This window comes from Chenopodium album, chromosome 8 (genome assembly GCF_948465745.1).
Source record: "Chenopodium album chromosome 8, dcCheAlbu1.1, whole genome shotgun sequence".
NCBI lineage: Eukaryota > Viridiplantae > Streptophyta > Magnoliopsida > Caryophyllales > Amaranthaceae > Chenopodium > Chenopodium album.
The window spans coordinates 66823241-66945208 of record NC_137841.1 but is presented as its reverse complement, the minus strand read 5'-3'; the positions used below and the strand labels follow the sequence as shown (position 1 = coordinate 66945208).

General features: G+C 33.5%; 10 protein-coding genes, 2 long non-coding RNA genes, 2 other non-coding genes and 1 pseudogene across 16 annotated transcripts; 6 read left to right on the top strand and 9 right to left on the bottom strand.

Annotated features, from left to right (window-relative positions):
- Positions 1-6361: 6361 nt before the first annotated feature.
- LOC145556339 (uncharacterized) lies at positions 6362-7261 on the bottom strand. The gene is made up of 2 exons (XR_014091835.1): positions 7006-7261; positions 6362-6670 (listed from the first exon to the last, which is right to left on the bottom strand). It is a non-coding gene; the product is annotated as an uncharacterized LOC145556339 (long non-coding RNA).
- Positions 7262-9603: 2342 nt separating this feature from the next.
- LOC145642061 (UDP-sulfoquinovose synthase, chloroplastic-like) lies at positions 9604-13763 on the top strand. Of its 2 annotated transcripts, none has more exons than XM_081693138.1 (3): positions 9604-9841; positions 11170-12251; positions 12997-13763. In XM_081693138.1, the coding sequence occupies exons 1-3, from the start codon at positions 9619-9621 to the stop codon at positions 13396-13398; spliced, it is 1707 nt and encodes a 568-aa protein (XP_081549264.1). In that variant the 5' UTR covers positions 9604-9618; the 3' UTR covers positions 13399-13763. The 2 variants fall into 2 exon arrangements, with proteins under 2 accessions (XP_081549264.1, XP_081549265.1); XM_081693139.1 differs by having other exon boundaries at positions 9698-9841; positions 11181-12251.
- An 802-nt stretch (positions 13764-14565) lies between these two features.
- Positions 14566-20491, bottom strand: LOC145556338 (putative uncharacterized protein YDL057W). Of its 2 annotated transcripts, XM_081617992.1 has the most exons (8): positions 20365-20491; positions 18489-18607; positions 17863-17945; positions 17048-17169; positions 16246-16410; positions 15850-15943; positions 15205-15309; positions 14929-15062 (listed from the first exon to the last, which is right to left on the bottom strand). In XM_081617992.1, exons 1-7 carry the CDS (start codon positions 20444-20446, stop codon positions 15243-15245), a joined length of 732 nt encoding a protein of 243 aa, XP_081474118.1. In that variant the 5' UTR covers positions 20447-20491; the 3' UTR covers positions 14929-15062; positions 15205-15242. The 2 variants fall into 2 exon arrangements, with proteins under 2 accessions (XP_081474117.1, XP_081474118.1); XM_081617991.1 differs by lacking the exon at positions 15205-15309 and having other exon boundaries at positions 14566-15062.
- Positions 20492-21311: 820 nt separating this feature from the next.
- TRNAI-AAU (transfer RNA isoleucine (anticodon AAU)) lies at positions 21312-21385 on the top strand. The gene has a single exon. It is a non-coding gene; the product is annotated as a tRNA-Ile (tRNA).
- A 64-nt stretch (positions 21386-21449) lies between these two features.
- Positions 21450-21523, top strand: TRNAI-AAU (transfer RNA isoleucine (anticodon AAU)). The gene has a single exon. It is a non-coding gene; the product is annotated as a tRNA-Ile (tRNA).
- A 409-nt stretch (positions 21524-21932) lies between these two features.
- LOC145556337 (uncharacterized) lies at positions 21933-24058 on the bottom strand. Its single transcript, XR_014091834.1, has 2 exons — positions 23906-24058; positions 21933-22509 (listed from the first exon to the last, which is right to left on the bottom strand). It is a non-coding gene; the product is annotated as an uncharacterized LOC145556337 (long non-coding RNA).
- A 2002-nt stretch (positions 24059-26060) lies between these two features.
- On the bottom strand, positions 26061-33198 carry LOC145642060 (ATP-dependent zinc metalloprotease FTSH 4, mitochondrial-like). The gene is made up of 7 exons (XM_081693137.1): positions 32888-33198; positions 32210-32297; positions 31090-31347; positions 29682-29927; positions 29426-29550; positions 28332-28808; positions 26061-27272 (listed from the first exon to the last, which is right to left on the bottom strand). The coding sequence occupies exons 1-7, from the start codon at positions 32912-32914 to the stop codon at positions 26346-26348; spliced, it is 2148 nt and encodes a 715-aa protein (XP_081549263.1). The 5' UTR covers positions 32915-33198; the 3' UTR covers positions 26061-26345.
- A 3528-nt stretch (positions 33199-36726) lies between these two features.
- On the bottom strand, positions 36727-38348 carry LOC145556336 (uncharacterized). Its single transcript, XM_081617990.1, has 3 exons — positions 38107-38348; positions 37280-37540; positions 36727-37164 (listed from the first exon to the last, which is right to left on the bottom strand). The coding sequence occupies exons 1-3, from the start codon at positions 38260-38262 to the stop codon at positions 36814-36816; spliced, it is 768 nt and encodes a 255-aa protein (XP_081474116.1). The 5' UTR covers positions 38263-38348; the 3' UTR covers positions 36727-36813.
- A 9-nt stretch (positions 38349-38357) lies between these two features.
- Positions 38358-39550, bottom strand: LOC145555373 (uncharacterized). The gene is made up of 4 exons (XM_081617118.1): positions 39242-39550; positions 38945-39151; positions 38769-38835; positions 38358-38660 (listed from the first exon to the last, which is right to left on the bottom strand). Exons 1-4 carry the CDS (start codon positions 39548-39550, stop codon positions 38656-38658), a joined length of 588 nt encoding a protein of 195 aa, XP_081473244.1. The 3' UTR covers positions 38358-38655.
- Positions 39551-39779: 229 nt separating this feature from the next.
- Positions 39780-41987, bottom strand: LOC145555372 (uncharacterized). The gene has a single exon (XM_081617117.1). The coding sequence runs from the start codon at positions 41985-41987 to the stop codon at positions 39780-39782; it is 2208 nt and encodes a 735-aa protein (XP_081473243.1).
- A 20643-nt stretch (positions 41988-62630) lies between these two features.
- On the bottom strand, positions 62631-66468 carry LOC145642059 (uncharacterized). The gene is made up of 4 exons (XM_081693136.1): positions 66332-66468; positions 65661-65993; positions 65096-65495; positions 62631-63886 (listed from the first exon to the last, which is right to left on the bottom strand). The coding sequence occupies exons 2-4, from the start codon at positions 65917-65919 to the stop codon at positions 62818-62820; spliced, it is 1728 nt and encodes a 575-aa protein (XP_081549262.1). The 5' UTR covers positions 65920-65993; positions 66332-66468; the 3' UTR covers positions 62631-62817.
- An 11157-nt stretch (positions 66469-77625) lies between these two features.
- Positions 77626-79477, top strand: LOC145555371 (transcription factor SRM1-like). The gene is made up of 2 exons (XM_081617116.1): positions 77626-77960; positions 79183-79477. The coding sequence occupies exons 1-2, from the start codon at positions 77626-77628 to the stop codon at positions 79475-79477; spliced, it is 630 nt and encodes a 209-aa protein (XP_081473242.1).
- Positions 79478-81337: 1860 nt separating this feature from the next.
- Positions 81338-83859, bottom strand: LOC145555370 (beta-fructofuranosidase, insoluble isoenzyme CWINV3-like). Its single transcript, XM_081617114.1, has 7 exons — positions 83715-83859; positions 83556-83564; positions 82580-83439; positions 82175-82333; positions 81861-82099; positions 81673-81763; positions 81338-81591 (listed from the first exon to the last, which is right to left on the bottom strand). Exons 1-7 carry the CDS (start codon positions 83857-83859, stop codon positions 81376-81378), a joined length of 1719 nt encoding a protein of 572 aa, XP_081473240.1. The 3' UTR covers positions 81338-81375.
- A 3515-nt stretch (positions 83860-87374) lies between these two features.
- Positions 87375-101180, top strand: LOC145555369 (spermidine synthase 2-like; annotated as a pseudogene).
- Positions 101181-101601: 421 nt separating this feature from the next.
- Positions 101602-110189, top strand: LOC145556335 (ADP/ATP translocase At5g56450-like). The gene is made up of 2 exons (XM_081617988.1): positions 101602-102272; positions 109224-110189. The coding sequence occupies exons 1-2, from the start codon at positions 101919-101921 to the stop codon at positions 109863-109865; spliced, it is 996 nt and encodes a 331-aa protein (XP_081474114.1). The 5' UTR covers positions 101602-101918; the 3' UTR covers positions 109866-110189.
- The last annotated feature ends 11779 nt before the right edge of the window (positions 110190-121968 follow it).

Here is a 121968-nt window from a genome sequence, read left to right as displayed (position 1 = left end):
TTAGTATCTTTTTGTGGCCCTGCAGGGCTAGCAGGATTACCGTTTGGTATAGAGGAATCTAGATTAGAAATTGGTTCATCTTCTTGTGGCATAGGAGGTCCATCATAATGTGAACCACTCCTTAGAGTGATTGCATTAGCATGATCTGTAGGATGGATAGGTTGTGACGGTAGAGCTCCCTGCTGACGGGATTGTAGGGTAGACGAAAGTTGTGCAATTTGATTGTCCATGATTTTATTGTGGGCTAGAATAGAATCAATTTGCGCATCCCTACTCTCCATGTGCTTTTGCATATTAGCTAGCATCGCTCTAATTTCTGTCATGGCAGGGTCGAAAGATGATGAGGGTGATACTTGGCTTTTCTGGCCGGCATTAGGATGATAATATTTTTGCTGTGGTGGGGGTTGCTGTTGTGGTTGTTGTGGAGGTGGAGGGTTTTGTACATTGGTACTCCGGTATGAAAGATAAGGATGGTTTTTATAACCGGCATTGTAGGAATTGAAATAGGGGTTATTTTGCCTATAGGTTTGGAAGGCATTAACTTGTTCCATAGAGCTCCTACAATCTTGCTCCCAATGACCTACAATTCCACAATTTTCACAAAAAGCTTCTTGGTTAGCTACAGCAGAAACATTAGCTACAGAGTTAGGAGCAACAGTAAGATTATCTAATTTTTGGCAAATAGATGTTAATTGAGCTTGCAAAAAGGATACGGAATCGACATTATGTTTTCCCTTATTTGCAAACCCCCTCGGATTCCCATATTGGGAATAGTGTATTGCCATGTCTTCGATAACCTGTCCTGCATCATCCACATTTAAATTCATAAACCTCCCACTAGCTGCCGAATCTAGTACTGATCTAGAAGAATTTCCAAGTCCATTATAGAATGCTTGGATCAATTGTCATTGTGCTAGATTGTGGTGGGGGCACTCTCTCTGTAGATCCTTGAACCTCTCCCAAGCCTCATATAATGATTCGTCGGCCTCTTGAGCGAAGTTCTGAATAGCACTTCTTAGCACCGCTGTTCTATCTGCAGGATAATATTTATTATAGAAATTCAAAGCGAGAGTTTCCCAGTCAGTAATACCAAGTGCAATTCTATTCAAACCATTAAACCATAATTTTTCTTTGCCACATAATGAAAAGGGAAAAAGAATCTCCCTGATTTGGTCCTGCGTAACCCCGGCTTGTCTAATGGTGTTCAATATTGGCAGAAATCTGCGATGTGAAGATTAGGATCTTCACCCTTAGCTCCGCTGAACTGCTTCCTCTCTATCATAGTGATAAATTGGGGCTTGATCTCAAATTAAACTCCATCTAGGGCCGGAGTAGGAGTAAGGTGCGGGAAGTCTGCGAGCTTCGGTTGCGAATAATCACTGAGTTTCTTCTGGGCCGTCATCTCTGATTCTGAATCTGAAGGAATATCTGTATCACTAGAATCAGGGGGAGAATCTCTTCGATCGTTATCCTCCTCAGAACCTGCCAGAATTTGTCTATAGAGTCTCCTTTGCCTATGAAAAGAACGCTCGATCTCGGGATCAAAAGGGATATCACCTGATCTAGAACACCTGGGCATAAAAAAAGAACTAGAGACAAATATGAGATTTGCCTCAAAGAACTAATGTTCTCTGAGGCAAAAAGGGGGGATAATCTAGACTACAAAAATATAATCAGAAAATAAAAATAAAACCGTTTCCCCGGCAACGGCGCCAAATTTTGACAGGGTAAAGTCGTATCCCCTAATCAAAAATAATTACCTAAATCACTAACTACAGTAGATAGGGAAGTAGGGTCGAACTCCACAGGGAAACAAGTCTTTTTAATTCTAATTAATTATTATAATCTAAATTATCTAAGTAACCAATATTTTAAATATGAATTCTATACTACGAAGGATGAGTTTAGGGAGAAAAGAATCAATAATAAGGAAACCTAGGGTCACAGGTTCACCAATAATTAATATTCCGGGATAGAACGAAGCAATTAATAATTAACAATGCATCAATAACATGATTAACAGGCTCTCGCAATTTATTAACCAACATGGATCTAATAGGCTCTCGCAATTTATTAGACCTAAGTTCCTATTAAAAATAGCCTTTAATATTAAATTAACATCTGCTCGATTCATCAATTCAATATTGTTAAACATTCACAATCAAATTACATCTGCTCGATTCATAATCTAATTGCAAAGAATTAAAACAATTCAATAGGAAATTATCATGCAATATCAACAATCAATAATTACAAACTATCCCTTCATATTAATTATGGATCCCCATAAACCCTATAATTTAACAACTCACTAATCATCATAATTAAACCAAGCAAATAAGTAAATAAGAACATGATCAAGAAAGCAATTAAAAATAACTGAAATTAAAAAGGGAAGAAATTGTACCAAACTAAATCTGGAATTAATGAAGGAATTAAGAACAAGAGTTAGAGAGAATTTAAGAGAGAGAAAAATACTAAGTAGAGAGAGAAAGTCTAAGAGAAAGAAGATACGTAATTAATCCGTACAAAACGAATATATACTTCTCCTAAAACAAGAATTAACTAAACTTAATCAAACACTAGGAAAAACACGCGCCCGATCGGGCGAAGGGGCGCCCGATCGGGCCCGCCTTTTTCTCTATGCCCAGCCTAAAGTGTCGTGCCCGATCGAGCTAGCAGCTCACCCGATCGGGCGCGCCTTCCCTTGATGGCAATCCCACGCGCATCCGCCCGATCGGGCGATTGCTTGCCCGATCGGGCCCGGTCTTTATCTTCAAGGCTTTGGACTTCGATTGGGCTAGATTTCTCGGCCCAATCCATATTTCCTCTCGGGTCTCGAATACATGGTCCAATTGTCTCGTGATCCAAATAACCGAGCCCTTAATCACCGGCTCGATGGCTCAAACCGGCCTTGGGCTCCATAAGTGGTCGTGTTCTTCCAATGCTCGTAGTTGCTTCATAAAAATCCCGGGAAAATGCTTCAAAGGTGCAATTCCCTGCAAAACTCAACCAAAACTACGAAAACACTAGAAAACACATATTAGTAATAAAAGTGGCCCGAAAGAGCCAAAAACACTAATAATTATGACCAAGGGACGGGGGTAAAACACTATATAAAATAGACATATCATTAACGCTTGAAATTATTCCCTACAATAACCCTTATCAAAACTTTTTTTTTTTTATCTTAACTTAGGGTTTGTTTTGTTCATTTAAATTTCACTTATTTCAAGTCTAATAAATTCAGTTCAGTTCAAGAAAAATAAGTTCAGATAAGTTCAATTCAAGAAAGATAAGTTATGATAAGAGTTACCCAAGTTCAAATTACAACTAAAATAAGTTTAAATAATAAAGTTTAATTAGATTAGTGAAAATCAGGTGAATAGAACGCACTCTTAATTGAACTTCTTAAATCTAATATAAGTTAAAATAAGGTGAACGAAACATGACATGAACCTATCTAAGCTTAATCTTATCAAAACTTATTTTAGTTGTAATTTGAACTTATTTTCTAAACTTATTAAACTTGTAATAAATGAAAATAAGGTTAACAAAACAGGTTAGGTCTAGTATACGTTAATGTTAATAAGTTCAGACTAATTAAGTTCAAATAAGATTAGATAAGTTTAAGAACACTATACTATGTTCTGATAAGGGTAATTCATGTTCAAACTACAATTATAATAAGTTATAACAATTTCTGATCTAATAAATTTATATAAATTTTGATAAGATATGATAAGTTTACATTATGTAAATGAAAAATCAAGTGAATAGAATAATACATTTATTAATCAAGTGAGTCTCTTTTATTTGTGTTTAATTTTCATTGTATTAAATAATTTAATTTCATATGAGTAAAAAAAATGTTATAAGAATTTCATATATATTTGAAAATTGGATTTTAATATGAATTTAATGTAATTTCATTTGATAATATATGTTATTTGTAACTCAGGTATTAGTTTATAACTAAGGCTAACATTTAGTCAACTTTAAAAATCAGACTAGATCTAATAAGATCAGAAAAATTTAAATCAAATCAAATATCTAATAACCTAAATGTTACCATGTCATGAAATGAAATTAAAGTGGCAATGGAAAAAGGTAATTGTTATTTAATTGATATCATTACATTAGTAGAGATGGAAGTGAGATTTCACTATTTAATTTTGGTAAATTGGTCTCAACATCCTAAACTATATAGGTTGGGTGCACCCAAGCCAACACCCTTAAACTTTAACTAGTCACTAGAACACGATCAACTATTGATTAGATTGCAATGTGTTGTCACGACTCATGTCCCACACCCACCAAGGCAGCAGCAACGTCAGTTGGGCACTAAGCAACCATTCGGGCCAAGGAAGTTGCCCATGGGTGCTAGGAAGGACTACTCCTCTAAATAGCTTTATTTTGATCTGGTGCAATTTTCCTAGTGAACACCCGATTGACAATAACACAATAATGGGTCATTTGGGAGACCAAATAAAACCCAAATGAGTCCAAACTTTTGGGTCCACTATTTTTGGGCCAAATGAAGACAATGGTGCAGCCGGATTCTCGAGGAGAAGTCCGGAACATTCCAGAATGTGCTAGGAGTCTTGGGATGCGTCCGGAAGCTTCTAGAACTTTCTAGGATACCCTTTTACATTCTTGTAAGCCTAGAGTATTATAGAATACTCCGGAATGATGTACATAAGAGGTGTAACTCAGAACTGTATAGAAGTGTCTAGAATAACCTTGTTCTAGGTTCTTCCATTTGAGAAGGTTAGAATATTCTAGAGTAAAACTCTCTAGGTACTTGGGAGGCCTATAAATAGGGTCATTCTCCTCATTTTGCAATCCATTCAAGCATTTTGTAAACACTCACTCTCAAGCAATACAAGTTCTCTTAACTTACTCTATTGTGTTCTTACTAACTTTCTCACTTACTTAGCTTTCGTTGTCTTACTTGCTATGAGCAATACTTGGGGTTAAGCCTTAAATAGAAACCTTTGGGAAGGAAGTTAGTGGGCGCAAGTGTATAAGACTATAGGAGTTAGTCCGCACGTGACAGTGCGCTATTAATAAGTATTTTTTGGCACTCAAACTGAAACATTTCTATTGATTAAAGAGTAATTGACAAAGGGATACTTAAGGTCATCATCAAATGAAACACCTAAACCAAATAGTATTTATAACCTAAACTAATGTAAAACAAATATAGGGCAAGTAGAAAATCGTATATATCCACCAAGAATGACTAATTTAATAATATGAACACCGACCATGCCAAATGACTATAAACTAACTCGGTCACAAGATTGGCTTTTTTTATTAATGAAGTACTTTGCAATTAAATTAAACTAAGGGAGATAATATTGTAGGGGTGAGAGACATGATTCAATAACAACCAAACCAATGAATTCGAATCAACAAATTGGAAAGAACATGAGCTCGTACACTAGGGCAATAAAATGGGAACTCAATGCATGTCGTATCTTTCAAAGCGACAACACTAAGCATTTCTTAAACCAAACAACCAACACGATAGGAAACAAAGCCTCAACGAAAAGAATTGGATTTCTAGCCGAAATTTATCTTTTGATGCAATATAATTAACATGAATTACAAATAATTGTATTTATCACATAACTATCATACTAAATAAAGCATCCTATTCATTGAAACAACTCAACCACAATTGAATATAGTCGAATTGCACATAGAGAATATATACTCACTCCCAAACCCCACCTTTCGATGCAAAATTGTTTGAATGACGACACGAGCATAAAGTTGATCACCAAAATACACTGCAATCAATCTACTTAAAAGTAAACAACAACAACCCATATATATCAAACATGGAATGATAGAAATATCCAAATTGATCAACCACTTGGTTATGTTTTCACCCAAGCCCTATCTAAAAGACTACTCAAACAACAACATGGTGTAGCACATCTTAATAACAAAATCTCAAATTATCATGAAATTTAACAGTTAAAAATTTCATGATATTTTTTATTCTAGAACTTTACTTAAATTTGGTTTTTTTGGTGTCATGTTAAGCGAGATGTTAATTCGGTGACTCATAATTTAGCTCGTATTGTGCCTTTTGGTGTTGAACAATTTTGGGAGAAACATAGTCCTTGTGAGGTCTCTCCTTATGTATTGATGGATAAATTATCAATATAAGACTCTTCTTGATTTGTTTAAAAATAAATAAAAAAAATTGAATACAAATACAAATACTAGTTATTGAGCTGACTAATTAATGTATTGACATAAACCCAAAATATATATTACTTGTGCCTCTTATTATGTGCAATAAAATAATATTATTTGTGACATAAAAAAATTCATTTGTTGCACATAATGAGAAGCGGATGTAGTATATTTATAATGAATCAAGACAACCTAACTAGGATCAAATACATACTACCATAAGTCATAAACTCATAATTCTATGTAAACTAAACATTTATCACAATATATTTTATCAAAATCTCCTAACATTCTTGCCAAGTTAAAGGAATTGAACCCCTAATCTTAAAGATCAAAGGTAAACCCTTTAACCTCAAGATCGCCTCTTTTTCTTTAATGGCTCCGCCACTGGTGGCGGTGGCTACTGTAAGCTAACCTCGTTCGCGTATAGTCAAGAGATGAAGACATTTTGGTTTACCTGTTTATTTAAATGAATTAATAAGAAATCAAACCATAGAGAACTTTATTCTGAAAAGTCTAAATTAAAAAATAAAGATCATTTTAACAAAATTATGCCAAAAATTGACCATCTTCTTGCATAAATTTAACTTTTCAAATAAATCAAAATAAACCAATGTAAACAAATTGTGGGGCTAAATAAATATCTCGGAAAAAGCAGTTAAGATTATTACGGGAATTTGATCAATAAACGTAGTATTATTGATTTTTCAAAGTAAATTCTAAATGGTTAGTTTAATATAAGTTTGGATCATCCAAGTTTACTTTCAAAGAAAATATAGAAATTATACTTACATTCAGGTAATTCACTGATTTGATGTTGTAAGGCTTAATAGAATAAGCCTTAAATTTTGTTTTCTTTCGAAAATGGCCTTTGTGAATCGGTGCACTCACAAGTAAAAATAATTATATTTGTAAATTGAAAACAGCGGAGAACAAGAATACATGGGATCCCATTTTCAATAAAGAATATGATCTATCAAGAATGATATTGGAGAATGATCAAAAGAGATTTTAGTATTGGAATAAAGAAGAGGAAATTGTTAGCGATTTTGCTAGAGTGACCGAGTGAGACATATATAAATTTGTCATTTCGATGTAGTATTTATAATGTATGTGATAACGCAATCGAGGATTAATCCTTGACTTTAACATGACATCAAGAATTAACGTGATAATAAAAACACGGTTCCAATTTCATCCACCTCTCTTTTATTTCCATAGTGAATATATTGAATGTAAAACTAGTATTGACCCGACTCTCCAACAATTATAATTAAGTTTTAATTATTTAATTATTGATTAATCACATTATTGTCTAATAAATCATACAAATCTCTTTGATGATTCGTATCAACCACTTTAGGACATAAATCATCGTGATCATAAAATAAATACACAAATTCTTTTTGGTTATTGTAGATTCGTATCAAACTTTTTAGGATATAAATCATCATGCACTTAAAGACATTAGAAATTGGTTATTTCTTGCCTTCTATGTAAGATATCCTAAGAATTTTGTCATAAATCAATATAGATATTGATTTAAAATTGAAAAAATTATCAAGAATAAGCAAATCATTATATTAATTGCACGATTAGCTTAAAATAAACAATATTTTGATAAACCAAAAATAAGTAGATTTTATAGAAGATATTCCAAAAAATGAGTTATAACCTATTCCTTTTGTGGTTAACCGATTGTTTGGGTTAATTGTGCCATGTTTCATAATTTGATTTGTTCATCTATGAAATTTTAATTAATATTAGTTTATAATTAAGGCTAACATTTAGTCAACGTTGAAAATCAGACTAGATCAAATCAGATCAAAAAAATTCAAATGAAATCAGATGATCTCATAGTCTAAATGTTACCATGACATGAAATGAAATGAAATTGAATTGGCATTGGAAAAAGGTAATTGTTATTTAATTGATATCATTAGTAGAGATGGAATTGAAATTTCACTATTTAATTTTGGCAAATTGGTTTCAACATCCTAAACTATATAGGTTGGGTGCAACCAAGCCAACACTCCCAGACTTAAACTAACTAGTCATTAGAACACCACCAACTATTGATTAGGTTGCAATGTTCGCTATTAATTACTCCCTTTGTTTCATAATGTTAGTCCCACATGGAATCAATCACATAAAATAATTAAGAAAAAAATAATATTTAGAATATAACATTAAAGTACAAAATAATTCATAATTAATTTACCTTAGGAAAATTTGTCAAGAACTACCCACCTAATAGGTCATTTTGTCAACAACTACTCGCTTAAAATTTTTATCAAAAAAACTACCCACTTAATTTAAAAAGTTTGAGTAGCATTACCCATTGTGGTTCTCCGGTATATGGTAAATTTCTGTAACAACTCAACGGTATATGATGAATTTGAAAATTTTCAAGGATATACCCTTACTTTTGGTTTTAAACATCTTAATTAAACTTTGATTTTATCTCATTAACTTAAACTCTACATTGATTAACTTAATCATTCCCCTCCCAATTTAATTCAATTGCCAACCACTACCATCACCACCACTACCACCACCACCACCACCATACCCAGAATTTCTCTCTCTTGCTTCACCGATCTACCCTCATTTCGATTGCAACACCTCGCCGGAAGTCACGTCGCTGTCGGCTGTCCCCTCGCTTGTGGGTTTTGGGTTCGAAATCTGGGTTGTGGGTTTTGCGTTCAAAATCTGGGTACGTGGGTGGTGGTGGGTTGTGGGTTTTGGTGTTCGAAATTTGAGTTCGTAGGTTTTGGAGTTCGGAATTTGGGTTCGTGGGTGGTGATGGGTGGTTGAATTCGTGGGTGGTTTTGTGGGTAGATTCGTGGCTGTCCCCTCGCTTGTGGGTTTTTGGGGTTCGGAATTTGGGTTCGTGGTGGTGGGTGGTTTCGTGGTGTTAAATGGTGGTGTTGGGTGGTTTCGTGGTGCTCGGTGGTGGACTGGTGGTGGTGGTGGTAGGTGTTGGTGGACTGTTGGTGCTAGTTGTTGGTGGTGGTGCTAGCCGTTGGTTTTGGGTTGGATTAGTACTTAAGTGTATCCCTAATTTTTCAATAATCAAGCTTATGATTTTTTGCCTAGGAGACCGCAATTCCCTCCTTTGTTGTGAGTAACTTTTTTTTTTTTGAAAGGAGTTGCGAGTAACTTAAAACGGAGGGAGTACATATTTATAAGAAAAAAATTATCTCTTCAATGATGTTTTTAGCCATTATATTTTAACTCCTAGCTTTGTAATTTCCAAACCTATATGGATATACTTTGAGAATTATTTTCAAATAAACACTATTTTTAGTAATTTATTTATTTTTTAGCACTAATTTCATAAATCGTCTAACGTTATATGTATTGTGGGACGGAGGGAGTATTCCTATACGTTTACAGAAATGGATGACGTACTCCGTAGGAATTACTGAATTTATCAGAAAAGAAATAAGATATGAGGAATATCCTGCAATATTCTTAGATACTCGATTTTTTCAGATAATTAAGCTCAAAAGCTACGAAATTCATGTGATTTTCCTACTCAATTACCCAGACTCCAACCAAAGTCCCCTTACTCTCTCTCTCTCTCAACTTCAGAATTTTGCTCTGATTTCTAATTCTATACCAGGTATTATTTCTTTCTCTACACTTGTTAATTATACCATAATTGAAGCTTTTTAATCCAATTGATTTGACAATTTTAAGCTATTCTATGTTGTTACTTGAATTCAGAATGGTTAAAAGTGTAATGGGTTGTTGAAAGATCTGTGTTTTATGAGTTGTTTGTTGTCATTTGTTTATGCTTGCTATGTGTTTGCTAATTTGTCTGTGTGAAAATGGTTCCAAATGCTCGTTTTTTCCTGCAGTTTGTGCTGCTGAATGGTTAAAATTTGTGGTTGAAACTGTAGAATTCCGTAGGGTGTCGTTTGAATTGCAAAAAGGGTTCGTTTTTCATTGATTGAATCGCAGCTTGTCTATTGGGGGTTATAATGGATGTCCTTTGAATTGCAAGGGGTTCATTTTGTGATCATCTGAATTGCAGATTGTCAGTTGGGGTTTCGATAAATTGGAGGGTAAATTGCTTTTTTTCACTTCGAAATATGTATGTGAACAAGTTAGGAAACTTTCGGTGATCAAATTTGTTATTTTGCTAGTAGTTTGCTCAAATTTTGCAAAATTTCCATTTTTGCTGCTTGAATTGTGATTTTGAACAGGGTTGGTAGACGTAGTAGGATTGAGCCATGAAACTAAGAGTTATGGGTGTGTTTTGTTATTCATTACTCCCAAATAAAAGAGAATTGAGCCATAGTAGTTTCTGTATTAAGAGAGTTAAAGGGTGCATGACTGCATGCTAGATTGCTAGATGACTTGCTAGTGTTACACTGTGTTTGGATAGAGAGAAATGGAGGGAAAGGAAGAGAAGAGAAAAGGGGAGATGCATCATCCTTTGTTTGGATATTAAATGCAAGGAAGGAAGGAAACGGATTTGGAAGGTTCCATTTTCCTTCCCCTTTTAATAAACTAAATCCCTTCATTATTGGAGAGATTTGGAAGGTCACCATCTCCCTCCCCTCACCTCCCTTTCCCTTCCCTCTTTTTCCTTCCCCTTCCTCCCCTTCACTATTGTTATCCAAACATAGTGTTAAGAGTATTGCATCAGTTTGCACTCGTACTAATTATTTCATTCATAACTGTGTATTAAATTTTGGATGCCCCAAAATGTTATTTGCCTTATGTCATTGTTGAGTTTTGACTATTGTTGAAATTCATGTTATTAATTCCGAAAGGAATTTATTTTTCATGTTATCCTTTATATATTTCTTAAGTCTTAATTTATACAAAATATACATTTATGTACTTGCACAAGAGTTCCTGGTTTTGAAGTTTTGTTCGAAATATGATATGTATTTTTAGCTTATGAAGTACTCTGTGTAATTTTTCCCCCTTTAATTGTAGGTTTTTTGCAGATTGGTGGAGATATATTTGTCAGCATGGCTCATCTACTTTCAACTTCTTGCTCCATGAAAGTATCTCCAAGTGAGAAACTTTCCTCCAGATGTTGGAACGTAGGGTTGACAAATTCTCCCATGTCATTTACTCCACAAACTTCAAAGTCAGCATTTAAAAGGCTTGTTCATCAAGGAGATAAAACACAAAAACTATTTGTTGTTCGTGCTACCACTGTACCTTTAAACCAGGAAACTAAAGCTCAATCTGGCACTAGCTCCTTCGAGAACAACGGAAATTCATCTGGTCGCAAGCGAGTTATGGTTATTGGTGGAGATGGATATTGTGGTTGGGCAACAGCCCTTCACCTATCCAATAAAAACTATGAGGTTGCCATTGTTGACAACCTTGTTCGTCGGTTATTTGACCACCAACTTGGTCTTGATTCCTTGACCCCTATCGCCTCCATTCAAGACCGCATAAGCCGCTGGCAGTCCTTAACTGGTAAAACGATTGAACTTCATGTTGGTGATATCTGTGACTTTGAGTTCTTAGCAGAAACCTTTAAGTCATTTGAGCCTGATGCTGTTGTCCACTTTGGAGAGCAACGATCTGCCCCATATTCTATGATTGACCGTTCAAGAGCTGTATACACTCAGCATAACAATGTTATTGGGACTCTTAATGTTCTGTTTGCCATTAAGGAGTTCAGGGAAGAATGTCATCTGGTAAAGCTGGGAACTATGGGTGAATATGGAACTCCAAATATTGATATTGAAGAAGGTTTTATAACAATCACTCACAACGGTAGAACAGATACTTTACCTTATCCCAAGCAGGCTAGCTCCTTCTATCATTTGAGCAAGGTCCATGATTCACATAATATAGCTTTTACATGCAAGGCTTGGGGTATTCGAGCAACTGATTTGAATCAAGGTGTGGTCTATGGATTGATGACAGATGAAACTGCAATGCATGAAGAATTATGTAACAGATTTGACTATGATGCTGTTTTCGGGACTGCATTAAATCGATTTTGTGTTCAGGCTGCTGTCGGTCATCCTCTTACAGTCTATGGCAAAGGGGGTCAGGTAATATTCTGTGAATTGCTCTCTAATAAGTGTTTATCTTTTTGTAGGCTACTGTATGAAACAGCTTTTAAATTTGAATTGACTAACTTATCTGAAAACATTTTCTCGTTAGGTAATTGGTTATGTTCGGATAAAAATTAAGCTCACAACCCCTTAAATATTGAAATAATGGTACTGTAGTCCATATTAGCATTTAGGTTCTAATTGCCAATATCTAAACCACTATGCAGCCTGTTGGATACTTGAAACATATCTTTGATTTTCACATTTGGTGGATTCCATATATAGAGGTTTTGAGTCCCTGACTGGTACTTTCTCGGTCTTAATGAGTGGCCAAAACCCTTAATAGATCCAAAAGATTGATCTTGGTTGGTTATAAGCTTCTTTCTGTCATCTGTAAATTGCATAAATATGGTCTTTTCCTGTGTTTGCTTTCTCTGATTAAGGAAGCAATCAATGTATCTTGTTAGCGAAGTCCATAGGTGCTAAACGATGTATTACTGTCTTTTTTCTTAGTATATAACTTCCCAAACAGAAAATTTTCAGGCATCAAGTATTTTAAGTTTGATACTAGAATTTTCAGAGTATGAATGGACTTCCCCGTCATTAAAGCAAAGTCTATGGAATATTGGAGATGATTGTTTAAGAAAGCAGGAGAATGATACCTGTACATGTTCCTTTTTGTACACTTTTGAAATTTTAGCATAGATGTCATTCTAACGTTCTTTACATTTAAATGTTTCAGACCAGGGGATATCTTGATATAAGAGATACCGTGCAATGTGTAGAGTTGGCCATTGCAAACCCTGCAAAACTTGGTGAATTTAGAGTCTTCAATCAATTCACCGAGCAGTTTTCAGTAAGAGAACTTGCTGCACTCGTAACAAAAGCAGGAGAAAAACTTGGGCTTAGTGTTGAAACCACCTCAGTGCCTAACCCAAGAGTCGAGGCAGAGGAGCATTACTACAATGCTAAGCATACTAAACTTGTTGAATTAGGTCTCAAACCACACCTTCTATCAGACTCACTCCTAGACTCTGTGCTGAATTTTGCAATTCAATACAAAGATCGTGTTGACACGAAACAGATTATGCCAAGTGTCTCCTGGAAAAAGATCGGGGTCAAGCCACAAACTCTTCGAGCTTAATTTAAGAGTAAGACCGTAAGAGTACCTTCCAAGAGTCTGCTGATCATTTGTTGTGACAAAATTTTTTCTGGTGTTGTTTTAGTCAATTAAGTTATTCTTACATAGAGAAAATTAGGAAGCTGTAGATGTGGAGCTTATGCTAGCAGTTCAGGGTTTGTACGCAGTTCTACAATGTATCTCTTTAATAGAACTGTGCTTCTGCTTGCTGTTGGTCACTGCTGTGGACATTACTGTCCCTGCTCCCTATTATGTATGAATAAATGGTTGCTCAATAGCGTTGCAAAAGAAAAATGTTTTCATGAATAACTCGTGAACAATCTTAATCAAGAGTTATTCAAGTACAAATATGAACCAATTTTCTATTATCTGCAATTTAGATTTGAGCAGTGTTCACTTTTTTTTCTGTACGTGAACAAATAAATTACGCAATTTGGCTCATTCTTTTACTTTTAGGTATCAAATAAAAGAAAAAAATTGTATTCCATAAGCATACCAAACATATGGTATTAAGAATCAAGTTCCAAACCCATACCACTATGGTTTCATTCCTGATTCCAACCCCATACCAGTTTGCGAACCAAACGCCCCCTTAATGTGCTAGTACTGCATTTTATCCTTTCTAACATTCTGAACATATATATCCGTTCTACTACGCATTTTATTGATGTAACAAACAAATCTAGGAATTGTTGGTAAGAGCTAAAAATCTGGCTTGTTAAAATTCGGTTATTGAATTTAATGGAACACTTGAACAAACTTGATCAAAAGTTTTTTTAAGTAAAAAACAAGCATGAACCGATTTCCCCACCATAGTACTCTCGCCCTTGATGTCATGAACATATCAACTGCACAATTGGAATAATGCTGTATAAACAGCACAATTCTCCTGATGTATGTTATCTATGCTGCTCGACTGTTCTGCAGCTGTGGGCAGACTTAAGGCTCCTGGCAGTTTCAAGTCCGTTACACTGTTTTCTGATCAGTCATACGGCTTATACCCATATTTTGAGTCTGATAAACAATGCCCATTCTGAAATTGGCATTCATTCAGCTCTTGAGCCAAAAGTTGTAAAACAATCAGCACCTCAAATGGGACTATAAGGATCTTTTCTTATCAATTCCAGATTTCCAATGAGGCTTCTTTCTTGTAAACAGTAGTTTCTTAAAAATAGAGTTCCTAGTTTTATAAATTCAATAATTCCTGAAAAGTTTGGAAAAATGTTCATACAATGTGCAAAAGTTTCAATGAATTATCCTGAAGGAAAAATACATACAGAGTAATACAGGTCATGAGCCATAGTCCATAGACTATTGTTCCCTGATTCTAGATCCTGGTGTACTAAACAAACATTGTGGTAAAAGAATCTTCAATGTCCTGACCCCTTTTGCCTCCTGGTGTTTGTTGCAGTAGGCATCCTCTGCTGTAAAAAAACCATTAAAGCCGACCTCATACATGAGATGGTGAATGCTTCATCCCATCATTGCATTGATTTTGATCTCTGATAAAATCTAGAACAACTTGTACTAATTCTTTTTGATGCAAGGTGTACTCATGATCAGCCCCTTCTATAATTCGAAGCTCATGATTGGTAATGTTTTTATCAAATTTCAAGGCGTCTTTAACAGGTACAATTTGGTCCATGGAACCATGAACAGTCAAAACCCTGCAAGGAAGAGCTATTATTGCATTAGCAGATCTATCAAACACCAACCAGTCTTTGATAGAGGATATAGTAGAACCTTAAACTTTAACCACATGTGACTGAAGTATCCACAGTGACCAAGACACCTAAATTCTAATAATACCTGAAGCAAAAGTAAACATGATAACCAAAGCCATCATTTCAGTGACAGCAAATCCAGGAATGTATCCACAATTCCACAGTGACCAAGACACCTAAATTCCAATACCTGAAGCAAAAGTAAGTGCGATAACCATAGCCATCATTCCAGTGACAACAAATCCAGGAATGTAAACAAGCAGTTTAATCATTGCTCAACACAAGAGTAACAAGTTGTCTTAGATAATTAAACTGCACGGATTCACAATATTATGACAGCAATTTCAGACGTTTTAAAGATGATATTTGGTAAATGGTAAGTAGGCAGATTATACATATGCACCATCTGTACAACATCAAAGAATAAAAGAAAAGTCTGAACGCTTAAGCTCCGGCAAGTCGATCAGTACTTGCTCTCTCCATAATTTGTGCTAATTGCTTAAATATATCGATTTACAACCATTGTCACCGACAACTGCACTAAACTTTCAGAGCTCAGTTGCATACTAAATCCACCTCTAGTGTGGGATCTTAGAGTCCATTTCACGTTAAAGTAAAGGAGACAATAGGAAATCAAAAGGCATACACTGATGTAACGAAAGACAACCTTTAATGACCCTTTAATCTAAATTAGGATTCGATTGCTGATATAAACGGAGCCATAACTGACCTGCAGTTCTCAGGAATTAAGTGGCAAGCTGCTCGAACATCCGTAGATAGACGATCCATTAAGCTCTCCTTAGTTACACGATACTGGAACTTTCCTGCAACAAGATATCACTACTCAGTGAACTTCAGTGTTACCCATGGTTGGGAAAGTCAAGAAGTATGCACTCAGTTTTTGTAAACACTAAACTTTCCGATGATTAGAAAGTAAAACATGATACATACAAGTATTAAAAGCTAAAAGATAGGGTATCTAGCTCCAACTTGCATAGTAGGGAGTGGGAAGCATGTAAAAAAAAGATGTTTCATGAGCAATTACAGGACAACAATTACAAAGAAATAGAAGAGATTTTAGTAACAAAAATCGCTTTATTTTGAACACTGTTTAACCTTAACTTACCACTTTTACCATAAACATCGATAAATCCAGTGCTCTCAATCCTTTCCAGAAAATTCTTGCCCAGGCGACCCTCAATGCCTTTTTCAAGATCAAAGCGGCCAGAGATATTTACAACTCTATGAATATCATGGTACTTAGCAGCATACAGCAGCACCACATTTCCACCTGCATGAACCTTTTTTAATCCCAGAGTTAAATTATGATACTGTTTGTAAGTAGCAAAATAGAGCAGCGAAAATAGAAATTAAAAAGTCAAAAACCTAGCCCCAGTAAATAAGAGTAAAACAAAGAAAGCTCAAGAGCCATGACAGTATATTCATAGGTTACAAATGCTCTTTTAATATGTTCCAAGACTTCCCGCAATATAATTACATGTTCTAATAACAGGTTGATGAAGCATTGGATCGTAAGGGATCCCCCCCCCCCCCCCCCCAGTACCTCACCCCAACACACAGGCCCTGAAATGCAAGGTTGACTATTTACGACCAACACATGGAAGATAAGGAGGTACCATTTAGCAGAGCTGAGATCGACATTTACTATATCCGCAACTTCCAATCCTATAAGCATATGGTTGAGCTGTACACAATGCAAGTTATTCATACTAAATTAATGTGACATCCATAAAGTACTCCCGAACCCTGTATTGTGTGTTCTATAAAACTCCATAGCTCAAATAAAAGGAGACTTTAAATATGCTTCGTCAAATTAGCAATAATAAAGCAAAGTCCTTCCATACCCAACATCAATTTTTCTTAGCACTCAAGTCTAGATATTAGATGTAGGCATGTAGCATATAAACCTTTACTATGACCAATGATCGTGGTTATAACATGGCCAGTTCCATGGAAATGTTGGGCCACAGCACGCAAGTCTTCAGCTTCTCTGCGATAGTTGCCATATCGAAATGAACCTTCACTTTCGCTACAAAGAGAGCACAGTAATCAATGAGTCATCTACATAAAACTTTTGCCAAATTCAACCTAGAGATGTACCAACTAAGTAAGTTAGTGATTCACTTATTGCCATATTGGGCTATTGGCATATTGCACTTAAATTTCAAGGCCCCATTTGTGTATCTAAGTCCTGATTAAAAAAGAGAGTAATGCAGTATTTAGAAAGCCACATTACCTTATACAAATACAATACAGGCGACAGTTGTAAGCATTTTTCCTTTCAACAATGTAGCTAGTATGGGTCTAAAAACTCCTACGCCAGAGGAGAATGATAAAGTAGAGCGCATAGGATATAAACAATTTTTTGCATTAAGAAGGGTGCAAGGCAGAGTGAGCTTTTAGCCATTTCAAGCAAATGTTACATAAGAGTAGATTTCTATCATCTTTGTGTGAAGCAATTAAGATAAAACAACCTTATTCACAGGAATCAAAGAATCTTCACAAAAGATTTCCAGACAATATAAATCACTATTAGTTGCAATTGCTATACATGAAATTTCTACTCTTACTGCAAAAGGCCCAAAGCATGTGTAATAATTATAGCTAATATATTTCTGCTTATTTTGCTGAGGGAAGGGGGAGTATTTCATTCTTTGGATACATCTCTCTTATTTTCTATTGTCAGAATAGACAAATTGTATAATGAGTTCACATGGCTCACCCATTTCCAGCAAAGTCAAAGCGGAAGGCACTCATTCCAATATTTTCTATAGCAGTAGCAAGGCTTATCATGGGAATGCGTTCCTGAAATCATTTAAAGAATCTTTATTGTATATCCAACAAATTTGGGTTTTCTTCAGTTAAACACAACAACAAAGCAATTCAATATTACTAGTCCGTCAAGAACATATCAGTCTACCACCCAGCACAACACTAATACCACAACTTAGACATGAAGCCTATAAGCCTTTCTGCATCTACAGCCTGTACATGATACTCTATAAAAGACTATCCAGGATGCATTTTTTAACCCATAACATATGCCAGTTGTGGCAGGAAAAAATACAGACACAAGCATGAATGATGCACTGACCATGTAAAATTGAGTAAGTAACATCAAGGCATAACAATGTTTCTTGTCTATGATCAATGATTGACTTCAAGCCACAAAAGAACAAGTCTCACTGTACAACATTCAGTAGGCAATCACTTAAAGCGATGAGGAAAATACAATGCAATATGGCAAAAGGCTTTAAAAGCAATGTTTAGGAAATAGGCTCTGCATTCTATAGCAATGGGGTTCAACTTGAAATATAGGCAGTCTTACTTATGGTAACAAATACTTACCTTCATGGACTTTATTCCATGGCACACAACTACAAGTTCCTTGGAACCTGTATCATGTAATATCCCCACTAGCTTTTCACCATGATGATTTGGTATAACAACCTTAGTTTGTACAGTCCCTGCATAGAAATATAGTAGAGAATTTTCAATGGCAAGAAAGAAGAGACAATAGTGTTCGAGCATATGACTGATACTAAAGATCAGGACTCAAAGCACAATAAAATAAACAGAAGGGAAAAAAAAAAACTCTGTATATTAATGAAAAATAGAACAAATTTTAGAAACTTGTCCCAAAACTTATTTGAGCACTATAGAAACTAGAGCAATCTATTCCTAACCACCATGAAGTAGATTTAGTCTTTGTTTGTTAATGAAAGTCATTTTTCCATGTATAATCCTTACTAGGTCTACTCCAAGAATTTGACATCCACATTATGTTTCCTTAACTCCTTGAGTCATTCACAACCTTCTTTCTCCAATACTTTGTTTCGGTTGAAACTAAATTTCAGCATTGGCCTCCTTCACGGTCTAACTTCTACTATTGCTTTTAATTTCTCTAGCCAATAACCAGCATTTTCCCATTACTATTACTCAAAATATTTTCTCATCACCTGTTATAAAACAAACTTTGTCTAGAATGATGAGATAAAAACTCAATTATGGATTGGGTCTTTCCTTCCGCGGGAACTCTTAATGGTGACCAAACCCTACCCCCATATACCATTTACTTCCTGTTCCAGTATGGCTCCATATTAAATATCAAAGGAAGCTAAAGCTCCATGGAATTTCATCATCGAAAGCTGGATTTCTCACATATTCCCTAGCAGTCTCCGAGTTCAAATACAAAGAACCTAATGATCAATACGACAAGCTATTAATCATAGAAATTAAGCAACAATAAACTTAAGCAAAACTATCAAACTTAAGCAATACTATCACTAAGTTCTGTCATGGGACATTTTCCTGACTCATAACTTTCAAATGATTAACATGATCAAGTTGCTTCCAGCCTTTCGCACACCACATCCTTATTATCCTCAATTTACAAGAAACTCTAAGCCGCCTATAGAACTAATTATGTTTTCAGCTAACTTTTTTGTCGTCTCAAAGTTAATGAATCAACAATTTACAATGTAATACGACTACGACCACCCATGATCATATTAGAATGGAAAGTAACACTAGATTTATATAAGAGCTAAATCACTAACAATCACCACTTGCCAACCTATAATAAAATCTAAGATCAGTAAGATCACTATCTATTCACTCACTTAAAATGATCAAGAAAACTCTAAGCCTCGTTTCTAACAGATAAACTACTCAATATCAAATTCAGGCATTAGACTAGCGCCTATCAACGAGTTCGGAGTTCGTCTCAGGTATCATCTGGTATTTTTGGAACAATACCCTTAATCCTTAAGCATAGTAAATGAAACTCTTAAACAAAGTACAATGTAAGCCCAACAAAGAGGAATCAAACCAACAATTTGAAATTTTGAATCAGTCACAAATTCATCACATATCATCAATTATAGCCAAACCCAGGTAAATTGAAAATGTTATTGTCAATTGTAACATAATAAAGACTCTAATTTCACAAAATTTTCAATTAGCATTGAATTTATGATCATATCTTCAATCAAATTAGCAAGTATTGCATGTGTTTTTATGATCCCAAACTAATACAAGTACTAAATTTTCTAAAATTGAATTCAACTTATACAAATGATTATTAAATCAAACCCCATAAATTTGAAAACACAAAAAGCTCACAAATTTCTCAATATAAATCCGAAACCCATTTGCAGGATCATCATTTGCTTGCAAATTTTAAGATTAAAGTAAGAATTAAGGTGATTTAGAAGTTACTTACGTTGAGAATGATTAGGCTGATTAATTCCAGCATTATCTTGCCCAACGGAAGAATTAGAGTCTTTGGGTTGATGATCAGCCATACTAGCGAGATTTTTGGAGGAGAAAAGGTGAAGAAATGAGGTTGAGCAAAAGATGAGAAATACAAGTTAATCTCTAATATCTTAGGGCAAATTTGTAATTTTTCGGGGTTAAAATGATTTGACCCAAAATCCGATTTTAAGATTTTGGATTGGATATCCACGTCTGGATAAGCGGGTAGAATGGATGAGCGAAGAGTGGGAAATATCCCAAGTCTCATGTAAGATCGAGCTGCTTCCGAGGAATTGGGGAATCTTCTCGAACACAGGTTGTAAAAAAAATCAGGTTTTCGAATAGGTGGTTATAAGACTTGCACTTACAAACATTATATGGTGAAATAGGAGTTCTACTTTGCTTGTTTGGATGGTAATGTTTTATGACCTAGGCAATGTCAAGTGCGATTTGGTGTTACTTGTTGCAAGAAATCAAGAACAAATTTAAATATAAGGCAAGTTAAGGAACTCTTTGAAAAAGGCTAACGATGTATCACCATCAACATATAATACATTGATTTGTCTTTGAAATTTGATTTCCAAGACTTAATATCATCTCATTTATTTGAATCTGCAATTGCTTCTATCTTTGTTGTGCTTTCACAACTAATTTTTGGTGTCTATAATTTATCATTGTATTTGTGATTGCATTCAAAAATTCGATCAACTGCTCTCTTCTTCAAGATCAACCTCACTTGAAATTTGTAAAAAAAAAAAAAAAAAAACCTCACTTGAAATTTGTAAAAAAAAAAAAAAAAAAAAAAAAAAAAAAAAAAAAAAAAAAAAAACCTCACTTGAAAAGTTGAACTAATTAATAACATAAACAATTTATTATTGAAAATATTATAAATAGTGAATTAATAATGACATCCAAGGCCCATTAGCTCAGTTGGTTAGAGCGTGGTGCTAATAACGCCAAGGTCGCAGGTTCGACCCCTGCATGGGCCAATTTATATTTTTCACTTTTATGAATTAAATTTATATTTTTTATCATAGACACTATTAACATTGTGGCCCATTAGCTCAGTTGGTTAGAGCGTGGTGCTAATAACGCCAAGGTCGCAGGTTCGACCCCTGCATGGGCCAATATTTTTTGCTCACGCATTCTAGTTATGCTTGATCCTGCAAGCACACCTTCTGTCTCGAATTAGTTGTCAAACAATCTTACTACACGACTTGACACAAACATCTTTTTAGTTGTGTTATTATTACTCTATGTAGAGTTGATTCGAACGAGTCCTTCAGCTCTTGAAAAATATATCAATCTTGAATGCCCTGCCTAAAATAGAAGATCAGCTCATGACAGAGCACTTTATAAGATCAGCTCAAATAAAAAATGAAAGCGCAGAATGTAGTCTTATAATTCTGCAAGAATGTACATGTTCTGGAGTTTTAGGGGAAAAAAAAAAAATCCCCTAATTAATATGTGAATGGAGATCAAAACTACAATGTATGTTTTCCTTGTACAACCTATTTATAGTGCCTCAAAAAGACCTTTTGATAAAATTTTCTCCAATATTACCATATAATATGAATCACATTTACAATTCAATAACGTTTACAAGCCATCAAACAAATGTACATTTCACAAGCTAAGGAATCTTGACAATTGTTGCATTTAAAGAAGGGCGACGAGAATGAAAATAAGAAGAGCAGCTACAAAAGAGTACTTAAGTGCAGCAATTACGATAGCCAATGAGACAGCTAACAGCTGCCACACCACCTGGACACTCGCCCATGTAAGCAGACCTGTCAAGCCCACAGCCAATACATTGTCTGGATCTGGATCCAGCAGCAAATCAGTCCATCTCAGCTTGAATAATGGTGTCTGCTGATCGTCACTGGCCTCAGTACCATTTTCATTGTTGGGTTTTGGCTCTTTGCTTATCTCATTTTCATCTCCGTTCTTCTGCTCTTTAGCACAAACCACAAGTTTCCTAAGGTTCTGAAATTGCTTTTGAGGGGTTACATGATATGGCCGGATTTGGTGTGTCATGCATCATCTTGGAGTTGGGATTGCAAGTATTCTGATGTCTGAAAGAGTTTTAACACCTAACATAGCATAGCCAAAACTGACAATGAAGAATTAGTCTGTAGTGAACATATTGAACAACACATTGGACAGGATTTGAGATAGACTAGAAAAACCAGCTGCTTCAGTTCAGCTATATGTATATTTCTATATATCCTCATTATTTTTATATGGAGTATTTGTTATGTGCAATTCACACTCGGAAATTAATGAGCATTCAAAAATGAAACCTGACCATGTATTACATTACATCTATGGCTTGCAAAGAAACATTAGCTCTAAACAATCAAGTAGTTCTAGATAATTATTTATACACTCCAAAATTAATGAGAATTAACCAGTAAGTGAATTACTTTGTAAGATTTTTTCCAAGTCGTACATTGACACATTACAGAATAGAGAATCTCCTCTAATATAGATGCTTGATTTGACACTTTTAAGCATATACAAGAACTGAAACTACTTACAAAACATTTTAACAGACTAACATAAGACTGGTTACGGAAGGAAAAATAATTTGTAGCACTTGTCTTTGCCCAACAAGTTCCACTGAGTTCCATAACTGAGCGTGACAGGTGCTACAAGACGGTATTTTCACAGCTTAGTCTATACATAAAAAATACGTGGAATTTTCAGGTGGAAAATTATGCAACATATAAATATACTCATTCTGGAATTCAATATCTGCCAAAATCAGGACAAACATTATGGAATTCAAAGAGCTATGTTCAACCAACAATCAAAATCAAACAGATAATACACACCTAAAAAAAACCCCATTTATAATTTCATCAGAAGCCAATCTTATGTAAGAGGCAATGAATCCTGTTAAAATTAATCTATTCCCTTAAAGATAGAAAACAATTCTATCCTAATTCCATTAACCTAATTCAAATATACATTTGTATTCAACATTCTAGCTGGACTGGATAATATTAAAACCGTGAATCGATTTCTTTTTTTTTACATTGATCTAAAAGTAACAAGAATCCAACCTAATTGTTCAGCTTTCCACTTTGCAAGATTGCAATTTTCTTCAACTTTCCATTTCCTAATTCCTAGTGTCTACTACATAATCTCACAAATAAACAAGTCCCAATTATCCACATTTCTACACTTCATAAACAAATTCAATCAAATTGAACTTATTTCATGATCTATAATCCACAATTTGCTCACGAATCACCCTCAAACCTTCATATTTCACATTTACAACAACTCAACTGCATCATAGACATCTCTAATATGCATCAATTTTAGGGTTTTGCTGCTCTACAATATAACAATCAAATACAGAATTTTTTCGAAATTTAAGAACAAAATGTTAATTGATGCTCAAATTTTCTCAATAATGTTAACATATTACATTCAAAATTAAGCACAAAAACATGATTCAATACTAAAATGAGGGGAAGGCAGATATAGGGATAGATTACCAGAAGGATTTCGTCAGTCGGAAGAGAAGAGAAAGATTGCCGGAAAATCAATTTGCCGGCGTTGTTCTGAGCATATGATGACAACTTGACAAGTGAATATGAGGGAGGTCTCACTTCTGAATCGTTTTGTGTGGAACAATTGCCTCTGGCTCATTTGTGATGTGTGCCTGTTTGCCTATACACCTCAATGGGTTAACGTCGTCGATTTTTGTTCGGGTCGGTCTAGGTGTCAATTCGGGTGACTGGATTAGGTCTAGTTAAAATATAGTCGGGTTGGCTCTAGTTCGTCGTGCTATTTTATTGTGTCAATGAAGATAGAATTTTCAATAGGTCACTCCAGGTTAAGTTAGGTTTAGTTGAATCGGGTCATTTTTTAACGTTTTTAAATTTGAGTTAATTTTCATATTTTGTATCACTTTAAGTGTTTTTATAACTTTTGCTTGTTGTTTTAGGTTTTGAAATGAAAATTGTTTAACACTCTTGTTTATTAGCTCAAATCAATTTGGTCCTTAAATACTTGTAAATAAACACGAATTTGATCACTTTATCTACTACTAATCACTTGCGGCACACCTTTGTGAATGGGTGATATTATGTGCTTTAAGGTGACAATATTTGGGGATAATATCTTATTTACTAAGGCCCCGTTTGGTTTAATGTAAAACATTTTCAATAAAAAGAAAGTTCAAATTATTTTGCTTTGTTTAGTAGCATACAAGAAAAGTTCAAGAAAAAAAAAAAATGAGTATTTTTTTTTTTTAGAACAAAAATATGAGTAATTAAGCTTATTGATCTTGAAGTATATAGGCTTACTCCAAGAATAGTAACACATGTATATATCTCTTTACTAAGAGTTGAGTAATGTTGCAGTTAAATATAGGCTCTTCAACAACAATTAATATCAATGTGACTAATATTCTTTATTTGATCTTGATGTAAAATTATAAGTCCTAAAGTCCTAGTGATCCTGCAGACTACAGTACATTTTCTTCGTATGTCATTACTGTTAGACTTAATTTGTACATGAAGTACGAATTTCATGCTGCTTGATGAGTTATCCTGAGTTGTATGTACTGTGGTGTAAACTCTCTATCACTTGCCAGGGTTTTTAATTTGTGTTAGAAAAATCTGATTGAGAGATCTCTCCTGTGTCGCAAACTTGCTGTCATGAACTCATCATTGCAGTATCTCTGATTTCTATATTTATACGAGTGTATCTTGCTACCTATGAATCTATGATTTCTATTGCGGAGTTAAAAAGGGAAGAACATACTCATATGCAGTAAGATATACTTTGTAGTAAGCATAAAACGATTGCTATGTAGAAGAGACTAATTAGAGAGAGACTTGAAGAGCAGCCAGTTATCAGTTATTTTTACAATGCATCCATTTTGGGATGTATGATCAGATCGATTTTGGAACTCCTTGGAACCAACTAGTCAATAACAATATTTTAGACGGCTTATATTGGCTCCATGACTGATCTACCTCGCTATCATCAATTCATCATCAAAACCATCACAAAGGGAGCAAACATAAAGCCGCTCCAAACCAATTGCCTTACTTAGAATGTACTCTAGCAACTTCACATCATTGGCATTACCAACATTCAATAGTTTTATCTTCTTAAGCTGACTTAACAAGCGCAAAGGTATTGGACCTCCGCCACCCCAGTCCTCTTCATTCATAGACATATCCATGGTAAGATGGACTAGATTATGAACGACTAACCCATCATCATCATCATAGTCATTGAGCGCATTGAACCAGCAAGACCGTTTAACAGGTTAAGAGAGACAACTCTAGAAATCTCTTGAACAAGTTGTTGTGCATGGCTAAAGTTCCAAATGTCAGGATATGCCATAATCAATCTACTTAAATACTTGAACAATTTATAAATTCCAATATAACCGCAAATGTCAATGTGTTCAAGAATTGGTGAATCAATTATAAAGACAATTTTTTATTTTTTATTTTTGTGACTTTCCTTTGATAATCAAGGACTTCAGACTCTGAGCTGGTGCGAAAAAAGCTTTTAAGGTGAACATAAGCAGGGTCTAATTCCAAAGACTTAACATTGAGAAATGTAAATGCATAAAGAGCCGACTTAAACTGAGTGTTATTGAGAAATGTAGAACCTGTTATTGCACCTATGCAAAGAGAATAAACCACCTTTATATTGCTACACAACTTAACGTGTCAGATCTGCTTCGGCCACTAAGCTTTTCTACATCTCTAGTTCACTTTCCAACTCACAGATTGATGATACAGGGAAAACACCAGATAACTTGCAGCAAATGCACGCAAGAAATGGTAGCGAATGACAGGAAATAGAACATCATCCTCCAATAGAAATTAACAGCTAAATATATGCACAATGGATTCAGTAAAATTTTTATATAAGGAAAAAAAGATCTTTTTTTATAAAGAGAGTCAACATTTAAGACCCCACTGGAGCAACTCCTTTTGCTTTGGCTGTTGCTGCAGCGGCAGCAGCAGCTGCAGCCGCTGCAGCTGCTGATGCGGCGGCACCTGGGGTTGATGGCGGAGACGGATTAGACTGCTCACTGTTCTTAGTGGCCACTATCTGCTGTTGCTGCTGTTGCTTCTGCTCTGAGTTGACTTCTGTAATCAACTCCTTTATTTGATTACCCGTGAGTGTCTCATTCTTTAGCAATGAATTAGCCAAGGCATGGAGCTCCTTGCTATGGGTTGTAAGAATGGTTTTGGCATTGTTGTATGCTTGCTCGAGTAAAAACCTAACCTCTTGCTCAATAAGGAGCCGAGTTTCAGTGCTCATACTACGGCCATTGTCATCATAATCATGAGTCACAAGCCCAACCTCTCTGCTCATCCCATACTTTGTTACCATTGACCGTGCAAGTTTTGTTGCTTGTTGGAGATCAGAGGACGCACCGGATGTTACCTCATTCTCCCCAAAGATGAGCTCCTCAGCAACTCGACCTCCCATGCAAACATCAAGGCGGGCAAGCATTTGTTTCCGGGAAACGCTTGTTTGATCCTGCTCAGGAAGTTGAGTAACCATTCCAAGGGAGACACCACGAGGGACGATTGTGGCCTTGTGAACCGGAAGGGCACCAGCAGTGTGCATAGCAACGAGGGCATGACCGCCCTCATGATACGCTGTCATCCTCCGGTTTTCCTCGGAGATTACAGCGGACTTGCGCTCACTGCCCATTAAAATTCTGTCCTTGGCATACTCAAGATCAGGCATGCTCACTGCCTTGGCCCCATCCATTGCAGCCTTCAGAGCAGCTATGTTAACTAGGTTAGCAAGCTCAGCACCAGAAAAGCCTGGCGTTCCTCGAGCAATAATCATGAGGTCCACATCTTCTCCCTTCAGCACCTGTATATAGTAAGACATGTCGAACGACCCAAAGGTACAAATAGCATTAGTGCATGTACACAGCAATCAACACTCAAATCTATAGTGTCTTGGTGACTGCTGACAAGATAACCAAAAGTTCAGAACTACATTGCTACTATTCTAAGAGCAAAATAATATATACAGGCAGCTTATACTTGGTACGCTCATCTAACTAACAATCAAGAGTTTTTTTACTATTATCACAATGACAACAGATAATCAGAGCAGAAGAAATCACCACATCCAATCAAAAAAGGGCTTTCGTCTATCAGAATTCCTAACTCAGACCTTAAAAAAACCCAAGGTTAAAGCCAAAGAATAGGAAAGAATAAAATTGAAGAGATTGCTTTTCAGTGATTGATCAACAGAAAACAAGCTGACTTACTCCTATTTTCTTGGCTTCTATGAATACATTGGCATGAGATAGGAAACGGATTGCTTGGATCAGGTTTGATTTGGGGCATACATGGGTTACGAGTAGTTAGGTCTGAATCAAGTCATATTCCGGCCTATTATTAATTAAATTATTATGATAAACCAAGCAATATAGGTCATGTCTATTACCAGTTCAGCTCATGATTGGGTCATGCAGTTTGGGTACAGTCCGGGTTTGAGTTTGGTAAACATGTACAGATTTTGACAGGTCTCCTAGATTAATTCAAATACTTATCAGTGCCCGATGTATCAAGAGAATAGTTGTGGGATAGAGGGAGTAACATCTAAGGGCAATATCACAATATAAACCACTCATGATTGGGTCATGCAGTTTGGGTACAGTCCAGGTTTGAGTTTGGTAAACATGTACAGGTTTTGACAGGTCTCCTAGATTAATTCAAATACTTATCAGTGCCCAATGTATCAAGAGAATAGTTGTGGATAGAGGGAGTAACATCTAAGGGTAATATCACAATATAAACCACTCACCCTCCCAAGATGTTACAAACTTCTGTATTTCTGATTTAATGATAGCTCTTCATTTCAAAAGACATGAACTATTTATTCCAGGAAAACAGGAAATTTTTCACTACTATTTCATACCTTAGTCATATGAGTTTCTAAAATCTGTCTGCGTCCTTCAACATCTGGGTTGGGAACGGTAACATGTCGATCAAATCGTCCAGGCCTAACCAGTGCATGGTCCAATGATTCAGGAAAGTTGGTTGCAGCTATCACAATAATTCCCTCACTTTGTTTGAAGCCATCAAGTTCAACAAGCAACTGATTTAATGTCATTTTCATATATTGCTGATCCTTGGGGTTACGACTTCCCCCTATAGCATCAATCTCATCAATAAAAATGATACAAGGTGACCGTTTCTTAGCGGCTGCAAACAGATCTCTAACCCTCCTGGCTCCAACACCAACAAACATCTCCTCAAACTCACTGCCACTGCAAGAGAAGAAAGGTACTCCAGCTTCTCCAGCAATAGCTCTGGCTAGCATAGTTTTTCCAGTACCAGGAGGGCCAACAAGCAAAACACCCTTGGGGAGTTTACCTCCCAAACGAGTGAAACGCTGTAGATATAAAATATGTATCAATAAGACATAACTATCCACGAAAGTATCATAATAAAGATATACCAACATAAATTTGCACATCATACAAGTGTCGCATGCTTGCTATCAGTACAGTACAGATAAGACGCGGGAGAGGAGTCAAACCTATAAAAACATTTTCATACTAGCAGGAGAGAGGAGTCGTAACAACACAAGAAACAATTTTTAGATGTCACGATCACTAATCAGTGTCATTTAGACTTAGCTACTAGTATCAAACTATCAAACAGGACCAGATAGACGTGTTATACTAAACTGTATTATACGAAGTATTATTTAAACAAATTATAATGTCAGGAGTCCAAACCATATGGAGTTTACACAAGGTAAAATGAAGAGTCTCTATAACACCCTAATTGTAAAGTGTATACACTCTTTACCTACTTGATATGAGAGATTAAAAGATATAAACACAGTTCATTAATGGGTCTCTCTGAAAAACACTTGCTGATAAAAGGGTAAAGGAAATATAATAGAAGTCCAATTGTACTTTCATTAAAAGAACATAAAAGATTTTCACAGCAGACACAAATAAAGGAAACTATATACATGATCTAACATACACCAACACTAACCTTAGGATCTCGAAGATAATGAACAATTTCTTCTAGCTCAGCTTTTGCTTCATCAACACCTTTCACATCACTGAATTTAGTGCTGGACTCCATACTAGGCTGCACCTCTTCATTCAGACCAAGTCCTGAAATACAAAAAGGCGGATTTCATGAATTAGCTCTAAGACAAATTACTCCGTAAAAATTAGAAGAAAGAAAGATCCTAGCCCTTTTTCCTCTGAACCAATGTACTCAAGAGCACTTGTAGTTTCTGTACCTTTACTAATTCCTCTGTCTTCAATTAGTGCCCCAACTCCTGATATTAAGAGAAATGCTAAAGCAATGGTACGAAAAGTACGCCACAGCTGTTCCTTAAAATGCCCTCCTTCAGAAGACACCATATGTATTGGAGCACTAGAAGTTCCGAGTACTCCATCTTTTGTGGATTTTACCACATTGCGGAAAGCAGAAAGTCCACCCATGCTTTCTTCCTCAGAAAAGCTGTGGCCCGTGGCAGCTATTCCTGATGATTTTAGCAATTCAAATAAGCAAGTGAGAGGGCAGTGAAATAAATAGAAAGAGAACAAATAACTGAGATAGATAAAAACCAAATGACTTGAAAATATAGGACTTAATTACATTAGACACAAGATAATAATGAATTGTGAGATTGCACAAGAAAAAACCAATATTTGTGTGTTTGCGAGTGCATGTAGTACACATGTATCAAGGACCTCTGTTGCTTAGAGATTTGGGTGTCCATGTGCGTGTGTGTGTGACTGTGTGGGTGTGGGGGGGGGGGGGGGGGGGGAGGCGGGGGAGGGAGAGAGAGGGAAATAGGATATGGCATGAAATACCTGCCTCTCTAACAGCAGACAACAGATGGCAAAAACAAATGTACATATTACGGAGTAATATCTAACAGCGCCAAAGAGAGATCAAGCCAACAAATAGAGAAAATGAGATTAGTACAGAGATGACTTTGAGGAGAAGCAAGGACAATGCAGAGATGGAATGCTCCACCTGCAAGCCAGCAGCAGGATCAGCTATTAGGTGGAGGTTATTGGTAATTTAAGAGGTCAATGAAATGAGCAAGTGAGCCATGGTCATAGTGTCTAGTTTACTACGCAGGAATTCATAATTTACATAATTTTAAGGTGTTTTTCAAATATCTTCCAAGACTAAAAGCTGAAGATCAAAGCTAAGACAAATAGCTTAGTGAAATTAGAGATCAAAGCAGAGTAAAGACATCCTTTCAAAGGAGAAAAAAAAAAGAGTAGAGACAGAATGGCACCACATAAAAGAACTAGATAGATACTTAAACAAGTAAATATTGAGATGAAAATTAAACAACCAAATGCATGAAACTCACAAAGATTCCAAACAAAGACCACCAAAACAAGTTAAAAAAGACCCTACAATTATTCACTTGTCAGGAGAAAAGTAAGCACACACATTAACCACAAAATGCCATTTATTATGCATAGAAAAAATTTAAATTTCCCAAAGAACAGAGCATATTCCAGGGGACAACATGCAAGTCTTTTTCCAAAGAGAAGTCATAGTTTTCAGTTCATCAACAGACACCATTGGCAAGAGACGCATTGTATGAGATGTCAAAAGAGAAAGTAGTCACCATAGCTTGTTCTCAACTTATTAAGTAAAACACATATTCCAACACAAACCTCTCTGCAATGTTCTGAGCAACTCGCTTTCATTCAATCTATCAACCTTGACCAGTGCTTTAACATACTCGGCCACAGCTGTAGGACTAGAATGCAAAGCAGGTTGACTTTCAAAGGCTCTAATCACTGCTTCTGGATCACCTCGACGATAAACATCCCTAAAATAATCACTTGCTCCCTCAGCATCTCGACCTCTTCGACCTAAGCTGCCAACATAGCTCGATTGATATCTCTTCTGAGATCCTGCAAGTGTACTTTCTGCAAAACAAATCATATAGTTAGTAATATATGTTTGGTCACCCAAACTAAAAATGAAATCTTGAATCTAGCCAAAAATACAAACAAACTAAGCAACAATTTCATCAAATAAAGAGTAATTGGGCAGGACACGAACCTGAATAAAGTTTAAAGCAAATTTAACTGAAAAGTTCTTATTGAAAAAATTTAGATGCTAGAGCTTAAGACATCCTCATAATAGAAACTATTATCACCGGACAAACCAAATAAAGTTGGATCTCACTCAGAGATTGTTTAAACATAATACCTCCGGAAGTGAAAAAAAGCAACACAAAATAAATCACATAGTCTAATATTTAAATCACAGGAATAGACTTGTACGAAATACTCCCTTGCATTCCTATCAAGCCAAATTGTCTACAAAATAGCTAGAAGCTCATATCCTTTTTCCCCACTATAAAAACCAACACATGTCAAGCAGTGGTAATATTGGGAAAATCTAATTATCGATTCCTTCGGTTTTAGTTTTTACAGCACTCGTGTCTAAATAAATTAAGCCATAGGAGCAATGAATATACAAGTCTAAAAACTATCAACTCCTATTTCAATCCTTGACAAACTAACTGCATTCAAAACCAATTTCCTTCAATCATGGTGTCATACTGCGTCCAATTCTTAGTTAGCAGACACTACACTTGCATAAAAAACTAACAATCAAACAATTATAAGATAATTGATTATCAACTATCAACAACCCATAGATATCATCAAATGAACAATCACCTAGGTCAAAATCCTACACCTCTTTTATTAACACATCAAAGCAAAATCCAGTAACATGTAAAAAAAAAAGAAAAGAAAAAGAAAAAGAAAAGAGTTTCACCTCCAACATTGTGCAGCTGCCGTAAAGTTGAATAAAGCCTAGTAGAAATAGTCCTCAATCGTACAAGCTCGTATTCCCGTGTTGCCGCCTGCCAAAAAACAATAAATGGGATCGTAAATTTTTAAGTGCATAACAAAAGAAGCAGAGATTCAATCAATACTCTTCTCCCAAATCAAAACACCTTCCAAGTTAAGGTGATCGACATATAGAGGAAGACAATCCACACACAAAAAAGGTACAATCTTCATCAAAATCTAAAGATTCAAACTCATTACCATAGCCATTTCATTTGACAGTTCTAATTTCAACTACTTCAAACCTTCATTACCATCATCAAATGGATAAGCTACACTAAGAACAACTAACTCCACTGAAAATCCAACTAACCGGCTAAAATATCTGCAAGAATCCATCATTTCGAAAACCCTAAGCTCAAAACCCCCAACTTTCAACTCTATCCACCCAATTAAACATAATTCAATCAACCCCACAAAAAAAAAAAGGAACAAAATAATCAATACCCACAAATTAATTCAACAAACCCAAATCCTAAAATTCCCCAAATCAACTAAAAACAGCAAAACTAGGGTTCCAAGATCAACAAAACCAATAAATTACCAGACTTCGAAGAAAATCAACAAAAGGGTATCAATAAAATAGAAAGATTCAATCACAAACCTGCCTAAGAAGTTGCCTCCAAGCCATTAAACCCCTATTCCCTCTTTTAATTTATCTCTCTCTCCTAAAGAGAGCTAAAAGAAATGATCTTCCCCTTTTCCAATAAAAATTTTCCCCCAATTTTTGCAAACCCTCAATTAAAATTAAATCTTGAATCTGTTACAATTAAAAAAAATTAATAATTTGGGTGCCTAGTAATCGCGAAAAATAGGGGAAAGAGAGGAGAGAGGAGAGAGAGAACTTGATGTATGTAGAAATGAAGAAATTTGTGAGACAAGTACTTTGATTTTTGTAAATTTTTAATTTTTTGGAATGAACAGAGCATAAAGAGTAAAATATCTAACGGGTATGAATCAAATGGGTCGGTGATCCATATTCGCCCACGCTATAAGTGTGGTTTGAGAGTGATTAAAACTGTCCTAATCTCCAATTTGTACATTTGCTTGAGTACTTAACAAGTTACAAGTGAGTAACATTGTCACTTTGATATTGTTCTTATAATTTGATTTGATTTGCTTTGCTTTTGTGATTTGGTCAAAATGGTTTAACACATAGTCATGTTAAGGGCATGTTCCGATTGATTGAACTCAGCTGAACTGAACTGAACTGAACTTATTAATTAGTGATTTTTAACTACGGATTAGTGATCTTTGATTATTTATTGATTATTTATTACTATACATATGTGTATATACAAATGTACATATTATTAATAATAATAATAATAATATTATTATTATTATTAATTATTGATTATTATTATTATTATTATTTATTGATTATTATTAGTATTATTATAATTATTATTATAATTATTATTATTATTATTATTATTATTGTTATTATTATTATTATTATTTATTGATGATTATTATTATTATTATTTATTGATTATTATTATTATTAGTATTATTATTTCAATTATTATTGTTATTATTATTATTATTTATTGATGATTATTATTATTATTATTATTTATTACTTATTGATTATTATTATTATTATTGTTAATATTATTATTATTATTATTATCTCAAAAACAAAAGTCATACAACCTACAATAAATTAGTGGGAAGTCGAGATACAATCTGGGCCCCCACTCCTCTAGCTATAGCAAAGCCTACCCTAGTGAATATGTGAGCTGCAGCACGAGCCCCAATGTCTTGCATCATTGAGAACCTTTGAATCCGCTTCAGCAACGCAACAGCCTCCTTCTCTAAATCCCCAAGCGAAGAAAAGGAGAAGGGAATGAAACCATATCCAATCGCCAGACAACGAGCTTCATACTGAACCCGCTTCCGATGAGCCGCATCAGCCACAACCCGTCCCGGAACAAAGTCAGGTAGCCCTGTCTGTGTCAAAGGAGAAGACCCTGTGAAGTCGACACATACATCACGACCACGATCCCATGAATAAAGTAACACATCGGCAGGTCTGAGGGCCCCGTCATTCCCTCCAGACAATCCTATGTCAACTTCCTTTCTTGCTGAAATCCCAGATCTGTAGCAAATATCAACAAGTGTATCCCGAACAACATTGTGCCGATGTTTAATACCAACAATGCCCGCACACGACACCGCATGGTCATCGAATACATCCCCAGTAAAAACCCGAGAGCAAGCAGAGCACGGTGTCGAGACAGAGAACAATGGAACACCCATCCGATAACACAACACACATCGGTATGTCTTAGCGTTCATCGTCTGACCCAATCCAGAAATAGGGACTGCCCGAAGCCAAGCAAAGGTGTGATCACCCTGCTGCGACTTCCACAATGCCGACTGCCGAGGAGACAAAGAAAAGGTGGATTCTGCCGAAGCGGTAACCTTTGTGAAATATATATAGACAACGCTTTTTTTCTATAAAACACAACGTTTGTAAAGCGCTATTGAATATATGCGCTGCTAAAACAATTATAGCGCTTAAGTTAAGCGCCATTAATAGTGTTCAACTTAGCAGCAGTGAGTATAAAACGCTGTAAAATCAATTAAAATGGTGGGAAGGTTGATGACATTCATAATTGATTTATTTTGAATTAATCAATAGCATTTATTAGAAAGCGCTGTTAAATATTTTAAATTCAAAATCTATATAATGCATTAATTATAATTATTAATAAATATGTAGCTAAACAAATCAGTACAAACTAACCAAGATCTAGAACAGAACTAAATTTAGTTTTCCAAATGAAATAAATGTCTTAAGGTCTCATAAAATACAAATAATATTAATAGTCATTTTTGGTAACACTCTCCAAGAAAGGGAAAAAATTACAGTACAATATATGTCAATTCAAATATATACATACCCTAATTAAGTCACTACAAAATTCTTAAATTAAAAATTTGTGGCCTATTACAAATTAAAATACATGGTGAATCAACCACATATTCACATGAGAAGAACATGACGTGCCCATTGAGTTCGGATTTCATCAATTTGGTCTTGATCATACCTTGAGACATTGCAATCATGAAAGTACTGCAAAATATAAAATAAGACCGGACAAAAAAGAATAAATAAAATAAGAATTTTGATTAACATAATAAGCATCAAATGTAGGCATATTAAGTTTAAAACAAAGAAAAGGTCATACATCTTCAAAAATTTGGGTTTGCTTATGGTCAATGATCTATTTCATAAATCTCATAACGTAATATCCACAATCAACACCATTATTTTGTCGTGGGCACTGCATAATCATGACAAAAAAATAATCATAAATAATTTCAAAAATTGTAAAATATAACAAAAATTACAGTCATACAACATACTTGTATCTGCACCCACTTGGTGCTCATTTTAATCTTCTTTAACAATCCTTTTTCACTTCGAAAACCAAAGAGTGCTCTGCATAACAACAAAATTGCAATAGTTAACCATTGCATTTCACACTTGATTATGTCACCTTGAAAATTGCATTAATTAACCTTTGCATTTTACACTTGATTTCAAGTAATAGATCGATGATGAGATGACCATTGTAGATGAAATAAAAGATGCTACACTACACTTATGTCCTTATTTATACATTTCCTACATAATTCTCCAACTCCGTACCATTTCTGCCAGAGTTGACACTACATCAGTTGCACAACTAAAGGTAATATTGTATTGTCTGCACTCCTATGGTATATAATTGCACAACTCAACAAGGCATCTTCTTACCAAATTGTTCGTTAGAAAACCATTAGAAATCTAGGAGTAAACTCACATGCCAAATCTTAAGAAGCAGCATATAAGAAATTAAAACAAGAAAATGACAATGAGCTTAGAATTATACATTCAACCTAAAAATATGAAAATCTGGCACTTTTTAGAGGAATTTTGCACCAATATTCATTAAAAGAAATTGAAAAAAGTCTCTAACCTGTCGACAATTGAACGCAAATCATCTCCAATTCCATTTCCTGTGCCTTTGTTATTTTCATTGTGTAGAGGATCCAGAAAATATACTATGTCATTATACGGATCAATAACACACAACACCCAATGAATCCTATGTAGTAAGGGGTAAAAACCAACTCTTAGTAGTTTAAATTATTCACCATGGACAAATATAATAAAAAAAAATAATATACATACCCAACATTATACGGTGCTAGGAAGACCCTTCCTTTAGTTACCTCAACTTTAAATAATGTATTCTTGATGTATTCAGAACGAGCTCTTTGATCCTCTTCAACTTTCTTTATCTCTCCCTTCTTAAATTGTGCTACGGGAGATATCCCACTTGGACATAAAAAGCCGAATAAACCCACTAAACCAAGCATTTGGCAACGACGATGCAATAACCTACGAATTCATCATGAAAGATATATGACTAAATGGATCTTTAAAACTAAATATATCATGTAACCAACATAAACATATTTCCTTAAAAAAAACAAAAAAAAAAACAGTATAAACAAACAGCTAATAAACACTCACGACATGTAAATTACGATATGACATACACCAATTTTTGCTTGGGCAAGAAATTGAAAAATCTCTTCACGGCCTATGAAGATCTCATTATTTTGACCAGGAATTCCCATGTCAATAAGGATGTGAATTTGTTCTTTCTGAGCCATCTTCAAAGTGTACTTGTGCATTATTTGAAGATCAGCCAGAAGGGTGTCCGGGAATGGGATTGTTTCAATATTATCATCCAACTTTTGTGGTTGATATTCAGATGATGCATGAGAAGGTTCATCATTTCTTAATATGGTATTCAATGGAGAAGCTTTGGTCTTCTTAGCTTTGGGATCTGAAGAACTTTTATGACCCTGTGAACACTAGTAATCCAAAGTTTTTTTTTTCAGAAAAAAAAACAACTGTAAAAATTTTATAACCAAAAAACGCAAAGTGGCAATCATCAAGAAATAATATTAAAAAAAAATGGATTTATACCGGAACATCTGTAATAATGAGATGTGTGGGCCACAATACGATTGTGTTTATGGCATCTTTAAGGACGAATGCTTCACCATCATCGAGAGGGACGGGCAAAGGTGTATGCTCCTCAGTTGTATAATCTATTGCAACTCGCATGTAACCCGATGGTAATGATTTATTATGTACCACAGAACCGTTGTTAACATTGTGCACCTTTCCAGTAGCTACCACTCTATAACTCGGATCTGATAAAGCTAACTGGCATGCAATTATTCCCTATATAATAAATAGTAAAAATTGATTTAGCATAATTCGTCTCAACTAAGACCTAACAATATAGCAATATAAAATTTTCAACACTAATGTAAGGAACTTTGGGATGGAGTCTAAAACATTATACCTTGCCCCTATTTTGTTCAAATAATTGTCTTTATAGTCATCTAACCACTTCAATTAGTAATTTTGCTAAATCCTGTTGTTAGACAACTAGATATGTATGATATAATTTATAAGACTCATCATAAGAGTGCTAGAAAGAGTTCCGGTGGGAAGATAGAACCTCCATCAGGTTCAATATACCTCTAGCAACATGACATTCCCAGAGTTGTAGTATTGGATTCCTAGAGAATATGATAGGGAAAAAAAGAGTTGCAGTGTGAGAACGATATAAATTAATGTAAAGCTTATATTCCAAAGGCAACACCAATATCAATGTATTTTAACTTCAAAGTTTCACAACCAGCATCACTTTAACATATTTAATTATACTACATATAAGGCATCTTCACACGTGTCTTTAACAATCTAATCAAATTTAATGAGAAAAATAATGAAATTTTTACCTCAGGAATTTGAATGGTTTTATTATGTTCCAAAGCTACTTCATCGGTGCTATAATTTTCAACAATCTCCTCATCAAGATGTTTCATTTTCTCCTCCAACCTCGATTTTTTCAATTCTTGTAGCTCTTGTTCTAAGAATTTGATACGTGATTCCATTTCTGTTATCTTTTCTTTCTTTGAGTCACATGCTCCAAAGTATCTTTTAGGTGTCACTCCAGCACCAACTGCCCTAACTCATCCAGTTCCTTCTTTCTTCTGCAAAGCCCTACTAAGTACGTCATCACGGCCATGATCAACAAACTCACCATTAGATGATTGATGCATTAGATCATCCTGTAACATATTTAAAACATACAATAGATCTTGAGATTGAATCATTCCACATTCCAAAACAATTAAAAATGATTAGAAGTTCATACAATTCGAGCAGCCACTTCTTTGGCTTTAGCTGAAGGTATAACTATATTATCTTGGTTGGTTCTCATAAGTTTCCATAGTTCACCACGACCTAAAGATGAAACAATTTTACCTTCATCGTTCTTCAGCTTTTTAATCTGGATTTAAGACCAAAAGTAAAATTTAGTTTAGTTTGCTGGAAGTAATTATATAATGTCACTATAATACCTCAATACTAACCATATCTTGTTCATATCTAGCACAACCTCTTCGTCCTTTTTTTTGGGGATAATCATTCTTCGATGCACGCTCTCGATTAACTGCACTTTTCTCCTATTCAAGCATTAAACAATGGCAAAATATCACTAACATTTCAGTTTGTTTATTGAAGTCTGGACTAATTGCTTTATAAATCATGTATTATAGAAAAGAGAAAAGAAACCTGAAACTTTTTACAAAGACGACTTTTAACGAACGTTTTCCAATGAGAGACATCAATAAAATCATATTTTGAAGGTGGCTTCTCTCGCAAATTTCCTTGTTGATCAAACAACCAATTTCTTGAAAGATATGATTTAAAGTTGCTCCAACATCGCCCTCCTTTGCGTAAAAACCAATCTTTATCTCTTTCAGTAACCTTAAAAGTTATCTACAGTGAACAAGTAACAAAATGTAAATAGTAATCAATGTACAACTCCATGTAAACATATATATATACTCATTAATTAAAGAATTTTACCTCCAGATCCTCAAAAAGTGCATCTTTCAGATTTTGAGGAACTTTGTGCCAGTGTGGGTAAATGATTGGAACATTTTTGTGGATACTAGCTCCCCAATAACTCATCAGTTTATCACTATAATCCCCAATAGGTTGACCATTGGCATTCCACTGAACATTGAATCTCACACCCCTATTTCTAGCTCGAACCAATGATGCCATTCTAGTTGCACCTCGACCTGTGTCCTTTTTACCTTTATAAGTAGGATGACCATTTGCATCATTATTTTCATCATCACCATGCTCATGATTGATATGTAAAGAAGGCATTAACCTAGGACATGAGATATATATTAGTAAGTTTAAACATGTTAATTAATGTAATTCCTGCTCATACAAAGATAAAATAACAGATACATGTAAAGAAGCCACTAAAAAAAGAATCACATGGGCAGATTATTCATATTAAAATCATATTAAGCATATGTAAATATTTGTAATATAACAGTAAAAGATTGGGGGCTAAGAGGGAAAAACAGATGGTTGTATGATTACCAAATTAATGCTTTTTACTCTTTTTTCCCTTTTTAGTACTTGAGTTTGATGCATTTTCGACCCATATACCCTCTCCATGATCAACTCTTGTGTATGCCTCATTCTCCACTACATTGTTGCTAAATGAATGAGATTGTAATGAGAATGAAGGGTCTTCCATGTCATCTATATCTTGGTCTCCAAACACATTTCTTTTATTTGATGACAAAACAACATGTCTCCTTTTATTTGACGGGTCAGTCACATAAAAAACTTGCTTTGCTTGTGAAGCAAATATGAATGGCTCCTCCTTATAACCCACTTTTGTAAGATCAACAATAGTGAACCCCGGGTTCTCAAAATGCACACCATTATTGTGATCAACCCAATTACAACTGAAAATCGGAACTTGAAATGTCCTATAATCCAATTCCCATATGTCGTGGATGACTCCATAATAAGTTATATCCGCATATATTGGGTTTTTATCTTTTCCACTAGAGATATGCATAGCTTGGGCCAACACCGACACCCCACTGTTCTGCATAGTGGTTTCTTTGTCCCTGTCCTTTGTGTAAAAAGTATACCCGTTGATTTGATAACCAGAATATGATAAAACCTCAAAACAAGGACCCCGAGATAGCCATTTTAGTCTGTCAGAAACATGCGAAGGTGACTTAGCTAGTTCATCAGCAATTCGAAGTCGAAACCACTCAACGAAAGAGCGATTATGTTCTTCAGCTATCCATATTTCACTCTTACGTGGATTTAAATCCCTTAAAAACGCCAAGTGTTCCTCTACATACGGATCAACATCTTCACTATTGTGAAGTACATACAAGTGTGCTCGATGCCTTTCATTGTATGATAGAGAGACCACTTTTTTCCCCACTATTCCTCTTCCTTCATACCCTTTTGTATGCCTTGTCTTTGGGATTCCTATTGCATCGACTTTGGAAAGGTACTGACTACAAAACTCAAGAGCTTCTTCAATTAAGGCACGCTCGACAATGCAACCTTCTGGGTGACTCCCACTCATAACATACCCCTTTAATATTTTCATGAACCTCTCAATCGCATACATATATCTCAGATATGCAGGTCCACATAATCGAACTTCTCTAACCAAGTGAACAGTTAAATGAATCATAATTTCAAAAAATGATGGCGGAAAATACATCTCCAACTTACACAATGTAACAACAAGGTCCTTTTGCAAGTCACTCAATTTAAAGGGGTCAATCTCTTTGCTAAAAATCTCACTGAAAAATATACAAAGTCTTGTGATAGCATTTCGAACAGCTTCTGGAAAAATAGAGCGAATAGCCACTGGAAGAAGATGCTCCATTAGAATATGACAATCATGTGACTTCAATCCAATTAGCTTCAAGTCTTTCATTGACACAAGCCTTTTAATGTTTGAAGAATAACCTTCAGGAACCTTAACTCCAGAAAGAAACTCGCAAAAAGAAACTTTCTCCTTCCTTGATAGAGTGTGGCAGGCAGGTGGGAGATATGTACGATTCGTGCCCTTAACTGGTGCTGGTGCTAATTCGGGTCTGATTTTCATGTCAACTAAGTCTAGCCTAGCAGCCTCACCATCTTTACTCTTATCCTTCACATTAAGTAAAGTACTTATAAGATTGTCACACACATTTTTTTCAATATGCATCACATCTAGGAAGTGTCTAATATGTAAGGTCTTCCAATAAGGAAGGTCAAAGAATCTTGACCTCCTTTTGTAACCAGCGCTCGGAACATCTTTTGCATTCAACTTCCCAAACTTGACATTCAACTTCTCCATTTTCTCAAGTATTTGTTCTCCTGTTGGCGGCACTGGAGGAGTCCCTTCTTCAGAAGTCCCATCAAAAGCTTTTCTCCACCTTCTATATTGATGGTTAACTGGCAGAAATTTGCGATTTCCAGGGTAGACAACTTTGCGTGAATGATTTAAGTAGAAGGAGAATGTGTTATTCTGGCATACAGGGCATGCTTCATAGCCTTTTGTAGCATAACCTGCCAAATTTCCATACGCTGGAAAATCATTTATTGTACCAAAAAGCAATGCTTTCAAATTAAATTCTTCATTGCGATAAGCATCATACACCTCTACACCATGCTCCCACATCATCTTCAAATCGTCAATTAAGGGTTCCAAATATACATCTATGTCGTTCCCAGGTTGTTTTGGGCCCGAAATTAGCATGGTCAGCATCATATACTTCCTTTTCATTTTCAGTTATGGAAGAAGATTATATATCATCAAAATGACTGGCCATGTACTATGACGAGAACTTTGATTACTAAAAGGATTCATTCCATCAGCAGCAAGGGCGAGACGCAAATTTCTATGCTCCGCCCCAAATTCAGGAAAGTCGCGGTTAATTTTGATCCATTGTGGAGAGTCGGCCGGGTGTCTAAGTAAACCGTCTTTTTTTCTCCTATCTTCATGCCATGTCAAATTCTTTGATTCTTCAACAATACTAAATAAGCGTTTAAATCTTGGCACTATTGGAAAATACCACATAACCTTAGCTGGCACATTATTTTCCTTGTATCGTGGAGCCTCACATTCAGGGCAACTTTTTAAAGAGGCATATCCTTTTCGATATAAAATGCAATCATTAGGGCAGGCATGAATTTTTTCATACCCCATGCCCATAGAGCACAACATCTTCTTTGCCTCGTAAATACGACCCGGAAGCACATTATCAATAGGAAGCATCTCTTTCACTAATTCAAGTAAGCTCGAAAAACTTGTATCAGTCCATCCACTACGAGCTTTGAGATGGTATAATTTCAGCACAGCAGATAATTTGCTAAATGTAGAACACCAGGGTACAAAGGGGTCTTTGCACCTACCACTACATAATGTGTCAAACATTTCAGAACTATCTTCAATGTTTTCCTCTAAAATACGCGTCATTTCTTCTAGATGATCATTGCCTAGATGGAAATTATCTTCTATTTCATCATCATTCATTTCATCATACATCTCAGTATCTACATAAGAAGGTATGTCCCCTGATGTCTCACCGTGTTTTATCCAACACTTGTACTGTTGGATAATTCCATTAACCACCAAATGGATTCTTACATCCTCGACATTGTGTCGGATCATGTTGTTACAATTGACACATGGACACAAAATGCGAGATGGATCTTCAGCATGCTCAATAGCAAATGCAATAAACTCATCTACCCCTTGTTCATATTCGTCACTAGTACGCCTTGCAAGCATCCATTTCCGATCCATTTTTATATTGCTACACCATAAAAGTAAAACTACGATAACTAACAAAAGGATCGAATAATTAATGATAATTATACTAATTTAGGTTAATATAGTTTGTGTATATATACAAGATAACCTTTTCCATGAAATTTCTTAAAGAATTTAAAAAAAGTCATTAATGGACTTTTTAACCTTATAAAATTAGATAATAGAGTGAGGTACTAATCACAATTAACAACAAATAAACAATAATGAAATCAATTAATTTCATACATATATGTAATATTCAAATTTAATCCGATACAAGTAATTTTTAGCATATCTTAACAATTCCCTCCTTGTGGTCGCCTCTTTAACACACTACTAATTTTTTTAAACTATTTTTTTTCCTCTCACGTCCTTTACTTTTCAATAAATACTAACCCAGCTCAATTTTCTTACAATAATACCCCACTAACCCACTTATAACCTTTTATATTAAAGTCAATTGATTTTCATGAAACTATGTGTTGGTTAGGTTGTAACACTTAAAAATTGTAGGAGTATAGAAGCGCTTTTATATTCCACTATACAATAAAGTATGATTTAATAATTATTAATAATTGAGGTATAGCAAGCTATTCAAGATAGTAGTACATGGAGTAGATTTCAATTAGACTAAAAGAGTTCCAAGTTCAATTCGTGCATTAGCATATTATGTGGCCATACTTTTCACTTGTTTTGCCCTGCTAATTCTAAATGCACTTACCTTTAAGATTATAATGAAAACCAAGTTAGTGTAAGGCATATGTGTTGGTCCTTTTTACAATAACCAAGCCTCTTTTCTTTTCAAGTTTATTTGTATATACTCAATTAATACTACTTTTCTTTATTAAACTATATGGACTAGAAATAATTCAAGTAGGGACACAAAATATTATTCATGATAACTCCTAAATTAGCTGGCAGTTGTAGCAAAGTGACTATAATACAAGTGATTTTTATCAGGTCACTAAAGATACTATGATACAAGAACCATAGATGTTCATTAAAGGTTGGTATTTCCATGAGTTGAATCATTAATAAGTGATTGTGCCTAACACTTAGACATGTACTTTAAGACTAACTATGCTAGAGAGTATCCAAATGTTCTTATTTGCTTACATTGACTAAATCGTTTGTTAATTTCACAAGTAATGGTGGAACATGCCTATCTTTAGTGTTTATTAGGAAACTATTTAACAAAAATACTCCTCTAATAAGCAAATAGTGAATTTGATATCTTGATGATTGATTACAACATCTGTGGGTCCGGGTTTCTCTTCCCCTTATTTTACTCAGTTTTTCAGAGCAAGCTAGAAAATTAGAAAGTGTACAAAGTAGAAACTTCATGTTTGTGATGTATCTTGTTATTGTTTTAGTAGTTGTGCAAGTATTTTTGGTGCCCAATTAAATTAGTTATTGCAAATGATCATAGATACTTTGGTCCAATCCTACACTTAGTACTCTTTTAGTGAATCCATGGTATAGACATGACCAGATAAATTCATGAAAAAAATTGTACAAGTTAACAGACTCATGATTTTTGACTCAATAATTATGCATGTTGGCTGTTGTATTTTTCTCCATTTATTGCAATTAATTTGATTATTAACCATATCTACCTACATGCATACTTTCTACTTACATAGATATGTATGATCCACAGCTAATGATTGTTGAACGACCCAAATGACTAAACTTGTCAATTGAATGACTATGTATCATAATATACAACAGAGACACGCACCCTAAACATCTAAACTAAGATTTTTTTTTTGAAACATCTAAACTAAGATTATGTTGTATTCACTTATGATTATGTGAAAGTTTGAATTTTTAATCCTACCTAATTTTTTCACTTACTGCAGCAAATCTACTCTGCTCAAACGGACGGAACCTTGTGTGATTCAGATCCTCTCCATTTTAAGAACAAAATATAACACTAGAACACATGTTAGCCTTCTACCTCAATTAAATAGGCAATGGGGGTCATATAAGCCTAATGAAATATCAAACAACCAGAATAAAATGGAACAAAACACAATTTATTAACATGCAAATTAGCAAATTCAGATTAAACATCAAAAAACCTTAATCAAAATTGCAAATTTCATAACTAAAAGTCCTATAAACAGCATAACCCAAAAACATTGAATATTGACCCATGAAGAACAGCAAATTCAAACTTAAAAAATGCAATTACATAAGAAAAAAATACTCACAATTGATAATTTCAATCAACGAAGCCCGCAAACACCAATAGAGAGGACAATGAAGTGCTCAATTTGCAGAAATAGAAGAATTGCTCAATTGCCCACAATTTGCCGGAGAAGAGGAATTGCTCAACAATTTATTGGACTGAAGGGAACTCTTTAATTAATTTAGGGAAACTGGGATTTGGATTTGGATTGAAAGGAACTCAATTTGGGGAAATTGGGATTGAGGGCAGTAGTTTCTAGCGGCAAAACAAAAAAAAAATAAAAAAATTTGTGAAGTGGAGGGAGCAGTGAAGTCGTGGGTAATTGTGAGTAGTAGACTAGTATTCTAATACTAGTAGTTTGGTGGGAAATTAGGCTAAGAAATAGGAATACTTTTTTTTATTATTATTTATTTATTATATATAACCACTTTAATTGATAGCACTCAATTAACAGCGTTTAGGAATAAACGCTATATAAAACTATGATGAAAACTAAGGTGATTTTAATAGCATCTTTCTAACAGCACTTAAAAATAATGTGCTATCATTTGATAACAATAATAGCATTTTATCATTAGTGCTATTAATTTGGTGCTACTAATTAACCCTTTTGTTGTAGTGTCCTCTAGCTATAGCAAAGCCTACCCTAGTGAATATGTGAGCTGCAGCACGAGCCCCAATGTCTTGCGTCATTGAGAACCTTTGAATCCGCTTCAGCAACGCAACAGCCTCATTCTCTAAATCCCCAAGCGAAGAAAAGGAGAAGGGAATGAAACCATATCCAATCGCCAGACAACGAGCTTCATACTTAACCCGCTTCCGATGAGCCGCATCAGCCACAACCCGTCCCGGAACAAAGTCAGATAGCCCTGTCTGTGTCAAAGGAGAAGACCCTGTGAAGTCGACACATACATCACGACCACGATCCCATGAATAAAGTAACACATCGGCAGGTCTGAGGGCCCCGTCATTCCCTCCAGACAATCCTATGTCAACTTCCTTTCTTGCTGAAATCCCAGATCTGTAGCAAATATCAACAAGTGTATCCCGAACAACATTGTGCCGATGTTTAATACCAACAATGCCCGCACACGACACCGCATGGTCATCGAATACATCCCCAGTAAAAACCCGAGAGCAAGCAGAGCACGGTGTCGAGACAGAGAACAATGGAACACCCATCCGATAACACAACACACATCGGTATGTCTTAGCGTTCATCGTCTGACCCAATCCAAAAATAGGGACTGCCCGAAGCCAAGCAGAGGTGTGATCACCCTGCTGCGACTTCCACAATGCCGACTGCCGAGGAGACAAAGAAAAGGTGGATTCTGCCGAAGCGGTAACCTTTGTGAAATATATATATGCCAATTTCTTAGGGGCAGCGACCTCATAAGGATTACCTAAAATGTCAGACTCAACCGTTCCAGTAAACAAACTCAACGCATCCTTAAAAGCTTGACCAAGACCCACAATACCAGTACGACGCAGAAGCTGCGTCTGCAACCCAGCAGACTGCAACCGGGAAGCAAGAAAAGCATAGTGACGAACATCACCTGCGGAGTAAACACCAAGCCCTCCAAACGCAAATGGTAAGGTGGAAAGCCGCCACTGCCAATCACCAAACCCGGGCCCCGAAGCAGTAACAATACGCTCCAAGGAAGATCGAAGAGCCTCGTCGAAAACGCGCTGAGCCGCCTCAAATGCACCTGGAGGACAAGTATGCAAGGAAAAGTAGAGTTTAGAAACTCCAGTACATGCCCTAAGTAACAACAGCTCACACTGAGGATCATCCAGCATAGCAACCTTGTCCATAAGCGCAATGGTCTTGGTCACCCTCTGCATCACAAGCTCGCCACTAAACCCGGAATCAGAACTAACAGGACCACCAAGCAGCTTAACACCATGCAATGGTCGAGCAATAGAAGGGGGAAAAACACCCACAAGCCTGCTACGAGGGTCTTCTGTAGGCCAGAAAACTTTAGTTTTTTCCCACATTGAGATGCAACCCAAAACGAGGTCCTTCCTCCATAATCAACTGTAGAACCTTCCCTACCACCAAAGTGTCTCCAATAATAGTGTCGTCATCCAAATACCATGCCTGAAGACATACATCAAAAGCATCTTTGATTTTACACACAAGAGGCTGTAAAACCAAAGAAAAAAGGAGAGGACCAAGGGGATCACCCTGCTGCACCCCCTAAGATGACCATAAGGTGTGGTCCCCATAATACAATCTGGCTGGATTAGAGTAGCAGAAATCAACCCACCGCGAAATACCCGGACAACGACGACGGACTTCACGTAACATGACCGCGCGATCAACTAGATTGAAGGCATTTTGAAAATCCACCAACAACATAGAAAGACCAACATCAGAACCACGGTCCTCAATCAACCGATTCACAGCATGAAGAATAGCCTCACCCCCTGAAGAAACCCCAACGCCAAATTGAAGACCATCAAAGTAACTGCCCAAAGACTGGCCAACCATAACAGCACCGACCTTCGAAACCAAACGTCGCCAAACAGTACCCACAGCTATAGGACGTATACCACCACCGGGCTTGATAAGTGGTGTGAGAGGTGCACTAGCAATATACTCTCCTAATTCCATAGGACATCTGCCAGCAATAAAGAGATTAATCACCCCGGAAATAGAGGCAACCAACTCATCTGAGACAGCCACAGCAGAACCACTCAAGCAATCCATAAGGTGCTGAGCACGTAAACCATCCCTACCACAAGAAGTACCACGCGGAAAACTCTTAATCCGATCTAAAACAACAGCAGAAGTAGCAACGAGATGAAGTTGATCAACCAGTATATCAGTAGGCAAGGATGAAGCTGGAAAAGAAGGGTGTTTTGATTGTAAATCTGCAAGAGTGGCCTCATTATACGGAGCAACCCCCGAAGAAGAAAGATTTCGGACTGCGGCTGTGTAATGGCCATCACAAATCTTCCTACGACATTGCTTGATATTACGCTCATCCAAATCAAGATCCTCATCATCAACCACTGACAAAGTAGGAGAATCCTCTGCCAAAGTTTCCCTCACAAGCTGCTCAGAACCACCTGGTGAACTCCAAGAGCATATAGCCGGAGAAATACTCTCCTCCTGATGCCGGCGCTTTACTGAAGACCTAGACTCACGACTACTCCGAGGGCGAAAGGTTTTAAGGGTGCAACGACCAAACTAGAAGTAAGAGAATGCCGTGTGATATCCCGCGCACCAACACAACAATGGTGATCATGAAGATGCTTGATTAAAGAACTTTTAGTAAGACCATTTCCGTTTCCATCTTGACAGCCACTAAGAACCACAAAAGGACAATGAAACTGTACCATAGTAGTCGACAAAGCTACACACAACCAACCACAAAGTTGAAATCAAGAACCCCAACAAAAACCCACAATCTAAAACAAAGAGCATCAACACCCACCACTAGCCAAATCACCATATCAAAGAGCACCAAAACTATGCAAAAACCCCGAATGCAGCCACAAAGAGAAGCACAACAATATATAGCAACACCAAACACAAACTGGACAACGCAAGGTAATAACAAAGCAATGCGATAAAGTACTACCTGATCGCATAAAATGACCGAAACTGCCCGAAGCATCAAAGCACAAGCAATTCGAGCCAACAAACCCAAAAAAAACCAGTCACGCTAGAACAAAAACTGACCACAAAAACCCAAAAAGAATAGCACCCGAAACTGCTATAGAATAGCACCGAAACTGCTACTGAATTGCAACTGAAATGCACCCCGATACTGCTGTTGATTTGGACCCAAAACTGCTACTGATTGCACCCCGAAACTGCACCAAAACACGCCCTGAAACTGCCACAAAATACCGTCAATAATACCCGAAAAACGAACCCTGTCGCTGCTTGAGAAAACCCCTTGAATAGACGCCCAAAAAAACGCTTGAAAAACGCCAGAAGTAGCCTGGAAAATCGCCCCTTAAACGCCTGAATTTTTGCCTGAAACCGCCTGAAAACAGAGCCACCACCGAGAATCTTCGCCGGACCTGTAAGGAAGATGAAACCACCGCCACAAGCTGCCTGAATTACTTTCGGAAAACCACCTGAAAATGAACATGGAACCCCCCTAATCGCCCTAACCTAGAGAATTTTTTATCCTTAATATTATTATTATTATTATTATTATTATTATTATTATTGTTGTTATTGTTGTTGTTGTTGTTGTCGTCGTCGTCGTTGTAATAAGAGCTTAAAAGAATGAAATTTGGCTTTATATCATTAGCTAGAGCTGTCAATTCGGGTAAATGGGTCGGGTTTGAGTCGGGTTAGTGTAGGTCGGGTCATCTCGGGTCGGGTCAGTACGGGTTAATGTCGGGACCTATGCGGGTCGGGTTCGGGTTGGGTCATGCTTGAGTCGGGTCACGTCGGGTCATACATTTATCGGGTTTGGGTCGGGTTTAGGTCGGGTCAATAAAAGGTCGGGTTATATTCGGGTCGGTAAAAAACAGGTCGGGTTACATTTGGGTTTTTACGGGTTTAAACGAGTTAGGGTCCTGTTCGGGTTCGAGTCGGGTTTGGTTCAAGTCAATTATTTACGGGTTATAATCAGGTCGGGTCATTATCGGGTTCGAGTCGGGTTCGGTTCAAGTCAATAATTTGCGGGTTATAATCAAGTCGGGTCATTTTCAAGTCGGGTCATTCTCGGGTTCGAGTCGGGTTCGGTTCAAGTCAATAAAATTTTTTAATTTTTTTTTTAAAGTTCCAAATCAAATTGCATAATTTAAAACATTTTAAAAAATATTAAAATAAACAAGTGAATTCTAAAATTTGAAAAAAAAAATATAAGTAGTTATATGGAAGTTTACTTTGAAGTTTATTTACGGGTTATAATCTTATGTATTTGTTAACGTCGAATCTCTATTTTAGATGTCATATGACTTTTAATTAATGAAATGTTTTTGCTATTTAAAAAAAAAAGTTTATTTATAAGATAAATTTAGAAAAAAAAAAAAAAAAAAAAAAAAAAAAAAAAAAAAAAAACTTTTGGCTGATTTAATTAGACAAAATCACTATCACCGATTCACCTCACTCACCTCATATTGCTTCAAATACGTTTAAAAATCATTGACAGCTCAGAGAGTCATAGCTCTACTCTAATACTCTATCACCTCATGTCCTCATATAGATCATTACTCATAAAGGAAGTTGAAGATAATTAGGAAAAATAAAATCAATCACAATAGAGATTTCATGGTGGAAAATTTCGTCAATCTTGCTTTTAGAGTGCAACCTTCCTTAATATACTGAGATTCAGTCATTTTTTTTTTTTTTGTTTTTTTTTTTGTGGCTGTTGTCCAGTTCAGTTTTTCTTTGACGAGGATTATGTAAGAGATAAGTCAAGTAAGATAAGAAAGGCCACTTTTGTTTTATAATTGGAATCCATATTAATAAATTGAAAAAAAGCCTGAAACTCAATAGTCAATACGGAGTACTCTTTTTATCCTAAAAACTCCTAAATCCTAAAATTCGGGTTAGTAATAGGTCGAGTTTAAATTCGGGTCAGGTCAATAAGAAGTCGGGTTGAATTTGGGTCGGGTCAATAACAAGTCGGGTTGATTTCGGGTCGGGTTAGGAACGGGTTGGGTTGACCTCGGGTCGGGTTAGTAACAGGTCGGGTTGAATTCGGGTTTTGACGGGTTAAATCGGGTTTGGGTCATTCTCGGGTTCGAGTCGGGTTCGGTTCAGGTCAATAATTTACGGGTCACATTCGGGTCGGGTCCTCTCTAGGTCGGGTCATGGTCGGGTTCGGGTCTCAAATACTAGGGTCAACTCGGGTCTAGGGTTGGTTTCAGGTCGGGTTAGGTCGGGTTCGGGTCACCATTTTTTCGGGTTCAGACGGGTTAGGGTTAGGGTCGGTATTTCGGGTCGGGTCAGCTTTTGACAGCTCTATCATTAGCAATATCATTAGACGTAAATTAAGAGCTGAACTGAACTGAATTTCAACGGAAGAGAACAGGCCCTAAGTTGTTATTTAACTGGGACTAGGTAATAAGTACTCCGACATGGTTTTGTTTTGTTTTATATTTTAAACTAGTTTAGTCTCGTGTGTTGCACTGATTAAATAGTTATTATTTGTTTAAAATGGTTGTCAATATTCTTTATTAGAAAAAGTGTAATCATAATCTCATTTATTAATTTTGAAAGAAGTATTGTATTTTTTGTTAGTCTTAGCTTGAAACTTAAAAGGAAATTAAATGAATAGATAAAAAAAGGAAAATTTGTAATTATTAATCCCAACTTTCGCCCATTTATTTTCATTAATCTCAACTATCGATTATTATTGAATAATCCCAACTTTGGAGGGCATTTTCTTTTATCAGGTCATGACCGATCAATAAAAGTCAATGACCTATTATAAGTTTATAACAGGTAACTTGACACGTGTCAGGCCCTGATTGGTCAAAAAAATAAAAAAAAAATTAAAAATTACAAAAATTGAAGGAAAAAACCCTAACCTCTCCCTTCCATTCACCGGACCACCATACCCTAACCCCCACCCTCACATCCCAGCCACCCTTTTACCACCGTGAAACATAAACCCCCACCCCTAACCTCGTCGGCCACTGCCTTTGGGCCACCAAAACCGACCGATCGGCGAACCCCGACCCCCAAAACCACCAGCCGCACCACCACGACCCCTAAAACAACTGGTTCACGCAAACCTCGGCCCTCATTACCACCAGGAGCGCGAATCCTGACCCCCATTACCACCAGCATCACGAATCCCGACCCCCTTTACCACCAGCAGCGCGAACCTCGACCCCCCAAAAACCAATAGCCGCACAAATCCTGACCCCCAACATCACCAGCCGCGCAACCGCGGCCCTTGAAACCACCGTCCCCTGGAACCTCGACCCCCAAAACCCTGACTTCCCTCCCTCACTCACAAAAACCACCAAACGCCCCTTCCCCACCATGTTGTTAGGGTTTTTGTGAGTGGGGGAGGGAGATTGGTGGTTTTTGTGAGTGGATGAGGGAGATCGGGGTGAAGGGTGGAGATGCGTCTAGGAGGAGTTGCGGTGCTTGGGGGTTGTTTTCGGCGATGAGAGGTGAAAATGGTGGCTTGGGGGTTATTGTCGGCGACGGGGGGTGAGGTTGCGGTGGTTTTCAGTGGGGTTGGGGAAGGAGATGGTGGTTTCCGGTGGTGTTAAGGAAGGAGGTGGTGGGGCTATGGTGCTGGTGGGTTTGGTTTTAAATTTTTTTTTGTTTTTGTTTTTTAAAAAAATATTAACTAATGAAATTGCGACATGTGGCATGTAAGAAAAAAAATTAAAAAAATTACCTTTTAAACAGGTCACCGGTCATTTGACCTGATAAAAAAAAATGCCCCTCAAAGTTGGGATTATTCAATAATAATCGAAAGTTGGGATTAATGAAAGGAAATCGACAAAAGTTGGGATTAATAGTTACAAATTTTCCTTAAAAAAAATGATGTCAAAAATAGTTTAGGTGGGAAGTTTTTCTAAGAGAAGTTGACATGTGTTCCTTAAGGCCTGTTCTCATTGACTGAACTCAGCTGAACTGAACTGAGCTAAACTGTACTGAACTGAGCTGAATTGAACTGGATATTTTATAAGAGAAGGAAATTAGGAACTGAACTGAACTGAATTTCAACGTAAGAGAACAGGCCCTTAATGATGTCAACATATTTTGTGTTTAGTAATAGTTAATAGATGATTATAAGAGGGCATTTATAATTTAAATATTATAAACGGAATATATGTTTTATTATATATGTTTCATAAATAAATAAATAAATAAATAAATAAATATATATATATATATATATATATATATATATATATATATATATATATTAATGGTTTTGTGGAGATCAAGGATGAAAAAAAAAAAAATTGAGAAGAAAAATTAAAATAAAGGATATAGTCTTATAGCCTTATAGGGTGAAGTTGAAATCCCCGGACTACCTATGAAATTAATATGTTAATTTATATTTTTATTTTTTTAAGGGAAATTAATATGTTAATATAATGGCATATTATTCGATTATTTTTATCTTAAGGGTTCTTGAATGTTTAGCTATGAAATTGAAAATAGACCATATCCGATCATATTAAGTGAACAACTAAGGGCCTATTCTGATTTACTGAACTGAACGAAAATGAATTGTTTATAAGAGAAGAAAATTAAGAACTGAACTGATTGGAGCTGACATGAACTGAAATTAAGCTGAAAAGAACAGACCCTAAACATAGTCATAATCTTCTCAACTCATTTTGAATTTTATATCCATATTCCATGCCTTCCTTTCATTATGTCACATTGTCATTATATTATCTACTGTGCGATGCACGGATATAATAAAAGTATTTTATATTGTGTACCTTTTTAATTCATATTATCACTCAAAAATACATAAAATCTTAGTATTAACATAAACCAAACTACAAATATTAAAATTATATAAACAAAAGAAAATTCATGTCTCCGATAAAATTTAGTGGACTTTGTAATTAGATGAAGTAATCACATATATAAAGAGTTAACATTTGCTTTCCTTAAGATTAGCCATTTGTATATACCTTAAGATGATACATTGTACGTATAAAATTACTTTGCACAATATTTAGTTTTTTTAGAGAGTGAGGGATAACTCAAGTGGTTAGAGATCCCTCTCGATTCTAATCCTAGAATCGATTTTAATCTCCGCCCTCGTGGCTCTCTAAACAACAAAAAGCTTTTCCAATATATATATATATATATATATATTGGAAGAGGAAACAAAAAGACTTTAGGCGGGAAAAAAATTAAAGGAGAAGTTGACACGTGCACAATTTGGGGAAAAGAATGATGTCATCGGTTTTTATTTTAGTATTAATTATAGATATAGATTATAGATATAGATTATTGATAGATTATAATGCACTTTTTGAATTGGACAAAAATTAACACACGGAGAGTGAGGATTAACTCAAGTGGTTAGAGTTTCCCTCTCGGTTTCAAGTAATCTTGGGATCGAATTTCATCATTCACCCTTGTGGCTCTCTTAACACACAAATTAATATATCTTCATTCTTGTTATAATATATTTTTAATTTTTTTTAACAATAATATTTGTTGGGTTTTTTTTATATTACATGTAATTTTTATATTACATTTGAGACCCACACTATTTTATACAAATTTCATACTTTGTTTATTTTACATATCCAACTCTTTAAAAGTCTTTAGAAGCTACTTCCGCCGTTCCAAATTAGATGACATGTTTCTTATATCATGTTTTTTAATTCAAAAAATTTAAAGAAAATATCCTAATTATATTATTGTTAAAAAAAAAAAAATTAAAATTTACACAATCGAATTTCAGAAAATTTCACATGTTTTTTTATAATTATAAATCATAGTCAAAACAAAGTTTATAGATAGTGTTAAAAGCAAAATGAGTTATCTAATCTATATCTATCTATATTATTATTAAAACTCCAAGACAAGGAGTATTATATCGTCATGTGTCGTTTTTCTTATGTTATTCCGCCACGTCATATTTGAAATATGCCATGTAATCAAATTTAGTAATGTGTTTGTCTTCATGAAAAACTCTTCATAACCTCCAAACATTAATGTTACTTTAATTGAAAAAGTCTTCATATGTCTAACCACCCTTTGTTAATTTCCCTTGGAATGTAATTTCTTAATAACTAGCATTTTGGCCCGTTCGATGCACGGGTTCATATTTAGGTTATTTCATATGTAGGTATGTTTTTCAGTAGTTGAAACTTGTGATATGAAATACGAACTAATTGTTTCATTGCTAAAACTTAAAAGGAAAAAAAGAATGAGGGTAGAACTGGGGAAAAAGATAAAAGAATTTAGTTACATATATATACATGAAGACTATAGGATATGAAATGACATATTGGTTTAAGTTATATTTTAAGTCTATTAGTTGATAATACAATTTTTATATAATTCAATTCATATGTTTATGTGATGTATATTAATTGGTTCAACTTTATTTTATTATGATGTAAATGAAACACTTCATTTTCTTAATTGAATTTGCAAGTTATAGAATGTATAAAGACTTGTGATGACATGTGTCATATGAAAAATTATGGTTTGTGTTATTAAATACTAAGTATAGATATAGATATAGATATAGATATAGATTGCACAATAATATAATTTGTAAGAAATTAATTAGTACTTATTAAAAAAAAAAAAACACTAAAGCTCTTAGTGCTAGTGACCGTGACAAACAAGGCTAAAATATGGTTTCAAAAAAAAAAAAAAAAAAAGAGCTAAAATATAATTTAATTAAATTAATAAATTTATAATGACCCGGGGCATCGCCTGGGCTAATAACTAGTTTAAAACGAAAATACAATTTTATTCTTGAAACATTGAGACCCTTTACACATTCCACGTTTTTTATGTCTAACTAGTGTGTATCCCGGGCGATGCCCCAAGTTGCTAATTTGTGTACTTCTTGCTTTAACTTAACAATTATGTTGGACTATTTGTGCAGCTAGTGTGTGTAGTGGTTTGGGCATTGTCTTGGATGTCACTTTTTTTTTCCTTTTTTTTTTTACATCATATGTATTTATATTTTAATCTTGTGAAAAATAAATGAATTATATTACCTCTAATTTACTTAATAAATGAAAGGAATATTATAATATTATGTGAAACTTGAAACATTAATAATAGTTGGTTGAGATGGTAAAAGTATTACCCATATGTATTGGAGGTTATGGATTTGAATCTTGGGCTTTGATTAAAAAGTGTTATGCAACCAATCAAATGAAACAGAAACGATTTGTTACAATATTTAATCTACAAAGCTAGTCAAAGAGGTTGGTCCAAAACTCTCAGTGGGTTGGGTTTGGTAAATAGGGCCGGCCTGTTTGTATATAACTTGGGACAACACCTACTAACTATGTGTGTGGCTTGCTCACTAGCCACAAATAACGCAAAATATTCACCTATTTTAAAATTTTCCTCCTACCCATTTTTTTTCTTTTTTTTTACTTCCTCTGTTCACCAATGATTGCTTCACTTCTTATATCACGGTCTTCATGGATATTATTTCTAATAGAATAACTTTAAAAAGTATAAAAAGTTAATATCTTGATAATTTATTAATTTACATTGAGATTAACCTAATAACAAGATATCATGTACTTGATTATTTTTATTCTTATATATTAACGAGAAAGGTTAAAATTTGTAAAGTTTCAGTTTCAAAAGTGTGAAATTATTAGTCAATGAAAATAAATATTAAAATTTTTATGTAACAGTGAAAAATGTGAGAACATATAATCAAAACCCGATTAGACTATAAAAAGTAAAATGTTAGAAAATTACAAGTCTAGTTTGATAAATCTTGCCATCTTGGTATCTATGTTCCTATTTTGCATTGCTTTTTATCGTTATTTGCCTATTTGCTCTTAGAACTTCCACATTATAAGTCGACAAAGTTGAAAGGTCACATGTTCTAATTTTGTCCATAACTCTATTTGGTTGGATCATCCATTCACCCCCTCTTGTTTACTGCCCTGGCCTCCAATCCAAAGCTTGACCAAAGTTAACCTATGAGAAATTTGATTTAATAGTGTTGTCTTTCTTTTTTGTCGTCAAAATTAATTAATTAGTTGATTAAAAAATAAATTAATTAAAAATCACTTGATATTTGACAAAAGTTTATGATTTATATGGAAAAATATATGTAATCCAAAATTATTATTTTTTTAATAAAATTTTGCAATATTTACTTGTCTTATTTTCAACAAATATATATAAATAAGTTTCATTGTGTAAATTACTATCTAATTTATCTTAATGTACAAATTCTAAATATTAATTTTCTAATTATTTATTCTTATAAATTTTTTGGTGTACTAATGTTAAAAGTTTGAATTGACAAACGTGAAAGTTAATTAATATATGAAATATGAGACAATTTTTTTATAATGTGATTTTGTTTTTTTTAAGGCTAAGAGAAACATATTGACTTTTCAAAAGAGAAGTTAGGTACCTCAAAACACAATCAATAAAATTATCATAATTCTATGGTTGTGTGGATGCAAAACAATGTACATATCTCTAATAATCCGATTTTGCTATTTCTCTAATCATCTAATGGCTATTAAGGATAAGGACTTATTTAAGCCACTCATACAATATTGAGCGCACTATTAAGATATTAATAAGCAACTTTACTTCAAATCATAGAATTATTTTAAACATCTAATCAAACATAATCTAACATAATTAATAGTATACTTATAACTTAACAAAATACTTTTGGCAGTGCGTGCTACTAAGAAAACAACTGAAAGAGGAGCCAAACACCTAACATGAGTACATTCTAATAATTAAATAGACTTAAGTTCTAATTTATAAATTTTCTAAACTAAGAAAATCTACGCTTAGTTTTCTTAATTTTTTTTTTTAACTTTATTTGACAACATAGACGTCTTATGTGAAAAACTAAATAAATTTAAGTCTAAAATTATAAGTTTATAACTCCAACATATTATCACCCTACTCTTAAAATGAATTAATTATTTACATAATTTCAATTTGTTCAATTTTACTCAATTCGGTTCAAACAGCTCTTAACCAAACACTTCAAAGATAATTTTGAAACAGTTAAATAACTCTTTTTACTCCAAAAAGTTCCTAATTGAATATCACCGTAATATGAATAACTTTCATCCTTACCATTGTTGTTATTCATATGATAGGACAAACTAAAAGAAAAAGGAGGTTTTATAAGATTTTACAAATTTTATAATTACTTAGAAATTTAGAAAATGTGTTATTATCTAGTGAGTATGATTGTGCAAGTTAAGTTCTCAACTTATGAGAGCACTATGTTACACGCACACAGAGAAAAAAGGGCATGCAACAACATGTTATTCTTGCATTTATTGCTAAAAACGATTCTTCAAAAACAGTATGATATGTGTTTCTGAATGTCTTTTTTAATGTAGGCCATAACTCTCATGTTATTTTCTTTACTTTATTAATTATTTTTATCATATCATTCATATGACAATATCATGATTGTATTGTAAATTTGTCATGGACTTAACTCTTAACCCTAATTCTTACTTTGAAGATTCTTCTGCTTTTTTTTTTACTTGCCTATTACTCCATAATACAAGCAATTAGAAAATTGGACCTTGTTCTAGCGGATCATCCAAAAATTTGAATAATACATTAGTTACAATGAGCTTATTATTGTATATTTGTATAAATTAGGACGACAACAGAAATTATTCAGAGGACCAAAGATCTTATTTAGCTTTTTAGGGGGGGAGGTCAAGTGACGTGAAGTAAATTTTTTAACCTGGCATACCATATATTTGGTATGATTATAGAATGCAATTTTTTTCTTTAATTTATTTGATACCTAAAAGTATGGGAATGAGCCAAATCCACTAGCCACTTTCCTTCCAAGGTTTCTAAACCCCGTATATTGGGGGTTTGAGGTATGAGTTTGAAACTCTAAATCATAAAACAAACATAAGGTATGTTTTTATACCATTCTAAAGTCATACCTTATACCTTAATTATGTGATCCAAACACCCTTAGGGCCTGTACTCATTGACTGAACTGAACTGAACTGAGCTGAACTGAACTGAACTGAACTGAGCTGAACTGAACTGAACTGAAATGAAATGAATATTTTATAAGAGAAGGAAATTAGAAGCTGAACTGAACTGAATTTCAACGTATGAGAACAGACCCTTAATTAACAGTATTTCTTTCCGTTAACGATATCATTAACGGGTGAAGTAAACAAATATGACATATGGGTTATTATTAACGATATTTCTTTTTCGTTAAAAAAAATACGAGTAATATATAAAAAAAAATAAAAAACATTTTAAGATAAGAGAGTCCTTGTATAAGTGTATAACCTCGATCATCTTCTAGTTGAATAATATATTCTTCCTTCATTTGGAGTACACTATAGAGATGAGGTCCCCAATAGTGATGAGGTTGTTTTTGAAAAAAAATAAAAAAGCATAAATGTAATCCTACAACCCCAAAATTAGTCCGACCTCCTTGACCCATTTGGATTAGACAAAGTATAATTATCTCTATTTACCACAACGTCAAATCTTAACTTGCGACCAAATCTTACTGTTGAAGATGTCGTCATTAAATTTATATCATGTCTCTTGCTTATAAACAAATCTTTTAGTTTACATTTGAAAGAATATTGTGGTTACATCTAATATGCATTAGTTGGCATTTTAAATTATCTAATTTGTCATGTAAGCGACTTTAGTTACATCTAATATGCATTAGAGTGAGAGATAGCGTAGATGATTAGACCTTTTCTTCCGATTTCTAGATATTTGAAATCAATTCTCCTCATCCTACCTTATGGCTCTTTTAATTTTTTAAAAAGTCAAGATGATTGAACACATCAGAGTAAACCAAACAAAACACTGGAGTTTTAAAATCAAGACCCAGATTTCTATCAAAAATGGATCAAAACCAGCTTAGACTAATCAAACTAGTATAAACTTGGACCGGTGGACTGGTTTAAAGATAGCAATTTAGATTTCTTTTTATATTAAGGTATTTATTTTAGAAATTAGATTTCCTGTTTCATAACAATTGCAACACTTTATTAATCAAAAGTGTTGCAATTTTTTTTTTTTTAAATGAATGAAGCGTATGAAAAGTATAAATAATTCACCTGCTAAATATGATTTGAATTGAACTTGATTGTAACGAACTATTTGTCACCTCCTAAACATCTTGGAGGCGAGTAGGCGACACAAGGCAAGCATCCAAAAAAAAGAGACACGAAAATGTATAGGAGTGTACGTCGGACTATAGAAGGGCGGTTCCAAAGAAAGAATCTACAACATATAGGTCAATATCCACACTTGATCAAATCTATGACTATGTAGTCTATTCCATGTTAAAGTAAATAATGCAAATCTACAATAACCCCAAACTTCAAATAGATGAATATGTTCATTATTTGTACAACTATTATTATTTAGAGTACTACTCACTTTACTACTTGTTGAAGTGAATGCAATCTAGTGAGGTGACAGCTTGCAATTGCCAATTGCATAATGACAACTTGACCTTTGTATAGTAGGAAACAACTAGTTGTAGTACTTGTAAATAATGGCTGTTAGCTTAGTTTACTCGATCTTTTTGTAATTATGATTTTAATTCTTTTGGTGATCCCTAGATGACATTAATTTTCTATCATTTGCTGGCAATAATGACTAATTATCATTTCACATCTACTACTTGCTCATCATCGACATACATTGGTTAGCTACTATTCTATGAATTTTTTAAAATTAGTTAGTAAAATAAAGAGTAAGGGTCGCCTGTTCACATTTACTTAATTTTAGTTCAGTTCAGCTTCTAATTTTCCTCTCTCGTAAAATATTCATTTCAGCTCATTTCAGTTCAGTTCAGTTCAGCTCCAATCAGTTCAGTTCAGTTCAATTCATGGTAAATATGAACAGGCCCTAACACAAGATTTTTATGCATATGTTAAAGCTCTAGGAAATGTATAATAATATATTTGATTAGTTTTTACACTGCACATATATTCAATTATTTGAGACTACGAGATAGCTCAAGTGGTTAGAGTTTTCCTTCCGATTTAAGGATTTTAGTAGGTCAAATATGATTGCCAACAAATAATATACATAATTGGCAATCATATTTTTGCCTATTTGATATAGGTCAAACTTCAAACTCGATCAAAAGTTGGCAAAAAACCATTTGCCAAACAACTCTATGCTTTTCATGATCACCATATCGTGCTATGTATGTAAAATTTTAGGGCAAAAGACTAGCTATATTACTATTTTAGGTCTTTGTTAATGAAGTATATTAATAGATTGTACTAGTTAATGTCCGAGCTATATCTATTTTTAAATAAACATATAGTTAAATAAATTGCATTTTAAGGCCTTACCGAAGTGATATGAACTGAACTGATTGGAACTGAACTGAACTAAACTGAATAGAGCTGAAATAAATATTTTATGAGAGAAGGAAATTAGGAGCTAAACCGAACTGAACTGAAATGAAAAGTGAACAGACCCTTAGTCAGTGCAAATTAGTCATCATCAATTGCTATTTTAAAGTATCAAGCTTAAATTAGAAAATGCTTGTACTTTTTAACAAAAAGTGTTTAATGAAAATAATACAATTCATATAAATAAATTTAGCATATTCAATTATTAGAAAGCTTAGAGAAAAAAAAAATAATTAACTTAATTAGTTCATAAGATATAGAGCTATAATGCATAATTGCTTTTGGAAAATTATACAATAGATTTATTATTTCCAATGTAAACTAAAAACTTAATTAAAGAGATTTCGGAGGAAAATTTTCCAACAAAAAACTCCACTTAAAGATCTTATTGGAATTATAAACACAAGTACTAATAGAACTATTGTAATGATATCTAAAAGCAACGAAATTTGTTTTACCATGCGATTAATTGAAAACATGTAGTGCTCCTTTTGTCCATAAGATCATAAATATTCACTTATTTAATTTGAATATTGATTATTATCTTACATAAAAGTCAAAATACGTAGTAATAAGAACTTATAAAGGACGATGGGAGTAGCATTATGGAAAATAGTTAGTAGCATTATAGTTTAAAGTGTAGCATTGCCTTGTAAAAGCGAGGTTTCTATGAGTTTCACTAGATTTTATATACTACCTCTGATTTTTTTTTTTTTTGTTACAACTTTGAAATATTTTATATCTCTCAAATAATACCCCAAAGTTGCAACTAAAAAAATCGGAGGTAGTATATGACAAATGGTTAACCATGAACAAAGGTTAATCGAATCAAACATTTGTTCATATTAGAGTTTGACAGAAGTTTTTAGGACAATATGTTATTGATCTTAATATACTTTAGGGCAATATAATTTTATTATTAACCTTACTAATTGTATTATAGACCGTTTTTTTTTACATATTCCAATTATATGGTGATAATTAATGCACTACTGATTGATGAATGCAATATCTCAATAATAAGCTAATAAGTGACTTGCATCTGTTACTTGTTAGTGAACTATATATAGTGCATGCCATTATATTAACATCATAACATGGATGACAATTAAAATGGACCTAGCTTAGCAACATTATTTTGAATTCTAGGCCATTAAAATTAAGACTTTTTATAATTTTAAAAAACTATTTTTATGTTAAAAATTTTGATAAAAAGGGAATCAAAACTAAAGCATACAGTGCTACACTATACTTCTCGGGATTGAGGAAAAAAAGGTGTCTGACTGAAGAAATGAATTGGCATTATCATCAGTTGCCCTCATGTTCAAGATTCCATTATAAACTCTACCAATACCCATCAAAAAATTAAAAATTTGAAAAAAATTACTCAAAAAGTTTATTTTGTCTTAAACATGGTGACAAATTACAAAGTTTGTAACATGATGAGAAATATTGTTCACTAATTTCTATAAACATGCATTACAAAAATTTTAAATACAATAACAAAAGAAATTGTAATTTTTTAAAAAAAACTCATTTACCCATAACATGCCCTTACCAAGGTGTTTGTTGCTGATTATTATTCTGATGTTGCTCATGTTGTTGTTGTTCAAAAGAGGCTGATGTTGGGCTCATATGTCCTAACCCTGCCATGTTTAGGAAGTCTTTATGTGTAAATGTTCTCAACCCTAGGAAATCTCTTGTCAACCCGTCGTTGCTGCCACTACCACCACCATTGCCTCCTCCTCCACCACCGCCACCGTTAAGTTGTGACTTTGTCGCCGTCATAGCTTGGTGATGAAAGTCACCAAAACTCGACGAGTCAAAACCGCCACTTACTGATGATGCTGAAGATTGAAATGAGCTCAACATCATAACATCATGGAGCATGGAGGATTGTCCTCCACCAACTCCGTCCCCCTCGGGTGTTGTCATGCCTTGATTTTGTTCCATGAACCCTGGGTTCACGGTTAGTCCACAACTAGTACTATTTGTTAGTACTACTTGATGGCCGCCGTGTTGTTGTTGCTGGTGTTGTTGTTGATTACTTACGGTCACCCCCATCTCCGCTGCCTTCTGTAAGAGGGCGGTGGCGGACATATGGGGATTGGCCGGGGCTTGAAAAGATGACAATGTGGACCCCATTGCATTATTATTACTTGAACTTTGTTGTTCATACTGCTGTTGCTGCTGCTGCTGCTGCTGCTGTTGTTGTTGTTGCTGGTGATGGTGTTGGAAGGAGTACAAATGAGACGAATGCGGGTGATGATCGAGTTGTCCACCTCCACCATCAACAACATTCTGTTGTTGCTGCGGAGGAGGACAAGCTAACCACGGTGGGATATCCGACCTAACATTGATCATATTCGAGTGTTGGCCGAATTGGTGTTGGTGGTGATCAGGCTGTTCTCTCTTGAGAGGAAGAGACTGAAGGAGTTGATGATGAGAAGTCAAATGAGGTGGAAGAGAAAAGTGGGATGAAGAATTGTTAGTGGTAATTCCTGCAAGTCCACCACTTTGGTGTGATACTGATGATGGTAGTGTACTAAGAGGGTTAATGGCTCTTGCACTCTCTTCTGCTAATGCATCACAAAATGCTCTGTGAGTTATAAAACTGTCCCTCCTGCACAAACACACCACAACAACATCGACAATAAATAAAAAATTACGATACATATACTACTCATACCAACAAAATGAACGATTATAAATGTTCATTACGTACACCACAATGCAACAGGCTAAAGTAGTAGCATGGCAACTAGTATGATGCATGTCATTAATGGTTATTTCACAATTCTCACACCCCATTTTTTTTAAAAAAGTGAGGTTTTTTTCCTCTTAAGCTGAGTACTTAACATTTTGTTATTTGAAAAAAAAAAAAAAAAACACATGAACCTTGAATGAGTTTAGCAATAGTACAACTAAGATGGAGGTAAGTTGGAAAAAAACAGCTAGAAAAATTTCAAACAGTTTTTTCATAGCATAACCCCACAAGTATGCTTTTTTCCCTTCTTTTCTTTCTCACACACATATGAATACATACACATTACACACATTCACGGGCACATTATAATTATTATTGGCTTGACTCATGAAAAGACATCCCAAGGTTTTAAAGAATAAAGTTGCTTATTTTTACAAGAAAAGAATACAAATTGGTAATCCCAATACATTTTTATGCATCATTTATTTATGTTTGTTATTCAAATTGTAATAATGAGTGAGACATAATTATAAAAATTAAAAGTGGGATTCCCATGGTTGGGTTTAAAAGTCTTAGTATAAAAGATAGTCTATGTGAGAAAAAGAGTTTGATTATATTACAAATCTAGCTTATAATAATTCCATTTTGGGAAATTCACATGCAATCATACAAGTCATCTTGCATTACATTGAGTAATTTAAGGTGACTAATTTGCATATGATTTCAAAAGCTAGCTTACTAATTACTAGTGTATTTATTATCCCGATGATACTGTAAAAAGGATGATTTCGTTTGGAACTCCTTTTAATTATTAAATCCCGCCTGACCCCCTCTCCTAAAAATAAATCCTAGATTGAGTTTCCGATCAACAAGTGCAATTACGTTTAATGATGACCTACAACTTAATAATTACACACATTTGAATCAATACATATAGTCAAGGGATGATACATGCATGTAAAATAGAAACTTACACTTAACACAAAAAGTAAAAATTAAACTTCAACACGTTATCATCATTGAATTGTGAATTTGTGATTATTTCCCAAATTAGATTAAGGTCATACTATATACCAACCAAAAAATGAACATGAATATAATGTGTTACATATGTAATAAACTTACCTAGAGAAAAGGGTACCACAATCACATCTATACTCTCTAGTACCACAAATCTTGGAATGAGCCTTCCAATCTGATTGAACTGCGTATTTCTTCGAACACTTCTCACATTTCCACTTCTTCTCACCATGCTTCCTACAGAAATGCTTCTTAATTCCGGTTAAGTCCCCGAGCGCTCGCGACGGCTCGTGGTGAACACAGCTAGGCTCGGGACACACATACACTTTTTTCCGTATTATCTGATCTTTAGCCCTTTGTTTAAGCTTCCAAGGTAGGTTATGACCTCGACGATGAAGTTGAAGATTTTGATCTCTTTGAAATCCTTTGTCACAGATCTCGCAGATAAACCTATTTGTTGCTAGTAAGCTCTTGGGTGATAGTGCTATCACCTCCGCATCTGGGTCTGATAATAGACATCAAAGTTGGGCTGTCAGACTAATGCGAAACATATTCAACCAAAAGTTTAAGATGATGGTTAAAGTCACATGACTGGTTATATACTCTATTAGTATCAATACAGTAGATATAGATACAGATATAGATATGTTACGAGGATATTGTTACCAACCTGGGTTACCGGGGAGGCCTCGTTTCTTCTTAGGAGGAGGAGGTTGAACTTGATGAGGCGAGGCGAATGATGAGGAAGATGCTTGAGTGTATAGCATCGTGTTCGTGTTTGTGTTCGTGTTGGTGGCGGTGTTGTTGGCGTTGGTGGTGGTGGTAGAGGAAGATTGATCATTCCTAGCATTTGAGGAAATGCTTGTTTCACCAGATATAGTAGAAGTCAAATTGGACATGCTCTCATCTAAACCCAACCCTTTCATCATCTTTAAAATTCTTTGATAAATAAATAATCTTCTACTTGTACTATACCTTGCTTAATGAAGCATAGTGATTCTATCTACAACAATAAAAAAAAATATGGTAAGGAAACAATAATTTTGATCAAGAAGTTTAATTATTTGATGAGTTGAGATCTAAAAAAAACAACAAACAAACCCTAATAATAATAATAAATATCAAATAAAAATCTGATTTTATATTAAGGTATATTACTAATAATTTTGATGAATAAGAATATATATCTTAAAAGGAGGTGGGAAATCAAATAAAATTATATGATATGAGGTTTATTAAAATAGAAAAATTCTTTGATACTTGCTAAGATGCTAAAAACAAAGAAGAAGAAACCAAAAAGAGGATATTATTATTAGGGAAAAATAAATAAATAAAACTGACCTTGGATGATGCTTATAAAGATAGACAAAACAGCAACCACAGACAGAGAGAGAAGGGGAAAGAGGAGAGAGAAAGTAGAGAGAGAAAGAGATATGGATGAGAAGGTAAGGGTGATTCCTCCCCCTTGTAAAGTCCACCACTCAAAAAAAAAAAAAATTAAAAAAAAAAAAATTGAAATAAAATCAGTAATTTAATTAAATTATGTAATGTACACTTCCAAAGCTAAAAACTGGGGCAGTCACACTCCTCTGAAGTTGCACTTTCTGTCCTATCCTTTGTTCCTTTTCTTTCTTACTATTACTACTATCAAGTTAATTTGTCTTTGCTTGTTAATAGTAATAATAATAATTGTCTCATTTTTGTGAGTGAGTGTGTTCTTAAATTTTACTGCTTGCTACTTCTATTGAATAACCTTGTACTTGTACCTTAGCTTTGTTTTAAATAACTAGAGACATTCATACCATTATATGTATGTGCATTGAATGAGGGTCAATGATTGGATGTGTTATTGTTGGTCTTTGGTATGATTGATCGCGGTTAATTTATATGGAGTAGGCCAGGTGAGATATGTAGTAAGTTACCCTTGAATTGTATAATGACCGACTTGATAACTCTTCAATATATGAAAAGTCGATCATTCTAATAATCTATTGTGTCATCTATATTTGTAGTATTGCAAATCACCCCTTGATATATACAGTACAATGTTGTTAAGCCATCCTCAAATTAGATAGTTATGACATGTTCTCTTTAGTTTAATTTCAGTTCAGCTTCAATTAGTTAAGTTCAGTTTCTAATTAATTTCCTTATCTCATAAACATTTCAGTTCTATTCAATTCATTAAATCAGAACAGACCCTTATTGCATGGTGAAAATTATAGATACATCGGACACTCATTTTATTTTTTAGGTCGTATAAATTAATTGATTGGTCAAGTTGTGTACTCTATATTTGTGTTAGGAGTATATTTATTAATTAGGAGATGCAATGATAAGTACAATAATAAGTACACGATTGGGAATGGAAAACTTACTGTGACCACTATGCCAGAAAAGGGCAATATGCTAAAATTACATGGACATTATCATATAATTCATACAGCGTGACTTCATCATCTTTGTGTGAAAAGTGGTCATGATGTATTGAGTTGTTATCACTTCTATATTGTTGCAGACTTGCAGTGAGTATATATACTTCCTCCAAAAAAAAAAAAAAAAATAAATAAATAAATAAATAAATTGACTAAGATTAATACTTGTAACAACAACAATCAACTTCGACCATATTAATATTTGTAATACTTTGGTATATTAGTAAAATTTATAATTAGATATTAGGGATTATAGTTTTTTTTTTTTTTTTTCATTTGATACTCCATATTGACTAATCCAGCATAATTTTCTTTTTTTTTTTTTTTTTTTTTTTTTTTTGAGGAAAACTATATTTTTCATTTAAAATTACTGTTATATATTTGTAAAAAAATATAGCGATGTATAAATCAAATCTTTTATATAATTGTAGAGTCATTTCAAATGTAGTCCTCTAAAAATCCAACTCTCAAGTTTCATGCATTCATCCCCCTCTTTTTCTAATAATTCTCCTATTATTTTTCTTATTAAATATTAATGCTACGTGTATACCGTGCATTAGTATAAAAATAAATAAATTAAAGGTCATTTCCTTATATATATTCAAAATAAGAAAATATAGCGAGTATAACTAGCTTTCATTCTTTCAATATATAAAACTTATTTTAGTAGCTCGATAATTATTAAGAAATGAAAGGAGTAAGAAATTAAAGTAAATAATTTAGCTTAGATTAAGACAAAAACAAAAATAATAGGAGCAGATTGGTAAAAACTAAAAAGTATGGAGACACATTCCTACCGGTGGAGAGACGGATTTCATTTCTTTTTCAACCTCAGTCCACACCAATGGCCCACGTGGCCCTAAAATGATAGAAAAGCACATTTGTAGTGTTTGATAGTAACTTCAACTTAAATAAATAATTAAAAAGAATTCATACCTCTAATATTTAAGCATGATTTAATTATTTATTTATTTATTTCTGTACGAATAGATTTTAAAAGAGCTATAAAAATAAATAATAGATTAGATTTAATTTTATGTCTAAACTTTTGAATAGATTTTTCGACTTTAAGTTTTATAACTTCTTAATTAATAGGTGATTGCTACGTAGCAAAATTGCCAATTAGCGAAAACTTAATGACATTTTGCTTTCAATATTTGAAAAAAATAAAAAAGAAAAGAAAAAAAAGGTTGATAACTACCTTCTCCAATCCCCCTCCCACCCCCACCCCACCTCCTCTTTGTTAATCTCCACAACCTTCTCCCTCTAATATTATTTTTAATAGAATAGTGAAAAGCTAGCTAGCTTAATATATAAAAAAAAATAGACACAAATTTAAAATTATTGGAATAAAATAACCAAAAAATTGTATGGCATTCCTCACCTATTTGTATTGACTCATTAAATCAAACACTTTTATTTAGATGGTTAATTTGTAAAGCATGTGAATTAGAAAAAGATTAGTGAAACTCAAAAGAGTCAAAAGAAACACAAAGTAGTGTTGTTACAAAATAAACACTAATATTTTAACTTTTAAAGTCCCTTAAGTCATGAAATACTTCTAACATATTATGAATATTATAGATATAGCTCGTACTTCATATTATGAATAAATGTTGTTGATTTGCCCGCTTAATGATGTGCTTGATCTACCGAGAGACTGTCCACATGTCTTTTATTGTATTGTTGACTAGTAAATTATCACCTTCAATTTGAATTTTACGAATGTCTTGATTATGATGAAAGGCTAGTTGGCCTCCCTTATGAATCGCTAACTTTCTACTATGAATGTCTTTATGTTTGCTAATATTGAATGAACATGTATATGTCTTGATGAAGGCTTCACTACTGTCTCTCTAATGAATGTAATGATGACTCCTACTGCTGTTGAGTTGTTGCAAATCGAGTCGTTAAAGTTGAGCGGCAGTGTCTTCCAAGATACAAATATGGATGGTGGTGAATGAATATGAGGGAAAAAGTTATGGGATCTCATCCCATACAGAAAAATAAAGATATAAGGCCTGTTCCGATTGACTGAACTCAGCTGAACTGAACTGAACTGAACTGAACTTATTAATTAGTGATTTTTAACTACGGATTAGTGATCTTTGATTATTTATTGATTATTTATTACTATACATATGTGTATATACAAATGTACATATTAATATTATTATTATTATTATTATTATTATTATTATTATTATTATTAATTATTATTATTTATTGATTATTATTATTAGTAGTAGTAGTATTATTTCAATTATTATTGTTATTATTATTATTATTATTTATTACTTATTGATTATTATTATTATTATTATTATTATTATTATTATTATTATTATTATTATTATTATTATTGTTAATATTATTATTATTATTATTATTGTTGTTGTTGTTGTTGTTGTTGTTGTTGTTGTTGTTAGTCGTTGTAATAAGAGCTTAAAAGAATGAAATTTGGCTTTATATCATTAGCAATATCATTAGACGTAAATTAAGAGCTGAACCGAACTGAACTGAACTGAACTGAATTTCAACGGAAGAGAACAAGCCCATAGGTAAGACTTTTTTAGTGTCACTCAGCTCATTCTTTGAACATAAATACTTCTTCTATCCCCTATTATTTACATCATGGACGACCCACTTTATGTGAGAGCTTTATAAGTCGTATAATGCAAACATAAAAGGGCAATAGTGCTCAGTGAAAACACTTGTAACAATAGTTGACGGGTTAAAGCATTGGTAAAAATTAAATAGTTGAAATTTAGATGAAATGGATAAGTTAATTGAAATTAAAAAGGCAACAAATAAAACTAAGATAACTTTTATAAGTAAAATGTATAAACCAGGATTATATTTACACACATTTTAATTTAAAGACGTTACAATGGATCTAAAATAAAAATAATATAAACACAGAAAATAAAGAATATAGTCAAAATTAAAAATTATTTCTTTTGGTTCAGAAGTTCCTGAGCGTAAACTAAAAGCTAGGGCAGAGAGAAATGATGAAGATGAAGACTTGGATTTTGTGGACCGATAAAATGTAATGAGTTTTTGTTTAAAAGGAAATCATCTTTCCTCTGACCCTCTTTACTTACATGATTGGTCCAGTGATTAGCATGCTTTCCCCCTTATTCTTTTTAATTTCATTATTTTATCTTTTCAATAATTTTAATTATGATCGAGCACTATAAATTAAAAATAAGCGCATATTCGATCTAAGTTTAGTATAATTTTGCTTAAGAGTTAGCTAGAGCTCCTAATGTATGTAAAAACTAATTGATGTTAGCCTCCTTACTCTTTTTTCACACGCAACTTGCTTCCTCATTAGCGGATACTTACACACTTTAGATAGCTAGATTCACACATGCAACTAGAGATCGATGATAATGGATTGAATCTGATTCAATTTAAAATTGGTATAATACTATTTTTTCCATTCCTATTTTTTTTGCACCATTTGACTTTACAAAGTCTCTAAGAGATGTGTATTAAAACGTCTATATCTTTATTTCCATATAAGTAAAAATTATAAAAACTTGATATTAATAAAATATACAGTGAGACAAATCTAACAATATCACACATGGCTATATTATCATTTATAGATTAAGGGTACTTTATGATCAAAGTTTTTAAAATTTGACTCTAAATATGAAAACGAGGCAAAAATAAAGGAACGGAAGGAGTACTATACTACTCCGTAGTATATTAGTCTATTATGAAACATATTTATAGAATATATTTATATACCACTCTTACCAGAGATAAGAGAATTCTCAAATACTGGGGACATCATGTTGTATGCATACAAGTAGCTCATCAGTCATCACTCCTAAATGCCTACTCATATACGAGTAGCATTCTTTAGATTTAAATCTTTATTAAATTGCTTGGCTTGACCCTACTACGTCTACAGTTATACACATCCATTATTCTTAATTTTATATTCATAATCCCATAATATAAGCTGCTGTTGCTTATTAATTTAACAGTAAACAAAAACAAATGAAAAATGAACAAATTGTTTAACTTCTAAGTGGCTATCCAACCTTTTTTTTTTTTTTTTTAGTACAGTATATTTTAATTTATGGCGGCTTCCATGCATAATTTTAATCTAACATGAGATTTAATATCCAAACTATTATTACTGTATTATTTATTCCAGTATTACTTTATTTAATCCAATAAGATGGTGAATCACTTATTTTTAACTACTTCGTACGAAGTATATGATAGCGAGTTTTAGACCTTTAAGATTATGTTAATTAAAGAGCACATTAGATCAGTTAATTCTCTAGCAATAATGCCTATAACTGTTTCATTAAACCTAATGCAAAAAAAAAAAAAAAAAAAAAAAAAAAACCTAGCATTGCAATGGTTATAACGAGACTGTTGCCTTAGACCCTTATATTGCACCAGTTATATAACTTATATACTACCTCCAGTCCAAATTACTCGCAACTTTGGGATATTATTTGTGATATATAAAATATTCCAAAGTTGCGAGTAATTTGAACCGGAGGTAGTATATGAGATCATTACATTTGCCCCATTTTAATCGTTAGATATGAACATAATACTTCGCAATAGTTGAGCTAATTAGATGTACGAGTAGTAATAGGGATTAAAGTATCGTGTTATTACATAGAAAGTAAAAAAGTTAGAATTAATTGTTTACAATTAATGTGAAATAGAATATTTACGTAGGAATGAAAATAATGTAATGGGAGGTGTACGTGAGCTGTCGACGAATGTCGTCCAATATAGAGAAGGACACGTTGCGAGTGAATAAAGAAAGAAAGAGTAGCATGTGAAGTGATGTTGACGGCTGCTGTCCCGTATCCCCAAGGAGACTTGCCCACCCGTGCCCTTCTTTGTCTATTACCAATTCTTGTACAACCTTTACTTAGTAAATCTATATCCTAGACCCTAGACTGTATGTTGTTAACTACTTCATCACTATGTGTAAGGATGATAACAGGTGATTATTGGACGGGCCGGACTTTTATTTAGCAACTTAAGAGGCCAAATTATAAAGACATGCATGCCCTAACCGCTATAATCAAAGTGAGGTGATCTGATTTGAGCTTTTTATTAGGTTTGTTCGTTTGAAAGTACTAATACCTTAAGCTTCGTAAATATTAGTTCTTCGGCTATATTTTGAATCACATTGACTTCAACTTCATAGGTGAAATACATTGATATATACGTATGAAAAAACGAAAAAAAAAAAGAAAAAAAGAATGAAGATCTCTTAGATTTGATTACAACGATCATACAACTTGCTTCTTAAACATATGCATAATGCATTGTTAAGCTTGCATGATTTGCATTCAAAATGTGTTAATATAATTCAATTATAAACCCAAACGACAATGATACTGATAAATGATACATATCCAAATTGAAGTTGCTTTTCAAATCATCCAAAATAATTACTATTGCTGAGTATATACTTCCCTTTTTTTTTTTTTTTTTTTTTTTTTTTCTTGTAATTAACAAATTTCTAAAATGAAAATGTTATAATACTGACAACACAATGCAATTGAAAAGTTTGTTTTTTTGTTTTCTTTTTTGGTAAAAGTTGTATAATTATAATCCTTACAATTTCTCAACCTCATTTTAAGTATGTTAAATTATGTGTGTCACACATTTTTATAAGTACCATGAAAAAAAAAATAGGGTTCTAATTATTTTATTTTTTTATTTTTTTGCAAGTATTTAGAAACGAGTAGAAAGTATTTCTTTTGATGTAGACATTGTTCATGTCAGGATCCGATAACCCAACTCCGAGATCCAAAAGCTCGAGCCTATAACCCGTTAAGCTAGCTCCTATCGTCCAAATGAGAACTTACACAAAGAGCAGAGATTAGCAAATCCTGGGGTGGATCCGCGGATAAACACTCCGATGACAAAGTCAGAAAGTGTTTAAGAAGATGAGAAGATAAGAAAAGAGAGAAAGTAAGAGAGAGAGAGTAATAAATGCTACCTTGATTATGAGATTAAACCTGATTATTTATACCCCTTTCAAATGACAGGTGGCTGCATGACATGCAAACTATCTTGTACCAAATGTCAAATTGCTGCTGCCACGTGTCGATCGCTAACAAGCCGATATGTCTGTCTTTTGCATAAATGCCGATATGTCTGATAGTTGCTAAGGAACCGAACCCGCTTAAGATACCGGCCTTTCATACGTTATCGGCCCGTTTTCCATATCTCCCCATACAACTGGCCCCCTAAGTGAGGACGTTGAATTGAAAATTGACGTTCTCACTTTGCTTGCAATTATTGTAAATTTTTTACTTGTTTCTTTCACTCTGTTGAGCTCTTTTCTTGTTTTCCATATCTCCCCCATACACACATGCATGTAGTTCAATATTTTCGTATTTTATCTCATCTTTTTAGGGAGGTTAATGAAGCAAGTCAAGCAACTCATGCCATAGACCACCTTCGCCCATTAGAGTACTCTACCGTATATGACTACGTGAGTGAAAGTATGTACGGTTGTACTTTACGATATTGTAAGCCTCGGATTTCATTTTGCTATTAATAATTGAATTTCCTTCCAAAAAAAAAAAAAAAAAAAAAAAAAAAAAAAATTCATGGGAAGATTGATCTTTATCCAAACGGCTCAAAAGTATTAGAAAGTTGTGTTTTGATTTTGGGCTTAGGGATGTATGTCATTGGATACCACTCTCAGCCCAACAACACATCCCAAAATTGCAGCATCGCCCCAATTTTACACTCGTATTTTTATTTTACTTTTTAAAATTAATGATATTAGCATATACACGTAGGGGTGATCATAAACCGCACCAAACCGCAAAAGTGCGGTTTGTAATTTTTTCAAACCGCACCAAACCGCACCGCAAGATGCGATTTGGTGTGGTTCGATTTGCGGTTTAACCGTATTTTAATAAAATTGTAATTATTCTTTTTATATAAAACTTTTATTTTATAGGAAAAATTGAAAAGAATAATCCCACCTTTCACCTATCAGCTCAAAATAATCCCACCTCGTCGAATTCCAGAAATAATCCCACCTTGTAACCCCATATTCCCAAAATGAACCTTTTACCGGTGTATGAAATTGGTAACCTGTTTTAGAAGGTGACTTGACACTTGTCACCTTCTAATTGGTCCTAATTTTAAATTATTTAAAAAAAAAACAATTAAAAAAAAAAAAACTCCCAGCCCCACGACCACCCCCTTCATCGCCACCATCACAATCCCTGCCGCCACCTTCCCAGGCTAGTTCCCACCATCACCACCAACCTGGACACCTAAGATGCAAGCCAGCCAGCCACCTGAGATGCAGCCCCGCCCCACCCCGCCACTTGAGCCAAGCCCACCTAACCCGAGATTTCAACCGCCATTGATTCCCTTTTGTCAAGCTCCGAGGTTTCGACCCAAAATCCCCACCCCAAATTGTCGGGGAAGACTTCGTTCAGGTGTGGTGTATGGGCCCGACGGCGAATGGGTTCAGGCTTTTGTCCGGCCAAAACTCGATCGGAGATTCTGGGCATTTGTCCGACCGAAACTCGAATCGGAGTTTTTGGGATCGACGACGAATCACTTCACACACCAAGAGGAGGGAATCGAGGAAGGGGAAGGTAGAGGGGGAGGGAATCGGAGAAGGGGAAGTGGAAGGGGGAACGGAGAAGGGGAGGGAATCGGAGAAGGGGATGGAATCAAGGAGGGTGGCTTGTCCTGCTGTTCTACCGGCGGTTGGTCTAGCTTTTCCGGAGTTAGGGGGTTGTGATGGTGGTGATAAAGGGGTGGCGGCAGGGGGTTGTGATGGTGGTGATGGTGGCGATGAAGGGGGTGGTCGTGGGGGCGGTGCCAATGGTGGGGTGGGGTGGGCTGGGTTAGGGTGTTTGGGATTTTTTCTTTTTCCTTTTTTTTTTGAATAGTCTTTTTCCTTTTATTTATTTAAAAAAAAAAAAAAAAAATTTACCTGTTTAAACGGTTGTAAGTAAAAAGGTTCATTTTAAGCAGATGGGGTGTTAAGGTGGGATTATTTCTGGAATTCGAAAAGGTGGGATTATTTTGAGCAGATGAGCGAAAGGTAGGATTATTCTTTTCAATTTTTTCTATTTTATATTATAATTATTAGTTGATAATTTAAATATTAAACTCTTTTTATTAACCTTTAATTAACTAATAGTAAAAAATTAGCTCATATATTTTAGTTATCATATAATAACTAATATATAAAGCTAAACTTTTAGCCAGACGACGAGATAGAGACACTTGGCGTTCCAACTTTTTGCCAAGTGTCGCGCCACGTAGGATAGAGTTATATAGAACTCAATTTGTAGGATAAAAAACTTAGTTTAGAATATTTACAATCAAATTTGGATAGAATTTTAGGATAAAATTGTTAATTTAGAGTTTTTTTTTTTTTTTTTTTATAAACTACCAATATTTCATATGTACAAATTGAATTATAATTCTATTCAAAAAATAATTAGATTATAATACTCATAAATTTATATAATATAAATTTAATTTTTGTATCATCATAATATTTTTTTTAAAACGAAGGAATTAGTTCAAAATATACCACATTTAAAACGATTGCTTTGTTCAATCGGGTCGGGTTACGAGTCATTTTGGACAGGGTCATTAACTCATTATTTCAAGTTACGGGTCAAGAAATGTTTTTCATCAATATTATTATTATTAGTCATTACATGCCTACTACATAGTTTAAATCGTCACAAACACACGTCAATTCCTAACTAATTTTATATCAATGATATGTTTTAAAATTTGACATATAGATTAAAAATTTATCTTAAAATTCAATAAACAACCCGGGCATCGCACGGGCACAACACTAGTTTTATATAATTTTAATGAAAATATAGTATAAAAATCACAAACCACATTAAAGTGCGGTTTGGTCTCAATAATTTTGGAAACCGCAAACCGCGGTTTGATCATTTTAAAAAACCGCACCGCAATTTTCAAACCGCAAACCGCACCAAACCGCAAAAATTACGGTTTGGTTTGCGTTTGGTGCGGTCTAAACCCACTCTGTACAGCCCTACATATATGTTGATATATATGTACGTATAAGAGTAGAGTAACTTTATTTTGTCTATAAAAGTAACCTTAATTTATTGTGAAAGTAATACTTCCTCCGTTCTGTTAATATTGCAACAAGGAGGAAATTACGCATCCCAAAACACATTTTATATGCTAAATATCTATAATTGTGTAAGAGTAAAAATTATAAAAAGTTGATATTGTGAAAGTATTTTATAAGACGAATCCAACAAGATCACACTTGACTATATTTTGCTTAACGTATAACTCATATTATATGGTCAAACAAGAGTGATGAATAGTGCAAAAAAATCCATTGTTGCAATATTAACAGAACGGAGGAAGTATCAAGTAATTTAAAAAAAAAAGGTAACTCGCGTATTTAGCAAGTCCTTACCTCATTTTCCATCAAACTAACCCCACATATGTCACGATAACCCTGTTATGTGACTAGATACGTATAACAATTTGTCAATTTTGTGACAAAAATCGGATAAATAATTAAAATTTGAATGAATTCCTTAATAATGATAGCCAATTAATTTTTTTTAAAAAATAAATTTAAAATTATATCAATTGATAATATCTAGTTTTATACTCGTAAGATTCTGGTAAAATTTATCTTATTAATTCTTATACAAAAATCCAATAGAAGACCAGTTGTATTATCCGTACATTGCACCCAAAAAAATATCTAGTAGCATTATTATTATTATTATTATTTTGACAAATGCATTATATTTCAATTACAGGTTCTTTATGCATAATCAACTTTTTTTTTTTTTTTGAAAGAAGTCCTAAAGGACATTAAATTTCATTAATAATAGCCATACGGTATCTATAATTGACAATTAACGATAATGAAAACGAATTTAGCAAAATCAAACAAGAATTAATCGGGGAAAGACTCATAATCAACTTTTATTCATATTCAAACAGTATATATTTACAAACTTTTATTCATATTAAACTAACATTATATCCTCCAAAATTTCTTCTATTTTTCTTTTAAATTTAATGGAAAAGTTTTCATAAATTATTTGTACCATACTCTAGTACAGTATTAGGGTTTGAAGGTTTGACTTTGTTGTTTGTACAGAATTGACTAATTGGTCCACTAAATTATAGTGTAAAAGAATGGAATTACCATCATCATTGAGTAAATACAAAGCATGGAGTTTTGAGGAAAACAAGCTGTTTGAAAATTGTATAGCAATGGAATACGTTAGTTCGGACGAGTTCGACTGGTGGACGCCAATCGCTAACGTATTTTTCAGAGGCACAAGAACACCGGATGAGATTAAGAATCACTACAATCAGCTTGTGTTCGATGTGAATGAGATCGAAAATGGTAGGTTTTGCATACCCGAGTACAAGGATGACAAGGTCGACAACTTCAATAATGGTCACGATAACTTCATCTACAAGAAAAAGAAAATTAGATATACTCAATGGTCTAAAGATGAACACAGGTATGTAATAATGTATAATTAAAGAAGCATAAGTCAATTCATTTATACAATTAATATTGATCATCACTAGTTTTATACACAATTGGTGGTAAAAGTCAACTTTTATTTTTTATGTAGTGTAAAATAAAACTTTTTTTTTGACGTACATGGTAAAAGTAAATAAGTGCTTTGTGGTAAAAATTTTGACTTTTATCACCTCCAAAATACCACTTATTTGCTTTTACCACCTACATAAAAAAAAGTTTTTGGATTTTACCACCAACTAACGGATTCTTGAGGGCCGACCTTTTTGTCGTTTCCTCTTCATCTTCCCCGATCTTCCATGTTAACCAGCCGACAATGAAATCATCCCACCTCGATTGGTCAGAATTTCGGTTAGGGCTAGGGAGGGTTCAGAATTTGGTATTGGCTAAGGAGGGGGTCAGAATTAGGTGGTGGCTAGGGTTTAGGAGTGAGAAATTTGGTGGTGGCAAGGGTTTAGGAGTGGTCAGATTTCAGTCATAGGGGGCTTTATGGATAGTCATAATTCGGTGGCTAGGGTTTTGAGGTCGGAAATTGGTAGAAAGGGGGTCGGAATCCGGTGGGAGGGGGTTGGAATTTGTGACAGTGGCCGGTGCGTTGTGCGGTGGTTGCTGTGTGGCGAGTTGTTGGTGAGCTGGTAAAAGTCAAAATACGTAAGTGGTAAAACTTTTTTATTTTTACGTTAATGATAATAGCTTAAAATCATTTTAATTATTTATGTTTTAGAGAAGGTAGCTAGGTTTTTAAATATTTTTTGTTCTCTTAAAAGCATATGTTAATTATGTTATCTGTCAAATTATTAAAGATTTAATCTGGCATGCATCTTTTATTTGGAAAAATATAGTGGCGTAAGTCGTAACTCCTTACCCTACATATCTTATTATTACTTGTATAAAATGAACTTACATAAATTTTATTGTAAGACGGTCAATTTAAAAGTAAGTGTAACTTTAAAAGGTAACTTAGCTTCTAATTTATAATACTAGTAAGTTTAATTGTATTTTAATGTGTAATTTCAAATGGATATGTGGTATGAAATTAAAGCTAATATAATCATCTAATGCATGTTTTTTTAACTGTCTTACAATAACTTGATAAAAATCCGCCTTAATCAAGAATTTGTGTTTTATTTTACATATTATTTACACCTTATTAATTGACATCCCAAATATATAAATCTAATTTTGTTTATATATTGTAGGTTATTTGTGATCGGTGCAATGATTTATGGAGGAGGTGATTGGAGAAGTATATCAAGGATGGTTGTGAAAACAAGGTCTCCAATCCAAGTAGCTAGCCACGCCCAAAAGTTTTACGATAGGAAAAAACATCCAAAAAACACCAAGAGGGCTAGCATCCATGACATTACTACGGTTGATCACGATACCGCGCTCGATCTCTGCCAAAGAAATTTTATTGATCTTCAAACTTTCCAGAGTTATATAGCGAAACTTGCAGAGCAAGACCAGGCCACTGGTGAACAAGGACGACATTAATTCGAGTCAAGTTAGTAACAAGTCAAGTTTACAAAAAAAAAAAAAAAAACAAAAAAAAAAAAACAAAAAGAGTAACAAGTCAAGCTGAATTCGGGTTTCAACACGTAACTATACCTATCAAATTCCACAAAATCATGATGTGTGATCATTCGCAGTGTTTTTTATTCTACATTGGTAAAAAGTTTTATGTTAGACAAGGTGGCCGGGCTTTCGTATCTTCACGAAGGAATTCTCTCGGCCTCTTTCATAGTCCAACCCTTTGTTGATTAATCTTCCAAGCCCATTAAGAGTTAGCTCAACATTTTCACGTGATGAAAATTCAGTTACTTTAAATAATATAGTTCGTTGGTGTATGCATTTGGATAAGACATGTCGCCCGCCCCGTACGTAGTTCATATTTAACCTTCGACATCATCTAGTGCAACGAAGCACTAAAGTATTCAAGATGGATAATTTGATACCACCCCGATCGATACTTGAAAAAGGCATCCGATTCGGTTGGTGTTATAGTTATTGTACTAACTCTATTTCTTTTAGTCGTAATAAAAGAATTTTTTATACCTCACAAATTAAATAATATCCTTTTATTACAATTAAAATGAAACGGAGGTAATATTTGATTTGTGTGTAATGCCAAACAATATGTTATAAGTTGTGAAAGCAATCCATCAATTTAAGAATGTAAACAAGATATGCAAGGGTTTATGTGGGTCCGGTGTGGACACCCCACTCCTCCTTTGCGCGGATGCACACAACTTACTTTTGGGCCACCCTTGGACGTATGTTTCTTGAGGCTTGAATAGATGCGTAGCTTAGCTCTCCCAAAATTTCTAGTATGCGAACATGGCATTTTTAGTTGTGTGTGCGATCTAAATCTAGACTAGGCAAACGTGTCGTTCGGGTCGGGTCAATCAATATTTGGGTTGAGGCGGGTTAATTCGGGGTTTCAGGTCAATGGCAATTCGAGTCGGGTATCGAGTCAGCACTTCGGGTTGGGTCGATTCATTTTGTATCGGGTCAATTCCGATTGGGTCAGTCTTCGGGGTTCAATTATCGAGTCAAGTTCGAGTTGGTTTAAATTCGGGTTGGGTTTAGTTCGGGCCAGGTCTATTCGAGTCTGGTCAATTTTCTCCTATGTCGATGTAGAAATTTGACCAATATTATATTATAAAGATCAATAAGTATAATTAAAGTATAACAGTTGAATATTAATAATATATTCATTAGACATTTCCAACAATACTATATGCACAAGACTGTATTGATTCATATGTATGATCACTATCATTGACTAATTGGTCAAAAATTCAAATTAGAAAGTGAATAGTGGAAAAAAAAAAATTCAATGTAACACTTAAAAGAAGAAACTAAGAGTAATAGTAATAATTACAATAACAAAAACTAGTGTTTCTAATCAATAACACACAATATTATACTGTTTTATTTAGGTTAAGTTCGATAAATGTTTACTTATGTAAAATAATTAAGCCTTAAATCAATTAGGTCATTTTGAATATTTGTTAATTTTAGGTCGAGTCATTTCGGGTATAGTTTAGGTCGCTTTAGGTTTTGTCTTTTTTTTTGAAGAAATATGACCAAGTGTCTTAGTGTACCTTTTTTTGCATACGACAATAAGCCAATAAATTATTTCAAAATTTGATCAACATATTTTTTTATACAACTTGTTATCGAATAGAATTAGACCTTAAACATGTAAGTTGAAGCCTACAATATAGAGTTTCCTGCACCCTAATTTCGGTATCAATATGAGAACGGATTACTAGTAGTTAACTAAGAAAGAGTTTCACAACATATAAGAACTTCACAAAACCAAGTTGTAAGATCATTTGCAAGCTTGAATACTAGTGTTTCCTAAGCTACATTGTTGATTGTTAATGTTAGACAAGGCCACCGGGCTTTCGCCTTTTCATGAAGGAAACTCTCTTGGCCTCTTTCATGCTCCAAGCATTCAGCTTTGAGATTTTTATGCTAAGGCTTCCTTTGTTGAACACGAACAATCTTGCTTCCTTCTCAATGGCTATAGTCGGATAGACCCTTGATGTGATGCACGCCTTTCCTTCCCCTCCAAAACTTTCCACAATCGAATGATCAATCTATAAAACAGAATTACATAGAAAATATGAGTTACTTATTTGATAATACGAAATAAACAGAAATTTTGTTACATTACTTACCAAAGTTCTTAGTGAGATGTTCTCCTGAAGGGGATCAATGTCAACGAAAGCTCCAAAGCTAGTTGTATCAATATCTTTACTCAAGGAGGATCTGTAAAAGGTGCAATTATATACAGTATGAAGAAAAAAAACAGAGAATTTTAAAAGATTATGCAAGGAAATAGAGTTGTTTGATTGTTGAAATCGACCTGCTCAAATCGTTACACATTAGGACTATAGGCCTACTATGACTCTTGAACACCCTGAAGAAAATTACAGTTTCTTCTGTCAAGTTTTTGGATGCCAAAACTCGCAAGCCAAATGGTCCTAATTTTCCGCCTTCTGCTGCATTTTTCTGAGCACAGAGCAGCTGAGGATCAGTCCAACTAGGTTCCATCTGTTCGATATCTTCCAAGTTTGGCAGCTCGAATGATACTTCTACATCAGCCTAACAACAGAAAGAATAAGTCCATAAATCACCGCGTAGCTGTTAAAAAGAACAAAGATTTTCTGTATGACTTACCTGTGCTGCTGTGATGCCAACAACCTCAACCAATGATCCACTCTCGAGTTCTTTGCCTTGGATTTCTACTTTATCCTTACGAAGACTTTCAATCTCTTGGATTGGCCACTGCATCAGTTGCTTTCCACTAGTACTAAGCCATACTACTCGAGGTAAAGACTACAAAAGTGCAAATCAAGAATGACCTCATCCTCAAATGTGCTAAAGATAGAAATATGACAGCAAAATAAATTATTCGTGTTTGTTGATTTCGTTTAATCTTTTTCACATATGTTATAACAGCTTTCTTTCTAATGTTCATTCACGACGAAGAATAACATCAAAGCAAAAATTTAAAGTGAAAAAAAAAGAACCACATGTGCCAAGAAAGATTATAACTTGATAAATGTCAGTAGTGCATATTACCTGAAGCCCTGACCACCCTTTTTTCTTATCATTTGCTCTGCCATCAGCCTCCAATATCCACCCCCACAATATTCGTGGTTTTTTCTCACCATCGAAAAATGTCTTGGAAGCATAATATTTACTTCCATAATCATATCTCCAATCAGTATTACCTTCCATGAAGTCAGTTGTGTCTACCTCGAATTCATTTGTTTCAGCCTTATAAAAGCCTAGTACATAATGATCATGATCAAGAAAACTTGCCTTAAGAACAAATTTGGTATTTTCCTTCACAAGATAGTTCTCTGCTCCATCTTTACTATTGATGGTCACAGGATAGAAATCCGGACACTCCCACATCCCGGTTTTTGCTGATGAGTGAAGAGGCTTCTCACTTCTAGTCCAATTAACAAAATCATTACTCTGGTACAAAAACGCCATCCCTCGGCCATCTATCTTTCCGCCTATAAGTACTTGCCATGTACCATCAGGAGCCTGCCAAGCAGTTGTAGGGTCTCTGAAATTGCTTGGATCAATGTCACCACCTGTGGCGGCTATCACAGGATTATGAGGCGACTTCACCCATTCGGTCAGATGGGGATCAGATGGGTCTTTAGGGAATGCCAAATTCTGTGACTGGAAATTCTGAGTGTCTGCACCAGTATAGAAAATGACAGGTCTTCCTCCTGGGAGTATGGTGATTGATCCAGAGTAGCAGCCGCCTAATTCATAAGGCTCGGTTGGATTAAGGGCATGTTCAAGATGAATCCAGTTGACTAGATCATGAGATATTGAATGACCCCATGTCATGTTCCCCCATATTGCGGAGTAAGGATTATACTGATAGAACAGGTGATAAACACCCTTATAGTACAATGGTCCTGTCATAGGCAAATTTTACACGAATTACACGTTTTTTTTTTAAATGCAGAGAATAACTCAAGCTCAGTCTCACCACTTTGTGAAGCATTTGTAACTATAAGAGAACATGACATACCATTAGGATCTGTGAGTTCATTAGCCGCGATTCAACAATCCCACCATCAATTACATACATATAAGGACATAGAAAAAACAGTAATAAGCTAAGCATTAAATTGACAGTAGACAAATAGCATAATCATTCATAATGAAGTTGAGATTGATTAAGGCTCACCATTCATCCAATTCTTTTGAGGTTGAAAGTGGAACGCCGTCCTGTAAGGCTGCTTCGTACCTGCAGACGCCTCATTCTGACTGACGGCGGCATCAGAAACTGCAGCAAAGCACAAAAGTACAGCCAAAACAACAGGCATTGCCATCTTATTATATACATTCAATCAACACAACTACGAGCTAAAATGGTTACCAACTGTTTTATTTGTCAATTGTTAGAGTAGTTCAGATTAATTAAGTCAACTTGTTGTGTTTAATATAAATTTAGAGATAAAATATTACCTGACAAGTTGACAGATAGAGAAAATATATAGTTATATAATTAACCAATTTTCTGGAAATGAGCACATCTACCTCAGTCTTACGACGACTAGTTCAATTATAATTATCTACAGATTATTTACCTTCTAAATTAAGATAATTGCTTAACATTATCGCTATCTTATGGCATTGAGCTGTTCAAGCCTTAAATATAGGGCCTTTTATCTTTTCCTAATATTTATCCATTATTGTGATTTATTTCAGTAAAAACATGTAATGCATTGGATTCTTGTAAAAAAAAAAAAAAATAAAAAAAAAAAATAAAAAACCATGTAATGCATTGGATCAATATTTCAAATGCACTGAATATTTTATTGTAGTAATGTTAATTATGTTATTGCTATTAAAAAAAAAATATGTTATATACGGAGTATATCAAATGTTATAAGAACCCGCATATCTGCAAAATATTTATGTAGGATGATAAAAATATTTCTGGATTAGTTGAGACCAAAAATAAAAAAAAATATTAGAGAAGTACTAGAATTAATTGTTACTCCATAAAATACTTGTAAAAGTTATCTTAATATAATCAACAGTTACTTTTACACAAAATATAAGTAAGAAATTTGCACAGTAAGAATTACTTGCTTATAAAGGCATAAGTCATAAGGCATAAAATTTTAAAAAATGCCTCATTATAAAAATTTATCTTTAAGAAATTATTTTCTTTCCATTTATAATACAATAATTATATAACGTAGCATTTTATGGTTACCCTTAATATGGTTAAAAGTTACTCCAAACTAATTAACAATTACCAAGGCCGATATATAATAAAATTATACTCCCGTATAATAAAATTAATGTAAATCGGATCAACCAAAACCTTTTGTAAGAGAATGCAGTAAACAATTTTATTATAATTAGCAATTTGGCAAAGTGTGCATAGCAAACTAAGATCAATTGAAAACTATAAAGTCAAGATTTGTCCTTATTGACACTTTCAATTAAAAAAATGCATATAAAAAGATATGGAGAAGAGCAATGACAGTACATATTGATTAAATTATTCATTCTAAAAAGTATATAAAATAGAAAGTTATTGAGAATTGAGGTATTTAAAATTCTTAATCTTTTCTAATCCAAGAAGCAATGTTTAATATCACATCACATGCAATTAAGATTAATATAGGCAGTGTTTTGCATGATGACTAACCTTTCGGCTCATATATAGCGTATACAAGTCGGAGAAGCAACAAAGTTAGAGCGAGAGATGGCATGTTTATATATTTACATTTCATCTTTGATTTTCCAATTCAATTTAATGAAGATATCTACTACATATATGTTGAAAGGAGGAACTCATTCATCATATGTATTTAACTCTACAAGTAAGAAAGTGAAAGAGGGAGACGACTGTTCATGCATGCTCCAAGACTTTATTGTTAAATAGAATACACCCTTAATTAAAATGATATATACTACCTCCGTTTCTTTTTAGTTGACACATATTCCTTTTTAGGAACGAAGTTTTTTTAGTTGACACGTGTCCTTTTGGGTAAGTTTTGTACCTTGCATTTACAAGGTACCCCACTTGTTTTTATCATTCTATCTCACTTTCTCTCATCTCCTTAATATATGTGCCTAAATCAAACGTGTCAACTAAATAGAAACGGAGGAAGTATATAGCACTATTATTTAGTTTACTTTGTTTTCACTTATTTCAAATAAAATTAGCTTTTAGGCCCGTTCTACGCATAGGTTGCGTATAAGTTATTATTTATGCTACAAAAATCATTTAGGAACGAAAATGACTTTACAATTTATAACATTAACATGCATTGTAGTTACTTCCTCCTTTTTATTTTATTGGACCATTTGGACTTTGACACTATTCACTTAATGTTCTTTGACCATCATTTGTGATTTAACCATTAAGAAAAATATAGTCATGAGAGATCTAGTTAGATTCGTCTCGAAATCTTCTTTTCAAATATCAAATTTTTATAATTTTACAAAAGTATAATAGAAGATATTAACAGCTAAAGTAATGTATTGGCAAGCGTGAAATCTCTCATGGTGTAATAAAAAAAGAACGAAGGAAGTATATAAAATCAAATAACTGAAGGCAAAATACTTACACAATTACACTCTTTGCATTTCTTGTCATTCAAGATTTCCTTCTTTGAGATTTAATTTATTTCATCGCAATCACCATTTTTATCGTAGCATGCACAGATTTTACACAACAATTTTAGAGATATTTTTTTTAGACTTATTAGAATTAGATACTTAGAGGAAATATGGGTAGACATAAAGGATCAATTAATTAAGTTACAAATTTAACTAAATTGAATTTGAAAGATGAATGGAGAAGAGGAAAAGATTACAAAATTATTAGAGCTATTGGTACATAAACGGGGGAAGATGAAAAAGTTTTACAATAAGTCAGTAACTAATGACATATAATGAAGGCCAAAGATTATAAAAAAATATAAAAGAAAATGACAACAAAATGTAGAAATAATGGAAGACGTGTGGCAAATGGGGTTTATGTTTTTTAATACTAACTAAGTATAGATAGATAAGTTTGGATCAAACTAAGAGTTTGTTCACATTTACTGAACTGAGGTGAGTTGAACTGATTGGAGCTGAACTGATTGAAGCTAAACTGAATTGAACTGAAATGAATATTTTATGAGAGAAGGAAATTACGAGTTGAACTGAACTAAACTGAATTGAACTGATTGGAGCTGAACTGAACAGATTGGAGCTGAACTGACCAGACGACCCTAAGTTCTAAGTTTCAATACGGGTGAATAAAAAGTTACCGGATTCAACTTATGACAAAAATATTTGTAATAAGTTGAGATAAATTTAAGTGAATTTTGATAAGTAAAAACTTACATGAATAGAACACACCCAATAAACTTAATTTTGTAAAGAATGCATCTTACTCAAAATTTGTTGTAAAGCATTCACTCTATTTCAAAGTATGTATAAGTTTGACTGTTAATATAATATGATATATGTAAAACTAATACTCATATTAATTTAACAACATAATTTAAAACATTAATAGTATTAATACAATGGTCAAAGTATGTACATAAATAGTGTAAAAGGTCAAATTATGTCAATTATTATACATTCTAAAATGAATAGAGTAACAGAAAGTGGGGTCAAAGTTAAATGGAATAGGCAATTGGTAAACATGCACGAAATTATGGTAAGAAGGATGCATGCTTATCCTATGACATGCAAATAATTCACAACTAACGTTGGCCTCGTGACGAATTATATCCTATTGGCATCTTTATATTATTACAATCCTCTTTGTAACCTTCAAGTATATACTTTAGTACACAGTTGTAAGTATCGTGAAAGAATCACAAAAATGGCTGTTGAAAATGCTATTAAAATTGATGCTAGCAACAACAAAGACGACGTCGTTGTGAAGGATCATCAAGAAGTGGAAAATAGTAGCATTGTCGAGAATGATGGGTGTGAGAATGCACTCGAAAAGATTAATCCTTCGATTCATGGATGGTATGTTAATAAGTGTGACGAATTTCCTGGTGGGTATATATAACAATCTCTAATCCTACTTTATTTTCTTTAATCGAAAATATATTATATGCTTTAATAACAGTTTTTATAAGCATTTGTCAAAAAAAAAAAAAAAATGAAAATGTTTAGGCTATGTTCTGTTTTGTTCAGTTCACTAGATCCGATTAACATTTTTCTAATCAGGTTAAAACTTTTCTGGTTTGTTATTTAGTACTCGTATGAATTACGGTAAATAAAATTTGCTTTGATATGTCTAATCTAATTTTCTTATTTGACCAAATTTTGACCTTATTTGTACATTAATTATAAGATAAAAAACTCATCAAATGAAATGTCATTAGACTAGTATAGCTATGAACTTTCGAAATATTATATTTTCAATCTGATACTATAATCTAGTTTAGCCTGGTCTAATTTGATTTGATTATTTTTTAATTAGGCAAATATCAACTTTTTTTTTTCTGACAAAAAATATAATATCGACTTAAATAAGTTGAATGGAACATATTCCAGCTAAAAGTCACAATATGTATGACATAAAAAAGTCGTCACAATCTTATGTGTCAAACAATGTGTTGATCGTTGAGTAAAGAACTAAAGATGATAAATTGGTGGATAAAGGGAAAAAAAAAACCAATTATATAATAATAATAATAATAATAATAATAATAATAATAATAATAATAATAATAATAATAATACATTAGGCAATTAGAGTTTCCTCCCACAAATAAAAGATAGTTAAAATATTAAAAAAAAAAAAAAAAAAAAAAAAAAAAAGGTAAGAAAATACACAAAATCCTAATTTTTGTAATATTTTTTCAATGTACAGGGGAAGCGGAACTCTTCAAAGCTGAAAAAGTTTTATTTGAAGGAAAATCTAAATATCAAGATTTTCTTGTATTTGAGGTATGACAAATTGACATTTTTCACATAGTATCTCCCTCTAGAAAAGAGGGGAAAAAAAAACCATATGCTTATTATGATGTCATGTCATAATTAATTAATTAATTAGTGAGTAGTTCGGGTGTTGTCTGGGTTGCTACCGTTAAAGACGTGCAATCAATAAATTTTTTTAAATACTTTTCAAAACTGCAATTGTTATTGTTAAAAATTGAGGTTTTTTTTTTTTTTTTTTAAGAAATGATCCATTAACGATTGTTTTAGTATCTTTTTTTTAAAAAAAAATATTAAACATTGTGGTTTGCACTTATATAATTTTTTTTACATGTTAATAAAATAGTTATCTTTTATTTAAGAGGTTGAGGGCCGGGTTCAAACCTCCCTATCCTTATATTTTTATATGGAGTAATGTTGGTTGCTTGGGTGACGTGGCATTGTTTGAGTGATTATGTGGCGTCATGAAATGTTGAGAAGATGATGTGGCGCAACAATTGTGTGGCACATCGACGTTCTTAGGAACGTTTTTTAATAGATTAATTAGTATAGATTAGTACTCCGTACGTATCTCACTTAAAAACAACTCATTATTTTGTTATTAATTTTGATGATGACATGGTATGTGTAATGGTATAGATTAGTAATCCGTAGCTCAAGTGGTTAGAGTTTCTCTCTCAGTTTTGATCGATCTTGGGATTGATTCTAACCCCAACCCTTATGGCTTTCTAAACAAAAAAATAAATAAAAAAAAAATTAAATAAAAATAATAAATAAATAAAATCTTATTAAGACAAACATTTTCCATACACCATAATCATTTCTACCTTAGCTTATAAAGTATGGAGTAGAATGAAAACAAGTTCACCTTTTGATTTATCCCCTCAAAAAAAAAAAAAAAAAATTCACCTTTTGATTTAAATATATATACCCATAGTAAGGGCCTGTTCCGATTGACTGAACTCAGCTGAACTGAACTGAACTGAACTGAACTTATTAATTAGTGATTTCTAACTACGGATTAGTGATCTTTGATTATTTATTGATTATTTATTACTATACATATGTGTATATACAAATGTACATATTATTATTAATATTATTATTATTATTATTATTATTATTATTATTATTATTATTATTATTAATTTTGATTATTATTATTATTATTATTTATTATTTATTGATTATTATTATTATTATTATTATTATTGTTATTATTATTATTATTATTATTATTATTATTATTTATTGATGATTATTATTATTATTTATTGATTATTATTATTAGTATTATTATTTCAATTATTATTGTTATTATTATTATTATTATTATTATTATTATTATTATTATTATTTATTGATGATTATTATTATTATTATTATTATTATTATTATTTATTTCTTATTGATTATTATTATTATTATTGTTAATATTATTATTATTATTATTATTATTATTATTGTTGTTGTTGTTGTTGTTGTTGTTGTTGTTGTTGTTGTTGTTGTTGTTGTTGTTGTCGTTGTAATAAGAGCTTAAAAGAATGAAATTTGGCTTTATATCATTAGCAATATCATTAGACGTAAATTAAGAGCTGAACTGAACTGAACTGAATTTCAACGAAAGAGAACAGACCCTAATAATCACAAGTATACGAATTAAATTTCAATTTTCATGAAAAATAAGGAAATAGAATAAGGAATTTTGATTTTATTTTTTACATTATTGCTAACTCATAGTGAGAAATATACTTTATTTGTACATTCGTATGAGTATTAATTTGTATTTTGTATTTTATTTAAAAAGAATGCATCATACGGGAAGATTTTGGTTCTAAATAAAGAACTTCAAATAACTGAGAGGGACGAGTGGGCGTACCAAGAAATGTTAACACACCTTCCTCTTTGCTCCATCCCTAACCCTTAGAAGGTATGCCTCGTTCCTTGTCTTTTAATTAATTATTACATACATACTCGAGAAATTAAATATTATTCCTTTTAACCCTTGGAAGGAGTAGTATATATTTACTACATATGTTAATTATTATGTGCAACTTTAGGATATTATTTGTGAGATATAAAATAATTCAAAGTTGCACAAACATTTAACGGAGGTAATATTAAACATTTAATTGATATAATCTTGTTTTAATTAAATTTCATAATTAATTCTAGTTATTAGTTATTGGAGGAGGAGATGGTGGAATTTTACGTGAAGCATCTCGGCATCCTTCCTTGGAGCAAATTGACATATGCGAGCTTGACCAGATGACAGTAGATGTGAGTTGCTTTCTAATTTCTATATGTTTAATAAAAGCTAAATACTCCATATTAGATAAAGATGAAGTCCATGAAGATGATAATTGGCGTATAATAAATTATAAAGTTATTATTTACGTAGGGAAATTAAAGTCGTTTGTAATTCATGTCTAAGAACATTGAAAGCTCGCTCCATCTTCAAATTAAATGTGTTTTTGATTCTTTCATGAGATTTCATCTACACTCCCAAAAAAATAAATTCGCATCTAGATAAATTGTAATTGATGCTGAGATAACCTTATAAACATGCAATATGATTTAATTATATACTTTCTCTAGCTCTATTAACGTGGCCTTAAACTTCATAATTAAGTGAGCGTGTGTCATATTTTGCTTGAACATACACTAATGTGAAATTTATTTTGTTTTAGTTATTTTAGTTATTTTGGTTGAATTAAGATTAACAATATAAACTATAACAAATTAGCAAGGCTAGTTGAAACTTAAGAGACTCACTACAAGAAAATAACTTTTTCGTAGCGATTATTTTAACCTTTAGTATCGATTGTAATTGCAACAAAAAGCTTTCCCAACGAATGGTCATTCGATACAATATCCCCCTGTTGCCTTAGCCTTTAGTAGTGGTTTTCAATATCGCTGGGGTTGGCCTCAATAATCGATACGAAAAACTACATCCAATCGTGGTGATTATTGTAGCGATTACAATCGCTATAAATGTTCAACTCATTTTCTTCAAAAAAAAAAAAAAAAAACATGCATATGATCTTTACAAGATTCAAACATGCAACCTCAAACTCTTATATTAAATGTTTCACCAATAAGCTATGACATATTTTATATATTCTTTGTCAAACAATATTTATATATCTAGTGTTGAAAAGGTTTTTCGTGTCGATTTTTAGGATTTAGTGGTGATTGTAAATGATACGATTTCTCAAAATTATATAAATGTGTAAAAATAGTGTGGATATGTATCATTGTGCTTTCCGTATCGATTTTATATGGGAAAACCATGGCGATTGTAAAAATGATACGACATCCTTAATTATTTCACAAACATACTTGCATATTATAGCGTATGAACAATCGCTACGAAATAATCGCTACGAAAAGTGATTTTTCTTGTAGTGACTCTAAACTCTAAACCAAAGTTTTTATTGACACATGCATATTCCAGGTTTATGCAACTTATTTCCCAGACATAGCAATTGGCCACAAGGATCCCCGAGTGAAGTTACATGTGGGAGATGGTAAGACCAACAAAAAAAGTTGCTCTAAAATTGATTACTTAATTAAAATTTTAATCATCACCTTAATTTACTTAATTATAACCTTAATTTATGTACTAATTATTCTTAACCAAATGGTCTTCCTTATAGGAGTGGCCTTTCTGAAGTCTGTTCCACAAGGAAGTTATGATGTTGTGATATTGGATGCATTTCATGTCATAGGTTCCTTGGGTAAGTCAATTGCACCCCCTCACTCTCCCTTCGCGTCGTAAGTGTAATAATATGTTTACTAGGTTTTTCCCTTGCCCATATTAGTTATTACGTATATTGTTTTATCCTCTTGCATGCATGTGTGCTAAATAAACTAGAATGTACCCCTTCTGATGTGCTGAAAAATTAAAATTTAAAATAATAAAGGAGTACGTAGGTTTTGAAAATTGAAGGTTTAAAAGGTTGTGTGGATAATTCATGAAAAAGTAAGAAAAATCGTTTCAAAATAAATAGTAATAAGAAAAATGATTGATCCAAAATTATTAAATAATATAGTTAGGTTAACATAAAGGGAAATTCTCAATGGTAGCCTCATGTTTTTGCTTTTTCTCAATGGTAGCCTACTTTTTTTTTTGTTCTCAATGGTAACCCTCAACTTTTTAAAAGTTGCAACCGTAACTTTATTAACTTAAAAAGGTTAAGTAGTTGTTAAATGTAACTAGAGTTAGAGCATTTAACCATGTTTTCTTAAAATTAAAAAAAAAAAAAAAATCATTTAACTATGTTCAATTTTTTTCTCTCTCCTTCACTTCATGGTTGTCACGATCTTTCCCCCAAATACCCACCATCCCAGCCACCCTCTCCCCCTCCTTCTCACTGTATCTCCTTTGAGATCAACAAACCCGTTTCTCGCTCTCTCCTTCCCTTCATGGCTGCCAGCTTGCCACCCTTCATTTCCCCAAACTATGAGCCTCGACGGCTCAACCCCCTTCCCCCTTCACCCACCACAAGTCGCGCACTTATTAATTTGAAAATCTTAATACTAATTTCGAAATTGAAAACGGATTGTAAATTCAAATTAAGACGTTCAATTTCTCGAATTTGAGGCTCTCTCCCTAGTTTTTGATCAAGTTTGGGGGAATGGGAGAGACAGTTCAGGTTTTGGGGAAAGGGGTGGAAACGTGGAAGGGATGGGTGGGATCTCGGGGTGGTGGTTGTTGTGGTGTTGGGACAGAATTTCCGGTGAGGGTTGGACGGCCGCTAGCGGGCTAGGTTTGGCCAGGCACCGGCATACGGTAAGGGAGGGGGAGACGGTGGTGTGAGGTGGCCGGGGTGGTTTTTTTTATTATATATTTTTTAAAAAAGTTAACCTTGGTTTTTTATATATAATAAAAATTAAGTTAACCTTGGTTTACATTTATAATAAAAATAAATATAAAAAAAATATATTTATAATAAAGTTAGTTTTAACAGAAATTTAACGAAAAACCATTATTAAGGTTACGGTTGCAACTTTTAAATAGTTGGAGGCTACCATTGAGAATCTAAAAAAAAGTTGGCTACCATTGGGAAAAAGCAAAAACATGAGGCTACCATTGAGAATTTCCCTAACATAAATGTATTGTAATAAGTTGCATTAGTTTTATCATCAATATAATGTCACATTACATGATTTAGGTCATTAGGTGTAAGGGTATGTGTTTATGCTAAATTTCGTCAAGTAGGATTTGATGTGGGATACGGGTTACGGATCAACTAAATTAAAATAAGGAGCATGAAATGCGGAATGTAAATAACAGAAAAATAAAGGGAGAGGGAGGAGACATGATATGGTGACGCGGAAAACCCCAATGAAGGTGGGTAAAAACCGCGGGTGGCAATGAGTCCACCAATCCACTATAATACGGGCATAAAGCCAATAATTACAAGTACAATGTGTATTTTACGTTTGATGACATAACAATGTATAAGTAAATGTATGTACATTAGGTGTTGGACTAACGTAGTACGGCAAGGAGGTTGATTAGGTGCATTATTATGGGTAGAAATATATCTTTGCAAGATTATACAAAGGCTTAAAATATAGTAGCAAGGAGGAAGTATTTGTAGTGGATTGATGATGTGGATGAAATTATTGTAGGAGTTTTATGGGTATTTTCGGAGGTTGGCAGGAGGTGGGTCAAAATAGTTGTTTTGTAAGTAGCTAATGGATGATGCCTCATGGGAGGAACTTGTTCTCTATTTATAGAGATTTCCGTATGTAGACAATAGACGGTTGGAGAAGGATGAGGATGCCCTCCATGAAAATAGAAAATAGCGGTTATTCAATCTTTACTTGGTCTTTCAATGAATGTAGACGGTTTGGAGTACACATACGTGCAACAACTTTAATTGACTTCTTCTTAGTGGTAGATATTCTCTCCATAACTTTAGGAAGCATCCATAACCATCTTGACTCGGTCTTATATATCTTGGTCTTGAATGTCAACGTCGGTCAACAGTTGTACAAAATGTCCCATAACAGTATGTAGTGATAAACTAACTCTATTTGTTCATCTTAGTTTTTGGTCATGTTATTGTGTACTTTCATGGACCTATTAAGTAACACGCCGCATGTAACACACTAACACGCGCATGTAACACGTGATGTAGGGTATGATGCCAATGAGCTAGTGGATGAAGGGCTCTTAGAAACAGTGGCGAAGGCGCTACGCCCAGGAGGTGTGCTATGTGCTGGTGCAGAAAGCTTCTGGAACCAAGAATTTGACCTTGAAAGCAACATCTCTATGTGCCGCAAAATTTTCAAAGGATCTGTTAACTATGCTTGGAGTAGTGTACCTTTCTACCAAAGGTATGTACTCCCTTTGCTTCCAAATTAGTTACATTAATTTATTATTACATTAATTAGAAACAAGGATTAATTGAAAGTTCCTTATTAATGTTCTGAATCGAAAGAAGTAATATTTTAATAGAAGTCATAAATATAGGTGGGTCGTGGATCTTGTTGTAATTTTGTGACAAATAACGTAAAACTTTTTCATGTATATGAGAATGAGCCGATAATGATTGCGTGTTTGGATACTCAATAATGGATTGAAATTGGATGATACTTGCATAACTAGCTCACCTATGGTTGTATACTAAGATAAAGAAAATCAATTGGCCCTTTTTATTTCAAGAGGAAAATAGAACTATTAGCCTTAAAATTTTACTATCCTCAAGTTTTCCCATTTTAAATTTCTTAATTTCAGTGGCGTCATAGGATACATGCTTTGCTCCACTGAAGGGCCACCTATTGACTTTTTGTACCCGGTCAACCCGTTAGACGAAAACGAAAACTCTGGGATATCAAACCAGCCGTTGAAATTTTATAACTTAGAGGTAATAGATTTCAAAATCGCTTATTAATACTACCTCCGTTAACTATTATTTGTAACAAAGGAATATTTTATCTCACAAATAATATCCCTTTGTTGTAAATAATGGTTAACGGAGGTAAGTATTAATATTATTGTTGTTGTTGTTTACAAATTAAAATAAGTAATTTTTTTTTTTGACATCACAAAGTGTCATTCGACTAGTGTATTGAAATGATTTAGGGTTTGTTTGGTTCACCTTATTCTTGTTTATCTGAATTTATCTAATCTGATCTTATCTTATCTTATCTTATCTGGTCTGGTATGATCTAATCTAATCTGGTCTGGTCTAATCTGAATGTCAAATTTAACCAAATTTTGACCTTAAATATGTGATAATTTACCCGGAAAAATTTTGTCAAGTCAGGTCTTGTTAGATTCATAATAATGTGTATCTTATTAATATGTGATTTTCATAATTTTTTTATTACAAAATTAAAGATATTTAGCGATAAAAAACTGCACATGAAACGATAATCTGATCTGAACTGAACTTATTTTTTGTGATTTAATATGATATGAACATATTTTTTCTAATTTGATATGATCTAAACTTATTTTTTCTAAAATAAGTAAAATAAGGTGAACTAGACAAGACCTTACTTAGTCAATATATGAAGTATATAGTATGAATGTTTTTAAATATTTACAATTTCCACATCGGTGTATTGAAATGATTCAGTCACTCAATATATTAATTTTATATATTTTCATATACATCCTATTATGAAGACACAGTTTTGCTATATTCTTTGCTTAGAGCATGCACAACAATGAGGAAAAAATAATTTCCTCATTCTCTCTCTACCCACTTTCTCTCTCCTTTATTTCATGAGGAAAACTGGTGAGGAAATTTTACCCCATCAATGATCAAAAAAAATTTCCTCACCTTTCTCTCTCCTACTTATTCCAATACTCCACTTACTTTTATCTCTCTTACACATCACCATATATTTGTTGATTTTTGTTTAATTAAGTGTAAATATTACGATTTAGGTTTAGTAATCAAATTATTTTAATGAATTTAAAATATAAATTTCTAATTTAACGTGCATAAAAATAAAACCTGAAAAAAAAATTCCGTAGTAATAAAACCGAATTTTTTTGGATAATAATAATAGAACGAAAAATAACGTACAATCGTTAACTATTCTACATACTAAAATAATATATTGTCGTACAATTATTATAAACTATTCTACAAACTTTAATATTTAATAACCTTACATTATTAAAATTACGCTTACTGAATTCGAACATTGTACGATATTTGATTTTTTTACTCATTAGTAGAACCATATTTTTGCCAAATGTGTTCCACTAAATCCGCCTTTAAAGAAACATGAGTGTCTCTATCACGTAAGGTCATTCTTCTCTGAACATACGTGTCAAAATCAACGTTAGGCGGTCGGCCAACATTGAATTCAAAAGGCTCGTTGTTGTTCACCGTGACACTTATTGTTGCACTGTTGTGTTGTGGCCGATCTTGTTCGTAGTACTTTCTCAAAACTTCGGCCCGAGTATAGTTGTGTCGTTCATCTTCGACAATCATGTTGTGCATAATGATACAAGCTTTCATAATATCGCACAAAATGTCTTCGTTAAAGGCAAGTGCCGGTTGTCGTAGTATGGCGAACCTGGCCTGTAGTACCCCAAACGCTCGTTCAACGTCCTTCCGAGCAGCGGCTTGTTTATCAGCAAATAATTTATCCTTCTGAAGTTGAGGTAGAGTTATACCTTGAATGAAAGTAGGCCATTTAGGGTAAATGCCGTCTGCTAAATAATAGCCCAAGTTGTATTCATGGCCGTTCACAGAAAAATTAATTGGAGGTGCCCGGCCATGCAAAACATCATCAAACACCGGAGACCGATAGAGGACATTAAGATCATTACAAGCTCCAGGGATTCCAAAGAAGGCATGCCAAATCCATAAATCTTGATCTGCCACGGCTTCCAGAATAAGGGTAGCATTTTTACTTCGGCCTGCGTATTCCGCTTTCCATGCCATAGGACAATTCTTCCACTCCCAATGCATGCAATCAATGCTACCTATCATACCGGGAAAGCCACGCATTTCATTTTGATACAAGACTCTCCTTAAATCTTCGTCCGTGGGACTTCTAAGGTAATCAGCTTCAAAATGGGTGATAACCCCTTGGCAAAAGTGTTGCAATGCATTCCGAGCGGTAGTGTTACCAATGCGTAAGTATTCATCCACGGCATCCGGGGCGGTCCCATATGCCAACATCCTAATTGCTGCGGTGCATTTCTGTAACGGAGATAACCCAAGTCTGCCAGCTGCATTCCTACGTTGTTGGAAGAATTGATCTCCTTCAACGACCTTGTTCATAATCCTACAAAACAAAGGTCGTTGCATTCGAAATCTACGGCGAAACTGTTTTTCGTTGTATACTGAGTTACTTGCAAAATAATCATTAAACAACTGTACATGCCCCTTTTCCCTATCTCTCTTATCTGTATCGCCTCTAGGCTCTGGAACACGATCAATTTCGGTTATGGGTTGGGGTTGTGTTTGGTTAGGCAACATAGTTGGTAGCTGAGTAGTGAAAAAGTCATCAACTAATTGATCAAATTCCGCATATTGATCAGAATCAGATGAGCTTGATGTTGAGCTAATGGAAAACATTTTGTATGTGGGATAAGAAAGAATTTTTGGAGGGTTTATTATATTTTGGTGTGTTTGTGGGTGATTGTTTCAGTGGTATTTATAAACCATGGACTCAATGTGTGGTCATAAACTAGAGCGACAATTCAATTGCTGACACGAGTGACAATTCAATGACACAAAGTTCACATGACTACTATCAATCCAAAAAGACACGAGTGACAATTCAATGAGACTTGTCTACTTTTCAATGACTACTGAAAATACATTAAAGGGGATTGACATAAATGAGACAAGTGACTTTTCAATGCAACCCAAAACAAACAACTGATTACGACTAGTCATTGCTTAAAACAAATAAACTTCAGTACATACTTAGCTCATTACAAATATATAATCACAATACTTAAAAACCTACAAGAGTCTTCGCCCGTAAACTAGTTCAATTAACTCTTCCTTGTGCGCCTCTTCAGCAGCAGTGAGTGGTGTTGTCTTACTCAAATACAATTGCAGCATATCAAAATTCATCTTCTTCTCTGCTAATTCAACTTGTTTTTGCTTCCTCTTTTCCTTTTCCCTATCAAGTTCCAACCTTTGTTGTCGTAGATTTGCTTCTCGTTCTCTAACCTCAGTACACGCCCTCATCTGTTCACCGATACTCAGAAATGCACTCTCGGAAGCCACTGCTTTGCCCTTACGCTGAGATTTCGTTTTTTTAACACCATCAGGTCGTCGTAGACCTCCCGACGAAAATCCATCAGTTCGAACGTCACTCTCACCCTCAGCCCTCGACCTCTTCCCACTTCCACTACTATTTTCTTCGTCATCAGCACCACAAGCCTTTCTTTCCTCTTTCGACAGACCCCATCTAAGCTTTGTCCTCCACTTCGGGTCTTGATTAACCATTTCCACTGCGTGGGGAAAAGCAAAATTATGTTGTGGATTAGTGGAGATATAAAACAACTTTGATGCATTTTTAATTCGATCAGCTTCGTTGTAACCACTTCCACTTTCTGGAAGTTTACCCGCTTCCTCATAGCAACTAGTCCACTGAAGCAAATCAGCTGCCATTCTTCGCCAATGTGTCTCTAAACTCTTCAAAGGTCTTGGCGGTAGTATATGCGGCTTCTCTGCTTGAGCTGCATTATAAGCGTCACATACTTTTCGCCAAAGGTGAGATGCTTTTTGGTTCGTACCAACAAGCGCGTCTCCACTTATTTTCAGGTATAACCCAATTAGAGCTTCATCTTCAGCAACTGACCAAATGCGACTTGCTTTAGCTAGTGGTTGGTTGGTCGGTATTCTAGGAGGTGGTGGAGGGTATTGAGGTGTCTCCGGAACAGCTTCTTCTTGGCTCTCATCATACTCAGAGTTGCTCCCTACAGTAACGGGAGGAGTTTGTTGTTCATAGTAACTGTTTTGATTAGGAATTTGTGGAGGTGTTTGTTGGTGATCAGAATTTTGCAAAGACGGGTTGCCTAATCTTCCTAGGAATAGTTGAAAATTGGGATTAGTGATGAAATCTTCTCCTAAATCAGAAAAATGTTGAGAAAGATGATAGTAATTAGGGTTGTTGGGATCCATTAGATTGTATGTTAAAATAACAACAATAATTACTTTATTTTAAAAAAAAAAAACCTCCGGAATTACAATAAAAAATTAAATAAACGATAACGTATTAATTAAATATTAGACTAATTAAAAAAAAAAACAAATTACTTAGGAACACACAAAAAAACCCTTTATTAACTTAACAATAGAAATTAAAATTTTGTTTTTAAATAAACAACAATAATAATTACTTGACAACAAAACTGCTCCGAAATTATAATTAAAACAACGAAACAAAATTATGGGAATTTTTTTTTTTTTTTAAAATTATAGCCTTTCTCAAATTTATATAAGAAAATAATATTTAGATGTAAGTAGATTTGGGAGAAAATTAGCAAAAGAAAAAATTTGTGCTTTTTAAAAGTTTGTCAAAATATGTCAAAATGGATGTCTATTTGTAGGGAAAAAAATTTTAAGACCGTTTGTGAATTTTTTTTTTTTTTTTTAATTATATCTAAACGAAAATAGCCGTTTAGATATGTGACCGTTTTAAAACGGTAGGAATTTTCTGATTGGGTGAGAAATGCTGACAGGACGCGTGTCAGCCATTCATTGGCGCTGCTGACGCGCCCTGTCAGCGGCTGCAAATATATTTTTTTTTTCATGAGCAACCATCAAAACGACGCGTTTTGATGGAAGCTTGTTCTTTCAGCTTCCCAAAACGCGTCGTTTTGGGGGTGGGCTCAGCAAAAAAAAAAGCTGCGATTAGTAATTTTTGTGGGGCCCACTATACACTATTCATCATCAGATTTCCTCATCCTATGAGCATTTTTGGACTTCCTCATGAGCAAATTTTTTTTTTCCTCATTGTTGTAGTACCAAATTCATCATTTTTGCTCAACATTTTTGCTCATGAGGAAAATTTTCCTCATTGATGGCAATGCTCTTACAAGAAAAAGCTCTCACGGCACATGCCTAATGATGAACTTTTTCAAAAATCTATATTAACCAACAGGCGGCTAAATATATGATCGAGCTCAATCAACTATTACAAATAAGTTTAGTTTATTTTAGATTTTGAATTATCTGAAACATACTTAATTTAGTTTATTTTATCTGTAAATTATAAATAAGTTTCCCTAATAAGAAATTATTTAAACTAATCATATACTTTTCAGAAATTAATAACTCTTTTTTAGCGCAATATATCTTGTATTCTTGTAAAGTCGTAATAAATGGAAATAAGGTGAGGAAAATGTGAAATTCAAATTTATTATTTATATTATTATATTATTTCTAATCTCAGTTTCAATTGTTTTCCAGATGCATGCTGCAGCATTTCGCTTGCCTACATTCGTGAAGAAAACTTCAGCCAATTTCAAGAAAAAATGTTTTTATTAGTGTGTGTTTTGTCCCATTGGAACTTTTCAGTCGTGTTTGATTAAATCATATGTGTTGTAGACACCTTTATCCTTCATCAAAGAAGGAAGATTTTTTTTTCAATTCTAAATGGTGCCTAAAGAATTATGTGATTTTTTTCAGTCGTGTTTGATCAACAAGATTCTTACTCTCCATTTTTAAGATCATCACATTGGCTTTTGCATAAAGTTTTATGTGATTATTGTTGCCTCGTTGGTGAGTAATCTATTACTTATTCCTTATAATTTAAATTATATTTGGAAATTTCATTTCAGTTCAGCTCCAATCAGTTCAGTTCAATTCAACTTTTAATTTCCTTTTCTTATAAAATATTCATTTCAGCTCTATTTAGTTTAGTTCACTTCAGCTTAGTTGACTTTAACTCAGCTCGGTTCAGTAAATGTGAATAGATTCGTATAATAAGGTTTCAAAATAAGGTGAATGGTCTATTAGTCATAAGACAAATATTTCCATCCCTAATTAGAAACCAAATCAATTTACTCATGGAAACAAGAAGACGAAATTGAAAAATTATAAGAAGTGATTTAGGAATTTGGATAAAATCATTATTGCCACGTGTGTTAGAAGAGATTGACCCCAAAGAAAAGGAAAGAATTTTTGGTGCTGCAAATAAAAATTGTTCCTATCCTTGTACTTTGTTTGTAGTCGAATTCTATCATTCACAAAACCCCTTTTAATACAAACCCCAAAAAAAACTCATTTTCATATTCATACAAAATCATAGACTCTTCCCACAAAAATCCCAACTAAAACATTCAAAGAATCCCTCAATTCGATCAACTCAAAACCCAGAAAAATTCAAACAAGAATTCTTCATTTACCCCAAATTACAGCATTTAATTCAGTAAAGCAATGTACCCTTTTAACAATCACAATCACCCATTGAAAGAAAACCCATCAAATTTCAGCAAGAATTAGTAGAGAGAGAAAATCAACTTGTAATGATGGTAGAAGAAGAAGGAGAAGAAACCCCATCAAAGTCAAAACCATCAACTGGGTCTTCGTCTTACAAATCTTGGAAGTATGCGACGAGCTTTCAGAGAGATTTAATGGCGGGGGCAGTTATGGGGGGTGTAGTTCACACCATTGTTGCACCCATTGAACGAGCTAAGCTTTTGCTGCAAACACAAGAGAGTAACATTGCAATTGGGGTTGGAAAACACAGGAAATTTAAGGGTATGTTTGATTGCATTGTTAGTATGGTCAAGGAAGAAGGTTTTGTCTCTCTTTGGAGGGGTAATGGTAGCAGTGTTCTTCGATATTACCCTTCTGTTGCTCTCAATTTCTCTCTTAAGGTATATCTAATTTTCTTTTTTTTTTTTTTTTTTAACTTTTGATTTTAAGTTTAGTTTATGTCATTTAATGTAGTAGTTGTATACTTGTATTGCCTTGGTTTTGAATTATATGATAGTTGTGTTGATAGTGTAATTTGAACTAGTAACATGACTATGGTTCTTGTTGATTCTTGTGGAAGAGGGGGTGGTGGGGAGGGGATTGTGTTATTTGGATTGTGGTTCTTTGGTGATTTTTGTGCAAGAAATAGAGATTGATGAATGATGAGGGTTTACTGAATGTTGGTTCCAAATTGAAGAATGGGTTTGATTTCAATTCATTATAAGTGTATATATCGATGAGGAGCATTATGTTTGAGGTTTAGGCTTTGGAAGTATGTTTGGTTTTAGAGTTTTGGTGATTTTTGTGAATGAGGTAAAGATTGATGGATGATGAGGGTTTACTGATTTTGGTTCCAAATTGAATAATGGGTTTGATAGGGATTCATTTACATTGCATATTTTGGTGAGAAACATTGTTTTTGAGGTTTCACCTTCCCAAATGAGCATAAATTAGCCTTGGGTGAATGGATGTACACCCGGGTGTATAATGGACACTCTTGGCATGTGTAGGTACTAGGTAGATGATACTGATTACTGAATTATTGTTATTTCTGAAGTGTGAAATTTAGCTTCTTGTTTGATGGTGGACATGATTTATATTGGTTTATAGCACCAGATTTTATTGAGATTTTGTTTGACCTCTGTTGACCTGCGTGCAAGAGATATTGAAGAATTGTTTTTGGCTTGATTAAGCTTGAAATTGGTTGTCAAATCATAGATATGTACTTTCTTTGGGAGTTTATAATGTTGGTGTATTGAATGATATGGGCATATAGTTGCTGTTTTGCTGATTGAAATGTCTTAACTTTTCTGGAATTTGGTAAAGGGTGGCTTAAGCTACATAGTTATGGACTGTGTTATTGTTGTTTATTGCTTACAAGGTTCATTAAACACAAGAGATGCTCTGTTTTAGAAATTTTCCTCAATTATTTCCATTGTTTGATTGACTAAACCTCTCTGGAAGCATCTATTTCATTGTTAAGAATTTAAGATGCCATATTTACCCCTGTGAAGGATGGAAGTACATTTTATCTTTCTCTCGGTGCTTAGGTGTACGGGTTTTCCTTGGATATGTTGCAACTAGCATAATGATTATATATTTGACATAAGAGATTGAACAGCTTGGTCATAGCCATGTTTACGCCATGCCTTCTTTTAATTGAATATCATTTGACAAAGAAAGTTGTTATTGTTGGACAAAGTATAGGAGTTATTGGGACTCACATCATCTATCTGAAGGTGTGAGAGGATATTGCTAGAACCAGCTAATTGGACTATGTAGTTAAAAATAGTGATGTGTCATGAAATGCTATTTGTATCCAGTTTATTTGTCTGGGAAGTTTCTACTATTTTGGGGGAAATATAGTGTTCTAGTCTAATTTATGACAAATTGACAATGAAAATTGAATATCTGTTCGGACTGTTTCAGAAGAAAATTCGGTTACAAGATTCTGAAAGTTAGCTTGTGTGAGTCTTGTGACAGATTTGCAACAAGTGCAAGTTCAAAGACTACATTGATTTAACAGTTCAATGGTTTGAGCACCAGTGGTGCCTTTTCTTGTATGTAACTATTTTAACCAACACTTGGATAAACACAACCGTTCTCTCTTTCGAACTAGTTACCAGAGATTCCGAAAAGGATGAATGCCATATCTGGGGAAGAAACTTTCAATACAAATAACAATCACAGATTAGTGCTATGTCTTTTGTGATTGAGAGAGATTTGGTGTGCTGAGACTCTGAGAGTTTGCTGAATTGTTGTGGCTTATACTTAAGAGGGTTGTGGGTGTAGTCCAGGTTTTCACTAGGATTTTTAGGTTGTATGAGATATAATGATCAGATTATAATTATTGCACTTCATGTGTTAGATTAAATGCTGTTGCTAGGAGTCATCTCAATGACTGTCTTGTGCGATGGATTTGTTGTTATCTTTGCATCATTTTTGTTCTTATGCCTTGAGAGCCTTTGAGTGATTATATTTATATTTCATCTCCTGTTAGTTAGAGAACTCCTTGTCATGTTTTGATTGATGTCTCTTCCATCCTTCCTTGGGTAAGAAAAGTTTTTCTTATCTAGTACGTTAATCAGCATTGGTTTGATTTTTTTGTTTTTTTTCCTCTTTCTAGAGAAGAATTTTCCACCCCCCTCTAAATTAGTTTGCTTATAATTTCTCTCCTGTAGTCCTGTGCTGTCATGAGAAGGAACACAAGACTTAGGTATAGACTCGTTATTTCCCTAGAATACTGATTCATCCATTACAAGTTAAGCTTTATGGCTGTTATTGATTGGTTTTTAAGAATAGTATTGGACAATGTAGATGATATAGTAGGAAGTCAATGGAGAGATAAAAAGGGTATAGGAAAGCATTATAGTAGAGATAAAACTAGGGGTGATGTGATAGAGAGCGAGATAGGAATATTGTTTTCAAAACCATTGACTTTTACTTCAAAGGGAAACAATAAGATTTTGGCAGAGGCATTTGATTTTAGTAAAAAAAAAAAAAAGGTTTGTTGTATGGACAGAGTATTAAGTTTGTACCTGAGTGCTTTGGGTTTGACACTTTGGCTTGCTGATGGAGCTTCAGAAATAGCAGTCTTGAGTGTATTTGAGTGAATTTTAGCTAACCATTAGAGAAAAACCAATTCATATTGAATTCTGTATCAACATTTGACTTAGAAGTGAACTTTCCTAGCCTTGTCCACTCTTAAAAGGGAGATTGATGAATAGAATGAGCAAGTTTTACATACTTTGACTCTGTGTGCTTTAAATCAGTTCCTACTCCCTAGCATTAAAAAAGTGACGAGCTTGCTTCTAGGTTTTTTTTTTTTAAAAAATAAAATAAAATTAATTGTGCATAACAAGGCAATAAGTGACTCTAAATGTATTATGATGTGATTGATTTTCTATCAAAATTGTGTCATTTGGCGATTACGATCTGTAATTATCAACATGTAAAAATTATTTAGAGTTGGTATTAATATAATTTACATTGAGGCGATTCAAATAAGATCTCACATGACTGTTTTATCATTGCTAAAAATCTTTAAAGCTAGTCAAAGTAAAGTTTGTGAATAGTGTTAAAAGTCAAAACATCGGACGAAGTATTTACGTACTAAAAATGCCTTGGGATTGGCATTTGGCAGTAGTTGACTAATGAAATTGGATTTACCGATGATTTGGAGAAATGGAGATTAATTGGTGTTTTATTTTGACTTAAGTACCTGTTTCTTGGCTGATCATACCAGTCCCTGAAAAGAAGGGGAAGATACCAAAGTACAAAATGGATGTCTATGCTTCTTTGTTCCATATGGTTTCAGTTTTATACCTTCTCAGTCCCCTGACTTCGTTCCATTGAACCACACATCAATGCTTGAGTGTAATGTTGTGTTATGATATTTTCAAACCCTATGGCCTATGACTTACTGGGGCATTATCTTCCAGATGTAACATTGATTTTTACTGGATATGGCTGTCACTTTTTTTTAGCTTTTTATTAGCCAAGGTTTGAAGCTCTATAATCTAAGTGTTTATAATTTATATGTGGTTATGTGGGTGAACAAGAGATAAGGTACAAAGAAATGTTTTGTAAATTAAACAGGTTTCAAAATCGTCTGCATCTGATGAAATTATCATGAGATACTCCCCATCCTGTAGTGGATTTTAGTAAAACAATACTATTTTATTGCTTTTTTTATTTTGTCTTTTCTTCACAAGAGCCACTTTTTTCGAGTAGTTCTAGTTGGACAGACAATTGACTTGATTTAAAATGGACCGAAAAACAATAAGAAACAGACAAATGGCTTTTGAATATATTTGTCCAACGAAAAAGCAAAATTATCTGAACCTGAATGAGTTGCAAATTTCTGGGTCAGTTAGGGTGAGATTATGAGTTGATTCATTGGATTGAAGATAATTGAGTTGGAGGTATATGGTGTTATAATACTATACCAATTTAGCAAGCACTGGTATGGTTTAACTAAGACTTTAAGTGGAGTACTGGTGTATATGCTGATAGTTGCAATAAGTATATGCAATCTTCACAATTCCCTTGGCTGGTTCTCATTATACTAGTTGGAAATCATTTGATTGAACCACGCTTAGAAATAGAATGTTACCACTAGTTTAATGGAGTTTGAATTTGATAGTAGGATCTGACTTTATGTGCTGTTTTTGTTTTTCATTTTTGAGAGCATCCTGTCATCTGGTTGTTTTTCTGTGTCTTTTTCTTTTTTTTCCTATTTGATTTAAGGGTGTTTAGATGCTTGACTTGAAATAATAATCTATTACGTCCACTCTCCTTTTATTCCATGCCATCAAAGTCAATAAAATCCCCTAGCTGTGTACCTCCATCCTCCTCACCATCCTCATTCATGAATGTCTCTCACCTTTTTTTTTGGCACCTGATCTATGTAAAGAGGCTACACTTGTACTAATTTGTGATACGTTAGAACTCAGGTTCTTTTTTTTTTTCCCAAAAAAAAGCTTAAACTGTTCATCTGTTGTTTTGGACTCTTGTGTATACCCATAAATAAATGATTTCATCAATGACAACGGTGTGACATATAGTTTCACTGTTAGAGCCAGCTCCTCAATTTTGTCTGTGAAAGTCTATGCTCTCCTTATTGGCACTAGCTTTCCCCACACATGCTCAGTAGCCTAGTCTATGCTCTCCTTATTGGCACTAGCTCTCCCCACGCATGCGTAGTAGCCTAGGCTACCTGTTTGTCAAGAGAATGATGCTGCTAGGATGAGCTTGAGTCTGATGGCTAATGAGATATTAAAAGGAGCATTAGTTAAAAGAAATTGACATGATCATCTGACTAGCAGACTGGCCCCTTTGCAGAGTAGTGAATGGAAAAAAAGTGATGTGTTGTATCTGAAGATATATATTATTAGCTCGGAGCTGTAAATCTAACTGTCTTGGCTGACCTTTTTTCCAAAATTCTACCCAAAAGTCCATATGGGCTTGGATATGTATATCAAAATATAAATTAAGACTTTTCAATTGAGTAAATAGCTTTATAACTTATTTAGCCTAAAAAGGTGAATAGCTTTATATCCCGTTTAAGCCTTATTGATAGTCTTTCCATTCTATTATGAGTCTTGGTTTGCTACTTTATTATCTTTGTATAAATCAAACTTTGGTCATAATTTTTATGTATTTGACCCCTAGTCCACTTAATTTATCACCTTGAGATAAAAAGTGCATATGTGATCAGGACTGTCCAAACTAATTTTAACAAATGAACATGATGCTCCTTGTAGTCACTGGGTTGTTTAATCTTTATTTATTTTTTAAAAATATATGTATAAGAAATGTAGTCCTGCTGATATTATGGAGGTTAGTTTAGAAATATCATATATATGGACATGTATAGTCTTGAGTAATTACTAGGCTGTGAGACTTCAGACAACAGATGTTGCGCTTCATGTAGTCTGAACTTGAACTATACAGTCTTAATTCAGTTTGGTTTGCTAGAGTTAAGGTTGTTAGACCTTTTATGCTCCCTGATTCCTTCTTTCAACAGGTTGCTTACTCACTATTCTGGTTCGGAGGGATTTATATATATATATGAGTAATTGATAATGTTGCACTGAAGTGTGCTAATGCTATCTTTGGACAAGCAACATGCCAACATGCATTGTATTATTATTCTCGCATGTCATAGTTAATGCTGGTCAAGGACAAGCAACATGAATGTGGAATGAATTGCAGTAGGGGAGATGAATAGGAAGAGATTTTTGCTCTTGCTGCTGTGATAGCTTTATCATCAATGAGTTAGAATTCTGGGTGAGATGGATATGAGGTTAAGTGGCTAGGTGGGAATTTTTAGTCCTAGCAAAGTTAAGGCATGGTGAAGATCTGTCATAATTCAATATCTTCTCGGTTGTATGGATGATTATGCAGCTGTAGGAACTAAGATTCTGTAAGGAGAAGATGTCCAGACCAACAAAAGGAAACTTATATCTGCCCAGTTTTTTTTTTTTTTTTTTTTTTTTTTTTTTTTTTTTTTTTTTGGGTTATTGCCCCAAATTTCTAGGCATTGAACAGTGGCGTTTTAGTGCAGGAAGGTGCAAGACAGCATATATAGAGGGAGATCATTGTAATAGTTTTCCTCTGGAGTCTGGACCATATGGTTCAACTTAGACTTCAAATCAATTATTTTTTAGCGGCTGTGAACTAAACTTGTGAGCTTTGAATTATGCTTCTGGTCTGCTTCTCTGGCAAATCACAAGTTAATTTGCATTTTGGAATGCACTTGGATAGCAGCCCCTGCCAACTAATTCTTTTATGCTGAGCCTAACTTTCTATATGAGAATGTTACCCGAAAAAGGGGGAGGCCTTTTGATTCGAAGTCACTAAAGTAATTGTTGAAGTAACTTCACATGGAAATTTTAGGCTAGAACAATCATTGCTGTTTAGTAATTGGAGGCTTCCATAAAATATTGGATTCTAGTATGTGCATTGGTTGGAAGATAGTTGTTTAAAAGTTAGAGCTGTTTTTGTGAATTTTTGCCCTTACTACTAGTTTTCGTAGGTGAAAGTGTACTGCTGTACCTTTTGGATTGATGTAAGAGAACTACTGCAGTAGGAACCTCTTGTAAGGAGTGACCAAGTTCTAGAACAAACAGACGATTTATGCATCGTGTATTCTATTAGCTGTGTCTTGTAAAACAATATCAGTTTGGAATCCCCCTAAAGGCAAGGTTTGGACAGGTTCTACTGTATGCTATCTTGCCCATGATCAATGAAGACTAGAAGAAAACTAGAGAAAGCTCTATCATGTCATTTATATATCATACAAGAAATTACGTAGATATGTTTCTTATCTGTTTAATTTCGTGCTGCAGGATCTTTATCGAGATGTACTGAAAAATGACAATGATGGCCCACCCATTATGACTGGTCCAGCTGCCAACTTTTTTGCTGGGGCAGCAGCTGGTTGCACCACATTGATGATTGTTTATCCGCTTGATATTGCTCACACACGACTAGCTGCAGACATTGGGAAGGCTGATTCCCGTCAATTTCGGGGCATATACCACTTCCTGAGTACAATTTACAAGCTAGAAGGGATTCGTGGGCTTTACAGAGGACTCCCTGCTTCTTTTCATGGAATGGTTATTCATCGTGGTCTATATTTTGGAGGATTTGATACTGTGAAAGATGTACTTGCTAAGGATGCTGTAGAGCTGGCATTATGGAAACGGTGGTTGGCGGCTCAAGTGGTGACTACTTCTGCTGGATTCATTTCCTATCCTTTTGATACTGTTCGGAGGCGTATGATGATGCAATCTGGCCTCAAGGAACCAATGTACAGAAAAACTTTTGATTGCTGGAAGACAATATATAGGACAGAAGGGCTCTCTTCATTTTATCGAGGTGCTGTTTCAAACATGTTTAGGAGTACTGGTGCTGCTGCCATTCTTGTTTTATACGACGAAGTTAAGAAGTTCATGCACTGGGGTGGTTCTACTTCTAGCAGGAATTGATTTTTTTTCACAGTTTCAGGTATACAACATTCAATACAACTTTAACATTAGTTTCCTGATGACAAATTCTGATGGATACACATCAAAACATAGGTCTGCTGGTATTGTCTCCTTCTTGGCTATGGCAGCCTTACACTGAATTTTTTAGCTGACCAATAAGAACGAGAATTGACTCCGGTTTTTTTTTATCTACTTTACCATCTTTCTGTATACACACCTGTAACTTGGTTGTTTTGCTACTGATTCTGGAGAGTAAAACCTGTAAACTCCATTATCAGAGGAAACTAATTGATACATGTATAGATGGTTTCATTTCATCTTCAATTTTCCAACAGGTTCATCATATTATATGCACCAATTACATGATATAGCTTTTATAGATGTTCTATACAATGATAGCTTTTATTGAGAGGTTCATCAATGTCTAGGTATTTTAATTAGTATAATCGAATAAGGGTTACTTTTATCGGGTCTACTTTATATTACAATATCGATATTTGTAATGGTTAGCTTATTAGGTACACTTAGGTGAGGTGAATCTTATTGGTGATACTTTAACTAGATATTATTAAGACGGATTAGACTTTATTAAGCGTCTTAATTAAGTATGATTAGCCAACTTATTCATCACTAACCTAAAAAAGCCCTAAATCTAATTAGTGTCAATAAGTAATGATTATGCCAGTATACATGAACTGGCTCCCTCTTGCTTCTCCTAAGTATTTAAAATTAGAATGAAGTCAGCAACTTTGTGCCAAGTTGATGGGAAAAGGGAGCAAAAGTGGATTAAAGAATGCTATTAGAGAATGTTAATCTGTATTAAGTACATAGTTTTGTTTTTAATGATTTTTATAAACTTTCCTTAATTTCATTAAACTATGATTATGATTTAAATGTGATGTCATATGATTCCTTTTACCAGTAAATTACGTTATCATGTACGTACTTAAATTTGTATTGACGACAGTGGTATAATACTAAAATTATTAGTACTAAATTAGTAAAAAAAAAAAGGGTGCATAACCTTGTTTTTTTAAGGCATCAATTTGCTATTTATTTTGTGGCCATTTCAAAGAACTACTCAGGTACATAAAGAGACAGGACATGGAAATTTAAAATTAGACTGTACAATTACTTATTAATTCCTTCTTTCGTTCCTTTTTGTTCTAGACATCTGAAATCGTTCATGAAATAAGAAGGTTAAAATGGAAAGAATTACAGTTTCATAGAAAGTACGGAGTATGTTCTTAATAGAGGAGAATAGTTTGATTGACGGAACACTCTACATTTAAGTGGCTTAATTTGACTGAAAAAACCACGGTAAGTCTCACAAAATGTTCAAGTGATTTATATAGTCCTCCTTAAACGTAAATGTTTCACTAAATCAAATACTCTTCGCAAAGAGAAGTTAGCATAAACAAAACTTTAAAATTTCTTTTCTTATGTTCAATCAAACGACCACTAATTATTGAATTCGATAATCATGACACGGGTGTGGCAATGAAGTGGCTCCATCATCCTCCAAATAATAAGTAGAGTATAGTAAGCAAATCCGTGCCAAGTTGATGGGAAAAGAGTGGAAAAGTGGACCATATTAGCAAGGGTGTTGGAGATTATATTCTACTATTTGCTTTTATTTCCTGTTTTAATTTAATGGTATTTCTTTTATACTTGAATTATAATTGTACTTTGAGTGGGATGCAGGATTCAACATGATGCAATATGATTCCTTTTATTGGCTAATTGCATCATCATTTGGAGTATATTTAAAATTATTTAGATTAATTTTAAGATAATAAAACAAAAAAATAAATTTAAAAAAGGGCACATGACTATGTTTTCCAAGGCATTAATATGAAAAACCATTGGCAAATGCCCATTGTTAATAAATTTCTATGTTTGGCCGGCAACAAAAAAAAATACTCATGTACTAAGGATTGTGATTTGTGAATTGAAGGGACAAGAAAAAGGAACTTAAATAATTTATATTGATGATATCATAATGAGTTTGATAGCAACATTTCTTAAGCCATAAACCTAAAGCTAATGATTAAAAAAAATTAAAAATGCCACAAGAAGAAAATTTGATTTCATTGTACCATGATTGCGAGGTCTAGGATGGCTCAAATTTGGCTTTTTATTATTAAAACTGGTTGTTAAGTCTATGCATGCGTTATTCAATTCGGACTACTCGTGTCATACGGATTTGTGGAATAATGTTGTTGATCTTTTGAGTTTGATAAGAAGAATAAGAAATTAATTGGAGAATTCCAAAGCCTTCATAACACCTTATTCACATAGTTAAAAATAATTTCATAACAACAAAAATTAATTCAATTAAAGAAAGCAAGAAGTTAGGAATGATCTTGCTAACGAACGCCCCCGGGGCGTTGGATAAGCATTTAAAATATAATCTAAAGTGGTATTAATTTGGGAAAGCATGACAAAATCACGCGTCGATCGGTGTAATTAATGTTAATTTTTACTTTAATTTTTCTACCTAGTTTATCCAACGCCCCAAGAGCGTTCGTTAGCATTTGCCTATTGATAAAGCTATTAAAGTGAATACATCTTGCTTAAAATGAGATTGGGAAAATTAGAGGTTTTTCATTAGGAGCAAAGACAATACTTATCGTATATTTATTCAATCATTTCAATCATTCAAATAATTTGTCGTTGAACATATTGTTCGCACTTAAATATCGAGGGGCCATTGTTTGTTAAATTTTCATTAGAAAATGCCTTTTCATGGTGTGCATTAGATAATACCTTCACTCTAAGGTCCAACTTGGTTTGAAATTTCCAATGTTAATTATAACGAATATTGTATGTAGTCTTTATAGCTACTGTGAACTATTATGCGGATACATTTCTGGAGCACAATAACTAAACAAAGAATTACTCAAAATGAAATTTGATATGACATTAATAAACACCAATGAGGTTTCTTCTTATATAAGACTACTATTAAAAACAAGAAGACGAGATGTCAATACCGTTAAAAGTCACCTTAATTTTTTTTTTTTAAACGATTCATTTTCTGTATGATTTTTCTCATAAAGTCACCTCATAATCATTCAAAATTAACTCATTTTTACCTCATATATACATCATTTGATACTATACTAAAGAGAGATATTAAAGGAGAGGAGGAGAAGAAGAGAATTATTATAAGCAAAGTGCAAATGCAAAGAAGAAACCTCCAATTAAGAAGCTAAAGCATCGGATGACATCAAACACAAAAAAAGAAGAAAAAAATAATAATAATTAACAAAGTAAAATTAAAGAAGCTTTACCAAAACTTTTGGACTTTGAGTGATGCAAAGAAAAGATAAAACTCTTTGGTGGGGTAGATAAGTTAGGTTTTAATCTCAATTATAATTTTTTGCCCTACTTTTAAAATAATTGGTAATGTGGGGAAATCTATGTACAAAAGATTCAAATATAGATTCTTTTAGGTTGCTAAAAGATTCTACTAATATGGTGGGTTTTCCTTTGTTTTTGCTCTCAAGTGTCCTTTAATTTGCATGACGTACGTGCAATTGTGACACTATACATAGAAAATTAAAGAAAATTAAAATGCACATACTAATGTTTTTTTTTTTTTTTTTTTGTGGGTTTTGTGGACCTTTTGTGGGTTGTTGCTATTTGTCTTTTGATGATCATATTGTCATCACTTAACCACCATTTTGTATCTTTTTTTTTTTTTCAAAAGTATATGGAAGGTGGGGTTAATTGCCACTATACTCCTCTTCTATCACATCTTTCTTTTCCTAAATAGGGAACTTGCTTTAGTTGTGTTGTAAGTTTATAACAACTTCACTAATTGGGTAGTTGGCAATCTCGGGGGAATTTACTTCTGATGTATGGAGTATACAATTAGTAGGAGGCGAAATGTTCTACACAAAAGTTACATAACAGATAGAGTATATCATTCAAATTCAAGTACATAATGAGCTTGTTTTTACACAATAAAATCAATGGAAGAATAGTCTTATTGATAATACGTCAAATGACGCTTACAAGTATACAATTAGTAGGAGGCGAAATGTTCTACACAAAAGTTACATAATAGATAGAGTATATCATTCAAATTCAAGTACATAATGAGCTTGTTTTTACACAATAAAATCAATGGAATAATAGTCTTATTGATAATACATCAAATGAGGCTTAAAAAACAATCTACCTTAATTTTAAAATATCATTACAAATCGAATTTTAAGTTCTATCATAAACTATAAGTAGGGAAAGCGAATAAGTAAACAAAGGTTTGTTTAGTACTTGGATACAAAAACAATGGAGCCAATTATAGAACAAAGGAATCTTCCTTTAGGTCTATTTAAATCACAGTACGAAATTATATGATTATAATGTTGGAAAATTTGTCGGAAACAACCTTTTAAAGTGTCTACTTTATTTAAAACAACCTTTTAAATTTTTTTTTGCAATTTCAGACCACATTATAAAATTTTTTTATCAAAGACAACCAAATGTTACTTTCCGGCGTCGACTCTATTTTTCCCTACGTTGACCACGAGTGTGCGAGTCACGTGACCTCCTATATTGCTTAATACACCCCTTTTCCCTCCAATTAACTCCTATCAAAACCCCTGCTTCTCTTTCATCCCTTTTTTAGTACGAGTGAATTGGAGGGAAAATTGGTGTATTAAGCAATACATGAGGTCATGTGCGTTGCACACTAGTGGTGAACATCGGGGAAAATAGAATCAAGGCCGGAAAGTAGCACTTGGTTGTCTTTGATAAAAAAATTTTATAATGTGGTCTGAAGTTGCAAAAAAAAATTTAAAAGGTTGTTTTAAGTAAAGAAGGCACTTTAAAAGGTTGTTTATGACAAATTTTCCTATAATGTTTATTGTTACATTGAGTGCTCTCAATATTCCTGCAGTAGGTAAATTATTGGTCATTAGCTAGCCGCCTCTGATTAACAAATTGTACGGTATATTAGTTTATTTCTATATATCATGGTAAAGTCTCTCCCTAAAAAAATGACGATGTAGTTTTGTTTTAGACTTATGTTGTTATGTTTAGTAAACTTCGTTAACTAGGGAAATAAAGGTATATTCTTCCTTCAAAAAAGAAAAAAGTTCGTATATTCCAAAAATTGAGAAAATATGACACTCTATCTCAACAACTTTTATGTGTAGCTGATCACACCGTGGCAGGGTTACTTGTACGAGTTACTTATTCAAGGGTTATTTATAGGGTTACTTACTTAGTCGGTTAGCGCGTCTTTTATGTGAGAGTAACCCCTGACCGACCGAGTAACACTTAAATAAGTAACAAACCCCTGAATAAGTAACCCCTATAATTTACCCCTATGATCTCCCAAAGCATCAACAACCGCAGATCGAATAAATAACCGCAAAATAAGTAACCCCTACAAGTAACCTCTGCCACACGGTGTAACCAGCCACATATAAAAATTGTGTATCTATATCTATATATTACTTAGCATATTTTTTCGTAAATCTATATCTATATACTAGTATATAATGACACAAACCATCACATAAATTAATAGCGACACGTATCACACTTACCATTCAACCTTTTTTTCAATTTTTGTTAAAAACATTATTTATATATTATAATCATCAATAATAAAAGCTAGTTCATTACATGTAATCAACATTACTTCTTTCACATTTCCACTAACTTAAATATAGGTTATTTATATAACGTTAAACTATTAAATACTCTAAACCTTCCGTAGCTTGCATAATTCCGTAATATAGGAGGAGAGGAAACACATGTGAATCTTGAGTTTGAATACTTCTTGTAAAGTTGTAAATAAAACATAATGTTATTAATCATATAAATAATATAAGTATAAACTCTCCTTCTAAGACTCTAATTTGAATAGAGGATACCTATTATATATACTTCATAAGTTCATATATACTTAAGTATTTAAAAACTCAAATTGGAAAAGAAACATGTTCCCCATCTCATTACACATTCTTATTTTCTTTTTTTTCCAACACAATGAGCCACATGCCTTCTTACATTTTTAATTTTTTTTTTTAATTACATTATCTTTCTTAACTCTTTCATTAACACTATCTTCATCACCCCTCTTTAAATCAACCTTTTCCTTTTTTTATTGGGATATATTTTGGAAAATAGGATAACATTCTGTATGGTGATTGGTGATATATTATTTAGGAAGCTGGAATATTTAGGAATATCAAGTTTTATATTCCTATCCCTGTACATATTGTGTAATGTGGCCAAAAAATACAGCGAAATTATTGAGACCTAAATTTAGCATGGTATCAAGTGCATAGGTTAAGATCCAAAACTTTTTACGTAATTAAGGTTCATCTTTTACTTAGGCCCCGTTCTCTTTACCTTAATTTTGCTGAACTGAAATTATTTTTACTGAACTGAAATTATTTTTGCTGAACTTAAATTATTTTTACTGAACTTAAATTAATTTTACTGAATTGAAATTATTTTTGCTGAATTGAAATTATTTTTACTGATTTTCTATTATAATTCTTCTTTAATAAAACTGAATTTTATTGAACTGAACTTATTTTTACTGAACTGAAATTATTTTTACTGAACTGAAATTAATTTTACTGAACTGAACTTATTTCTACTGAAGTGAAATTATTTTTACTTAATATTATTTTTTTAAGGTGAAGAGAACATAGCCTTAATCATTTTTTACTTTTCTCTCTTTAAGTTTTTGTTCCTCCACCTTCTTTTTTGTAAGCCTAATTTTAAATAAAGTCCCAAAAATTTAAATTTTTTATTAATCATGTTTTCTGTTACACATTATAAGTACCCATAATGATTTATTGTATTTTCTCACTAATCACATAACAATGCAATTTTCTATGAACAACTGAAGCATTATATTGCATAGGCCAAGAAGGCTAGTTAGGAGTAACAAACAAAAAAGTTAGTTATAAAAGTGCTTTTATTCAAAGGAAAATAGATTGCATGATAGATGTATTCTTTTTGGGGGTTTTTTTCTCTTTATATGAAATGGTTGTTACACTTTATACTATTCAAAATTTTCTTTTTCACATTTATATGTAAATGAAAATTATAATTATGTGAATTTTAATAAATTTGTCTAAATATACACATGCATATATTTTTTATATATAAAAATTTAATATGTTAGTGATTAAAGTTTTAAATGCTGTCAAAATTTAAAAACAAGCTAAAAACTTGACTTTTAATTAAGGGTTATCAAATATTTTCTTTTCAATACAACCACTATATATCAACCATCTACTAAAACCAAATCATAAATTCATAATATGTATATGATAAACTCATGATTTTTTATTTTTTATTTTTGGAAGAAACTCATGATTATTGACAATTGATCAACTAGCAATCAATTTCAGAAAACAATAGATTGGAGTTCCCTTGATTGGATGCAAAGTAAACATCAAATATGCATACGTTGAATAGTAGCCCCACCCCCGACATATTATTCAAGTTTAAGATCATGTGATTCATATGAATGTGTAGGGTTGATATTTATAGACCATATAAAAAGTCAATTTAGATTTTATGTAGTGCATTTTCTAGGATAAGAAATATCAAAAGACGCAAATTAAAATACAACCATACATTTTACCAAACTAAGGGGTTGAATATATGATCAAAGAGTGCAACTTGATCAATTATTTTCTTTTTAGTGCATATGGATGTTACTTCAATTCTGCTGTTGCTGATGCTTTGGGAGATCATATTGGTCTCTCAATATTATAGGTTCATCTTAGATCTCCATTGATTGCGGAAGTTGTTGTCCTTCGTAATGGAACTCTTGCGTTGTTGTGTGTTCAAACTTATACTCCCTCTGCACTTTAATTTTTGCATTCCCTCTAAACTTTTAAGCTAAGGTGATAACTAACATGATATGGTTGTAATATAAATTTATGCTCCCTCTGCATTTTAATTTTTGCGCCATTGAACCCAAATAGCTTTCAAGTCTATATAAAAAGGGCGGGGGGAGGGGGGGATGGGAGGATATAGAGGGAGTAAACGTGTAAAATATTCAAAAATTAAGGGTGTCAAAACTCGCACCCATCCCCCCAAGTTCGCCTTTTGTTCCTAGTTAAAAACTCCAACAATAAAATTACTTTGTACGTGGTATACTCGTAAAAGCGTATTAACAAACCTAAGCTAAAAGCTTTCACAATACATAAGATCTTTACAAATCTAAACATATCTTGTTCATTGATCCCAACTTTTGAGCAATCCCATGAGACCAAAAATGCCATGAAAGTAACATCATAAAAAATAATTGAAGAAAAACATAAAAATATCACATGAACAAATAATAACAATTTAATGCATAAGATGCATCAATTATCTTTTCCCATAGGGCATTGGTTTCTTGGATTTGACTGTGGGTTAGACCCACTTTATAGTTTATATGCAAGCAACTTGCATTAATTTTTTCAAACTCTTACAAAACAAAAATAAAATAAATAAAAAAAAATAAAAAATTATAAATAAAAAAAAAAAAAAAAAAAAAAAAAAAAAAAGTAGAATCCAAAGTGCTTGGTGGTGTAGCCACATATAATTCACTCAAAAACCTTATTGGTGTTTCTTAGCATGGTGACAAAGTTATTCTTGTCCCTTGAAAATAAAATTAAATTAATCTTGGCCTTAAAACTAAATTAAAAGATCCATATTCCATATTGCGCCTTTAGAATCTTTTTAGTTTATTTATGAAGCACTATTATTATTATTTTTTTTACTTGCTAGGGCCCCCTCCCTCACCTTGTTTTGGACCTTATTCTCATCAATTGCGTTGCTCCAAATAGTCTCCTCCCTTCAAATCAATATACCCTTTGGCCTTTGTTGTCAAACAATTGCATGTGCTAATACATAACATTAAATGAAAATATAATTCTCATTAACTTATTACAATTAATACTTCGTACGTAGTATTTATATTAACCAAACCTTCTGCCAAAAAAATAAATTAATAAAAAATTATTTTGACCAAATTTTATTACCTTATTACTATTGTTGTCAAACCTTCGTACGTAGTATATTTTCTGCACTTACTATTTACGTGATTAAAGTAGTGTTTAATTAGTGATAGATAAATAATGACGAAAACAAATATGTGTGATCGTATTAGATTCATATATATATATATATATATATATATATATATATATATATATACTAGGTTAAGTCCCGTGCCATGCACGGTTATAATTAAACTTTACAACAAAAATTATAAATAATGGTTTTTATTTATTTATTTTTTTTTTTTTTTTTTTTTTTAGGGGAATAAAGAATGGTTGTTAATCTAACAATTTATCCAAAAAAATATTTGTGACAAAATAACTTGAATTTTAATTTATACCAAATGCGTAGCAAAAAGGTTCGAAGAGCCAAAACTAGCTTCTCCCATACTTCCGTTTAAGGTTGTTATTGTTTTGAATTTTAAAAAAAATAATTTATTAATAGAAATTTAGAAGCTATTAGGTTTTATATAAGAAAACTAAAATCTAAGCTTAGGTTAGTACCGTATATGTCTTCAAAAAAATAGGGAAAAAAAAAGGTTAGTACCCGTATACGAACTAATATACAGTTGTCCTTATATTTTTGTTGACACACTTTGACCGGCATTAAATGAAAATTTAGTTGATTTATATTACTTTAGGATAATTAGTATTCCATAATCAACTTTTTAAAAATGTATTTATAGTGAGTGGTTGCGGTTTTTATTTTAATTTTAATAATCACATTGCATAACGATTAATGTCAAATGATTAATGTTGGAGCTTGGAGGAAAAAATTGATACTCCTTAATATTATAATAATCTTGGACAATGATATATTTAATACCTTATTTTTAATCTATGTTTGTATACTTGTAACTAAAAGATTAATAGTATATAGAATATATGTTAAAAAAAAAATATTAATTGAGTATGATCTGATTGGATTAGATATGTTGTCAAAATAGAAATAAGTATTATTGTAGCTTATTGGAAGTCATTAAAATTTGGTAAAAAAAAAAAAAAAGGAAAGTGCAAAAAGGAGGGAAAATTATTAATGACATCGTGACAAATGTCATCTTAGGTTCGCTTTTAGTATAGGTTAATTGATTAAAGGCTACTTAAATGTAAAAACTGTGTAATTAATATTTATAAATCATCAAACTAAGCTGCCTATATAAATGGTCACTTTTCTTCCTAGCTATATATATGCATTGGATGATACATACAATATAAGTGTAGTGCAATATATATCATCCATTATATAATAATAAAAGTAATTATCATTATTATTACTAACATTACAAGTATTGAGTTCAACTGAGTTTAAGAGGGTAGGTTAAGTGGAGGAGGAGGATCCACTAACATACAAACAACTAACTTCGAATGAATTAATCATCAACTTACTTATTTATGTGACCTCCATTCCAAGCTATAGTCAATCCTCTCCTAATCTACAATTCTACAAATACCACAATTTAACAGAACACTCATCATATATGATTCCCCTCGATGGATGACATTAATATATAAATAATATTTCAAAATCGTAATGAGTTTCCTTTATCTATAGTTGTCAATGACAAGTTTTCCCAAATTTGATTCTTTGTTGATGACCTACCTTCCTTCCCTACTTATTAAGTTTTTTTTTTGTTTTTTTTATTTTTTTATTTTTTTTATTTTTTTATTTTTTTTATTTATTCTTGTAAACAAGATACTATATGTCATCATTTGATTAATTCTCTAAATGAGATTAAATTCACCTAGTATCATTATTGATCGAGTTTGAATTACTGACCATTGCATATAAACTCAAATTGATTATAATTTAGTTGATGCATTCATCATCAGCTCGATTTGTGCACAAAATTGTTTAACATACTCTATCCACAAATATCTTTTTATTAATTAAGTTGGTGCATCCATATCATGAATTTAGTAGCTTTGGGAGGGCAGATATTGTAGAGATGTAGAAGAAAAAACAGGAATAATTGGATTATATAACACCAATTTTACAATGTGTTGGGATACCTACAGCAGAGCCTAGAATGGAATATATACTACCTTCGTCATGAATTAGTTTTGAGTTTTTGACACTTATCTTGTTATATAACTTTAAAGCGATAAGTTAATGTTTGGTTATGTGATCAATAGTGCACGTAGAATCCTAAGTTAATTTCCTTCCGCTTATTTTCAATTCTTAATTTCCTTCTCTTATAAAATATTCAATTCAGTTTAGTTCATCTCAGCTAATCAGAACAAGCTCTTAGTTTTAGTATTAAAACTACCACACGGTCCAAGCACCTTGATCAATTAAATACTCTTCCCCCCCCCCCCCCCTCCCCCCCTCCCTCCCTCAGCTCCCTCCTTTCCACTCTTCTAACTTTGTTGTCATCACCAAAAAAAAATCAAAGATTCACCAAATCTACTTGTACATCGGCTTAGATTAGCATTGCTCCATTTGTTGATGTCATGTTATATATGCCAATTTTCTTATTAAAAAAAAAAGGACTAAAGAAAATTAATAGGTGAAAAGAACCTTATATCACAAATTCACAATAGATATAAATAGAACAAGCCAAAGAGAGTTAAGTGGGTGAAATATTAGAATGTATCTCAACCATAATTGAGGCTAGGTGCACCATTATTATTACGAGTAACCTTTATCAAATCTTATTTATTTCGAACATTTTTTTTTCCAAAGTAATTTGAAAAACAATAAACATAACATGACCTAAGTTTACATTTTTAAAGTAGCAAAAAAGAGTACTTTTTGTGAACAACCTAAAAAAATAAAGAAGATATTTATATTATGTGCAAGGAGGAAGTAAGATGATATACTTCCTCCGTTTTCTTTTAGATGCAACACACACTTTTTCACGGTATTTAAGAAATGTGAGGTTCACATGATATAATACACTTTAAAATGGGATGAGTGGTTGTTAGGAGTATAATTTAGTGGGCCATGTGCTTTAAATAAGGGAAATAATATAGTTTTTTCCTAAAATAACTTTCCTTTTATAGTGTGTTGCAAGTATTGTGACATTTCCTTTTCAGGGAAGTGTTGCAAGTAAAAGAAAACGGAGGAA

What these genes read in the sequence shown, in the direction of transcription:
- LOC145642059 (XM_081693136.1), bottom strand. Translation starts at nt 65,919, where the DNA reads ATGATGAAAGGGTTGGGTTTAGATGAGAGCATGTCCAATTTGACTTCT. An exon ending in AGGCCTCCCCGGTAACCCAG is followed by an intron (nt 65,496 to 65,660) that starts GTTGGTAACAAT and finishes GTCTATTATCAG; the next exon opens with ACCCAGATGCGGAGGTGATA. An exon ending in TGTGGTACCCTTTTCTCTAG is followed by an intron (nt 63,887 to 65,095) that starts GTAAGTTTATTA and finishes GTGTTTGTGCAG; the next exon opens with GAGGGACAGTTTTATAACTC.
- LOC145642060 (XM_081693137.1), bottom strand. Translation starts at nt 32,914, where the DNA reads ATGGCTTGGAGGCAACTTCTTAGGCAG. An exon ending in GCAGCTGCACAATGTTGGAG is followed by an intron (nt 31,348 to 32,209) that starts GTGAAACTCTTT and finishes TTTGTTTTGCAG; the next exon opens with AAAGTACACTTGCAGGATCT. An exon ending in TAGAAACTCATATGACTAAG is followed by an intron (nt 27,273 to 28,331) that starts GTATGAAATAGT and finishes TACTATATACAG; the next exon opens with GTGCTGAAGGGAGAAGATGT.
- LOC145556338 (XM_081617991.1), bottom strand. Translation starts at nt 20,446, where the DNA reads ATGGCTGATCATCAACCCAAAGACTCTAATTCTTCCGTTGGGCAAGAT. An exon ending in GATCATTGGTCATAGTAAAG is followed by an intron (nt 16,411 to 17,047) that starts GTTTATATGCTA and finishes AGGTTCATGCAG; the next exon opens with GTGGAAATGTGGTGCTGCTG. An exon ending in CGATGTTTATGGTAAAAGTG is followed by an intron (nt 15,944 to 16,245) that starts GTAAGTTAAGGT and finishes ATCTTGTTGCAG; the next exon opens with GAAAGTTCCAGTATCGTGTA.
- LOC145556335 (XM_081617988.1), top strand. Translation starts at nt 101,919, where the DNA reads ATGATGGTAGAAGAAGAAGGAGAAGAAACCCCATCAAAGTCAAAACCA. An exon ending in CTCTCAATTTCTCTCTTAAG is followed by an intron (nt 102,273 to 109,223) that starts GTATATCTAATT and finishes TTCGTGCTGCAG; the next exon opens with GATCTTTATCGAGATGTACT.
- LOC145555373 (XM_081617118.1), bottom strand. Translation starts at nt 39,550, where the DNA reads ATGCCTTCTTTACATATCAATCATGAGCATGGTGATGATGAAAATAAT. An exon ending in CACTTTTTGAGGATCTGGAG is followed by an intron (nt 39,152 to 39,241) that starts GTAAAATTCTTT and finishes TGTTCACTGTAG; the next exon opens with ATAACTTTTAAGGTTACTGA. An exon ending in GTCTTTGTAAAAAGTTTCAG is followed by an intron (nt 38,836 to 38,944) that starts GTTTCTTTTCTC and finishes ATGCTTGAATAG; the next exon opens with GAGAAAAGTGCAGTTAATCG.
- LOC145555370 (XM_081617114.1), bottom strand. Translation starts at nt 83,859, where the DNA reads ATGGCAATGCCTGTTGTTTTGGCTGTACTTTTGTGCTTTGCTGCAGTT. An exon ending in ATGTGTAACGATTTGAGCAG is followed by an intron (nt 81,764 to 81,860) that starts GTCGATTTCAAC and finishes CACCTTTTACAG; the next exon opens with ATCCTCCTTGAGTAAAGATA. An exon ending in ACATCTCACTAAGAACTTTG is followed by an intron (nt 81,592 to 81,672) that starts GTAAGTAATGTA and finishes TCTGTTTTATAG; the next exon opens with ATTGATCATTCGATTGTGGA.
- LOC145642061 (XM_081693138.1), top strand. Translation starts at nt 9,619, where the DNA reads ATGACGTACTCCGTAGGAATTACTGAATTTATCAGAAAAGAAATAAGA. An exon ending in GATTTCTAATTCTATACCAG is followed by an intron (nt 9,842 to 11,169) that starts GTATTATTTCTT and finishes CTTTAATTGTAG; the next exon opens with GTTTTTTGCAGATTGGTGGA. An exon ending in TCTATGGCAAAGGGGGTCAG is followed by an intron (nt 12,252 to 12,996) that starts GTAATATTCTGT and finishes TAAATGTTTCAG; the next exon opens with ACCAGGGGATATCTTGATAT.
- LOC145555372 (XM_081617117.1), bottom strand. Translation starts at nt 41,987, where the DNA reads ATGAAAAGGAAGTATATGATGCTGACCATGCTAATTTCGGGCCCAAAA.
- LOC145556336 (XM_081617990.1), bottom strand. Translation starts at nt 38,262, where the DNA reads ATGGAATCACGTATCAAATTCTTAGAACAAGAGCTACAAGAATTGAAA. An exon ending in AAACCATTCAAATTCCTGAG is followed by an intron (nt 37,541 to 38,106) that starts GTAAAAATTTCA and finishes TTTATTATATAG; the next exon opens with GGAATAATTGCATGCCAGTT. An exon ending in TCATTATTACAGATGTTCCG is followed by an intron (nt 37,165 to 37,279) that starts GTATAAATCCAT and finishes TTGGATTACTAG; the next exon opens with TGTTCACAGGGTCATAAAAG.
- LOC145555371 (XM_081617116.1), top strand. Translation starts at nt 77,626, where the DNA reads ATGGAATTACCATCATCATTGAGTAAATACAAAGCATGGAGTTTTGAG. An exon ending in TGGTCTAAAGATGAACACAG is followed by an intron (nt 77,961 to 79,182) that starts GTATGTAATAAT and finishes TATATATTGTAG; the next exon opens with GTTATTTGTGATCGGTGCAA.